This window comes from Pholis gunnellus (assembly GCF_910591455.1).
Source record: "Pholis gunnellus genome assembly, chromosome: 1".
NCBI lineage: Eukaryota > Metazoa > Chordata > Actinopteri > Perciformes > Pholidae > Pholis > Pholis gunnellus.
In genome coordinates, this window is record NC_136528.1 from 7790935 (window position 1) to 7935113 (window position 144179).

Sequence of the window (144179 nt, forward strand, 5' to 3'; positions counted from 1 at the left end):
TTACTCATAAACAAGGAGGACAATACAGTCTGAGATCCCATGACTAATTTCTACTGACTGCCTTGAACACTTGGACAGAGCCTGTTTGGAAAGGCTGTCTGTGCTCTACCCTACAGAAACATTTCAAGCTTATGTAACTGCCTATGAGTTCAAAGCATTTATGACAAGGACACTGTTTAGGATGCTATCCGTGTAACGTCTCTCCTTCTCACTGTTCTTTCTTTTTTTTCTCTCTCGCTTTAATTTTCTTTTATTTGAGATCTTCAATTAATTACTATGGGATGTTATTGTTCGTTTCCCCTTGCTAACAAGTTGCTGCTGTGTCAGCTGGGGTTTGGAAAAATGATCTCTTAAAGCTGGGGTTGTTGATGTGTTCAAGGGGCCTTTGGTTACATTTGTTGAAATTCTCAGATCACATTCTTTGACAAAAATAATCTGTAGCGATGGCTGTCTCAGGACTGTCATATACTAAGTACAAATTTACCATTACATCTGATAATAGCTTTTTTGATTATTCAATTAATCATTTGGGCTATGAAATGTCAGAAAATGGCCATCACAATTTCCTAGAACTTTTGTTGACATAACATCGCTGTCCACAAAAATACAGAAAGTTGAGGATTTTGAATTGTTCACATTTAATTATTCTCATATTCTTAAACTAAAGAAACAACTTAATAAACATTGGATTAACTGTAAAATGCATTGTCACAAAACTGAAAACAATTCCTTCGACAATGACAAGTTGGTATTCTGAGATTATCAATTATCAAGCCGCTTGCTTAATAAATATTGAATTATATTAGATATTTTATTTCCTTCACACAATCAGATAAAGGGATGACCTTCAAGATAACTGCCCTTTCTGTATTAAAAACAGAAACTCAAATGTGGTGGGTGGCATCTAACAGTAAGAACCAGTAAGAGTCGTGTTTAATGTCAACCTGGCAACAGATCCTGTCATCACATGGATGCTACTCGACTCCTATTAAAACCTGTTGTGGCAAAGCTGTTTCCTCCTCCTTGGACTAGCATGTTCAAGGTCACTGCAAACAAAGAAATCTCCAGAGTAACCTTGTCAAACTAAGTTGCATTTGTCCCCAGAGTTCCCTTGATTACACCAACACCAGGGTTGATGAAGTTACTTTCAAACTGTAATAAATCACACATAGGAAAGAGGCATGCTTTTCAAGCAGTAACATGTTGTGTATTACTCCAGAACTGCTCCATCACCAAGTTGCCTCATCTTTGAATATTTACGATCTCAGCGGGTACACAATTGAGTACTGTTGGTGACAAGCAGTGGCGGTCACAGACTTTCTGAGGTCCAGGGCAGTATCCAAATGTACCCGACCCAATGCAAGACTCTGTGCTAGAGGGCACTGCATCCCATTTCCCTCACTGGAAGGGAACCCTAGTATTTCATCACATTTTCCCCTGAACTCTACAAGGTATTTCAAAACATTTTCTCTACAAGCAGAGGGTACTTCATGGTGTTTTCTCTACCGGAAGGCGCACCCGGGGACTTCATATTATGTTCTCTACTGGAAGGGCATCCTTGATGGCAATTCCTCACGTTTTCGCCACTGGAAGAGCAAGTCTACCAGTGGTGACAAATATGTAGAGAACTTGATATATAGCTTCCAAACTTGCCAGAGATTCTCTCACAATGAGTGTCCCTTTCAATGTACTTCCAACTGACAGTTTAATGAGGAAAAACAACTCAGTCTGTATGCCATCTCAAACAGCGGGAAGCCATTATATATACACTTCTGCACAAATTAAATCTGATTAACACTTTTTCTTTCGAGATTCATCTTAATCTATGAATAAATTCAAATAAATTCAAAAAATATTGTCAAAAAAAGTGTTTGCATTTTGAGTGAAAAGTAATTAGAGAATCGAGAGGAAGTACAGTGTAATGGTGTGGTGTATATTTCACACGGATCTGAGGATGGAGTTCATCAGCTGCAGATTGCTTTTGAGCAGTTTTGCAAAAACAATAAAACTTCTGAACAGCTGGTGACTCATGGCGCACCGCCTGGCGCCCACAGCTCCCCAGGCTGATAAGTGCTCTGAAAGAGGTAGGGGATATTCATTCAGGGCTGAGACTCGCCATAACCTCAACAACCAAGAGAGCTGTTAAGTTAAATTAAAGAAACACCGTCCTGGTGATCTAGAGCATTAATAACCCCGTTTATCTCACATCTTTATGCGCCCTGGGGAGATCAGGCGCACAACAGAAGGTAAGCGCACATGGCCGAACATTTGTGCGTTTGAGTCAGTGACCGATAAAAATAACTGTGAAAAAAAGTTAACCCAGCGCCAGAAGAATAACGGGAAGCTACAATGTCTAACTCACGGAGGTCTTCTGGTGTGGCACGAGGGAAGAGACCACCGGATTTGGAACTGTCGGAAACGTTTCGCGCGCCTGAACCAGGAACCCCCGTGGGCAACGACACATTTTCTGAGAGAGACAAAATGCCAGAGGACGGTAACACTCCCGCAGAAGTACCAACTGTTCACCTCCACCCGTACTTATCTCATCCCCGGATGTCTGTGCGGATGTCGGTGTACAGCACCGGGGTCCGTCCGGTCATCACCCGCGCCTACATCCAAGGACGTGTGTATAACTTTCTGGAAAGGCCGTCTGGCTGGAAATGCTTCGTGTATCACTTCACAGTGTGAGTGTTTTCTTTCTTTTTTTTTTCCATAATCATCCATTTCCGTAGGGTATTCAAGGGTGTAATTGCAACTCTAAGATCCTAATTAAACAGGGACTTAATTGCGCATGTACTCTTGGAAGCCCTTGATACAAAGAATTGTTAATCCTTTGAATTTGAGAAAGATGCTGCACGGATATGACAGAAGGACTGGAATCCCACTAGGAATATTATACGAATATATAAGTCTAGCACATTAAAAAAAGACCATATAATTCATCACAGACGACAGAAAATACGTCCTTATAGGAGTACTAAAGGATTATTATGAAAATCTTTCATTTGGCAGACTATTTTTCCTCAGCACCACTGAACACTTTGAGTGCAACAACACAGAGGGGGGGGGGTTTGCTTTCAGTGAGGCTTTTCAACCTGACAGGGGACGTTTAGTATTTGTTTCCCTTCCTGACAGCATGACAGGTATGTGAGCCTACCTGGTCTAATGAAAAATGAAATATAAATATTACAGCTATGATGAACATAGATCCTGGTGTAATCCAGAGCGGGGTGGATTGTATCCGCTAAAGCTGCAATATCAGGAAGATGTCACATTATGGTTAACCGCCCAAAAAAACTGATGTGACAGCTTTTGTCAGGTAGCTTGAAAAATGAAGTGTTACTCATGATAAACGACTGTTTATACACCAGTGATGTAATGCCAAAGGGAACATTTCACTGTTTTTCTTTCTTGGTATCACCCCACATCCGGGAAACTGACCAGTCCAGTAGATCCAGACCGGAGCGTTAAGGCAGAGGTTTAGGAATGTAGGACATTATCCTCCGGCACACTCCCATGTGTGCTTTCTGTCCCCACTTGCTTGCACTGATAGCAGGCAGCTAAACTTGGCAGCATGTGTGTGTTCTGTGGAGGAGGTAGCGGTCGCTGCCCCGGCGCTGCCACCCTGTGACCCTGCAGTGTCGGAGGGGACGCATGCATGGGAATGCGGCCTGTCGGAGCAGGTTAGAGTCTCGGTGACTCAGAGGGAGCATAAGCCAACACAGTGCAACTCAAACACATTGGGGGCATTACCAGGAATAACAGCACAATGCACAATACAAGGGATACAGTGGCTGCTATGATCACAGGGAAATTGTTTGTTCGTGCATCAACGTTTTAAATATTGTACTATTAGACTGAGGTGCAAACCAGCAAGATGAGGTGCCTTGACCTTCCTGTAACGGCTCAAACTGCACAAAACAACAGGAAATGCCACAAAGTGCTACTTGAAATACAAAATCAATATGTTTTTCAAAAGCCACGGTGTCAGTGGCAAATTTCTCTTCTTCATTTGCTGCTAATGATTCGCACAACAGCTGTAACATTAAGACACCATGTGGGCAGATTGTCACTCTCAGCCCTGATGGTTGTTTGTTTGCTACAGCTGTTTGCCCGGATTTGAAACTTCTGGTTTCGCATTAGCGCACCGTTGAACAAAACTGCCCCGCGCTCGGCCCCTGAAGAGGATATGATGGGACGGTTCCTCCGTTTTTAATAACTATTGATCAGTTTGATCAAATCCAGGCTGCAAAACACATAACTCTCGAAATCTGCACTATATTTAATGTTACTTTGAGGAACTTTTAACTGGTTATGAAACAGTCTCAATTCAGTACTGATGCTTCTTATAGTACCTACATGCAGTAAACGAGACCATCCGTGAGGATCGCGAGTGCACATACAACATGTTCTTACTATTCAGGTGTGATTTGTGGAGCTTTGAGAATGTCGGTTTGCCAAGATAAGAAACCCGCATGGAGTATAAAAGATCCAAACGTTTCCACGTCAGCTCATGTTTGTGTGAACGTCCTTGTTGGAAGGTATAATCAAGGCTCCACTGCTTGTTATCCGTGCCACCGGGTCGGATTCCTCATGAAATCTGACAAAATCATGCAGGTTCACCAGAAACTCCTTCAGCTCACACTCAGATAGTAGAGTAGTTTAGACAACTCTCTCAGTTCTATAATACAAGCAGGGCTCTGTTGTTGGGATGTCAAACCATCCAGCAGGTTTTTGGGGTCAGTTCGTTGCCTTGTTTTGCAAGTGTTTTAGTGGGAGAAAAGCAGTTAAGAACAAGCATGTCTATATCACTGACCCACAACTCCAACGTCAGAGTGACCCGAATCCTTATCAGAGTGTGTGTGTGCGCGTGTTTGCATATATCAGTTTATGTGTGTGTAGTGATACAGTATGCTGGCGGGGACTCAGGTCTGTTTCATTATGGTAAAAGGAAAGCAACCGTTCATATCACTGGAAGTGAACATGGTATACATGTAGCTTTAAGCAATTAATAAAGTATATCCCCATGCTCCCGCTGGGTGTCTGTCTGCAGTGTGCTACAGTCTAACTGTAAATGCAGCATTTTGGTTTGGAGCAGCAGGGATCGTCCCACATGCTGGTTACAGATGAGTCGATCAGGAGAGTTAAGAGAAAACAATAATCTGAGTGTTTTTCAGACTCTGCTCCATTAAACTGAACCAGATATCTGTCAAACAGCATCAAGTTGAAGGAAAACAACTCTGACACTATTTCTTTATGGTTTAACAAACCGGCTAATAGTTCATGTGTTGTTGTTCCTTTCAAATTGAGGATTATGTTTTTTTTTTACTTGAGCTGTTTGTATTCCATCCTATAATTTAGGAACTGGGGGAAAAAGCATCTATTATGGAGGAGCTTGGATTCCTATTGAAGCACATCGGCAACTATGAACCTCATACAAGCCAAAGTCGTCTGCCCAAATGACAAACAAGGCCTTGTTTGCTCATCTTTTATCACTGTGCATTCATCTAAACCCGTTTTGTGTTGCATTGCTTTTGGTTGGTTTGTGTTTTGTCGTCACCAAAAAGCAACAGTGATGCAAACAAATTGTGATTGATGGTCGGAATAGGATATTTGATGGTAACAGCCAGTGACACGGTCAGCAGCGGCACTACTAGCCCTCATAGTTCTGTCCCCTGCTTTGTCTCTCCTCTCGCTGCACAACAGACCGCGAGTGAATCTGCCCATCAATAATGGATGGGAGCAATGCTTTGAGATTTTTGTTTAGAGTTCAGTGGTGCCTATGCAGCTGAGCCAGTGTATTATTGTGTCTGTTGCTCCATCAAGCCCACTGGAGGAAAAGGAAGTGAAATATGATGGTGCAGTTAGTATAGAGAAGGACTGACGAGTCCGATCGTCTCAGACGGATCCAAAGCGAGGCAGAAGTGTGTGCCCAGCATACTGAGCGTGTATGTTTGCTGGCATTTCAAACGCTCTGAAAATAATTTAAGCAGAGCTACGCCGACAAATTACTCCCATTAGCATATCGGAGTGTTTGGCTCGGAAAGTTTGATGTTCATTTGTGTTTCTTTTGATCCTCTTTTCAGCTGCCTCTGTCACGTATTGAACATAAGATCGTGTAAATTGCCCCGCGTCCTAACGATGTGAGCAATTTTGTTTATGCCCAATGTTCCCTGCTCTCCTTAATGGACAAATTTGCTCCCATTTAGTTGTTGTTGCATTGTGTACTTCTTCTGTGTCTCACATACAGAACCAGCTGCTTTGTTAGCTGTGTTACACACCAGTTCATCTTCCCTGAGCAGGTCTCTCTGCTGTCTTTTATCTGTGATGACGTGTGGCGTGCACAGTCAAGCCTGTGTGTGTGTGTGTTACTTTAATGTGGGGTATTTGGATTCCTGGCCAGTCTTCAATAAACTCAGGCTGTAGCATGGGGGGGATAAGAGCCTCCATGGTGCAAACACTGACTGGAAACTCCCTCTACACATAGTTTCCATCAAGTGTGCTCATATAGGAACCAGACCGTGGTTCTTCAGGGCTGTTTTTTGCTGTACAATAGTTTGAAACATTATCGAGATGACAGTAGAGCAAATGCTTCCAACAACACTGTGCGGTATTTTCAAGATATGCCAGTTCTATATTGGGTGTCTTCCTTGCCCCAGTACAGGCTGTTCTCTTACACTGTTTGGAAAGTAACGATATTATTGTATCCCACAATATCAATTCATGTGTAATCCACGTAATCATGAACAAGGAAGAATAAAGAGTGACAAACTCCACTTAGAAAAACACCAGCCTTTAACCCAGGGGACCCTTGTCCGTGTCACGTGTGAAACCAGAAGTCAGCTTGATTTATTTGTCACATAACTTCCGTACTTAAGTACCCAAACTTTTCCGTATTTCAACCCAAACTATGATCTTTTACAAAACCTAACTAAGTAGTTTTGTTGCCTAAACCTAACTAAGTTGTTTCCAGTTAAGACGGAAATTTATTTTGCAAAGACCGTGAGAATAACTTTTCGTAAGATATCATATTGATATCCGTTGCATAAGTTGTCCAGTTACACATTTTTAGTCAGAAATAAACAAAAAAAGTTTTGCTGATATATTGCAGATTTCAAACTTTCCAGCTAGTTTTCAAGCCCAGACATTTCTTATTGATCTTTAGCTTATATGAAAAACGAATAATGTCTGTCAATTCATGTTTATATATGTATACAAGGCAGATGCGTGAAACACATAGTAATCAAATCAATGAACAGCAGCACAGTTACATCCAAACAGAAAGTCAACTTTCCAGTGCCTCCATGTTTTTTTCTCCGATTGGGCCAATCATGGACGTTCGTTCTGTCAGCTGACTGGCAAATGAATTCAGATGGTGTCATGTGAATCCATTCAGAAGTTTCGCCGCCACATCTCCTGCCAACGGAAATGGAAAGTTAATCAGTTTGCCCTTGCCACAATGCCAACCTTCTCACAAAGTCTATTGCGCATTCATGATTCATTTTCTAAGATATCATGCTAACAGACAAACATTATGAAATGGGGTGAAACACAACCCCAACTTCGACTCGGGTAGCAAAGATGATATGCAGTAACTGAAGAATAAACAGGAACGGAGGCCGTTCGTGGCTTTGTGGGCTAAATCAAGTGGGAACGAGGTTATGAGTTTGAGAAGCACTCATCGCCTATATTGCAGTCAGCCCTGCTTTCCCATCATCCTCCACTACCATCAAATTAAACAGGATCCTGTCTCTGACTTTTATGAACAGCAGTGAAAAATAACCACAAGAGTTTATTTGGTGTTACAAAGGCACTATACGTAGCTCTTTGTTATATAAGCTGCCTTTTAAAGAAACCGATTCCTGAAAGGTTTCTGGCGAAGAATTCAAGAGTCAATAACTCAAGGCCATGTAAGTGTTAGTTATATTTTTGGGCAAAGTGTCACAGCAGCTCGAAGCCTGCTCTCCGAAGAAATGAAATAACTTTCTCTAAAGTAGGTTGAGGAGTTACAGACGTCTCATTGTTGCTGCAGTAGAAACACATGTGACCTTGAGGGGAATAAGGAGAATGTTAAGGAGCAATTCAGTGTTTGTTGACTGCATGTGCGTGTGTGTGTGTGTGTGTGTGTGTGTGTGTGTGTGTGTGTGTGTGTGTGTGTGTGTATGTGTGCGAACCAGTGTGCTCATTATTTGACAAGTTTATCATGCGCGTTGCATTCATATGGTGGAAGTTCAAAAGGTTCACAGTATTTCCTCCAGAGAGCTGTCCTTGAATATTTGCTCAAATTCAGTCAGATACTTTTCATGAAAAAAATATAAAGTAATGTTTTGCCGTCTTGAAATTATAATTTTATTTCTTCATGTTGTTTAGAAGTTCAGACTCGAGTCAGACACCAATGTTGACTGAAGTTTTGCTGTTTAAATCAAAGGGTGAAATGTTGACATGAGTATTAGGTTGAAAATGTATCGAGGAGATTTGTGTTTGCTTGGCTCGACTGCTGACAAGTTATGTAAAGCTTTGGTTTGAGGAAAATGGAGTTAAACAAGAGCTGGTTGGATATTATCCAATTGGATTGTATAAGATTATAAACAAAGGAAATAAGAGCTATGAACAACATAAAACTTACAATTATGATACTTTATGACAGTTAAAGTTACTACAAGGAACGAAATCATGCAGGTTCACTAGGAACTCCTCCAGTTCAGACTCCAGCGGGGCCTGCGGCTTCGACCTGCGGTTGGGGTTCCGGCAAGAGGGGGAGAAGCGTCTCCGCCTCCGGCCAGGAGCATAGCTTCTCCTCACTGCTCTGCCGGTGCCCGCTGGAAGCCGACACCACACGGATGGAGGCCGTATTGCTGGGCCCACTGGAGGGAAGAGAGGACCAGAACCAGGACTGCGTGGGGCAGACTGTCAGACGCTGCTGCCGTAAAATACGAGGTTTTCTCAAGGGACTATGGTGCTCGGAAACATTACCTCTTTTGTCCACAGGGAACACCTAAATCAACACAAAATGTAAGTTACTCGTAGTAACTTCAATTAAGACTAATTGACTTTGTTTCCTACAGGTTTCTCATAGTTTTGGCCTGCCTCATGCTCAGCGTTCTGTCTACCATCGAGCAGTACCAGGTCCTGGCTCACACAACACTCTTCTGGGTGGTGAGTGTTGAATTTGATTAAATTGAAAAGTAACTCCTGGGATTGATCATTAAAACATTGTTTTGTCTCTAGTTTGTCTCATTGTAAGATTGGATCTACCTCTAGCAGAGGTTTTAATTAAAAGCTAATGATTAATTAAATCCCAACTAGAACGTTCTAACCCTCTCCGTGGAGAGCAGTGTTTGGGGTCAAATGGGTCCAGCTTTTGCTGTAGGTAATGTGGGCTCAAAACCAGGCGACAACATCCGGGTCTGAAAAGTGGTGCAAATTCAGAAGTGCCGTAAACCTGCATTCTTTCTAATGTCCATCAGGGGGCGACTCCTCTGGTTGTAAAAATAAGTCTGATTGTATAGAAGTCAATGACAAAATGACCCTACTTCTCACTTGATTTATGGTCTCAATCGCTAGTTTCAAGTCTTCTTCAATACAGCATGATGATAGTAAATTAGGGTCCCATGTTAGAGTAAAATAAATCATAAAGCAGGGCATACTTTAAGGCGGGGCTACCTTGTGATTGACAGGTTGCCACCAAGATGTTGTCCGGTCTGGGAGTTGTCCATGTTTTTGTCTTCGAACTTTAACAGTTTTACATTGCGTTTCAGTTCATGAAAGTTAATTGTGACAGTTTTGGTCGACTAACAATGTCTTTTTCACCATTCAGTCGTACTACCCTCTCGTGTCACATCTGGTTGCAAAAAAACAAGATGGCGACAGCCAAAATGCTGAATGTGAGGCTTCAAAACCTTAGTCCACAAACCAACAGGTGACCTCACAGTGATTATGTCCACTTCTTATACACAGTCCATGCTCAAAACCAGAGACTTTAAAGCCCCGATCAGACCAGAAAGTGTCTTTGTGAAATTAATTAGGTGTTGCTGACATGCTTGGTGATGCAGTGATTATTGATGGGGTCTATAGCTCGCCTGGTCCCAAACAAACAGGACAATTAGTTTACTTCATTCGTATTTGTATGCTGCTCTCTCACAACTGCAGTCTGCAGATCCATGCTGCGTCTCCGTTGTGGGGCAATTTCTACTCCAGCAGAGCAGGGTTATATAAAGTTAGACGGAGTGATTATGATAGCTTTCTCCCTTTTTTGGACTCTCCAGGTCTCTTTTCCCTAAAAGATCAGCAAGATATATTTCAATAAGTCGGTTTGAAGTCATGTAGTGTGAAGCAATCAAAGACTGAAATCTGTATGTAATCCTTGCAAAAAGAGTTAAAAAAAAGAAAAAGTGCTTTAACACCAGCTCTGAGACTTGTGGCGTATACTCCCATAAAGATTACATGGATTAGTGTAGCACTTAGATGGACACAACAACTTGTGTTCCTCTATGTTAAACTGCCTAACTTTGTGGTGCATAACATGAATCTGCTCATATCTAACAAATGAAAGTGATGATAACAGGTTTTTACTGTCGATGGTAGCGATGCTCCGTAGAAGGTAGCGGTGCGACCAGTAAAAGAGGAGAAAATGAATGAGAGCCAGGCCTGTTAATAATGCAGCTTTCAGAACATTAAAAGAAATGAACCAATCAGCTTTATAGATATTTTATGAGGTTGCATGCATCCCACTTATTTTTGTTAGACCTTTAGGATGTGCAGGATGTGTTTGGGCAAGAAACACTGAATGTAAACAAACGGCGTGTTCGTTTGCAGGAAAACTCCTCGGTGTGTGTTTAATGATCCAGTTCAGTGGTCCATGAACCACATGTGTCTGACAGATACTGTACTAGGAGTGATTGCGACTTGAAATAATCTAAATCTCTATCTAATCTAAATGTTTTCTTGTAAAAGCACTGTTTGTGTTAGATACAGCGTCTAGTCTTTTGTCCCCCTGCGGCATCCTGATCTGATCTTTGCTTTGACTTTCACCATCTGCTCAGCACTTCTGTTTTATTCTTCTGTTTTTGTTGGCTGGCATCTGCAAACAGGCCCGATTCTGATCTTCTGATAGTTTTGTTCCCATTGCCATGTTGCATCTCATTGATGAATCAAAAATGATAACAATGCTCATGAAACAATGCAGTCGATAGGCGTTGAGTCATTATAAAGTTCTTTGAAAGGACATATATGTTGGTTAACCTTAAGCACAGGATTAGTTAGAGAGTAAACAGAAGTGTTAAATTAATCACAATTTCTGTCAAAAGCTGCAATAATCAACACCAGGATTGTGGGAATGTTGCTAAAACAACAAATATCACACTTCACTTTTTGTTGTTTGAAAAGCAATTTCATGTGATGATTGACCTAACCGCTGCCTGACGGAGGAAACAATTTAGGCACACAGGACTACATCGACTTTTTTTTACCCTGCAAACAATTTCAGGGCGTCCCGCTGGCCTGAGAGGGCAACGGCTCCTCCTCTAAAGTCAATAGTAAATGGGGAAAACTGAACCCTGAGACACCAGATGCTGAGCACAGGAACTGTTTGGGTGATGGGTGAGTCATTCGAGCTCCGACAAAAGAAAACCTCAAGAAAAGGATAAAAAGGACTTGAGGATTTTCTTATAAGAGGCTCGGAGCGTGCCGTATGTGACAAGTTCACCTTCGCCTGAGGATAATGGGATGAAATGGTCACGGTGTTTCATGAGCCAGCACATCACAGTCTCAAATCCTACAAGTCCATTGTTGGATTTAAAGAGGCTCCAGTGTATGAATCTGACCTGTAATTATAAGGAAAAGTGTGATATTTGTTGGTAAACACCACTAAATCTTGAATTTTATGACACAATGTTTTTCTGCCTTAAATTCACCCTGAAGATATTTAATCTGCTCATTCTCTTCAACACAGATAATGAATAATTAATATTTGCCATGCTCCTAAACCTACCAAAATCTCAAACATTCATCTTTTCCATCCTCCATCCCAAAGGGGCTGTTTTTGTACGTTGTGCTTTCTAGTTCAGAGATTTGCTGTGACCCTGCCACTCTTTCATTCTCTCCTCCCCCACCACAGAAGCATCTTCTTTGTCTTGCTGCTTTCTTCCTGCACACTCAAGGTTAACAGAGACCACGCTGTTCTTTACTTGGAGATGCAACACCGGCTGACAGTGTTTGTAGCTGTGTGTTTGGCCAGATGCTTGGCGGTTTGCCCACAAGATCTACATTCCCAAAAGGTCTCGTTTGTTTGTTTTTTTTGGATCCAAAAAGTATTGCTACTTTTTTATTTTATTTTTGGAAACAAATCCTGGCCTGTTTTAGTTAAAAAGACCATCAAGTCATGCTTTATCAGAAAGGGGGGATAAATGAAGATTGTGGATGGAGGAATGACAAGGGTCGAGAATGAAGGGAGGGATGAAATGAGGATCGAATGGGGATCGATGATGGTTTTGGGTCGAAAGTTGTTGTGGAGTGAGACTCAGTGTGGAGACAATGACTGATGAGGTATCGTAGTTTGATTGTTCCCTTTGTGGGTTCTGTAATGAATGAGAAGGATGTGAGGAAGGATTTAAGGGCTGAGGGATTTGACAACCTAGAGTAGCGTAAGAGGTTAGGTAGAGGTAGATGGATTAGAATGAGTATTGGTGTTTGTTTCTCAACCAATAATGATTTATAATTATTTTGTAAACCTCTAACCAGGAGGAACATAGCTGTAAACTTTAAACCCGAACTGAGCCTAATAGAGCAAGAACACCTGCTGCCGCATGATGCATAATCAATGAACAAACAGCCACGATTGGAAAAGATCCTTATTATAATGATGTCCAAAGAACAAATATGAAGTCAGAGAAAATACTCCGCCCCCAAAAATGTTTAGACGCAGCGCCACCGCCAGCCGCCAGCCACCAGCCCGATGTTCAGCTCATTTTCTGTAACCAGTGTAACATTAAAGCATGGTGGAATTTGCAAGCTCGCTAACTAGCCAGTTGCTAGTTAGCGAGCTTGCTAGTTAATTCCACCATGCGTTAATGCTACACTGGTTACAGAAAATGAACTGAATAAAGTTCATCTGTTGATAGCAATTAGCTTTCCTACACTGTGACGTTTCTGGATGAAGCATTAAGTTGGTAAATTTTACTCATTCACTCTGGCTCTCTACACTTCATAACTTTACTACTCCACTGCTCGTTTAATGTGTTACTGCTAAACCTCAACTTACTAAGTCTTCGACTTGCTGTAGTCTGTTTAGTTATTTACGGAAGTTTGGCTGCTACAACGGTCTCAATGGCAAGGGTACACATAAAAATGGCTGCCGCTCTGACCATCCTGCTACCTTGATTTGATTGGAAATTTCAGTTCTAATCCTATATCATTTCTATGGACCCACCCTGCCTTGTGTTACTTGTTCCCTTTGTTGGTTGGGTTGGTTAGGTTTAGGCATAAGGAGTGAGAGTAGTTAGGTATGGGTTAAGAATATCAGTGTTAGTCAGTCAGAGACCGAGTAGTCTGTGTAAAGCCTTCCCCAAGGTACATGACATCATTTTGCACAATAATTAGCCATGGGCTTCTGTTTGTTGCACGGAGAGTTTATTTTGAGACAAATAAGCTTTCGTTCCAATGTGACATTTTTCTGATTATTGGGGTTTCGGAATAATAGGCCGTTGGAACAATGGCATGGCACCATTAGCAGAGTATAGTTTGGACCAGGTCCTATTTGGGTCCCCGGTCGGGTCTCATTTTCTCAGAACCGAGTGGATCCGTAAGGACGCTCTTCATCGGCGGACAGATGGTATTTCCTCACTTGTCGTGCTGTAGGTGTTTAAACTCTTCAATATTCTGAGCCCTTTTAAAGAAAGATTTCTCTTTCATGTTGGCTTAAATGTTGAGTTTGACAGATCTTTTTTGATTGCAGAAACAGCTGTTGACAACACAATCTCAACTGAAGGTTCACTTTCTTCTTTCCAGATTGTTCTGGAGTTTTTTGGACCACACGGCCTTCCTCATCCCCTCCTTCATTGCAAAGTGTTCATGTCACCATTACAAATCTATGAAAGGGCGTTGAGTCACTTTCAAACAGCTTCATTTCCAAATTCTTGTCAATGATTAAAAGACAGTGGAGGTAATTTCATTAGCATTCACACTGCAGTTCATTAATTTCCACGTGTTGGTGTAATTGTGTGCTGTAATTGATTTTCTTTTAATCCATTTGTTCTCGAGGGGCACTGGAGGAATTGAAATGGAGCAACTTTAATTGAGAAGCCTTAATTGTACGAGCTTCATGTTTAGCAATGGACGCATGCTGTTATGGCTTGTTTCAGTTTATTGTCATGCAAATTAAAAGTAATGAGTATAAGAAAGAAGAAAAGAAGGGAGTAATTCAGATGTAGTACGGTAAATGTGAATACTGCCATCAACCCATTAGCTTAGCTTAGCACAAAGACTGGGAACAGGGGGAAATAGCTAATGGCTCTGTCTAAATGGGAAAAAATCAGCCTCTGAAAGTCAGTGTTTACCAATCTGTGCAAAAAACTGAAGTGTAAAAATGTTCTGGTTTTAGGAGGTTGTGGTTATTTCCTTGAATCTTGTCATCACTGTGCAACCTGTTCTCACTCCCAACTCATCAAATACCGATGCTTGGTCAGTGCCCCTCAGTGTCTGATACCAATGCACGACGCTTTTAACTAACGCCAATGTAAACCCAGCGGCATCATTATTAGACTCTTAAATGACGCAGTGTGGAGAACGAGACAGCACAGGGTGGCAGCTCAAACAAAGGACTTTCGTCCAGGAGAAGGCTGTTCGTGTCCCGTGACAACTAAAAGTATATGTTGACATTTACTCAGTCGTTAGTCATGTGAGTTGTTAGTGTTATTTGTCATGTGACTCACATAAATCGCTAGTCACTTGAAAGTGTTATGTTGTCATGTTGATGTCAATCCCGCTCTTTTCCTAAACCTAAGTGTAACCTAAACCTAAGTGTAACCTAACCTAACTTCCTTTGAAGACGGAAGTTTATTTTGAAAAGACATTATGCATGTAACGAGTGGAAACTGACACGCTGTCCCTGACACGTCCAAAACTTTAAATCGATAAACAAATTAGACAAAGTTAAATTAGCTTTGGAGCTGCTGCCAGTTGCCTTTGGACATAGCCCCCTCGTTTCAAGTCTGTATTAAGCTAAAATGACTAGCTGGTGGTGGTAGCTTCCTATTTACTGTCAAGATATGAGAGAGGTATCTATTTTTTCCTTTAACTTTAAACGTGAAGCAGTTGCTCAGTGGGAACAGCGGGTTGTCTTTCAAACACAAGGTCGGCGGATCAATCCCCGGCTCAGCATCGAAGAGTCCCTCAGTGAGACAAGTTGTTTCCTCGGGGGTTCACAGCATCCCAAAGTACTTAAGATGGGTTAAATGCAGAGGTCAAACTCTAGCATGTATGTGTATGTAGGGATGGGTTATGAGGAAAATCAAATATCAAGATATTTTTGAACAACTGCAATGATATTGTAGGGTTGACTATTGGTGCTATCTCAAAATATTTACACAATGAGATCTTTGATTAATAGTCATCAGTAATGTGGATATAATGACAAAGTGGGTAAAGGCAGAACAGAAAAAGGACATCGCTTTACTATAATGCAGCCTTTACAACCAGGAAAAGACAACACTTATGCCATAATATCCAAAATCTAAAATAATATCTAGTCTCATAATATATAGCCCTATATGGCTATAAGGTTTAAAGTCTTTTGCCCAAAATATTGAACTTCTTCTCGAAGTAAACACATTGGATTTAACAAATAAATATTAAATAAATATTATCAATCTATTTGTCAAGGTGACAAAATCACTTTTTTCTTTCAGGTCCGAGCACATGTAGCAGTGGAAATAGAGAATGAATCAATGGTGTGGTACAAATTAAACAGTGACAAATGGTGCAGCGGCTGATTGAGAATCAATAATCCTTAATGAATTAGACGGAGAAGCTGCACTTGAAAAAGAAAACAAAAAGAAGAAGTCAAGAGAATAGTTGTGCAACTCGCATCTTCAATACCAGATTTTAAAGTACACTTTTCCTGAAGTCTGAGCAGCTGTTCAGGTGTTGCATTGAATATCTTGCAACAACACCCGATGTCCTTTTGCTCATTTGTCTCTCCCTCATTCCTCTGGCAGGAGATCGTCCTTGTGGTGTTCTTCGGTGTGGAATATTTTGTCCGCCTCTGGTCAGCCGGCTGCCGCAGTAAATACGTTGGCATCTGTGGCCGACTGCGCTTTGCCAGGAAGCCAATATCTATTATAGGTGGGAACACAACCCCCGTACACACACATATCTATACACACACACACACACACACACACACACACACACACAAGCAAGCGTGTCGCTCCTCACCCACACACACTATTTAAACAATATCTGTAATATATCCTGAGCTGCATCCCAAAATGAGATACCTCAGACAAATTCGGCATGAAATTAAAACTGTCACTGCACTTTTCTACCTTCATCTTTTTATTCTTAAAATTGGACCCTCCAGGTGATTTATTTTAAATATGCAGCAATGACTATTAGCATTACCATTATTTGTAACCCCCCTCACCTCAACTGAGAATCATTTTTTAATGAAAACCAATGATTATTTCCTAATGGAGCACTTTTTCATCCACGTTTTTTTTTTTTTACTTTTTCAAACCTCACATGGAGGACAACAGTTTCTCTTGTTATGCTGAACCTCCGTATATTGAACATCTGCATGTTTATGCCATATTTATACTTATAGCCCCTCATTCTCTGTCAATACAGATCTAATTGTGGTTGTCGCCTCAATAATTGTGCTGTCAGTGGGCTCCAAAGGCCAGGTCTTCGCCACCTCTGCTGTAAGGTAAGAGACAGTGTATGCAGTCAAAAGTCTGTGGGCACTCTGGTTCGGCTGCATCAACAAGGATTAATATAATCTAAGATTAGTTTTAATCAAAGTTTCATAAAACTAGGTTTAAAATGAGTAAATCCAGATTCAAAATCAAGCAGAACTCTGTTGCACAATTAAAAGCTTTTAGTAAATCCAAGTTTTAAAAACAAAAACTTAACTCAATATGGAGATGCTTGCTAACACAAACTGAAATAAATAGATAAATATATAGATTTGCATATTGTTAGTGACTGCTGCTCTGTATTCCAACAAAATGTTGTTTGCTAGCCAGCTGTGACCTCACTCCACATACTTTTGGTCTCAAAATGTGTGTGTACATACATATATTTGGTCTGAATGCAATGTCGGCATTTAAACACTTTTGTTATCTTCCAGAGGGATTCGTTTCCTGCAGATCCTGCGAATGCTCCACGTGGACCGGCAGGGAGGAACCTGGCGTCTCCTCGGCTCCGTCGTCTTCATCCATCGGCAGGCAAGATAACAGAGGAACTCTGGGGTGATTTTTGTCACAACATGAAACATCTGTCACCATAGGCACTGATTGATCCCTATAGACGGTTAAGCTATTTCTATGTTGCATTTCCATGCAAATGGATAACGTTCCACAAGCAATCACCATTCGCAATAAAATAGATGGTTCATTCTTTATTAACTGATTGAGAGGTGCAGATGGGTATTATGCTGCATTCACATGGAATCAGGCAGACAAACTTCTGGGAGGCACAGGCGACTCAAAACACGCATCACAATATGCGGCTATGGTGAGGAAATACAATATATTTTGAAAAAATATATATATTTCAAATAGCAGCTCTCTACTAATATTCTATTGTAGACTCAAACAACTTGTGAGGGAGCTACGTAACATCCAGTTGTATATTCCGCCGTGTAAGACAGCCAAATAGCTGAAATATTTTAACTGTGGAAGCCAACGCCATCTACCGTTACCGCTGCCGGTATTCTCTGCCAACCTCACATCATTTTACCAACCTGCTCTCGTACCCTAAAATGATTTACGGTTTGCTGTGAACCATCTGCCTGATTTCCTGTGAATGCAACATAAGTTATAATAAATAAATCTAGATGTCATGGTTACTTTTATTTTACGATTGACTGAACATTCTGTGATATTGAACCCAACATGGAAGGCCTCTTCACAACCTACGGCCTTGGTTGTGTGCATTTCCTTCATTTTCTATTACTTTTTTGAAGGCCAAAAGAGGAGACACTCTCCAATATTCCCGACGAAACTGAGAGAAAAGACAGAGAAGAAATGTATTTTTGTTCTTATTCCTTGAATCATCTTGTGAACCCCTCAGATTTATTGAGCCCCAGGTTGAGAACCTGTGATTTCATGAAGTTTAGGCTACGTTCATGACCAAAATATAATTACAAAGATCTGTAATTCCAATGAAGTTCCCTCTATTATCCACACTAGCATTGTCCATTCATTCAGGGTAGTGAAAGATAACAAGTGAGCATTGGTGGAGATTTCTGAGTGTTGAAGCTGCCAGTGACTACTCCAGACTAGCTGATTTGGGATGGACTTAAATATGGTGAAGCTGGCACACATATTTGATTAGGATTTTATCAAAACTTCATTTATCCAGGATAATCTCATTGAGATTTTGAACCTCTTTTGTAAGGGAGTCCTCGTCAACATGACAACGTACATAAGAAACACACAGAAACACAGAAAACAAAACAGAAAAAAGTTAAATACAACACAAAATCATAAAGAAATTGACATAAAAGAGAGGACAGACTTAGAACCAACCAGCAAACTGTTAGGGAAAGTACTTTCAGTGCTCAAATGATCCTTAATCCTGTTTTTAACATCGCCCATGCTTATTGAATTATTTAAAATGTCTCACGTAGCTTAAACCAAGATGAGGGTCCAAAAACGTTTTAAGAGCTTTCACCAAAATCGGTACACGATTTAGGAATGACGAATATAATTTGTCTTCAAAATTCAAAATTGTGGCCAGAATGAGGTTCACTTTGGCATGACTTATAATTAGTCCTGATTGGTTTTAAATGCATAGGACACCTGAACATGTTGTTCTGCCAGTCTCTTACCTCAACATGTGGAACTTCAGCCTTTCCGGGTTAACAGCTGGAGTTTTTAGAGTCAATGGAGTTTCAGCCACTTCAATCAGCATCCAGTCTTCGTGTTATCACAGAATTTAAATACACGCCAAGCAGCATTCTAGCGCTTGTGGCTTGTAAACACAATTTGCACAGTTGCTCTTCGAATGTACGCTGGCAGATTGGAAGCACATGTTTCCTGAACGTGTTCACCAGGTTACAGCAGCAGCCACATATCTACTAAACCGCTGGTAGTGACTAAGATGTACTTGACTGCATTTAAAGCTGTTATTTCCAAGAATCACGCTTTTAAGTTGCAAGCAGCAATGCTTGCAGGCTCTTATTTCCACTGACAAAGGTTTGATGGCCAAAATGTCCAAAATAAAAAGTGTAGTCATATGAAGAAATAGCTGACTACCAATGGACCATAACACAATTTGTGAAGTGTAATGCAAGGATAGGTTTATGCTATTTTGAAGGAGGCAAACAGCCATTACCCAGGTCTTTTTTTTGCAATAAGGCTTCTGCTCCTGGAATAAAAATCTGAAAGTGACCGTTTTGGGCCTAGACACAAATACAAATTTCACTCATCGTGAATTCTGGGCCAATTTAATGCAGTGAGTGCTCCGGAACTCCGAGTGGTTAAACACAGTTTAAATTGCGTAGTAGGTGAGCGCAGAGAGAACGTTCCCTTAAAGAGCTCTTTCAGAAAGCAGTAGTTAAATTACAGTCAGACAGGATAAGAGTTAAGCCCAATTAGACCTCCTGAGCAAATCACAGACAGCTCCTTATTGAATCTGCAATAAGATGCTTTATAGATATTTTAAATACACCGGGAGAGATCAGCGGTCTGGATTTCAAACTACTTTATAATGATTTAGTGCCCATCTGAATTCAATCAATATCCCTCCAGGGATTATTACGGAACATGCTTCATGAACCTTGTTGCACTTGTGGTTTCTCCATAAAGCTTGATACATTATGTGGCACTTTCACATCAGTTGTAAGATAAGGAATGAATACATAACTAATAGAGTTGGAATTGTTCCTAAATATGTCAACTTTGAGATTAAGATTTAGTCCAGAGTTCAAAGGTCTGTGTCAGTTTTTGTCATATTTAGTCAATTTCATCCTTTTTATCATCGTAAAACTCTGGACATTTTAGTCCCCACATTCACTGATATTTAGTCATCAAAAGATTGGTTGACAAAAATGAAGTGAACATTTAAATCGAGACCAAGAATGAGCATTTTAATCTGCAATCAAAAGAAATGTCATCCAATTGATTTCAGACTTAAACAACTGAAAATCAGCCACAAAATGATTAAGAATGCAGCTTTGCAGGGAGGGTGTCTGGTCTGATGTTGTTAATTTAAGCAAAACATCCAGGCATGAAACATGTTCTGATTTGCATATTAATATTTAACAAACACCATTCAACAAATGAGGTCTCCGGGGTGAATGGAACATATGCGTTTTACAATAGACACTAATTGACCCTTCGCTAAGCCCCGCCCCCGGCTGCTGCTCCGTCAAGCTGTCAGAGCTGTTACCACGGTGACCACACTGTCACTAACTGCAATCCCTGGAATAAATATTATCTAATATTTTTTAGGCAAAAGAAATAGTGATTCAATTAAGAGAGAAGCAGACAGAAGGTTCTCCAATGTGTTTAAAAGATATATCCAAGATGACAAACTGATTCAGCAGTGAAAACAGGTTGAACGGATAAAGATAGAAGCTAAAGTCTACTGATAACAGTGTAAAAGTCAACCAACACATCACCTGATGGAGGCAGAGGACAATGAATTTAAGGGACAACGCTGTTCCCGTAAAGCTGGTCTTTTTTCACTGTTCCAATCATTAAAAACTAAAAGCAGCATGTGTAAATTCACTATATGTTCAGTAGCTAGCGTAGCACAGACGTGCTAATGCTAGTTATTGATGTGCTAACATACTCTGCTAATGTTAGCTCCGCAGGGTTTTACGTAAAATGTAACGTAATGTGTCATATGTCTCCTTTCAACCTCTCCGGGTAACGAGTATTAGACAACTTTTAACCGAGACTAGATTTGACTTACTTTGTGCACTAGAGCTCCATTGTTGTCCAAAACGTAGACACATCGATGAGCCACACTGGTGCAGTGGGTGACCTGTGTCCTCATCACAATGAACACGGCCACTGTAGTTTATTTTGAGCCAATCCCACACGCACCATGCTGCTGACATAGATACTCACTAGCACCACACTTATGTATTAATCCGTGGCTAAATATAGTTAATAAATGCACCTTAATGTCCTCCTGTTTGAGAAACATTTGCGAAAAACTGCAATGCCTAGCTGTTATATATATATATATATATATATATATATATATATATATATATATATATATTTTATGACCTATTTTTACAGATTTATGTCTTCTGAAAGAGCAAATGGGCTTTGGGCTGAAAGCCACAGTGTTGACAAATGGACTTATGCTTTGTTGGTTTTGGTCTTTTCATGGGATTTGTAGACTAAAGGAAAAAAAAATCATATAATTCCAACCTTTTCCTTAAAGTACAACATCATTACCAAACTGATAAGTAGCTACTGCAGCTTGAAGTGCAAATACAGTTTTAGTTCAACACCAAGCCAGCCGAGACAGCAGAATGCTCAGAAAATGAAATCTAACCATCACATTCACAGCACATTTGCATGAATATTCACATCCATATGTCATATTAATTGCAAACACAGCCACTCCAGACATTAAACTGGTAAAATGGTATAACATAATGTGGCAGTCAGGAGGGGCTGTGTAAGAAAGAACATATAATTCACAGATATATTATTTAATGGTATTGTGTTCTCTGAAATGACCCCTTTGTTTTTCCTTAGTTTGAGATATCTCATGTGTTTGTGCATGTGTATTTCAGGAGCTGATCACCACGTTATACATTGGCTTTCTGAGCCTGATCTTCTCCTCGTACTTTGTCTACCTGGCAGAGAAAGACGCAGTCGACGGCAGCGGCTCCACTGAAATTGAAAACTATGCTGATGCCCTGTGGTGGGGAGTGGTAAGAATCTGTGTGTGTGTGTGTGTGTGTAGGTGTGTGTGTGTGTAGGTGTGTGTGTGTGTGTGTGTGTGTGTGTGTGTGTGTGTGTGTGTGTGTGTGTGTGTGTGTGTGTGTGTGTGTGTGATGGTTGTGTCGGGCTTAATCAAAAGTCAAAAGTGAGTTTTTCGAGCCCATTCTCATTCCCAGGTTGTCACGCCCTTTGGCGGGAACCCTTTTTCCTAAAACCTAACTAGGTGGTTTTGTTGCCCAACCTTAAGCAAGTGTTATTTGTTTGAGTCACATGTTAACCTGGTGTTTACTGTGACTGTAGTTTGACTCGCTGGGCTACTCAGTGTGTTGCAAAGTAACAGCAAGGGTGCTGACCAAATGTCAGTATGTGCCGGGTTGGGATGAAAATGTGTGTTCGACCAGGGACGTCAAATTTACATTTACATCAGACCTGGTCCAGCCATTGTTGTATACTATTTTCTGATATAGGAAGGATATGATGATGTTTGAATTACTGTGTTTTTATTGCAGAATTCATTCACCAAAGGATGGTTTGACGTTTTGGAAATACACTTTGATTCCACTCTCATGTCTGGACGATAGATATCAAGCTGTAGCCAAGGCAATTTTTAGCTTAGTTTACGTAAAAAAAAGACTAGAAGCAGGAAACAGCTAGCTTGGCACTGTACAAAGGCAAAAAGGGTGATAACAACACCTTATGAGAGAATTTATTGTGCCTGACTATTTCTTGGCCGTTTAGCTGTTTACCCCTGCTACCAGTCTTTATGCTAAGCTAAGCTAACCACCGGCTAACTGCACCTGCATAACCAACAGATAAACACAATCAGTTAATTACTCAACTTTTGTTGATTAAATACATTTTTCTAATTTCCATAATGTATTAGCATTTAAGTTGTTGTAAATTGATTTTACATATATCATCACACATCAACACATTTTGATCAGACTCCTCAGAACTAATATCTTATGAACATTGACATTAATTGTATTTTGTTTCAAGAGAAAGTGGAATTTACTTCTAAATATTGTTTTTTGCACTTTCCCGTCTTGCCAAAAGTAAGATTTCTTTGCTGAACACATTCAATTGTTTTAAACAGTATTTGGCAAGTGAAAGGTCGAACACAAACTGTTTTTATCCGTACTACTGTTGTTACAGTAGGAGTTGTGTGAAAACCCTTGGGCACATCCAGTGGGCCGCTAATACAAGCAGCAAAACAAGTAGTGCAGAGAATACAGGGTGAACATTTATTTTCAGACAATAAGTCACCACCCACTCGGCTTTTCTGAGAAACTTCAGGGACTCTGATATTAAAAAACGTACACACACAGCAGAGTCATAACCACTTCTCTCATATAAATGAAGGTTTATTTGCAATATTTACACTTTATAAACCACACGCTCACAGACAGTATTGAATACTCTCTGTGCATAAAGATGTAAGTGAGAGTCAGAAGTTTGAGTTGTGGTCCGAGGGTCAGGAAAAACATGGACCTCATGCACTACAGCAAACCCTGTGAGTAGATTGATCACAACCGTTAAAGATGGGTTTTTTGGGTCAAGTCACAAATCATTTACATGTCAAGCAGTAAAATGAAGAATTTATGAAGCTGTGCGTGGACTCAGTGTTTACATCGGTGATGCTTGGTGCTCAGGCTTGGTCGGACTGTGATGAACAGTGTTTCCCTGATGTCGATTTTGTTGTTAAGATGCCGGCCATATCATCTGCCAACAGAATTGTTGTGTTGTTGCTGTTTCAATCCATCCATCTGCGCTACAGGAATCCATTACTTTTTTTGTTTTGTCGTGTTTTTCTTGTGTCGCAAATGGGCTACAACTGCATTTCGTTGTGCAAGCCTATGTTGCATAATGACAATAATTATCCTTTAATCCTAGAAAAATGTTTACTTAGTTAAAAAGTAAAAAAGTATTTTCAATGCTTCCTATTGGCAATGCTAGCAACATGGCTCTATGGCAATGTTGGTTGATCGGTCGGTCCACTTTAGTCTTGACTGAAATAACTGTTCAATGGATTGCCATGAAATGTTGTACACACATTCACGGGACCTCACCCAAAAGTGAAGCCTACTGACTTTGGTGAGCCCTAATTTTTCCAGAAGCACCATGGTTCACATTTTTGGTTTGGAGTGAAATGTTTCAATGACTGTCCGATGAATTACTATGAAATTTGGCATTGACATTCAAGCTTCACTCAGGTTGAATGGCGATGGCCAAAATGCCAAACTCAGGGCTTCAAAATCATTAAGCCTTCAGGAAGTCAAGTCGCACATCCTCGATTTTGATATTTGGCTGCTCCAAAAATGATTACAAACATTATAGATAGTTTTTGTTATTATTTTTTCTTTCTTTCCTTTTGCAACAGCTATTAACCACATGTTGACGAGTGTTAGAACATTCCTTACAGCTGTGTTAGCTTCTACAAAATAAAACTTTTAATATTAATTCCTATGTTTGTTTGTTTTTATTCTCTAAGGTGACAGTGACTACCATTGGATACGGAGACAAAGTGCCACAAACCTGGATTGGAAAGACCATTGCATCCTGTTTCTCAGTCTTTGCCATTTCCTTCTTTGCTCTGCCTGCAGTAAGTGGAAAGAGACATTGCTGAACGAGGGTTTCTTTCTTGCATAATCGTACTATTTCCTTCAGATTACAAAAACAGAAAGTGCCTAATTTTGGTTTAAGTGAAGCTATGATTCATGTGTGAACCGGCCACTACAGTTAATTAAAGACTGTTGAGAACTTACATACATACTGTCATAATATTGTGACTTAAGTGCTGTAAGGACCTTGACTGGAGCTATAATTCTCTTGCTTCAGATATTTGCTGATTAGTTTCAATTTTATTTTAAATATTTTCAGTGTAGTGTTAATGCTGAGTAAGGGTTGTCCCCTTGCACCATCTCACCAGCTCAGGAAAGAATAATAATAATAGTGACTGTGGTTTGAAAGAATTAGGATTGAGCATAGTTAGCGCTCAAATTATATTCAGTTTACAAAAGCAAGGAACCCATCACATTTAAGAAACTGTAACCAATAAATAATATAGTGCATCTTTGGTTGACTATTTTAATCTATTAATTCTATTAATGAACAAAGTGAATAATAGACTTTCTGCATTAAACAGCCCATTATTCCTTCATTTTTGTTTAACTTTGTGTTTATTTCCGTCTTTTGAGTCATGCTGCGGCTGCCTGTAAGTGTGTCATTAAAACTGAATTAATGAGCAGTATCTGCTGTGCTGCTGTTCACAGGGAATCTTGGGCTCAGGCTTCGCCCTGAAGGTGCAGCAGAAGCAAAGACAAAAACACTTCAACAGACAGATCCCTGCAGCCGCCTGTCTCATTCAGGTATTTGACCAAGAACACTGAAACAGAACCGCAACACAGTCGGCGGAGTGAGGTGTCTCCGAGCCTCAGCCTTATTATTGAGACCATCCTTTCATGTCCCTTACTTTCTTTCTCGCATTGGCATGAAATAGTCCTGTCCAACCAATATATTGCTTTTTTCATGCCCCTTCAGACATCATGGAGATGTTTTGCAGTGGAGAACTTTGATTCTGCCACATTCAAGATGTTTGTGAGGAAGAAATCCAACATCCCCGCCTCCTCTCTGTCCACCCCCAAGCCCAAGAAATCGGTTAGTAACCATTTGATAGATTTCATTGTAACTGCCCCTTGCTCGGTTATCAGTTTAGTAGGTACACCAAAGCAAAACTAATGCAATATGAAGCAACAGCCCTGCAATACTGTGAATCCTGCTTTCAAGAAGGTAATATTGGTCAGTGGTTTGTGGAAACTGTCTTTGAGAGGTGTTGATTCATGCAAAATACCTGCTGGCAAACGGAGGGTCCCCTTTACCTAGTGCTCCAGTGTTATGCTGAAGTCTTACCCAGACTCAATACACAATAGAGCCTACAATATTTCATGGATGCAAGCCAAGGCAATGAACTGGGCTTTGCACCAATGTTTCCTTGTGCAATTGTTCGTATGACATCTTATGAGAAAGTTAGTCCTTGTTTTTATTGCCTTTTCCTTGCGAAAGTCAACAAAGTCAAGGCAACAGAGCTACTTGGCTAGGTTTAGGAAAAGATTGTGGTTTGGGTTAAAATAGCTACGGAAGCGACGATACTGAAATGACAAATACATTTCTCGTTTGACACGGGGCACAAACTCTCCTGGGTGAAAGACCGATTTTTTGTCTGACCCATCCACCTCCCCTCCCCTCCTGTACTTGTATAGTCTTTCAACCACTCAAAGTGCTTTTTACACTACATGTTCATTCACCCATTCACACCCTTTCATGCACTGATGGCAGAGGCTACCATGCAAGGTGCCAGCTGGCAATCAGGACCATCTAACCATTCATACCCAAACATACCCATAATGCACAGCATTCAGGAGCAATTTGGGGTTAAGTGTCTTGCCCAAGGACACACCGACATGGACCAGCGGAGCTCGGAGGATCTGCTCTACCACTGAGCCACAGTCGCCCCCGAAGTAGGTATAGCTACTTGCGCTGTTCTGTGAGAACAGCCTGCTTTGCACACACATCCCCAAGGCTGGATAATGTATAATTACTACACAACCACACAGCAACCATGCCCTGCAACAGAATCCACACAGCACACACACCTTTCTCTCTCTAAGCCGATACGCACACACCTACACACACACATACACTTGTGTCACTGTACAACTTTTATGCACAAAGGTCTGACCATGGAAAGATGCCTTTCAGGTTGTACTGGGTAACTGTGTTTTATAAATTCCGCAACATTTCTATTGCAGACCATTTGCAACAGCGTCATCCATGGAATAAGACCTTACCAGAAACAATACACACATACCCACATATTTCTTTTCTGTATTCATTTTCATATTTTGCAACGTGAATAATTAGTACTGCTTTTAAAAGACATTTGATAACAATTGCAAGTGACAAATGGGTCTCAGGTGTCAATCAATGGGTCAAAAAAAATACAAGAAAGTAAGGCAGGAAATAAAAACATACAGTATGCAATATTATTATTCATTATTCAATTCTTTGGTACTGCCGCAGACCATGCCCACGCCAATCATTCCATTTAAAAAATGTGTCAAAGGTGTTCCCACTAGACTTAACGGGTTCTGACCTCAAAGTTGTGATATGTCTGGATAACAGCAATAAAAATTATGTTAAATATATAATATAAATATAATATAACAGTGATTCCTGCGCTGCTGCACTTAGACCCTCAATCAATGTTCATGCATTCATTATACACTCACATATACATAACAAGAGTAGAAAACTGCACCATTTACTGCTCCTTTATTGGCTTTATTTACATATAAAGTCAGCGACTAATATTGCTGCGAAGCCGGATTATTTTAAGTGTATGAATATTTGAACATGGTTTTGCTATCCACAGAAACACGTGAGCTAAGATGTTTGTATTTGTTTGGGCAGGTGAAGATAAGGAGGAAGTTGAAGAGCAGCGACAAGGACAACGATCCAACTTCTCCCACAATTCCCAGCATCACATACAGCTCTGTATTTGACAGCGGGATGGAGCTGAGTTCAGATACTTACAGCACTGTAGGCACAGGTACTAAAGATGGCACAACCAGTACAATAGGCTTTGCTGATTGTGCTCCAGTGCAATTTAATCGGTGTGTCAACAACTTTGTTTGCAACAGAACATATTTAGGAATACACTTTTGCTAGATGTCTCAGAAAATTCAGTCTTTCCATGTGTGGTAGATGTTAAACGAGGTTGATGAGTGTCTGAGCCACTTACATGGTTTCATTTAAATCTGAATAAGCTCTTGCAATGTTGCTCAAGATGCTGCATAAGCATGACAAGAAATCACTACTGCAGCACTGGCTGCAAAATAAAAAAATACATTCAGAGATGATACAGTAAAAAGAAAATGTTTGATTTGAGCTCCAGTTGTGCAGTTTTTTAGCCTCAGAAGGGGGAGAGGACAAAGTCCAGACATTAAAGATGAATGAGCACATTGCAGCAATAAAACGCGAGGTAGCATTGATGAGCATTAAATCCAGTGCTGCACTGCTGAACTTACAAAACCCCACACAACATACTGTGCTGCTGGATCAGTAGTGGATAGCTGAGAGTGACATCAAGAAGCAGTTCAAATCATATACTGCATAGCTACAAAGTCATTCTATGCAGCCTGTGTGTTGCACATACTATGTGTCTGTCGATACATTTTAAATTATGGGCAGTTGCGGTTGCAATTAGGAGTATCGGTTGACAGAAAGTGAAACACATTCAACAATCTCAGTGGACTTTCATTTTGCAAATGCCTTTGCGGTAACGGTTCTGACCACGCAGAGATGTGGAGCAGGACTCACAGGCAGAGTGGCAATAAATCGTTTACTTGGTTGGAAGTTCAAAGCCGAGTTCAGGAACAAGCAATCCGTCAGCGAGGGCCAGCCGGAACCGGGAAACAGAAACAAGGGCTGGACCACCATGACTGTGTAGTGGGTTTATGTCAGACTATCTGGCAAATGACTGGGGAGAGTGGACTCGTACATATGCAGGGGAGATAAAGAGAAATGGGGACCAGGTGTGCAGTTGTCAGGACTTTGGTGACCCCTTCCTCACTATGCTTAGAGGAAGAAGTGGACGTCATTGCGACGTCCCCCGTTGGTTTATGGACTGCCGTTTTGATTTCGCCGTTCGCCTTGGATAACGGCCGTCGCCATGTTGTTGTTTTTTGCAGCCAATGAACAGAAGTTACCATATTTGTAATGTAGAGGAGTGACGTAGAGACACCGTAGCGGCAGCGACCTGTCAATCACATTAAGCCCGCCCTAAAGCATCCCCTGCTTTGTGGTCTGTTTGACTCTAAATGGACCATCATTTACTAAATGAACATCATGCTGTATTGAAGACTTGAAACGAGAGATTGAGACCATAAACTCATGTTTACAATGTTTACTGAGGTAATAAATCAAGTAAGAAGTAAAGTCATCTTCTCATAGACTTCTATACAATCAAACTTCTTCTTGTAACCAGAGGAGTCGCCCCCTTGTTGGCCATTAGAGAGAATGCAGGTTTTAAGACAATTACGCATTGGCTTCACTCGGCAGAACCGGTGGTTGCCGCCTGGGATCAGGTGTGCACGTGTCATGACTTTGGTGATCCCTCCCTCACTTTTCCTGTCTAAGTGACTAATGGGGACAACAATTTTAGAAAAATTGGTCCAGTATTAAGCGAGAACGCTGGAGACGGCAGCCGCTCAACGGGCTGCAGTGTAATCGCTCCGGGCGATTCAACACCGTCAATGTACGTTCACTTAAAGAGCTTGTGTTTGCCACTGAGAGGCTCCGACTGTTATTATGTGTCCGACAACATTATAGAAATAAATAAAAGAAAGAGCAAGCAAAATACCTCTGTTAATAAAATCCACGCTCTACTTTATACGCTCAGTGGTTATGTCAAAGTAAGCGACTAGGCCATTTTGGAAATAACCTCCGATAAATGTATTTCACTATTATTTCTGACTGCGAGTACACACCTGGGCGTGTTTTTCAGGGCCGGATTTTGTGATTTGGGGCCATCTTGCTTTACTTTTCACACTTTCTCTAACTGTAAATGTTGGCATTTGCAGAGGTAGAAGAAGTAAAACTATTAATTATTAATAGTAAAACTATAAATAGTGCACAGTGCATTCAAATTTTGTACTTCAAGTGCAGAGTGAAAAAGAAGCATTATCAGCACAATGTACTTAAATGTTGTTATCTGTTGGAGTGGAGTTTTCAATTTGAAAAGAATGCTGAATAATTCAATGAATAATAATGCATTATATTTTGTTGTGGGCCCCCAGGCCCAGGTTGCCTAATTACACACAAATCTGCCCCTGGTGTTTTATGCAGGAAATTGCAGGGTGTGAAGTTGTTTGTATGAGTGGATTTCGAGAGAGAGATGCAAGTTTAAACCACTAGCATTTGGCCTTTTCTGAACAAGCACTGCAGTTGTGTTGCAAATGTGAGTTAGAACATAAGTGATTCCCAGTAACCTTCTGACAGACATGGGATGAAAGTAACTGTGATGTTTTCATCAAACCTAAACACATTCCCAGAGCAACAAAGGCTCACTAATTAAATATCATCTTTGAATTACCTCATTCATTTCTTCTTCTTTTTTTTTTTGCTCAATTCATTTTCCATGTTCATTCATTTTAACCTTCATTACATCCCTTGATGTTTTCTCCTCATTTTGTGTTTTACATGTATTTGTAAACCCTTCATTCGACTTGGTGGCAGGGTGTAGCATGGGCCAAGGAAGAACCCTTTCATTTGGTAGCGGATTAGCCTTGGCTCTCCGAATGTAACTTCTAGTTATTGTTATAGTCAGTGCTGTAAAGACCTGGCAGGTATTGACGAGTAGTATTATAAATTCACATGCTGGCTATCGAATGAGGTGGAAAAAAGGGTATCAAATGAAGTACTCTATTGGTATCCGTATCACTTTAAGGGTACTGGTGTTGGTACTGTTATCGTAACTTTTATGAAACAACAATACCCAGCCCTACTGCATGGAGGGCATTAACAGACATTCTGTTCAATGTAGATGAACAAAATTAGATACTAGAGACAATGAGCATGCCTACATTATGCTAACATCTAATTGGATCTTATTCATTGTTTTGCTTAGTTATATATCCTTTTTAATCTTACACGTGCTGGCAACCCGAAAAGCCGCTTAGATGCGCAACAGCATCTCTGCCAACAACAAGCAGCCGTACAAATGGTTTCTGCTTTGCACTCAGCTCTCAGCACAACAGCGGAATTCAATTTGCCCAGTTGTGAAGACGTATGCGTGTCTGTTCGCTTCGTGTTCAATGAAAATCAGTGTCTTTGATTTTAAGCTGAAGAGATTTTACAGGTCGCACTGCTCATCTGCCATCTACTGCATGCTGCTTTTAATGAATCATTTAACTAAATTGCCACGTTACCATCTGGTGTGTGCTTATATTGACTGGATACACAAAGCGCTCAGCTGCTTACAGAGTCAGCTAACGCTAGTTGCCTGGATTGTTTTTCAGAAAACACGCCGTTCAAATTCAGTAATTACAGTCAGGGTTTTTTTGTTGGGGGGGGGGGGGTTTGTACTTTAAATTGTTGAGAATATTGAGCTTTTAGCCTGTAGTTAACTAGCAGTTGTATTAGAGAGGATACAATCAATCACATGGTGGTCACATGGTGGTCACCTCTCCAAAATGAATTCTGTGTACTGCAGCAGTTCTGAAACTAATCCTTCATCAAGATTATTATGTTCAGTCTTGGTGGAACCGTTTTTGAGAGGTGTTAATTCAACTTCATGATGTTTTTGGAGGATGCAGTTTGTGGTATTGTTGAATGGTACTACGTTACACTGACACTTAATACTTATTGTCCACCCCATTAATATCAATGAGGGTAGGATGAATGACAGAAACAACTCTGTGTATATATATATATGTGTGTGTGTGTGTGTGTGTGTGTATAGTCTCCAAATCTGCTTATTTAATCCAATTTAACTGCCTATTTTCTTGCTTGTGTCTTTGGTTCCTCTCTCGATGTGTGTTTTGTCCGTGTAGCTGGTTCAGCAGGATCCCACACTTCGGGCGGATGTGGTGAGCTGCTGTTAGTGTCCACGTCCTGCACACGTCCTCAGCACACTTACTGTCCTCTCTTACTGTCCATTTTAACAGCCTCCTTTTTTATCTCCTCAGTTACTCTAAAAGCATCTCTTTTTTTTTGTATCCGCACATGATCCCGTGGGTGATGAATGGAAAGTTGCATGCTTAGTTAGCACCGTAGTATGTGACTTTTTTTTTGCCCTGTGGTAAACATTGATCATGTTTGTGTTTCTCGTCACGCGTGCTTCAGATTGCCAGCAGTCCTGGACGTCTTTGTCTTCCCTTCAGTTCAGCTCACCGCCTCCAGGTAACAACATGTTTCGATATAAGTGTTTCTGGGTTTGCTTGGGTCACGTGTTGATTCAACTACAGTTTGAAGTGTTGATACCTCACGTGCTGGGACGAGGAGGTCTGGATATGATGAGTTCATCTATAATGTCATTTTTGGCATTTATTTAAAAAAAAGAGATAATAGAAGTTTTACTCCAAGAAACACATTCACAGTTATGTATCAGGAAAGTCATGTGATGCCACGTTTTCTCTTTCAGACCGGTTGTATCACACTTCTGTTGCTGTTGCAGTTTCAAAACACCATTTTTGCAGATTAAAATGATGCACATGTTTCCACACACTCTGCCACAACAATTCTGCCGTATTTGCTGTAGACTTCTTGACGCTCGGGACAAAATGCTAAAAGTTGTGGGCTGCGTCATGAGGTCAAGGAAAGATATGGTGGAGAATTCACAAGACAAACGCTGTGTGGATGTGTTTTTTTTAAAGCAACTGTATTTACAACACATTAAAAGGATAGTCAGGAGTAAAGATTCCTGTCCAAAAAACCTCCTGAGAAAGATGTTAAATGATTGACAATTGTTGTGTCATTTTAAATGTTGCTGCCGCAAGGAATTGTGGGACGTTGCTAAGTCGTTTCCTTTGGTAAAAGATGGTTTAGTATACCCTATGCTGAAGGAGATAAAAAAGGAAGCATTGAGGCACCTTTCCTAAGCATTCAGAGTCCAGCTCTTATCATGCCTGCCACTGAGTCAGGAACATCCTAAGCATCCTCAAAGAGAAAGAGAATACGAGTTCATTTGCAAATACAGATATTTGATTTCTATTTATTTTCCTGTGTTCATTTATTCTTTGCACTTCAGGGAATATCAACCAGACTGGTGTCATGTTGTTTTGATTATATATCTCAATTTCTGTCCATTTTCATAAATCATGTTTATTTTTATTGTGCACTCGAGGGAACATCAATCAAACTGGTGTCAGTTTATTCATCTCAACAATATCTTTTATCTGTTTCTGCAAATGAAATCTACTGTTCACACATTAAGTTTTCTCACAAGAACAAAATGCTTTTAAAATTGCCACGCTATATATGGAATAGGGCAGCAGAGCAGCAAAAACCACAGGTAGCCAATAAACCTTTCCTCTTATCTTTTGTGGAAATAAAACTAAGCAACCTAAGACAACATAAAAGCTCATTTATTTTCCTTATCCTGATGGGCATTGTAAGATACACACCATTGATGCAGCAAGAAATCAACAGAATAATTAAATGAATTACATTGTGAATCATCATGAATCTCAACCTGACGCGAGTCCAAAGCTATAAAAAAGCTAAACTCAGTGGTGTGAGGTAGTTACGACCGGCCCCAGTGCACGCTAGTTTGACGGCACATATATACACACACATATTTAAATACTGTATTTACTGACGTATTTTATATTGTAGAAAAAAACGTTAAAATCTACCAAGCTTGTGTTAACCACAGACCTTATTTCAGGCATCTACCCAAAAACACATTAAAAAAAAACATTGACTTTGAGTCGAGGGAATTGGAAGTGCAAAAATGCTGACTCATTTCCGGGTTTTAGGACTCATTCCTGCAGCACTCTTTAGAGAAAGTAGAGAAGTCAGACATAAAGCTATCTACATACATATTACCCAGCAATAACAATTACATATATGACAAAGATACAAGAAAAATATGAATACATTTATTGTTTTTGTTAAAAAAGCATATGATTTTGTTGACTTTATAAAAAAAAAAGAATCGAGAACCATGTCTTTTCGAGGGCACATCAAGCAAATGGCACCAGATGAGTTCCTTGCACACCGGTGTTTTTCAAAGGCAACTGCTCCGCCTGCACTGCCCGTATTTACGCCCCTGGCAAAACCTAATCAGCAGCATCACTGAATGTTCTGGATGCCCAGATATATTGCTAAAGTCCTGTATGTTTATGTGTGAACGCGCAGTGAAAAGAAGCCCGGGCCTCTTGGACGTCCACTCCCCCGGCCCTCTTCAGAGGAACTGCAGCTTTGCAGACGAGCTGGAGCCTGAGCCGGAGCGCTACAGCGAGCTGGCTCCCGTCACCTCCGTGTCACAGTGAGTGCAATGCAATGGAACTGGTGCTGTGTTTTATGTGCCAGTGTGTTTTAATGAGCATGCTGGAGAACGTTTAGACATTTATTTTTATTTATTTTTTCTGCTCCTCGTAATTAACCCTTGTATGTGCCAAACCTCACAGTGCTCCGGTCTCTGCCGTGAAGTGAATCTCTATTAGAAAAAGAAAACACTTGCTAAGTGCGATGCAAGTTGCACAGTAAGTGAAACAAATGCCGCGACAGTTTTGACCCATGGGGATTTCCTTGCTAGACGGTGGGGTAATGATGCAGAGTGGGAACTGCATGCGGCAGCGTTGCTGGCGAGGATCACTCTGTGCTCTGCTGACTCCAAAATACGTAACCAGCTGTTCACACAGAGCAATGCCACATCAAATCCCATGCTAAATTGAACCATTATGAGATACTACTGCTGGTTTCGTCCATGATGAGAGAACACCTTGTTTAAAAAAAGCTAGAAAATGTTGCTTCTTTTTCCCAGGTTTGCTTTGTATTTTGAGCTGCATTGCAGATTGAAGGCATCCAGTCTCCATATTGTGTACAGCAGTTAAAAAATAAGCTAAATTAAGATGCAGTATGGATTCTGGATGCAGGGTAGTTTAGAGAAGTCATATTTCTGCAGCTGCCCTGGTGTTGACACACACACGGTGTTGGTAAATTGAAGACAGAGGTATTGAGAGTTATAACGCAACTACCACACATTTATCACAAACAAACACAACACCTCTAGTCACGCAGTGGCGGACATGGTCTTTAAAGTGAAACAACAACAACAAAAAAGCTGGGATTGCAGCAGTTAGGTGGGTGGGGGTGTAAAGGTTTACAGCCTCCCAGAAAGATTTGTTTTCATGTTTCTCACGTTGTACTGTTTGTTTCGATCTCTTGAAGCAGTTGGAGTGATCGCAGGAGAAAACACAAGGTGTAAAATCAGTTGCACTTGGGACCAAGGCTGACTACTTTTCCTCGATGGCAACAGAAGTTTTACATACGTGTTCGTTAATGTCGGAGTAAAGATAAGAAACACTCCCTATTCAAACTGCACTTTCAGCAGTATTCATTAGAGTCATTAGAGTTGAAAAGAAGTGTCCACCTGTTGGCCTCACCGTCGGTCTCTGGTTTTGTCACCACCATTTGCGGTGAAGATGGAACCATATAATAGATTACGGAGCACTTTGCATTTCACGATTTTGTTCTAATGTGACAAAATGTTATGATACATTTGCTGCATTTGAATGCCAGACCATTGCATAGCCTGTGAAAAATCCATTATGAGACACACTCAGACCTTGTTCCTCTACTGGACTTGACAAAGAGCTACTCCCCACCTCCCATACTCATTTACTGCTTTTCCTCGTGTACCCAGATGAGTAATAGCCCCTTAATACTTCCCGCAACATAATAATGGAGTCTAAATGCACTGCAATTATTCTGGGCTTTTTAGTTATGGTTTTCGGAGAAAGACACAGACCCCACAAATCACAGTGGCTCACCTCATTCAAAGGAAGACGAGTCATAAGGTAGAGGCTTTTCATGTAGACTGAACAGTAATAAGGAAACTGTGCTGAGTGTTTTGGGTGTGAAGGCCACGTCAACCATCCTTTCACAGTGATGTGTTCCTAGACTAATCTAGATGTTAAAGTTTGACATGCTTTCTCTGATACTCACTTTCACAATACTCGTTGCATTTTCTTGGAAGACATTCAAGCTGATTCAGATGAAACTCTTGTACACAGATTGACAGACTCACACCGAAAAGCCATCCGGGTGATCCAGAGAATGCGTTGGCTTGTGGCCAGGAGGAATTTCCAGGTATGTAAGATAGCAGATAACCTTTTCAACCTTTTTTCAAATTGTTAACATTTTAGTACTTCTAACCTGAATTTGAATTATAATTTAGTAAGTACACAGTATGTACAGTTATTATTTGGAAAGCTCAGAGGCAGAGATTGTGGAGTGATGATAGTAAACTTTGCCCCATGTAGAGTTAGACCTACAGATGGATGGAGGTTGGGCTTATGATGACAGCAGCAGTGGAAACAGCGAGTGTTTTGGCGGAGTGTAACAGCGTTTTACAGCAAATTAGCACATCAGCAACTGCTGATGGAAAAAGAAAGTTGCCAGAGCTTTGACACCTTACATTGCCCAACACAACAATTGTGAGGAAATGTTTTTTAATGTAACAGTTTTAAACGTTTTTGTCCCCGTTGCAGCAATCTCGTAAACCGTACGATGTGCGCGACGTGATTGAGCAGTACTCCCAGGGTCACCTCAACCTCATGGTGCGAATCAAGGAGCTCCAGAGAAGGTAAACCGCTTCATGTGAAATATTATGCGGCTTTGTAGAATACTCGATTCGGATAAGTCAATTACCGCATTCTACGGGCTATCGTTTCTGCATAGCAGACCTCTGCTCTGCTCGCGAAGTGAAGCCGGCGCGCCAGAACGTGACGAAATTACGCTGTGTGTTGGTCGTATATTTGAGCACAATCAGAGCTTTTCAGACGTGACCGTCACAAATAGTTCACTGATAAAAGCACTGACATGTTGGAGAAAAAAAGGCCAGTTCATTTTTAAATGCTCTAGAAGCCGAGGCTCTATAAAATCTACATTTGAGTAAATATTTGGCAGCCAAATCAAATTGATGACAGGACATTCGTCTTTTGTTTAATTATAATGCATTCAATACTTTGTATAAAGTATACTGTATAAAAGCATAAGAGTAGTACACGAATATGAGATGGGAGTTTACAGTGATTTACAATTCTTCCTCTGCATTGTGAGGTTGGTTTTATGGCTTTCTGCCGTTTACACTCGCTGTCTGTTTTGATTCTTCACAGCACATTTTGATTGTACACCCTTTGGCGTTTTCTGAGAATAATGCAACAAACAGCTTGTTGAGCATGAATGCCCTTGTGTGTTCTTGTAGCTCGTGTGCCATCTGCGGAAGCTCGCACAAGTTTAAACATAGCTTAACAGACCGTTGCTATGGACGCAGTTCTGATCACCGCACACAGCGAGAGGATTGTTGTTGGTTTCTTACAGATGCAATAAAATCATTTTTAAATCAATAAAATCATTTTCAAATCAATATTTTGTGTTTAGATTATTGATATCCTCAGCAAGTAAACAAGTAATAAAGCATCATGCACAGCGAGCCGGTAGTTATTTCAAAACGAATCCATTTCAGGGTGAGTTGCAAAACAACTCAAGAAACAAGAGGGAAATACAGAGAGGGTGTGTCAATATATACTGTTTATATTCCTCTGACTTGAAACTGCCATATTTTTTCTCAGACTGGACCAGTCCATAGGGAAGATAACTTTGTTCCAGTCGGGCTCTGGTAATGAATCAATCCACTGCACTCTTAAAATATATTACAGTAACTATTGAACAAACCACAACCACAAATCCTAATCCTCCTGTCTTGTCATTTACATCCCTCTGAAGACAGAGCCAGAGACAAAGGCACCAACTCTATCGGATCCAGGCTCAACAGGATTGAGGACAAGGTGGGAATTTGTGCAACTTCAATGGAAAACTGGAACAATATTCCTTTTTACAGTTTCAGATCATGTCTTTTGTTTGTGAAAGAGAATAGTCAAATATTTACATGGTCGTGTTATTTATTCATAGCTTTAACTTTTGTGAAAATGTACCAAAAAGGCCTCTCTATTGACCATACAGTGGCAATTTCACTTATCAAAAGAAACTCAAATTGGGAATAGTTTTGGATAATGCAACAAAAGTTGTACTGCCGTTTTAACATGAAATATCCGCGCATAAGACATGTGGCCCTGTTATTGTCAAATCAAATGCAAAACTTTTAACGGCTTGTGCCAGTTCTGCAGCATAAAAAGAGAAACCTTGATGTTGTTTTTCCTTCAGTTCTTTTCAAGATGTGTCAAAACAAAAATGTTGAATCACAACCTCCTCCCAATGCTTCCCCAAGTGTGCCTCGTATTCCTGCCTTTTCAACCATGTATGAAATTAACAAACAAAAATCTTTTTTTTGGTCAAGAAAGGAGTTTTGTAAATAATAAGGTAGTTGGGTCTTCTTATTTTCACAGTTAAATGTATTGTCTCATTTTGACTTATAATGAATATCTGTCATTAACACTGTTGGGTTCTTTCTTGAACTGTAATTGTGTTCGATGGGCCATTATAGACTATTTACTGTAGGCTACAGCGGTAAAATAATTAGGCACAGGTTGAAGGTTAATGCTATAATGCTTGTTGTCACATAATTGCAACATTGAAATGACTCTTGAAAGTACTTCTTTGAGTAAAAAGAATCATAAGTATTGAATCCAAATCCGAGCCAGTACATGTTGCTTTCATTTGTCAATATTTGATTTGACTGTTATAGATAACGCACATGGACCACACTCTAAACCGCATCGCAGAGTCCCTTTCTGCTGGATCAGAGGGACGTCGGTGAGGGCAAAGGTGGAGGCAGGCTTGGACGGACCAGTAATGTCCTCCCCAGCCTGTACAGCCTGCCAAGCTACGTCCAGCTGTCCTCATCACCTTCGTCCTTCTCCGCCAACACCGCCAGCACCACCGCTGCCTTCACCAAGAATCCCCTCAGCAGCACCGGCAGTCAGGATGAGAGCGGCTGAAACCTGGAACCAAACATCCTCAAAAGTTTTTCTCTTTTTAGTATAAATCATAAAATGTATTCTGAATTTATCCAGTTTTTACTCCATCTATTTGGCTGGCTGGCTGGCTGGTCAAGTTGTATATCTAATTCTGACTTTTTGACACATATTTCACTAAATTTATTACAGTTTAACAAAATGATGTTCTGTCATCAAAAATACAAAGTATAATTTGCAGTAACTATAAATTAGCACTAAAAACCAAGCTTAACTGCTGCAACTAAACTGTTTCTAATCACTGAGCTCTAACTGCACTTATTGCACTCTGCTCTATAAAGCTAAAGCAATAGAGACATAACAAGTGAAAGCTAACTAGCTGGTGAGATGGACACAGCTAGTCAACTTAATTAGATTTTCCCTTGTTTTCTGTAAATTGAAAATATAGATTTTGAACAACTGATATCTTGGCATATTTATACAGTTATACTACATAACTAAAGCTAAATCCATTCATGATGGAGAAAAAACTCTCAGCTAGCTTAACTAGCTTCGTGACCTTTATTTCTTTTATCTCAGCTATTGACTCAAGTAGATTCCATGTGCTGCTGATGGATTCTGGGTTATACTCTTGCAATAGGTGAACAATATCCAGAGGCCGATGATTATTATTAACCTATTCATTATTATTATTTGGGGGAGATACAGATAACAATAAAGCATAAGCAACAGAGCCATAACAAGTGAAAGGTTGCTAGCTAGTAAGACGGGCACAGCCATTTAAATGTACTTTACTTGATTCGTCCCAAGGTGTTTTCTGTAAATTAAATATATATATATACTTTTTGAAGAGATGACAGCTTGGCACACAGTTTTTTCTACTTAATAACTAAATGAGGCAGAAGCTAAATCCATTCATGAGGAGAAAAACTCCCCAGCTAGCTAAAATCCTGCTAAAGCTAACATAACTAGCTTAGTAGCATATATTTCTGTCATCTCCGCTTTTGACTGTAGTGGAGTTCATGTGCTTGAGTTTGATAAATAGACACTCAATTTCTAAAAGCTATGGACTGAAATAAATTTGCCACCACTCACTTTCCACTACACTCACACTGGCTCTGCTATTCTCCAAATGACCAGCTTGAAAATGCATAAAATGAAGGCATTATAACCTTTTTAGACGAATGTAAACCCTTTTTCCAACCTCATTGCCTATTACTCTCTGCCAAACAACGCCTCAGATCTATATGTGAAAGAGAATTACTATTTAAAATCTCCAATTTCAGTATATTGTATTGGCATTAGTTTCATAACCTTGAAGTTTAAAAAGTATTATAGAAATGATTTCCTGTTAGATTCTTTGTTGCCTTTTTAAATATTACTTGAAATCTATTCAGGTTAAAGCCAAAGATGTTGCCACTGCCACGGCATCATGTACTGTGATTCAATATGCTGTATTCTCATGAAAGAAACTAATTTAATTAATTCATATTTAAGGGAAGGGGCCTTACTTTTCAATACTTCATTTGAAAAGTTTCAATTTAATCAAATGGTGTTTCCACTGTTTTCGCTTTTGTAATGTTTAGAAATATTCTTCTGTTGCAATAAACGATTTTGGTAATTATTACCAAGTGTCTTGTGTGTTGTGTCTGGTGCCTTAAGGGGAATATCTGACAAAAACAAATGAGCTAAATATTTCAGTTCATCGTGAGTTTTTTTTCTTTTGCCAGAGGTTGTTTGAAAAAAAGTTGAATTTTTTCATAAAAAGGTGAATGTTTTTGCAGTTGCATCACTTCAGTTTAAAAGATTCATTCAACTTGCTGATTCGTTAATAACCGCATATCACTCGTGCTGGCAGCAGATTTTCATTTATTCTAGTGAGGGGGGGGGGGGGGGGGGCTTTGTCGTGTCCTTACTGCCTTAGAGAAATAGCAGCCAGAAGCATGGCTAAAACCATGCTCCTTACACGGGTGACCTTTGGGCAGCAGATGGTGACCCTTTCCCCGCTGACCATCCATGGGGTGTCCAGGCATTCCTTCACACAAGTGGCCGTGTGGAGAAAAGGCCCAAGTGACCATCTGCCTCTGGTGTCCACAACAAAGGGCCAACCACCCTCCTAAAGTGTGCTGAGGTCGGTTGGCCTTTGTGCTGACTAGGAGGTGGGGGACGGCAGAGTTTCACAACAGGGAGGGTGTGGAGCTTTTAAAAAGACCCCCCCTCCTCTCCCCACCACAAGGAAATGTGTAAAAAGTACAACAGTCATAAACACAAATATAGAGGATCAATCTATCCAGAAGAACTGAACTAAATCGCTTTCTTTGTGAATAACTGCTTTGTTCAAATAACAGTGGTTAATTTGCGGCATGAATAAGATACACAAAGCTACACATTTAGATAAATTCTTTATTATTTTAGGTGTGTTCCTTTACCTTGAAATTTCAAACCAGTGCATTTCTGAATCTACTAACACTCCAAGATGGCACATTTATCAAATTAAGGAAACGTATTATCTTTAATTAAGATAAGCTTTGGACTAACATCTGCCTCCCCTGCAGTTTTGTCATTTAGCTACTTCTAATTTGAAACAAACCTGATCAGAAGAAGCCGAGATCACGCAGATTAATGCAATTTCCATTCCTGAGTAGTATAAATGACAGCATAGGTTATATTTTAGTGTGTCAACATACACTGTACATATTTAATACATTCAGCACCAGTACTGTATTAATTGACATAATCGCTGCACTCTTGAAAATGTAATTTACTGATGATGTACTGAGCAGCTTGTAGTGTACATATTTAACAGAATTTAATTAAGGCGTTGGGTGGAAAAACTAGGATCCCACGGGATCTTTTGGCCCCAAGGGATAGTTTGATTATTGATTTCTTGACTGGTACAGACACAAATCCATTGTAGCAGAATGTTAGATCATCTGTTCCCAAAGCAGAAACAACACACTTAACATTGGCTGTCCTTGGCATTGAGGCGGTTTAAAAATGTAAATGTGATGTTTGCTCTTTCTTGTTTTTATGCTTGAACACAGTCCCTTTGCTGCAGTAGCACACAAGTAAACATGAGCCAAAGTGAGAATAAACATTGGTGGGATTGGTTTGGCCGCATGTCAATGATAATAGCCGCTTTGACTCTGAAAAGGGGACAGAGTGAAAAGAGAAAAGTTGAGGAAAAGACCTGGGGGGTCGAGGAGCTCCCAAAGACTGATTTGCAGGTGAAATAGACGGCACACTCTGCTTTGTGGCCATTGTCTTGCTCCGCAGCCAGATGGCCTCTTGGAATCCTTTAGAGCTGAAAACCCCAACACTGTGGAAGTGAATACGCCTCTGTGGGATTTGGCCTCTCTAATGGGCTAATTTGGCAGTTACAGCTCATATTAACGGATATAATTTCAAGCCTGACAGAACAGTCCTTATGATTGTGATTATGAAACATCTCATAATACAACCCAGAAAATGCAATTACTCGAAAACCTTTATTTATTTTTTTCTCTTTTCGATTGCCAAACTTGCAACTTGAATTGATTTCTCTACGACTTCAGAGGCACACTTATTATTAGCTTACCCATGTGTGGCTGCCACAAATTCAGCACAAAGCCAAAGGTGTGCTTGCTCATGAGACTGAATTCATATTGAAAATCTAATACTTTTAAATTCTCTTCATAAATCTACACTTGCATGAGTCTAGGGTCAGCTTTTCTTGCCAGTAATTTAACACAGCAGCTTTTTCATTAAGTGTTGGTCACTCTCATGATGACGACTTTGCTTTTAAAACCTGATACTGCACTTAAAACAACATGTTAGTTAGTTGCGATATCTAAAGGTGGAGTAGTCTGGGTCCAGAGCATTAATATAGCAGCAAATAACTATTCGTATATGTCAAGATAAAGTAGAGTTAATGTCTACCTGAGCAAAAATGAAGTTTCTTTCCCTGTGTGAGATGTTATCAGAGCTTGTCAGTGCTGTGTTGACAGCGTTGTTACAGAAGTGTAGCACGTTTGACGTTGTTAGCACTGTTAGCGCCATTAGCTGCAAGCCGCCGACTCAGCGGTCGTCTTGATGACAACCGTGTGGAGACAATAGAAATGCTCCCAATCTCATACATAGCACCTTTAACATATGAAGGCAAGGCTGACAAGATGTTTGTCTGTTGCTTCAGGCAAACTGTCTCAATGCAAAAGAGACATGTGTTTTGCACATAAACACTTTATTTTGTATATTACAGCTCAGTGTGTTTGCATCCTGTACTATCAGTATATGTGCTGCAGGGTACAGCTCACTTGGAAGCTTTAAGTCCTGGACCGTAGAATTGTGAGGCATTGTTTGGAGAACTGATTAAGCTTTTCTGAGCTATTTTGTCTCATTTTCTACAAGATAGGAAACAAAATGAAGATGCCATTAACATTTACACGACTGAATAAACCACTTTGATGGCTGGTGGTTGCAAAATGAAATCAAGAAATTAATTTGGTCTACTGATTGTATGAAATGTTTCAATGTGCTATATCTCAAAAAGGAAAGATTCTCCAAGGAGTCATCAGCAAATATAATAATCACACAATCAGAAGTAGAATTAGTGTCACCGATTAAACAGTTTATTGAAATTGCAACAATTGTAGTCATTCACAATCTTAGTGCATTTAGGCAAACAGGACAAGGACAAGACAGTGCTTTTCTATGAAGTTAACAGAAGCAGCTGGTATTACAGAAGTCCACCAACAAGACTGACAAAGAGATGAAATATACAGAAACAAAAAATATTTTCATTCATCAATGAGAAAAAAATCATAAATTAACATATTTAGAAAAATGATCAATGAAAAAAATGTAAAGACTAAATTTAATTAAAGTCCATAAATAGAATAAATAACAGAAAATGGTATAATTTAACCCCGGTTGACAAATGCTAAAACTGCAATTATGAAATAAAATAAAATAACATAAAATACAATCCTTTGGTGCAGTGAATAGGCCTTGGTCCAGTCCATAATATAGTAAATAGTCCATTTTCAGCAGCGTGTTCACCGTATTGTTTTGCATGAAGCTGCTTCACTGGAACTTGTGGGGAAAGGATTCAGGATGCTCTTGGTTTCTATCGTCCTCCTTCTCTTTGCGAAAAAATCTGCCAAGAAAAGAAAAAGAAAATATTTACTCACTTAATATATTAATATTTTTTGTTATTGAATAAGCGTGGGTTGTAGCGTGAACTAACATACTCAATATGAATCTTTAAGACTTTTGTTCCTCACCTGTGATTCGTGCGTTGCTTCCGGGCTTGGCTGCCGGTTTGGTGAGTGTCCTCTTCCTCCGGACGGGCGTCGCTTCCGCGGGACACTTGTGCGTGTTGGAGACGCTGGAGCGGTTCTCCTGGTCGGTCCCCGCGCTGTCCTCGCGGTCGCTCAGCCCGTCGTCCTCCCCGGACCGTGGAGAGCAGACCCCGTCCCTCTGCTGTGTGGACTCCTGATAGACGGCCGCGGCGCAGTCTGCGGGCATTTCCTCCCACTGGAACCTGCCGGACTGCGGCGTCTCCGTCTGGAAGTTAAAGTTCCAGCGGCGGATGTCCTGCTCCGTGATCTCCTTCAGCTTCAGCGTCAAGTCCCGGTGCAGTTGGTCGTGGTCCACCGGCCCAAACAGACTCCTGCAGACCGACTCTCTGCGCCCAATGGAATCCATCCTCTGCGTGCTTCTGGTGGAGTTTTGGTTTGGGAAAAGTCTTTTGAGCGTAGTTTCAGCTGTTGCTGTTTTCAGCTCTGGACATTGCAATGCTGTCGGGGCCATTTAAAGACTGCAGGGCGCACGATGTCCTGTTTGTACACAAAGAGCAGAGGCTGCTGATTGGCTGCATAAGGGGAGAGGGGCGGAATTCATTAATTGTGTGATGAAGACCACAGATCACAGTCCGCGATCATTCAAATGGGAGGTAGGACAGAAAAACTTTATAACCACATAACACAAAGTATTCCAAATGGAACAGCAAGCCGATTAGCAGGTGGCACAACAATCCTAAAAAAAACCCTCAGAGTTGTAATCATAACACTTCTGTTTATGTACATTATGTTTTTTTTCGGAATGAAAAGGCACCGATATGCAGCAGTTTCAGCCTCCAGGGAACAATGATTAGTGGCCGCTACAGGCGTTTCTCTCAAGAGGCCCTAGAGACAAAAGTCTGTTTGCCAAAATGAGGTACAAAGTCCTGTAAGGTCTACAACGAGTGAGTTTGAATGAGTTTTAGTTTAAAACTGCATGTAGGTCAAGATTACAGTAATTAAATCCTTGCTTTAATTGCTTTTGTTTTACCCATTGAAAGAAGAGTGTCCCCCACAGATTAGAGTAGTCCTAATTTTTGCAATTGCTTTAGAAACACAATCAATTCCGCTACTATATGCTAATTACATCATAATGACTACTTGATTAAACTGTTTTTTTTTTTTATTTTCTCTGAGGAAGGCTATGTTCTCACTCACACAGTTAACCACCTTCACAGGGACTTTTTTTGCTGTAATGATGGCTGAGTAAAGAATGTAAGCATATAGAGCTACTTCAACCAACACGTTATGATGGAGCACAATAATCTGAAATTCATCGGACAATTACATTAACATATATTACATATTTGTCTCCATTCAGCTCTCATTAAATATTGCAAAAACGTCAAATTGACAGAATGTGGATCAATGCTAGAGCTCCTGGGGAGAATTACACCTTTTTTATGAAAGGTAAACTATTTTACACTGTGCCATTTTAAAATGTGCACCCATGAACGTGCCAACAGTATGTAAAATAATTAGATACAGTAAAGTAATTGAAATAAAAGCAGGAGTATGTGGTCCTGATGAGAGCAATTTGCAGCGGCTGACCGACATGCAAAGCAACGGTGCGCGGCAGTGTCTGGGATTGGCCAAAAGGAAGGAGAGCCACACCTTTGCTCCACTTCCTGATTGCCCAGGTAGTTCACCTCAGGGCTGTGCAGGAAAAACCCCTCAGCCCTCTAACAGGTGTGGTACAGCAGGAGGACGAGAGGAACATTCATTCGAGCCATGCAGGAGAGACAAGGCACACCTCTGGTGAGTATGGACAGTGTGGTCTTTTTTTTTCCTGTTAATCACCTTAGAGATGTTTACATTTGGCAATGAAAAGATTATTTATGGTTAAGGTGTAATATTTGTACACGGTGGCCAACGTTTTCACACAAAACAGTGTGTCTGTTAATGATACACACGGGCTCACATCCAGCCTACATTGTATGTCAAGGGTGATAAAGCAATATGGGAAAATCAGTCTATGATTTGTGTGTTGTATAATGGAAAATAGTTTATGATTTCATATCTTGAGGATGTAATTACAGTTTGACTTTGAAGATGAAGCAGAAGTTGTGGGCTGCATCGTTTTCTTAGCCATAACAACCTACAGAGATGCACCTATGCACCTACAATATTATTAAAACAATATCTCTTATAGTTCTCCCTTAAGCTATCCTTATTTTACTCATTTTACTCATTATTCTAAGTGCAATATCTTATCTCTTTTGGTTTATTAAAGTGAAAGATTCATTTTTCTACCTATGATAATACTACTTCAAGTGCTGTAAAATGTTGACATTCAAAAACAAAATATTGATTTTGAAACAGAGTATTGCTTTTTCTCTCATGAACACATTCAATTTAATAGAGGTTTCGACATGAGTCCGAAGGGGGTTGCTGGGCCCAACAGCTACACAAATACTCTCATATACGGTAGCTGTGTGCTTGCTGTAAATCGATTAGGACATCCCAGATCATCATCTTGTCTGCTAGAGAAAAGACTAGCCCGACTTCAAGCAAGATGTAAAGTGTGCTGTGTGAGGGTGTCTATGTCCGTACCTTTGCATGCAAATTGTCCTGTTTGCATACCCAATAGTCTTTTCCCTCCCAGATCCAGACCTATAGTCAAATAAAGGCCTCCACAACAAGCTGCTCACTTATATTAGAACAGATGGCTCAACACAAATTGACTCTCGGTGTGTGTGTGTGTGTGTGTGTGTGTGTGTGTGTGTGTGTGTGTGTGTGTGTGTGTGTGTGTGCTAATCGTCGCACCGCCATTCTATTAAGACACTTTTCTTGCCCAGGGAGGCTCTTTGTCAAAGAAATGTACACTTGTGCAGCATTTTCTTTTGGTTCTCATCATCTTCCACAAACAAACAGCCCACGCAAATAAGGCTGGCTGATAAAAGTCTGTGTTCACTCAGACAAACGGATTATCTTATCAATAATGAATGAGTTTCCTTTCTGAACTCAGTGTCAGTTATTTCTATGAATATAAGCATTCAGAGATAAACAGACTGTTGCTGTTTTCATTGTAAAACAATAACTACATACGAACCAGGTCATAATGTCAAAAGCAGATTCCAGAGTGCTTAATAAAACCTAAACACATTATTGTCATTTGACAAAACATCTGAGGCGTTTTACATTTAGAGATTTTGGTGAGAAGCCCACAGTATTGTGGCCCAGTTTTCTTGTTTTCATGTCTATCACTGACAGTGTTTTGTGAATTTCTAGTTCAAGCATCGCTCAGGAAGCGCTTTGCATATGAAGCGAGGATGAAAATTCTGCCAACTTTGCATTGACCACAAGTATTTCTGAGAGCCTTTCCCCTCTGTGAAAAGAGTGGTAAGCGAGTCATAATGGATTTAGAGGAAATTGCTGTCTGTGAATTTGTTTAATTACAGGGGACGCTGCAGCCACAGCCACGATGCCTGCGATGTGGGGACGCACTGGAGTGGTCAGAGGAGCACAGGTGTGTGGTTGTGTAGAAGTCAAAGACAATACGAACAGATATAGTAGTCTGTTCCCTTACATTCCTGACAACTGCCAGAAGCTCTTATCTTAAAATTAATTACAGTGCTGTTAAGTGTTCGAGATAAAGACATCACCATCAGATCATTTGCAAGCAATCAGATCAGACTTGCAGTTAGCAGGCCATAAATGTAAGAGGTGCTACAGGAAGCAAACATTTGTGCCGGACTAAGAAGCCTTAACTAATTATAGTTAAGTATAGTTTTCAGTTTAAATTATTAACGAGTAGAATAGAATGCTTTGTTAAATACTAAGAGTAAAAGCAAAGTGCTGCATTCTTGATACAGAAGATTACAGACCAAGCAGCCAAACCATGAAGGATACCGGTTCTTCTGATGCGGACGATAAAGGGAACTTCAGTATCAAACGCTGTGACAAAGCGTCGGTATTTGACGCCCTCTGAGTTTGAACAGGCTGATCATGTGTGTAGAATATTATTCCACCCCTGTGTCTGGATCTGCGTTAATACACTGCTGTAAATGCAAAATCCAGAGCATTTCTATTCTCTCCAATAGCTGGCGGTTCACAGCTAACAGTGCTAACAGCGCTAACTATACAAACGACGTGCTATGTTTCCGTATCACTAAAAGGCTCTTGTGTCCGGCCCGGTGTAAGCAAAATGTAAGCGAAGCCCAGAGATGCTCGGATTAAACCACACACAGAGGGAGAGCGACTTCATTCTCTGCTCAGGTTGACATCACTCCACTGTATTGCTGCTATATTGATGCTCTGAATATCGTATAGAGACCCTTTAAATTTAGCACCGAGCTAATGATAATAGGGCAGATTATGCTTTTGTATTTAGAAAAAGTACAGACCAAAAAGCCCACAATCTTATTCAAATGTTTGCTTCACTATGGGAGAGCAGGATGAGAGAAAATAGTCTTGGTGCATGTTTGTGAGGAACACAGTGAGACAGGTGTTGCGGGTGAGCAGGAGATCAGTGATCATGCTACAGCTATTGTGTGTTGGTAGAAAGGACCGTATGATGCAATTCACATATCCACTGAATGCGTGTTTCTCTCAGTGTCCTGCTGGGCTGTTCCTGCTGCTCGACAGTGGATGAGACGCTGGAGAACGTAGCCAGAGGCCTTGCCAGCAGAATGAAGAAGGAGAAGAGCCACTGGGCATCGGGAAGAGTGGGCGACATTGACTTCGTTGGCTCTACAAAGACAAGAGGAAAGGTGAAACCAACAAAAGCTGAAGACTTAGACTATAACGGCATTGGGAGTTTGCAAAATAGATCTTTCGAGAATAATGACACATCGACTCGTCTCTTTATTTTCAGTTCGTGAGGGTGCGCAGCGACACCGACCCAATGCTGATCTACCAGATGTTGACAGAGGAGTGGGGCCTCGCTCCCCCACACCTGGTGGTGTCACTGGTGGGCGGCGATGAGCTGACTCAGATGAAGCCCTGGCTCAGGGACATTTTAAGAAAAGGACTTGTGAAGGCTGCACAGAGCACAGGTGATAATCAATGGGCCGAACATGGCCTTGGCTCTTGAAATCAACAGCCAATGATGGAGAATGTGTTCTCTGTCGCCCTTTGTTGGCTGGTGGAAGAATCACCAAGAGGAAATCTTATCTTTTATTCAGATGTGGGAAGTCGTTTTCATGTGTTTTTTAATTGCATGATGAGTAAAATGTTTTCAGGACTTTCAGGACTAACACAGAATGCTTTATAACCATTTAGGCAGAAACCTAATCTACATAATCAATAGGCCATCCAGGAATCCTGGAATCCAGAACACAACTGGTTTGATACATACTCATAACAGTGACTCGCTTCTACTTCCCATAGATCCTGCTACAAAGTGCACAAAAAAAATGACCAAATGCACACACAAATGCAACTGCTAATGTGTTCTCTAGGGGCATGGATTCTGACTAATGGCCTTCGCTATGGCATCACCAAGCACTTGGGCCAGGCGGTGAGAGATCATTCATTGGCCAGCACCTCTTCTACAGTCCGCGTAGTGGCCATTGGCATCGCACCCTGGAACATGATCCACAACCGAGAGGCGCTCACCAGCAACTTCCCCAAGGTTTCTGTTTATACACAGGCGATATATAGAGCTAATAAAACCTGCAGCAATGACAATAAAAGCAAATATTTACACCTTTCACAACAGTGAGCTCATGCTGTCCTCTCGTATTTCTGCATGCCCGCATTCCTGCCATCAAGGCGGACGAGCCTGCGGAGTACAAGCCGCAGGATTTGCCTCATGGGTCGGTGTATTCCCTGGACAGCCACCACTCCCACTTTGTGCTGGTGGAGGAGGATCCCAACAGACCAGGAGCCACCAGTGAGATGAGGGTGAAGCTGCTCAAACACATCTCTCTTCAGCGCACTGGTTATGGAGGTAAAGCCCTTTCAGTCATGAGAATCCTAATTATTAAATGTTGAGGTACTGCATTTACTTGTATAAATAAACTAAACAGACAGTAAAATTCACTTAAATATTAAAAGTAGGAGTACTCATTTTATTTAAATTATAGATGCATTAAGTATTATTTCTCCGTCGAGCTGTTCGTAGTACGGGGGGGGGGGGGGCTGCTTCATATACTGTTAAATAAAGCCTGCTTCATATTTTATGACCTTTTTCATATGGCTCGCTGTAAAATCATAAGCCTCGAAATCGTAAAGCTCAGAAAGGCACATCTGCTGACTTTTGCAATGCGTCTGCAATTGACATTCTGTGTGTTGGGTATGCACTCTTTACCGCCCAAAGGGAGTAAATATATAAGATTGAAAACAAACTGTCTCCCAAAGAACAGCACGTGAGCAGACTCCCCAACATCGGCACTCCCATTCTTTTTATCTTTTTTGTCTTTCAACCACAAATTAGCTCAGGTAGGTAGCTGGTGCTGCTTTGAAAGATTTAAGCAGTAATCCAAGGTGGAGTTTTACTTGTAAGCAAACAAAAGTTGTGTTTGCACTCATTAAAATACACTATGTGTTCGCTTGAGGTCAGACAACATTTGTAAAGCCATTCTTTTGAATGATGTAGTTTATAAATGTAAAATAAATTGTGCCATGTGTGCTCTTGCGGCTTTTCCTTTTCTCCGCCTTTGCTACTGTAATTCTTTGTGAGTCAGTGGAGTAGCCTTAAAGGAGCATCAGGAATGTAAATTTTACTTAGTTTATGTACTTATTTTAAGCCCAACCATGATGTTTTTCATAAACCCAATGAAGTGGCTGTGTTGAATTCACATCGTTAACCAGGTGTTTACTGCGACCGTGTGCTGGGCTACCCCGTGCGTTATAAAGTGGTATGGGTTTTTTTTTCCTTCTTTTTCTCTGCGAAACCCTGTCTTAGCACATGCACATATTAATATATTAATTCCCAATCTATGAGTCAGGACCCCTCAAGGTGTCACACGATAAATATGAGGAGCTGTGAGAATAAGAAAAAAACTACAGTTCAAAATGGTTCAAATGTGACAATTAGGAACATCAGTCTGCTCACAACAAGGAGACAAAGAGAAACTGTGAATAAGATATTTGTCACCATATAGGAGGTAACCGGGGATGGGGGCTATCACCGTGGTGCAGAATTTAGTAAAGTGACAGCTGAGGGGAAGAAGCTGTTCCTGAGCTTGCTTTGCGGTTGACAGCAGATGCCTATATACCATTTCCACAACAGCGGGATGTAGTAATAATTTGAGATGCTCTTGAGATGCACAAGATGTTATTATAAATGTACTTTACTTTGGTGCATTCAGGCGCAGGCAGTTTCGAGATCCCTGTTCTGTGTCTCTTGGTCCACGGGGAGCCCAGAATCCTGAAGGTGAGTTTCATTTTATTACGCTGCTAGTTAGTTACTCAAGAACTTTAAAGATGTGACCACGAAGAGACCTTTTGAGAGCTGGATATATTTTTGTCATGTGAATGTGCACAATCAAACAGTGGCTTTGGCTCGAGAATTAAGCACTGAATCAAATTTTGGTTGTGCCACCTCCTGAAGTCACGGGCCAAAGCCATACTGAGGAATCAATTCTGTTTTCACAAAACTAATCTCTTGGGCACAAAAGCCTGTCATCGCCACCAAATCTGCATAAACAGAGCCGCAAACCACGATTATGGCATGCAGCTGATCGATATAATTCTTTGTTTATGTTCAGTTGAGAATTTATTCAGTGAAAAACAAGGTATGTTTGTGAGTTTACCCAGCCAGTCAGAACACTGTGTTCCTGTCTGCAGAGGATGCACAAAGGCATTGGCAATTCGACACCGTGGCTGATCCTGGCAGGCTCGGGAGGCGTGGCCGACATGCTCGTCACGCTGATGAATCGGGGCTGCTGGGATGGCGACAGTGTTCACGAGCTGCTGCTGGACACCTTTCCAAATGCCCACCACGGCACAGACATCAGTAACTGGGTCAAGCTGGTGAGAGCAATGTGCAGTGTGCAGCATGGAGGCAGGCACATACACGCATCACGTTCGCGTTGCCAGAAAAATGGGGCACACTGGGGAAGATTGTGAGGGAAGCTGGTGTGGGATTTTCATCCTTATCTTCAAAATGTGTTTGTGATGACCTAATTTAGGATGTGAAGGGGGGGGGGGGGGGTAATAATTTATGTTTTTTTTTCAAGCTGACATACACAATGAAGGGATTGTAATTTTGAATAAACAATGCATTATCAAATTAGGTATTAGTAATAACTGACTGTCAACCTGCCAATCAGATCCAGCAGATACTTGATCACGGGCATCTCCTAACTGTCCACGACCCTGAACAGGAGAGCTCCGAGCTGGACACGGTCATCCTCAAAGCTCTAGTCAAGGGTAAAGTATCTTGTGAGAGATATGTTGTCGAGAAACTTGCATTTTTTTTTTAGGCTGTACAATTACTGCAAAGGTTTCTTAACTTAAAAGCTGCATGGAGAGAAAGAGAGAGAGACAGAGACAGAGCTTTGACATTTCGAGCACTTCATATATTGTGAACCTGTTGACATCTTGTATGTTGTGTGTGTGTGTGTGTGTGTGTGTGTGTGTGTGTGTGTGTGTGTGTGTGTGTGTGTGTGTATCAGCTTGTAAGAGCCAAAGCCAGGAAGCCCAAGACTTCCTTGACGAGCTAAAGCTGGCTGTGGCCTGGAACCGCGTGGACATCGCCAAGAGTGACATCTTTAATGGGGATGTGGAGTGGAAGGTGAGACGACCAGTAATTTTGAGAAGAGGTTTGTAATTAAACTTTGTCTTATGTGGGATTGACTCACTTTTGGAGCCAGCCTCAAGAGGCCATTTGAGGAAATGCAGTTTTGGGCATAATGTTGGCTTTATTTTGCTGCTTGATTAACACACATCCATTAACTAATTGACAGGACATTTCACTGAAAAACACAAATGTCAACCATGATGGTGGCACGAGAGAAGCAATCAGGAGATCATCAAATTCAGTAGGAGTCATCCTCTGGGGACCATGAATGTCTCTACAAAACGGACAACCCACCCAATAGCTTTTGAGATATAGCTCTGTCCGAACCAAATAGTGGACCAATCAACCAATAATCCGATCAACCTACCCACTCATTTCTATCCCTTGAGCTTTGCAGCTGGCGTACCTACATTTGTATTCAATATGGGAGGGACTTATTGACCAGTGACTCATTAGATAGTGCACAAATATGTGTGGTAAGCCAGTGTCCATTACAGTAAAGGAGAAAACAGCCTCACAATTATGAAAGCCTTTTCACGTGAAGTAAAGAGGACTGTTGCTTCATGTGTCTTTGTAACAAAGACTCTCGATCTTTACAGGCATGCGACCTTGAAGAGGTGATGATGGATGCGCTGATCAATGACAAACCCGACTTTGTGCGCCTCTTTGTGGACAACGGCGTGAACCTCGGCGAGTTCCTTACCTACGGTCGTCTGCAGGAGCTCTACTGGTCCGTGTCGGAGAAGAGCCTCTTTCACAACCTGCTCCTCAAAAAGTACGAGGAGAAGCAGCTTCTGCTCGGAGCTGGAAGGGCGCCCGGTCCACCTGGGCACCATCCGCCCGAGCAAGGGGACCGAAAACCCCGCTTCACCCTCTACGAGGTCGCCAAAGTGCTAAAAGACTTCCTCCACGACTCCTGCAAAGGCTTTTACCAAAAGATTCCCACAGTGAGTGATTCGCTCTGTCTCGAAAGTTCCAGTAAATCATATATACTTTACTGAATAGGAGATCCTTTCAACTGATGGATTAAGGTCCACCTTGTACTGTATTTATTTTTTGCAGTGGTTCTCATCCTTTTTGGCTTGTGATATCTTAAAATGAAGCAATGTCTACAGTATTTCTGCTCCCTTGTCACAGTTTGCGTTTGTCTATGAGTTGTGAACGGACAGTGATTTTCCCTTCTAACCCTCTCAGACTTTTTCATTTGAAACCGTTAAATGCCTGAAAGATACAAGACAGTATACAGACGTCATGGTAAACTCACTTCCTGGAAAAGAGTGAATCTGTAATGTTGTTCTCATCCTGCACTTGTAGGGTTAAAACATATAATCTAACCAACAAAGTTGTCGCAATTCTTAGGTAATTCTAGTAAAAACAGAATATGATGTCCGAACTATGTAGTTTTCGTGTTTTCTGTCCTGTTAGCCACCCTTCAGATTTTGTTTTTGTGACAGGGGCCCTCGAGGGGCCTTCACCATAATTGTGAAAAGGAAGAAATGGATCATCGCACACCAAACCTGCTTTCACACTCTCGGAAATCTCATCTAAATTTACCCTCTGGATTTGCAGTTAATTGCCCATCTCTGGATGTTGTTAGCACTGTATCAAGCTGTTAAAAAGAAATTATAGCTCAGATCATCAACTTAAAATCAAATTGCTTCTTGGCAGAGGGTCTGTCAGCTCGGCCTGTTTCATGCATTTATTTTTTTTAAATACCTACATCTCCTGTACACAGACTGACAGACTACCAGTTAAAGAATAATGTTTTTCATGGCAGATGAAGTATTTTGTTTTGCAATAATGACCATAGATGTGATATGTGCAATAGATTTTATGACTCATGTAATAACTGCATGCTCCTGTAAACTGCGTGCAGCTACTTGGTTTGCTATACATATTTAATAAAGTGTGTGCGCTCTAGGAGAAGCCAGCGAAGGGCCGACTTTTCCACACCCAGAAGAACCTGGCAGAGTCAGAGGAGCGCTGCGAACATCCTTGGAGGGACCTCTTCCTCTGGGCCGTCCTTCAGAACCGACAGCAGATGGCCAACTACTTTTGGGCTATGGTCAGTCTTGTCAGCTTCTTTATTCGGTTCAGCTCCGGCTCGTACAATCTCAGCTCTGTGTGGTTCGATCGATGAAAGCCCAAATGTGCCTGGCAATGGCAAACACTATTCAAATCAAATTGAAGCAAGTTAAATGATGCTGTGCTAGTTTGAGTCTAGATTCAGGGGGGAACAAGAGTGATGTGGGCCAGCGCAGCACAGGTGCAGGTCAGTACTGCCATATGTAAATGCCACCCCAGATAAAAGAGCACTACAAACGGCATATTTATGAAGAACTCGGGTGAACTAAAAAGCTATCTTATCTCCAGGAACATTAGTCAAATGAAGGTCATGCTGCTTCATGAGGCAGCGTATTCAACGAGCTGTGAGGTCGTGCGGGCGTATCTAAAGTCCTGATGAAGTTAATGCGAAATAATATTCTGACATGGGATTGATGCACTATGAATGGTTTAAAAGACACCAATCAATGATAATTGCTCTTTGTTTTTAATGTCTCTTCAAGGCACCTTTCATTTCCTTATTGCCCTTCCCCGAACTGAGGGAACCAATTACTGTAATCTCACAAGCGGTCACCCTCATGTGCTCCTTTCCTGCGTCTTATTTCAAACATTATCTGAAATTATGGTAATTGCATTGAGTGTGTGTACAACCCCCACTGCAGATCTTTTTTCCCTACTCACACTCTGGCGGGGATATCTGCATTCATAATTTCATTGTTTGAAGTATCTCTCATGGTGAAAGGCACATCAGAATTATCCTTGCAGGCTGGCTTATGCTAGCAAAATACCCCCATTTATAAATGAACCCAAGAGGAACATTTACAGCGCGGTGCATAGGAATATTGATTATTTGAATAAAGAGGGTTGAGGTTCACACCGCTAAGTGTAGCTTCAAATGGAGAGCCCTCAGTTTTAGTATGTTGCTCTTCATTTATATGTGTCATGTTAGTCCTATAAAAGGTTTCTTCTTCAAGGTATATGGCCATTAAAGGGGATGTATCATGCTCATTTTCACACTCATACTTGCATTTTGGGTTTCTATTAGAACATATTTTCATGCTTTAATGTATAAAAAACACTTTATTTTTCTCAGCCTCCTTCCTGAGAAAGCCCAGTTTGCTCTGATTGGTTTGTGAGAGAAATATGGGGCACCTTTGTGAAGGTGGTTCTCAAACTGTGGTTGACACATTCAAATAAGCCGGAGAGCGATCTCATAAAAAAGTGAGTGGTTTGTCTTATTTCACAGTTTGTGGGTTGGTAGGAACTCAAGACACCAAAATAGATATGCACAAGCAGTGAAAAAGTAAGTTTTTCTATATATGTCCCATTTAAAGGTTGATATTACCTGTTGAAAATCACAATATATTACAACAAACATAATCTATTATAATAATAAAAAATTACCAGAAAGAACTAAAGGTTTTCTTTTCTGATAAAGAATACATTGATTATCACTCTCTTCCTTCTATCCTCATGTACATTTTTGACTGACCTGGGAACCCGCCTGGTGTTACCCTAGGACCTAGGAGACTGTTAGCTTACTAAATGAACATCATGCTGTATTGAAGAAGACTTGAAACTAGAGATTGAGACCATAAACTCATGTTTACGATGTTTACTGAGGTAATAAACCAAGAGAGAAGTAGAGTCATTTTCTCATAGACTTCTATACAACCAGAGGAGTCGCCCCCTGATGGTCAGTAGAGAGAATGCAGGTTTTAAGATGCTTCCGCATTGGCTTCACTCGGCAGAACCGGAGGTTGCCGCCTGGTTGAAATGATAGTGCTCCCTTGGAGGGAAACAGTATTCAACATAACACCGTGAGGGGACAGCCTGCCAACACCCATATACAACAACCCGTCATTATCATATTTCAACAACAAAAAAATCACATCTGCTAACATTTAGGTCAACAAAAACAACAGTTATGTTTGCAGCTCGGTTAGCCTTTTTGTCTGTTTCTTTGTCTGTCTGTCAGCAGAAAAGGGGAAAAAGTATTGATCCGACGTTGAAACACTATAACACTTTCATTAAAGGTGCTAAAGCACAGTGCAGAGTGGCAACCATGAGCTAGCTATTGGAGCACGATGGCATGCACTAACATGCACTAAAAACATGCACGGCTGGCCCAGCTTTGTTATTAAAGCACTGAGAAGCTCTGATAACACACAGAGGAAGAGCAACCTCATTCTCTGCTAAGGTAAACATTACTTCACTATATCTTTACATATATATAGTGGTTCATATATATACAGGACTGTCTCAGAAAATTAGAATATTGTGATAAAGTTCTTTATTTTGTGTAATGCAATTAAAAAAACAAAAATGTCATGCATTCTGGATTCATTACAAATCAACTGAAATATTGCAAGCCTTTTATTCTTTTAATATTGCTGATTATGGCTTACAGCTTAAGAAAACTCAAATATCCTATCTCTAAATATTAGAATATCATGAAAAAGTATACTAGTAGGGTATTCAACTAATCACTTGAATCGTCTAATTAACTCGAAACACCTGCAAGGGTTTCCTGAGCCTTGAAAAACACTCAGCTTGGTTCAGTAAACTAAATCACACGTATGGGGATTATCACAATATTCTAATTTTCTGAGACAGTCCTGTATATATATATATATATATATATATATATAGTAGTAATGCTCTGAATGTCATATAGAGAACTTTCGAGCCTGCGAGACAGGGCATTTGTGCCGGAATAATCTGAAAAATGTGTTCCCAACAAGGAGATGCCCCCTCAAGTCAGAACAACAATTCGGAAACAGCTACCCTGTTGTTTAAACGCTCTGAGCAATAAAATACAACACATCTTTTTTGTAGCACCCATGTTTTTTTTCCTACATTACGATCACACCGATTTCGGAAGAATTACTTCTCAACGTGGGAAATGGGACCATCCGAGGAGCATGTGAATGCACCATTGTCTTCGCTCTAGTTTTTCTTATAAATTGCTTCCAAATTCTTCCAGTGTCAGTGTGTTTGTGCCCAGTACAGACCTGCGGGCTTTTTAATCCTTGCTGGAGGGAACCGCGCTTCCATTCCAAAACAGTTTTTGCTGGCAAACGTCAACTTCTCCTGCAGATGACTGTCTGATATTGAGTGCTGTGTTTTTTTTTTGGCAGCAGGTCGTTCCTTGCAAAAATCTCCCAAGTAAAATGACAGACAAAACAAGTCGTGATGTGTCAAGATGAGTTTTATTAAAACAACACGGACAGCATGTCAAACAAGCTGTGCGACTCCTGTAACTCTGCTGGCATAACGGTGTGCGTACACATCTTTACTTCCTAAACACAAAGTGCATGCGAACAGTTCAACTGTTGCTGATGAATTTAGCTGTAATTGTCTTCTAATTTAAAACAAAATAAATTGGTTATGATTTTGAAAGTGTTGGCAACATTCACAACCAGTTATTTGGCACTTACACCTTTTTAAGGAATCATTTGCTATTTGAGCAAATTTTTTCAGTTTAAAAAAAAAAAATTCTACCTCACACGTGCATTACAAGATTGAATATGGACAATAAGATGGAGGGTAAAAAAAAAACATGGTTTGCTTTGAGAAATAGTGAGCAAAAAAATGGAAAAAAAACACTGGCCTTTGAACAAGAGGGTAGTTTTTCTTTACCTCAACACCACTTTAGTCGTATCCAAGGTGAGATGAGTCCACGACCAAAACTTCAAAGAATAGGGTTTGAACCTGCTCTCACACTCAAGCTGATTGACAGGGGAAGACAGGCTACAACTAAGAATGTTCTCTACTGCTGTTAAAGGTCTGTTCACATCAGTGCTAAATGCAGTCAAACGTGGTCTATAATTTCAAATATGATCACTTGAGCAACTTACATTTTATGTAAGTCGTGAATTATACACCATATGTGTGTACAAGTACTGCAGCCTGGTGCACACAGCACACGCAGGTTTCTAAAATTCTCAACTAGATTCCTCAGATCCCGCTCTCAGACCCATTTCTTGGATCCAGCTTTCTTTTAATCCTTCAGGGCCCTGAGGCGGTTGCGGCAGCGCTGGCGGGTTGTAAGATTCTGAAAGAGATGGCACGACTGGAATCTGAGGCAGAGTCTGCACGCAGTATGAAGGAGGCCAAGTATGAGCAGTTCGCCCTTGGTGAGTATATATACCTTTCTATGACAGTGTGATCAAAAGAAAGGTACACTCCCTGACCTTAAGTAACACAAAAAGTGGAAGGGAATGAAATATGAATCTGCAAATTCTTCAAATGTAGCCGAGCGGTTGACACTGTGTATCTACTGTTCTAATTGTGGCAGATGTCTTCGGAGAGTGCTACTCCAACAGTGAAGACAGGGCTTATGCTTTGTTAGTGAGAAGAACACGCTGCTGGAGCAAATCTACGGTCCTAAACTTGGCCACTGAGGCAGATGCCAAAGCCTTCTTTGCCCACGATGGAGTTCAGGTGACAAGGACACACATCCATATGCTCATTTGGCTCCAATTGAACTAATTATTTTTGTTATTGTGAAATATTTAAAGGGGCCATGCTCGTTTTCAGGTTCATACCTGCATTTTTAGTTTCTACTTGAACCTGTTTACATGCTTTAATTAATGTTCAAAAAACACTTTATTGTTCTTATACTGTCTGTCTGAATATACCTGTATTCACCCTTCGTCTGAAACACTCAGGTTTAGCGCCTGTCTCTTTAAGAAAAAAAAACATGGTGCACCTTTGCAAAGGTAGCAGAGGGTAAAGGTAAAGGGGGGGGGGGGGGGGGGGGGGGTATTCTAATCAGCGTGTGACTAATGTAGAGGAGGCAATTCTGCATGGCTTGTTGAATAAACATGTCTTCCGATCTAGGTAGCCCATTAAAAGCTGACTGGATTGTCTTATTTAAAAGTTTGTGGGTTGGTATTCACCCCAGATAACCAAATGTATGTGCGCACGCACTGACAAAGTGAGATTTTCAAGACATGTCCCCTTTAACTTTCACCCAGAGCATTTCATTATGTAGTTCATTTTGCTGCCTTATGTATTGAAACACCTTGTTGCCCTACACGTTCAAGGGCATCGCATGCCATTAGATACTTATTTCAAAGTCCTATCACTCTGCTCGTCACTGGACTCCATTCTCTATATAATCTTAGAAAGATAGACGCCCTTGACATTACAAAGTCAACATTGAGAGTTAATCGGTATTCAATGTCAGTCGGGAAAGGACGGTTAGTGTGCAGACAACTATTATGTAAAGCACACATTTGGTTAAAAAAGAAAATCCTTTTTAAATGTGAATCAGTGTAGTGTTTCAAGAGAAGGTGTATTTCACTGGTCTGTTAAAAAAGGTGGACAAACCCATGACTGAGCATCGGGTGTCCTTTTCATGAAAGCGACTCATCAGACTGCAACAAGACAGCTGCGGAGAAGGAAACGGTTCACACGTCTTATGAAATGGTTCATAGAGGAGGGGGAAATTAGCATTCTTCATCTGATAACCAGCTGGGATAACTCCCTGTTTGAGGCTGCCATGGATTTAGTCACAAGACTGAAAGGCAGAAATACTCAAAGGCAGCTGACTCCCTCTTGTGGTGAATTTCATTCAGATGTTGAGTTAGTTTTGTTTCCCCTGCTGTGTAACCCTGTCTGATGTTTAATGATTCAAAGCTGAACTTTTTAACTGCAGGCCCTGCTCACGAAGATTTGGTGGGGGGCGATGAGGACGGACACGGCTATCTCCAAACTCGTGGCGTCTTTCTTCTGTCCGCCACTCATCTGGACCAACCTCATTAAGTTCAGGTGATCCACTGGAAGTGATTCTTCTCAGCCATGCTGGACGCATCTTTTTGTGTTGTGTGCACTAACGCGCTCTGTCACGTGTTTCTCAGCGACGAGGAACTCGATAACCGTAACAGCCGCGAGCAGTTCGTGGAGCTGGACAGTCTGGACACGGAAAAGGCTTTACTGTTGACTGACGACGATGACCCTTTGTGAGTTTGTACTTAAATAATACTCACATTGCTGATAAATAATCTGAAAAATGTATTTATTAATCATTATTTTAGATGTTTAACTGCTCAATTATTTTCATTTCTAGTCTCATCTTTTCTTTCTGCATTGTGTACTGACAGTAAAGCGGTCACATTTGCATTTCAACTTCAACTTTATTGTCCCCAAGTGAAAGCCAAGTTAGACACACGCACAGGCTTGAGCAAAAACATGATAAAACACACAAAACATATCATAAAAATCAGTAAAACTCACCACACATGTCACACAAGACAATGTGATGACATAACATAAACCCCCTGAGTGCATCAACAAACCTAATAATCAATGATTAAAACATACTCTTCTCATGGTCCAACGTTTAAATCATTATACTGTAAGTTGTGTTTTGTGTGTGAAAAGAGTTCCAGAAGCACTCAAGTGTCTTCTCCTCTCTTGGTCTTCAAAGGGACTCGTCGCCCGGAGGTCCGGCAGCCCAGAGCTGCGCCTCGGTGTGGTGGCGCTTCCTGCTACGCCGTTGGCGCCGCTTCTGGAGCGCCGCCGTCACCGTGTTCCTCGGTAACGTCATCATGTACTTCGCCTTCCTCTTCCTCTTCACCTACGTGCTCCTGCTGGACTTCCGCCCGCCGCCGCCCCTCGGCCCCGGAGTCCAAGAGATAATGCTCTACTTCTGGGTCTTCACGCTGGTGCTGGAGGAAATCCGACAGGTGACCAATCACGCTGGCGCCTTTAAAATCCGGTTTTCTTACACATTTTGAGTCCTCATATCATTGTTTTGTGATACTTTTTTGTTGTTGAGGATATCTATCCATGCAGCTTTTTAAGATTTGCTGGCATGACAGCATTCAGGCCGGAAAAGTCAGCATGAATCGCTACAATAAGCTCATTCTCTCTGGAGGTTTTAAGAATTCATGAGCCTTTCACCTTTCCGCTCTGACTCTCTTCCCTATGGGCCCTCCCTCCCTTGGGCCCAAAGGCCCCAGATGGGACAGGCCTTGTTCTCTCTGCTCACTTATTTTTTCAACACGCCTCTCAGAAAGTCCCTGAGCTGAACAGAACCACGGCACAGCTTTCCAAATAAAGAACCGCACTGCTGCAGGGGACCCTGTTGTGCTACCGAGCCCAGGGGTGCATGCATCTCCCCAAAGAAAGACAATAGCCCAGGGGGCCTCGGTTTCCCGCCATGCTTGTCATAAAACAAGGTGACAGCCTGTAAGTTTTCCATTTTTTTAAATGTGATAGATGGGCTAGTGTAAGGCTGCTCGCTCTCACAAAGTCGTAAAAAAAGATATGTTGTTGCATCAATTGATAAGTAGCAATATACAGTACAGCAGATATGTAGACATCACTCGTGATCACATGCTGGTTGAGGCGTGTTATTCCATACGATTTGTTTAATGTCAGTCTGGGAGGGATTTAAGATAATCAGGGCTGATTTATAGTTATTCACACATAATTTATCACTGCCTTATGTTAAGCCAACACCAATTCATCTGATGACATTTGATTAGTTTGACCTCAGTCTCTAACTCTACACCTTACGCCAAGAAACATTCCAGCTCTATTTGCAAATGATTTATGCCGTGAAAAGGTCAGACATCATCAGCAAATGAAGAGCGAAGGAAGACGGCTTTTATTAAAATATTTTGGAGGGGAAATCTTTCTCTTAAACATGCTGAAACTGAACAGGGCTGAACAGAAAAGAGCTCGTAGACGTAGACTTACAGTGGCTTGCAAAAGTGTTCACCCCCTGTGGTATTTTTCCTATTTTGTTGCATTACAACCTGGAATTTAAATGATTTTATGCATTATACTCACACAAATGAGTCCCTAAATGCTGCCAATTACCTTCAGAAGTCACATAATTAGTTTAATAAAGTCCACCTGTGTGCGAGTGTCACATGGTCTCGTATACACACCTGTTCTTAAAAGACCATGAAGCCAAAGGAGCGCTCCAAACAGGCCAGGGACTGTTCTGTTCTGGTGAAGTCCAGATCAGGGTTGGGTTATTAAAAAATATCTGAAACTTCCCACAGCGCATCACTAAATCCATTATTATAAAATAGATAGACTTTTGCACCACAACAAACCTGTCAAAAGAGGAGCAATACTCTCGGCAGGCAAGGAGAACATTAATCAGAGAGGCAACAAAGAGACCGACGATAACCCTGAAGGAGCTGGAGGACATTGGACTATCTGTCCATGAGAGGAAAGCCAACGCTTAAATATTGAAACGATAAAACATGTTTGAAGTCTCACACATGCCTTTTAGTGAACTCCAAACGTGATATATATATATATATATATATAAAAACAGATATATATATGTACATGTATGGAGCTGCACAGTGGTCTAGTGGCTAGCACTGTCACCTCACAGCAACAGGGGCCCAGGTTCGATCCCCGATCCAAGGTGGTCCTTCTGTGTGGAGTTTGCACGTTCTCCCCGTGGCAGCGTGGGTTCCCTCCGGGTTCTCTGGCTTCCTCCCACAGTCCAAAGGCATGCAGCTTAGGTTATTTGGAGACTCGAAATTGCCCGAAGGTGTGAATGTGAGCGTGAATGTTTGTCAGTCTCTCCATGTGCCCTGCGATAAACTGGCGACCTGTCCAGGGTGTACCCTGCCTTCGCCCAATGTCAGCTGGGATCGGCTCCAGCACCCCGCGACCCTGAATAGGATAAGCGGTTTGGATAATGGAATGTATGTGTGTATATATATATATATATGTGTGTGTATATATATATATATATATATATATATATACACACAGTATATAGAGACTGATCATGTCACACTTGGATTGCACACAGGTGGACTTTATTTAACTAATTGTGTGACTTCTTAAGGTAATTGGTAGCATCAGATCCTATTTAGGGGCTTCAGAACAAAACCACTTTTCAGTTTTTTTAATCTTTTAGAATCTTTTAAAACAATACCTTTTTTGAATTTCACTTCACCAGTTTTGACCATTTTGTGTAGCTCCGTTACATGACAGCACAATAAAAATCAATTTTAAGTCCAGGTTGTAATGCAGCAAAATAGCAAAAACACCAAAGAGGGTAAATCCTTTTACAAGGCAACGTAGCCGTTGCCTTGTAAAAGTGCTGCTGATTAGGACAACTGTGTCTTGCTTGGTACTTTGAGTATTTGGTCATCATGTCAGGCTCAGTTGTAGTACAGCCAGGGATTACACAGCAGTCTACCACTTTATGAACACAGCATACTTCCCTCAGCTTGTTCTCCAACCAACTGCCCCATCGAGGGACCAAGCAGCCACTCTTGATGCACTTACAGGTTTTCCTGTTCAAACCACAGGAGGCAACTCAACCTCACACTCCTAAGTGCAAGAGGCATTTTACAGGATTGTTGTGACACATGCAGGTGCTTCTAAAGTAGCAGGACTGTGTGTACCTGCTAACTCCCTTTTGACCCCGCAGGCGTGTCTGAATAGGACTTCAGCGTCTGACCTGTCATAGAAAAATATTAGTGCTTTAAAGAATAATAAATAAATATGAATATTTACATTTACAGGAGCACAGAACCTACATTTAGAAACATCTTTGTTCAGTTGTATTTATATTTCATTCCCATAGTGTTTTTTTTAAATTGTATTTCTCTTACAACAAAACAATACTGTAATATCACTTTCTATCAAATTGCGTATGCTACAAAAGCACAGAATGTTGGATGAAAGAAATAGAACATAGAAATAGAAATAAAAGCCAGACTTAATCTTGCAACGGGAAAGAAATGTCACATCACACTTTTCCAACTATAAAGTTGCTGGAAAAGGACTCTGGTTTTCTAATGAACTACCTTTTTTTTATTTTTCAAAAATGTACAAATAATTATAGTCATGCGTGAACTATGTTCTCTGACACAGAGCTTCTTCACGGACGAAGAGATGAGCATCTTGAAGAAGTTCAAACTGTACGTAGAGGACAACTGGAACAAGTGTGACATGGTCGCCATCTCACTCTTTGTTGTCGGGGTCTCGTGCAGGTAACTGGCATTAAAGTGCATTGATGACACTGGAGAGATATAACATGACACGACAGGCTCTAGGTTTGTTGTTATGATGGCTTAGAATAGAGCATTAAAACAAAGGAGCGATTGCATGAATGAATTACAGAATGGGAAGAAGGAATAAACCAAACGGTAATTTCTTTATTTGCTTCATTTTGCAGGATGTCTAAGGACACGTATGAGGCAGGACGGACAGTTCTGGCGATCGACTTCATGGTGTTCACTCTCCGTCTGATCCACATCTTCGCCATTCATAAGCAGCTGGGCCCCAAGATCATCATTGTGGAAAGAATGGTGAGCAGAACAAAGCAGTATTATCCAAACATTGTCATAATGAACATTTTAAAGGGGACATGCCAATGCTCGTTTTCAGGTTCATACTAGTATTTTTGATTTCTCCTTGGACATGTTTACATGCTTTAATGTTCAAAAAACACTTTTTTTTCCTCATACTGTCAGTCTGAATATGTCCGTATTCACCCTCTGTCTGAAACGCTCCGTTTTAGCGCCTGTCTCTTTAAGTTCCCCTCTCCAAAACCTGAGGCCTTTTAAGTAATGCTCATGAGTAAACGACTACGTTTACATGCACACTTATATTCCACTATTATTCCAAATATGACAATAATCTTTTCAGATTAAGACTGCAAGACTGCAAAAGATTGCATGTTTACGGTGAGCTCTGTGCGTTTTATAGTTGTCCAAAAACACCAACAGTTTGCGGTGATGCATACCCAAAAGAAAAGCTCGCATTTCTAGTCGTAATGACTTGGATACAAACAGGCTTTTGGATGTGCTCACATATCTCAACGCCGATATTTTCAAGAAGGTGGTTGAAGGAATGAAAGACGAAGGCTGTGTTCGCACGATCAAACAGTCCGTCACCGGTTACTTTTGTTAGAGTACAAAAGGCTGCATGTAAATGGAATCCTTGTAGTGCAAGGATGTGCATGTAAACGTAGTCAATGTAGACCTTGTGTAGCCCATTGAGAAGATAAAAAACATGTTTTTTCTCTCCTTTACAGATGAAGGACGTTTTCTTCTTCCTTTTTTTCCTGAGCGTGTGGATGATTGCGTACGGCGTCGCCACCCAGGCTCTTCTCCACCCCAACGACCCGAGGATTGACTGGGTGTTTCGGAGGGCCTTGTACCGCCCTTACCTGCACATTTTTGGCCAGATCCCCCTGGAGGAAATAGACGGTAAATGACAGCAGATGTTAATTTCTGCAACTTTTTAAATGGGTGTTCATCCATGAAAAATATGCGGTGTGACTGTTGTGTAAAATGCTGTTTTTTATATTCATTTATGCGATCAGCGATGCTTACCATTGGCCTAATGTCTTCTAATCTAATTTTCTTCATTTAACGGAGCACAGCTGCTCGCATGCCTGAAATCAACTGCACCGATGACTCAGAGGAGATTATCATGGGTCTGCGTCCGCCGTGTCCCAACATCTACGCCAACTGGCTGGTCATCCTGCTGCTGGTTATCTTCCTTCTTGTCACCAATGTCCTGCTGCTAAACCTGCTCATTGCCATGTTCAGGTCAGAGGCGGCAAATCCAGAAAAACCCTCCACATGTTTGTCTGTCCGACGACATGCGTTGACTAATGCTAGAGGCTTCTTTGCAAGTAAAAAAATTAAAAACACTCTTCTTTTTTGCCATTTGCAGCTACACATTCCAGGTCGTGCAGGGCAACACGGACATCTTCTGGAAGTTCCAGAGATACAACCTGATCGTGGAATACCACAGCCGTCCGGCACTGGCCCCGCCCTTCATCATCATCAGCCACCTCTCTCAGCTCCTCCTCAGCCTGGTCAAACAGCCCGCGTCCAAGCAGGAGCATCTTGGTATGAAGGTTATATTTATACTTTCATTAGGAAGCCATTGTACTTTATTTCCAGGAGATTTAGAAATAGTTTGCTGTGGCTTATCGGGCTAAATTAAAATGAAACGAATTACTGGAAAACAAGCTGTGTGTTTATCTATTCTCTATGCACGGGAATTGCCTGTTGCTTAGTTGGTTATTGGACTGCCTCCTTGTGTATGTATGTGTATGTGTTTTGCTAGAGAGGGAGCTGCCGGCGGGGCTAGACCAGAGGCTGATAACATGGGAGACGGTGCAGAAAGAAAACTACCTGGCCAAACTGGAGCGCCAGCATTGGGAGAGCAGTGAGGAGAGACTCAAGAGTACCTCCTCGAAGTAATGGTTGTCTTGTAATTTTTGTAAAAATCTGTAAACTGTCATATGGTAGGAGTATAACAGTATGATAACCACACTGGACACTATTATAGACTGTATGTGAAAAGTGGAGGTAGTCACCGTGACGTCACCAATCGGTTTGACGAGCTGTTGGCCGTCGTCATCTTAGTTTTTTGCAACCAGAAATGACATGAGAGGGTGGAGCTAAGTACAACCGGTTGTTGAATGAAGATTTTAGGCGACCAAAAATGTAATTTTACTGAACTTTAATGAAAAAAAACCCACACTCAATGAAATTCCGAAGACAAAAACACGGACAACTCCCAGAGCGGACAACGCTGTGTTAGTGACCTGTCAATCACAAAGTAGCCCCGCCCTAAAGCATACTCCTCCTTATGTTCTATTTGACTCTAAATGGACCATCATTTACTAAATGAACACCATGCTGTATTGAAGAAGACTTGAAACTAGAGATTGAGACCATAAACTCATGTTTACAATGTTTACTGAGGTAATAAATCAAGAGAGAAGTAGAGTCATTTTCTCATAGACTTCTATACAACCAGAGGAGTCGCCCCCTGGTGGTCAGTAGAGAGAATGCAGGTTTAGCCATTGGCTTCACTTTTCAGATCCAGAGGTTACCGCCTGAACACATCCATGTAGCTTCTGCCCTCAAGTTGTAAAAAGAAAAGTTGATTGCAGCATTGAATATGTCTTGTTTGTGACCAAGGGTTCAGAGCTTGCTGAGGATTGTCGGTGGGTTCAAGGACCAAGAGAAACGACTGGTATCCATGGAGGCTCAGGTAGATCTGAAAAAGTGACAGCACCATGTGACCCATAATGAAGATGCGTATTCCTAAACCTGTTTCATATAACACTGTCTTGTAAGTGATCTGACACAGACAGTTTGCATAAACCCTCAGTCATTTCTGCCGTTGTCTAGGTGAGATATTGTGGAGAGGTGTTGTCCTGGATGGCAGAGTGCTTTGCTCAAAGCACACTCAAGTGCGGGAAAGAAGCTCCAAGAGCTCCAGGTGAGTCAAAAATCTGATAATCACGTGACAATAGACATGAACACTGTTCTCTTCTAACAGTAATATACTGTGATCATACTCTTGCACTACTATGTATTTTGATCTAACTAAATATCAATATGACATTTCAGTGTCTCTAAGCAGCACCAAGGACGCACCTCAAAGTCAACTAGAGAGAGAAGTCAAACAAGAAGAGGATGAAGCCAGACCAGGTCACTCGGGATATGGAGCTAACAAAAAATTTCCATACATTGATGAATAAAACGCTGACTGGTAGCACGCAGACAGCTATTTATGATACTACATGTACGATTTTTTTTGAATATTTTGAGGTATAATGATTGGGGGGGAAAGGGAAAATTTATTTTAATGGACTTTAAATGAATAAAGTGTTTTCTCAAATGTCTCCCTGGTTTTTGAGTGTTGTGGGGACTTTTGTTCTATATCTTAATAAACAAATTCACTAAATCCCTCTGGTTATACGGCATCATGTTGTAAGACCAGACTTCTTTTATTGTATCTTTCTTAAAGGAAATAAGTTCCTTTAGGGCAGCTAAAAGTTTAACATTTTGGTTCCTTGGTTGGAATGGAAAGAATGCATAAATGAACATCTTAATGTAGGGTTCAAGTCAGCAGAACACATCTGTTACACATTACAGTGAAAGTGAGCTATTTCCATCATTATTGGATAATATAATAATAATAATTTAATTGTTAATCATTTTTTACACATTCATATCACTTTGAATAATACAAGTTACAGAAGGAGAAACACATTTTAAAAAAAAATATTTATTACATCATGTAAAAGGCTTAACTGGCAGCATATTGGCTTAAAATAAAGACACCGACTCATGATGTTAGATTTATGTCTGCTGTAGAATTATCGGTTCGAGGTCACATTAGGAACTTGTGTGAAAGGCATCATGAATTCTGTCAAAAGTGTTAGTGACCAACATGCACGGCAGTAATGTAATGTGCATAAATCTGCAGGGGTGATGAAACCGTGTACACAGAAGCTCCATGTTAAAAAGCAATGTGTTGTCTTTTTTTTTTTTTTACTGATGTCACAATGATGCCTTAAGAAGAATACAGTCAAAAGAATACACATGAATGTGTTTCGCTATTCCTTACAATGGCCGTGCTTAAAAGTTCCCTGTGGGTATTTTTGTATAAACACATACAAATATGCTGTATGCATCGTTGAGGTGGAACAAGTGAAACATTTGCGGAGCAGACTTTCGAATATTTTGCATTGTTTCCAAATACCCATACATACACCAACTAGTAGTCTTGTTCTTCAACCTTTGCTTGAACATTACCAAACTTCGTGCCATGTTACCGCCACAAAACATCCAGTGTACTACCACGAAACCGAGGGATGTCATGTAGCCCTCCTTCTGTTTGATGAACATGATCAGACATGACATCATACTTCTCAGCATCTTGTGTCCCCCACAGATATATTAAAAGAAATAGATACCAAATTCTAAGATAGAGCTCTATATTCATTCTAATAAAGGTTGCACACCCGGCGCATACACAGAAAAAAAATGTCTTTGGCTGTGAAAGGCATGTAAATAAGATGTTAGAGCTCTTCCAGATGTGTTATTTTATGTATATTTGCATACACGTGGATCCTTGTGTCTGCTAGTAGAGAATGAGGTAAAGACAAATACAACGGAGAGGATGCTCGTAAAATATTGCTCCATAGCACTACTAGTGGGCAGAAATAAAACTCCACAGCGGTATCTTTAAAAAGGTGCTAAATTTCAAATTCAGTGCATTTCTATGATTGAGGGTTTGCCTCCACGTGGCTCTCATCATGCCGACGGCTGAGTCAACGGCTATCAGGTAGCAGTGCTAACAGCGCTGACCTACAGTGTTTACCTGCGGGGGAACCGGAGGGTGGGCGTTACTCTTCGATGACAATGCCAGCGGTTGAAAAGGGCATTTTTCAGCGGTATTCGCTAGTATGAGTGCAGAGTGGCGGCCATGAGCTAGCTAGCCAGCGGTGCACGCTCCAACAAGCACGTGCACGCGCGGCCGGACCGGCTACGTAAACAAAGCAGGAGATGCTCAGGTTACCTACCACTACTACCACACACACACACACACACACACACACACACACACACACACACACACACACACACACACACACACACACACACACACACACACACACACACACACACACACACACACACACACACACACACACACACACACACACACACACACACACACACACACACACACAGAGAGGGAGAGCGACTTCACTCGCTTCATTACATCTTTCCAGAACAAATAATTGTCTGCTGCTATATTAACGCGCTGAATTTCAAATTTTGCACCTTTAACATTCAGTGCTGTCTCCAACAACCAGAGCAGGAGCGGAAAGTCTTCAGGCAGCAAGTGCACATCTTAAACTGGTGATGCCGAGCTGATTAAAACGTACACAAATTGAACTTATGAGGCTCGCTAAATGTTGGTACCATGTGGGTGACTATGTACATTTCAGATATATTAAAAAGGATCGTACCGTTTATATTTATTAAAACAAACATCACAGACATCTAAAGGTTGGTGGACAAATAAATACTAGCATGCTTGCAGTGTCCAAATTTTAAATGAGTGTGAACATCAATTTCTCTCCTCCTGATGTCCATTAATCAGAATGAACTGAGCAGTATCTAAACACTGGGACATGTGCTGTGCTGACATCTCGGCATGATGGTGATATTATAGATACGAGTTTGACTTTAGTCCCTCGAAACCGAGGCCTCGGGTCCTCTGGGCTGCACAGTGGGTCCGTCACGGTGAAGCATATTGTCAAGACGTGGCGTCACCTCACAGCGGATGAGCAGAGTGTCATCTTTAACAAAGGCTCTCTGACTCAGCTGATGCAGGTGCAGGAAGGTGACGTAGCCGAATCCTTTGGGGTTGCGCTGGATGACGGGCTTCTGGAAGGCTTGCAGGTCTGGTTTGGTCTCCATCAGCTCGACGTGGTGCTGAGCCTCGGGGCCCTGGTCCAGGATGGCGAGGCGGATGGTGCCCTGGAACGGCCAGCTCAGCTGCCCGTCGAATGTCCCTTGCATGGTGTGGACAAAGAGGGAGATGAAGTTGGAGCAGCGCGGGGCATTGGGGGTCTGCAAGTGTAAGCGCAGGCACAGCTTGTAGCCCGGACGGCCCGTGTAGAAGCCGGGGCTGTGCTCCACCACCGGCAGGCCCGCCTCCTGGTTCCGCAGGTGGGCGGAAAAACCTCTGAGGCGCCAGACGAAGATGCCGTGACACTGCTGCGACTCCAGGTCCTTCACGGTCTCCTCCAGCATCGATACTCGGCGCCTGAGCTCTGCCAGCTGGCCACCCTGTGGAGGACATGGGACGATGAGTTTAACATGACTGCGTGTTGTCGTCACAGGAGGTGCAGCAAGTTAGCTCCATCCGTGTCCACACAGGATGCGTTCAGGGACAGTACTGAGTGTAGGTCACCTGTGTTTTGGCAGCACTCAGAGAACACGACATCCCTTTAAAAATGCCCCCCTGAAACTCGGTTCTAAACGGGAACCGGTTCTAATTGAGTGAAACTCTGAGTATTGCTAAGTTCTGGAGTTAAACGGTTCTGCTGTCTGTACGAGGAGCGGAGTTGTGCTTTACTCTGACACCAACTCAGTACAGCGTGAGACACACATCATGGCAGAGAGAACAAAAAGATCCAAAGTGTGGCTACATTTTACTCCTGTAGATGCTTAGAACTCTCGTTGTATCAAATGTAATAACACCCTCACAGGTACGGGAGGCAACACCAGCACAACTTTAGGCTTTAATTTTATCACAACATTAGGCGAACAAGCAGAACAGAAATCTGCAGAAATTCACATTTTTCTACTGTTTGTCGTGCAGCCGTCCGTCCTCGTCCACTGCCGGTAACGTTAGCGTTGATAATAAAAATAGTTTAATCAATGAAAGCTAATCACTGAGCTAATTGTTTAGCTGCGAATGTATTTTATAGATTTGGGAACTTTTTGTATCGCTGCTCAAGAAAGACTATTTGTTCACATACAAAAATAACAAACCAATGTGATTCTTTTCTTAATGAATTGTCTTTTTTTCTCGCAAAATAATCAAAAAGAACCGATAAGAGTATCGCTAAGGAACCGAACCGATAAGAGGACAATTCACGCGTGTAAAACGAAAGAACATAGACGTGAAGCATGAACAGTAAGTTTGGGGGTCCTCGTTACGAGGGAACATCGTGAGAGAAACAGAAGTGCTGAAAAGGCGCAGCTCGCTCCTGTGCAGACACACAGTTCAAACGTCTGTGCTCAAACAGACAGACAGAGAGCAACTGAACCTTCTGGGAAAAGAAATGGAGACACACCAAAAATATAACTCTGTGATTTGATGAAGGCATAAAACATCACGTACTTTCACGGGAGCTATATTTTTCTACACAGCAGGTTTGACATCTCCTCTTTCACACTTTACCACCAAATGACTAATAAAGAAATACAGAATATAGAAGTATCCCTTTATGTACAGGAGCCACCGAGTACCACAAGTGTTGATTTTTGGTTTGTCTTTACCTTCTGAAAACTACCAATTAGTTCTGCATTAGCTCATAAATTATCTATTATATTAATCTAATCAGATAGTATCAATCTAATAACTGGAAGTTAAAGTCATTGATCTGTTATGACTTCATATTCAATTTCTGCAAATACATATGAGAGACCCAAGACATGACAAGATGCATCACAAACTGTGCTCACAGATTCTGTGATGACACATAATTGTGCTCATGGGCGTCCTTTACCTGTGTTTCCTTTAAGATGATGAGCTCACGCAGCTGGTGGTCCTGCTTCACCAACCGTCCATCCATCTCCCGGAGCCTCTGAATCTCCTCACCAGGCTGACTCGGCGCACAGTTGCCGCCCGCAGCTCCTCTGGGCCCACTACAGGCCACTGCTGATGCTGCAGCCCCTTGATCCTCGGAGGAAACGTAAGGTCCCAGCGTCCACGGGGACTTGGGCGTGGTGCCGTTGAGGCTGAGGCCACGAACGAACTCGGCCATGTAGCGCATGTGCATCTGCGTGAACTCCTGCATGTGCTGAGCCAGGTTGTGGCGCTGCATCTGCAAAGAGGCAAACCGCTTTAACGGGCGCGCAACAGACGGAGCACTCAACGATCGTTCTTTTTCGACGCCGTGTCGGAGATTTGGATCCGATCACCTACCCTTTCCTTACACCCGAAGGTGCTGAAGTTGCAGGCGATGGGTGCTTTTGGACAATCGGTGTCACAATGAGACTCAATCTGAAACAAAAACATCATCAGCTTAGCTTCACTTATACCTAGTTATGCAAATCAGGATGTAACGGATGTCAAGAGGGAACTCTCTTGGAAATAGCTAACTTCCTGTCTCATGCAGAAAACTATTTAAATGTCATCAAATGCACTGTGTGTGGACTTATTGTTCCCCATTCCTGTTAACAGAAGTTACCTTAAATGATTAACTATCCACACCTATAAAAATGTACCAGAGTTACAACTCACCTGGTCTCTGATGAGATCCATCTCGCAGTACTGGCACGTCACGCTGGCGAAGGGACACTGCTGCTCGTGAAGCTGAAGGGGCAACCAAAACAGACTGTAAGGAGACTAATCCTCGCTGATTCTCCGATGAGAGCTATTCCGGAAAAAACGGCAAGAGGAGCAGTTAGATAAGCGAGTCCACATTACCTCTCTCTCCTCATAGCAAAAGTCCGCCACACAATCTGGACAGGACATGGGTCTCCTTTGGCACTCCACAGTTTTGTGCTCCTCAAGGTGGCTCTTTCTCACCGACTGCTGGCACTGTGAGCAAGGCTCGGTGGCAAACTGACACCGGGCCACATGATTCTGGGGGAAGGGGGGGGAGTAAGACATCGAAACAATGCAGTTAATATTGTTCTGTGGCGAGACAGCAGTGGTCCAATTTCATCGTCCACGCCAGAGGAAGATTGCCGTTTCTGTACTTGGCACCTGACGCAGTTTTTATGCCAAAGCAAGGACGCAGAGTGAGAGGATATGTTGGAATTAAAGAGAAAGAGTCTGTGTTGACAGGGGGAGAGACGCGTCTTCTTGAGTACAAGTAGTGATGGATCAACCATAACTGACCACAATGAGCAATACAGTATCAACATCCAAGTAACCACAATGACCTAAATATATATTAAATCACACCACCATGCTATTTCAAATTCTGGCTTTTTAACTTAAATTTCCTATTTCCTGTATATATATATATATATCTTGTTTGAGCTGCATTCAAAGCCAGAGGTGCGTGTGAATCTTAAAACGCTCACCTCTAAATGCCGGAGCTCCATTTTGTTCGCACAGCCGGAGTTCGGACAGCGAACGGTCAGCGATAGAATCTCACGTTTGGCAAAATTATCGGGAAACAACTGGTCTTCTGACAGCCTTTCGTTGTCCACGGGGCACCTCTGTCCTGTGTCGCTGTTTTGCAAGAGAGGCAGGAAAGCGTTAATTAATACGGCAGGGACGTGAGCGACATGTTGCATCATTTCGACACACGCACGGCACATATGTTTTTTAGGGAGCTGCACAGTAGCATACCGAATAGACTTCTCAATGCAGTTCTTGCAGAAACGGTGACCGCAGGGTGTTTGAATGGCATTCCTCAAAGCCATGAGGCAGATAGGGCACTCGTATTTGCTCTCTAGGGACGGGTCAAACTCCACATCGTAGCCCTGGACGGGGGCAGGGAGGCTGGTGGAGGTGCTGTTGATGAAGGTGCCAGGGCTCTCTGACGGGCTGAGGAGGGATTCCTGTTCCTTTTCCAGCATCGCCAACGCGCAGCCGGACATCTCTCCACCGACAGCTCCTTCATAGCTGTCCTCCTGCAAACCTCCCTTATTGCTTTCAAAGGAAGCCATCTGTGGAGAGTGACAAACATTGGATATCAGGGTGAAAGTCGCACATAAACCAAGGCATTTGTGTGTAAATGTTCCTTATTTTTCAGAGTTGGCATCGGTACTGAAGAAAGCTCAGCACAGACTTTCCTATTCAAGACAGATGGAAAGGTTTTGTATCACAGGGTGGTGTGTTGGAGCGACTATCGAGAGCATTGCAAGAACAGCAACACCTCAAGAAAACAGCTGGACAAAGTGGCTTAGAACTGCATCACAATCACAAGCCAGACGCTGTTATCATTTGCTGAAATTAACACCATTTAAGCTACAGAAAAAGGGACACAGAGCTAATTTATTGTTATTTCATAATCCTCTACGATAAGACAGATAGTACACACCATGGCTGCTTTATGGTGCTAATCGTGTGTGAAATGCTTCATGGCTGCCAGCAAAAGGGATTTTCATTGTTGAATAATCGATTACTTTTTGTTTCAAACAAGTTTCCTGTTTCAGTTGTGAGAGGTGAGGTCATGTGACATCTTGAGGTTTCGGTTTTATTTTTGTTTTCTAATAAAAAAAATGGCAATGCATTGCCAAATTAAATATTGAACTTGTGTTGAATATATTTTCTGATCATGAGGAAGTATCCTGAGGATTTGTTGCTTAACACACAATAATATCAACACAATTACAGTGCAGCCATGTTAATGTAGTACCTGTGTAGCTACCACATGCATTATACTGTTACATGAGCTAGCGTTACTCTCTAAAATGAGGTACAGCTATAACGTTACGCCCATAATGGGAAGTAACGTGTAAAGTCATTCTTTTTCACAGTAAGCATGCCTCAACATCCAAACAAAAGTGTCACCCAGCTCATACTGGGGACACCGTTGCAAACTATTTCCATGGCAGACACACTATGACACACAATGAATAGCCTCGGCAGTGTTGTCACTTGATCTAGTAGAAGTTTAGTCATGCCCCTGGATGCGGAACTGCAACTTTGAACCTTAACTTAGGTGTGCTAAAGAACGATTAAGAGAAAAAGATACTGACCGAAACAGCAGGGACGGCAAACACGCATCCTCTTCAGCAAACAACGGCGTTCAAGTGCTGACTATAAGCTGTGAAAGTAGATACTATTCGTATATAATACCCACCTTTTAGCCCTTGAAAATGTCTGGAACCTTTTTTCGTTTCTACAGAATTTCCTGTTTTTCTTTTCCAGACGTCATCAATGGCAACCTGTAGAGTTTTTTTTTTCACTTGCGAACGGTTAGCGCCCCCGTGTGGCCGGAGGCTGCACTTACCGTTGCCACAGAGCAAAAACGGCAACCTGTGTAGTTTGTATGTTTTTTTGCCACTTACGGACGGTTAGCGCCCCCTTCTGGCCGGAGGCTGCACTTACCGTTACCACCACAGAGCAAAAATGAGACAGGAAAAAAATGGCGGACCTCAGGAATATCTGTCCTGAGTCTTTGCCCCGTCGCGTCAACTATTCGCGAAAAACGTCATTTCAGGGGAAGCTTTTCATCCTTCTCTGCGTGCTTATAGTGGACTCCGGAGGAGCTACGACCCACTGGGTTGTCACAGAGGATGGAAAAATCCAACAACAAGTATGACAGTTTATCGCTAGCTCATTGACCTGCTAACGTTAGGTGGCTAAGCTTGCGAAGCTATATTTGTTAGTGTTAACGGTAACGTCTATGGTTTGTCAACGTTAATTGTAGCCGTTAAATCGGATCGCAACAAGACTCGTTTGCCAGCTTTAGGTGATGTTACATACAGCGAGACAAGTGGCATTAAATATAATGTTGTTTGGCTAAGTCGGTTAGCTTCCACTAGCTAACATTACCTTAAACCTGACGTTATCGTAAGGTGTGTTAGGTCAAGATGACCGATATGTCACAGGCCCATGTTAACGTCGCTTATTTATTGCGCTAACGTTAGAGAGAACGTTAAGTGTCGGTTGGTGACAGCTGCCATCAAACTACTAGAGACAAAGACAGTGTTGATGTTAATATTACATGCTTTAGGGCTCTAATATGTTAAGTTTTAAAGTTGGAAAAGGCTATTTCCAACATGACTAGCTATAATCATTTGCATCTATTGTCATATACTTGTATTACTCAGCTGGTTGATTCGCATTCACTGGGATTGACATGAATATTTTCTTTTTTTCAGGTTGACTCACCTTTGAATCTGAAGCATCCACATGATGTTGTGATTTTCATGAGGCAAGAGACTCGTGTTAACTACCTCAAGAAGCTGGAGGTGTGTGTGTGTCTGTGTGTGTGTATGTGTGGGTGTGTGGGTGTGTGTTTGTTTAATTTAATCAGTTTCTTGTGCAAAGATGTTGTCAAAGTGTGTTTCTTTTTGGGATCTCATTCTGGCTAATGAGTTTCTTTCCTTCAGTTTCATTTGTGCAGAAAAGCGACAACAGGGGGTGGAGCATAAATAGCCTTTTTATCGCTACTTTATTCATTGAATACCATTACCTACTCTTGTCAACTGTCCATGTCTCGTGCTTATTGGTCTTCACTGATTGCTCTCCTTGGCTGTGGTTGAGCAGAAGCAGCTGGTGGCGCAGAAGATCCACATTGAGGAGAATGAGGACCGAGACACGGGGCTGGAGCAGAGACACTACAAAGAGGATGCAGACTGTGTCATGGCTAAGGTTCCCCTGGGAGACCTGGACCTCTATGATGGCACTTATATATCCCTGGAAAGCAAAGACATCAGGTAAGCTCTCCTCTGTGAAACACGACAACATTCTTGCTATGTCGACAGTGTTTTTGTAAAGTGGTTAAGGCATCATTTAGATTGTGTTTAGAGTAATTATATGCTTATGCTTAAAGAGATGTTTCTGCCCTCCTCCTATAGCCCTGACGACTATGTCGATTCCCGGTCAGCTCTGCCCCCGGATCTAGAAAAGCCTGACTGTGCAAAAGTGTTTGAACTACCTTATAGTATCCATGCTTTCCAGCATCTCAGGGTGAGTAGGAGCTTAACCTTTAGCTTGGTGGATCTGACATGTTACAGTTTCAGTGGGAAATTATTTAAATCGTGTAAGAACAGACACATACAGGAGAGAATAATATGTGTGACGAGTAGATACACACACACACACACACACACACACACACACACACACACACACACACACACACACACACACACACACACAAGCAGACGGACAGAGATTAGCTCTGTAGAAAGCAGCAGAGGAGCAGAATCACTTGTTTACCTGTGTGGAGAAATGTGTGTGTGAGCAGCCAGGCTACTGCTTGCGCAACTATTGACACAGCGCTGATGTTTTGCAACTCTTCGGCGTCCAGTGTGAACCTGGCGTAACCGCTTAATGGGAAATGCACTCTAAAGGCCTGAGGCAGCTGCATTTAGATATGTCACATCCCAATAATCCAGAGCTGAAAAGAAGAAGAGCTCAGAGGGAAGCTGGTTTGGCTTCAGTGAACAAAGCTTCTGTTGCAGTTTATCAACAAGGTTGTGTGTGTTTTTAAATATGAATCTATCATCAGGACAGTCATATTCTGTCACCATTTTAGCATTAAAAATTGACTGTATCTGAAGGTTGCATTCAGGTCACATTTTTCTTTGAGGACAGTGGTGTTTGAGGGCAAGTAACAATAAATAAAGTTCATATTTTGTAATGGTCAAATTGGAAAAACCCAGATCACTTCGCCACATTTCTTTTAATCACCCAACATTGACGGCGCCGTCGTCATCCCCTCAACCTAAATCACCAACCTTGACCCCACCTACTCGTTCCTGCCTCCCTGTGAACCTGATCACCAAAACAGCCTTTTTCCACCTACGTAACATTGCCCGCCTCCGACCTTCCCTGTCACTACTTACTGCTGCAGAAACACGCACGGTTGTACTCACCACACACACACACAAGGCCCTCAACAACATGGCTCCCCTCCTACCTGCTCCAATATCATTTTAATTCAGAAAGGCCCTCAAAACACAGCTCTTCAGACTTGCCTTCTCCGGTTCTTTTCTCACATTTTATTCTTAATCTTTATCTATCTTGATTGAATAGTTTTACTGCTTGTTTTATATTTTATCTACAGTATGTTAAGCCTCTTTGAGAGCTCTGAAAAGTCCTATAGATCTGATGTATTATTATTATTTATTGTCTTAACTTCCTTTATCAGGTTAAGAGTCCAGTGGGCGCTTACCAGTACATTATATTTGCAGATATATTGAAAGTATGTACTTTGGAAGTTGCTATGCTGTTTATGTAGTTATAAAAAAGTACTTGAGATTTTCATTAAGCCCTTCTGTCAGCTGAGGACATTGATGCTCTGCACACAACAGAGATGTAGCCTTTGTGTGACCGATCACGTAAAGCTGACCTTCTATCTCTTCCAGGGTGTGCAGGAGAGGGCGAACTTGACCTCCCCACTGCTCTCTAAGGAGGATCCCATTTTTAGTTCACTGTCTCATAAGCTGGGCCGCAGTGTTGACGAGGTGGGCCATCGCATCCATCAAGAGTTACTGAGGGTAAGGTCTGCCTGTACAACTCCCTCACTACACTAATCACATATCCATTAGTCAATGCAGCAAAACAAAGAGTCTATAGAGTCCTAACAGTTGGAAGTTAGTCCTTCCAAGTGGTTCAAATAGTGTGCGTGTGCACATCTTTCTGATTGTGTGTTCCAGAATTCATCATCCTGGGTGCTGTACAACATGGCGTCGTTTTACTGGCGCATGAAGAACGAGCCTCAGAGGGCGGTGGACTGCGTGGTGCGTGCTCTGCATTTCTCCCCGAGGTACTGTCGACACCGCAATATTTTCCTGTTTATGGTGCGAGACTGCTCACAGGTGTTCACGTTCTCATACTGTGTATGTGTGTGTGTGTGTGTGTGTGTGTGTGTGTCTGTGTGTGTGTCCTTGCAGGGAGCACAAGGATGTAGCCCTGGTCAACATGGCCAACATCCTGCACCGCGCCCATTTCTCGGCAGATGCTGCTATTCTTGCCCACGCTGCCTTGGACCTTACGTCAGATCTGTTTACCAGCCACTACACCTTGGGCAACATTTATGCTGTAAGTCAAAGACATGTGATACCACTGCAGTAGACACGTGTGTATTTAAGCCACAGACGTGCATCTGGTCGTCCGTTCAGTGTGGTTTCTTTAACGGGATCACAGCTACTGCTTCTGTAGTTTGTCAGTACACTGTAGTTAATTGAGACTTGGTTAAGTAAACTGTAGTAAGCTTTCGTTCCTGTTCTTTCTCTCTGTTACTACATTAGCTCACAGGAAAGAAGATGGTGGCAAATGTATTGATACTGATCTTTGCTATCTCACCATCTGTAGTTGACCTTTGGGGTTCCCATAACACCAACGAGACAGCGTTCTGCTCCTAGCATATTCTTTTCGCACTGGTCATTATACATAGAAGATGCAGCGTATTGCCATCCAAGACCCATCAATAACAAGACTTTTATACTTGTGTAGGGACTTCATTCATCTCTATAAACAGACTCTGCATTCATATGTAGAATCTCGAGGCAATGGGAGAAGATTTTGGTTTTGAAAGCGTTCTGGGTTCCCGCTTTTGTAGTCGTTGAGGAGTGTCGACCAATCACGTCGGAGAAGGCTTTGGTTGAATGCAGGTAAACAGTCCGTGTGGCGAAAAGAGGCAGAACACACGAAGATGGTTTTTATTGGTTTAAAATGAGCTCGTAAACTGGCTACTTGTAAAACAATCAGGTACACTTCGTCTCCAAACTCCAGCTCTGGTCTTGTATCTCAAGTTGCCAATCTGACAGTAAACAATGAGCAGAGCACAGAAAAGGAAGTCTTGGCCCAGATATCTACTGGCTACACTGGAACCCCAAAAAATGTATCGCCTTTCCCCCAGAGGCTTGTTATTGTCAGACCATTAGAGAGATTAATCGCCTTTATTTGACTAAACTCATATTTACATCACACTTCTCTTTGAGTCCCTACAGCTTCCTACCAGTTGTGTGTAGTCCTCCATATATATATATTTAGTCGGCGACGTTCTTTTAGTTTGAGTACAGTGGGATTTCTCCATGAAACAAATCACTGTTTGACCCCCGCTGTGTCCGTCTCCCCTTCTCTCGCTGTCTGAACAGATGCTCGGGGAATACAACCACTCGGTGCTGTGCTACGAGCAGGCGCTGCAGGCCCAGCCGGGCTTCGAGCAGGCCCTGAGGAGGAAACACTCTGTGCTGTGTCAGCAAAAGCTGGAGCAGCGCCTGGAAGCCCAGCACAGGTAGGCTGGCGCTCGTACGTTCACTCTCTGAAGGTACTCCCAATGATATATGGTCACGACTGTGAGGCACCAACAAGAACAAACTTTCTGCCTCCCAGTATACCACACGTTTGATCCTGGGTTAGGTTATCTGAGAAGGCATTCTTTCTTTAATCCTCCTCTCTCGTTCTTTTTTTTTTAACAGTTCAGTTTAAAAATTTGAGCATTGACCAGAACAATTCTTTACAAAAGCATTTTTTGAAGCATATTTCTGTTTGGTTGCATCAGTCAGTATAGGGGAGAGTCTGTGTTTGGATTTACAGAAACGTCTCTGTAGTTGTAGGGTGGTCACGTGATGGGCTTTATTTTCCCTGCTACGCGTTGCTGCCTGTCCTGTGTTTGCCTTCCTCATTGTCCTATATCTTCAGATCCCTGCAGCGGACACTGAACGAGCTGAAGGAGTACCAGAAGCAGCATGACCACTACCTTCGCCAGCAGGAGGCGCTGGACAAACACAAGCTGCTGCAGGAAGAGCAGATCCTGCGCAACATTATCCACGAGACCCAGATGGCCAAGGAAGCCCAGCTCGGTAAGATGCCATGCACATAGATCTGACAACACTTGGAGGCGTCTTATTGTGTATCATAAGAAAAGAAAAGCTCATCGCTTTAGCTGGTCAAGAACGAACATGTCGGCTGTGATTTAACAGGCTAAATATGAAAAAGAAAGGATATATATATCAATTTTGAAAAAGCGTGTGTGTGTGCGTGTGCTCCAGGGAACCATCAGATGTGTCGGCTGGGTCAGCAGCAGCGCAGCCTCTACTGCCCCTTCGACCTGCCTGTGCGCTACCACCGAGGCGATCTGTTCGAGCATGTCCACTATGTCCAGGTGAGTCTCTTCAGATATTACATTGTACTTTGTGATGGTCAGCCCACGTTATTCTCCTGAGATCCCATTTCACTTTCAGCGGATATTTATCAATTAAAGCAAACAAAACGGGAATATTACCAGTGAAAGAAAAATCTCACCTCAGCTTCTGTGTCTCAGTTCTGTCTGTTTCTCTCGTTGTTCACAGTTTGGGGAGGAGGTGTCGGTGGCGTCCAGCGTGGCGCTCGTATCGGAGCGCAACTCAAACCAGACGGCAGCCAGCCCCCAGCTGCACCCGTCTGTGTCCGGAGACCAGGATCCTGTTGCTGCTCTCTGGGGCCGCCAGCAGGATTACACACAGGCAAGACAGAGAACTACAGGGATGGTATTACACCATCAAATCAACCCAAAAGGACAAGTGGCAGAGGACTCTGAAACATTAGAGCGATTTGAAATTGTGAACCAAAGATTACAGAATCCCTGCAATTATCATTTGTGTTACTTGTATACCCGCAGTAGTGAAATGGACAAATATACAATCTCTGATGAGAATGGCAAGTGGGGATATTTTAAATGTGTTCGTTACTTCTGTGTGTTCACTGTAGGACACGCAGAAGAGGTTGTGGCCTCAGAGGACCGACTGTGCCCACGAGTACCCGAGTGTTCCCCCTGCTCACCTGCTGCCAACCTACTACCTTCCCCCTGAGACACAGGGCCTCGGGTCAGTTCACCTTCCTGGATGGGGGGAGTGGGGGTGCATAGTAGCAGCATAGCTCCGTTCCATTTGAGGTTGAAGAATTTGAAGATCAAGTTGGAAAAGAGTCCGCTTGTGCGACCAGAGTTACATTTGGAAAATTACCACGTAAAAATAACTTGTGCGATTTTGTCTAATTGTGTGTATTCAGCCCAGTGGCGATTCTCCTCTACGGGAGCAGCAGTCCTCTGACGGCAGCTCTGCCAGACTGTGGTCCCGTCCCCCAACCGTATCCAGCCCTCCTGCCCGCCTCGCTCGACTGGCCTCTGGAAGAAAAGACGCTTCCAGATCCCTCTGCCTCCCAGGTCTCTGTCTGCCTCATTATTTGTGTGTGGAGATGGATGCACACCATGTGCAGAATGTTAACAGAATTACTATGCCCGGCCTCCGTATGTGGAACTGTGCAGAAGAATACCCAATCATTGGTATTACTGTGTGTGTGATCACAGGTACTGCAGATACGTAGTGGAGGATGGACGCTGGAGCAGATCGGCTCCAGAATAGCTCAAGCTATTAAACAAGTAAGAGGGCCATGTTTTTAATTTCTCCGACACTTAACTTAGCAGAAGCTGATGTGAACTTCTGCCTGTAATAATAATCGCATAATGAGCGAAATGCTCGCGTTGTAGAGCCGGGCAGAATGTGAGCCTCGGTGCAACACCAGCAGGCTGAAGCGGACAACACACGGTGGAGTTCAGTACAGAAAGGATTTTAATCCGCTTCATTTTAGCCCAAACCGGTCTATTAAGATATGCTCGGATCAGCTCCGATACCGGTATTTAGGATCGTGTTGGGACATCTGTGCCAGTTAGTGAGACAATGCACACATTAGCAAACTAGAGTCGTCGTGTTGAGAAAAAGAATCCATTAAATCTCACTTTTGAGCATTTGATTATGAATCGTCTGAACCATCTTCAGCGCTAACAGACGTTTGTTTGTGTAGGGCGCCGTGCCCCGCTGGCTGCTCCACAATGAGGCGGCTCTATTCTGGCGGGCCAAAGGCAATGCCAGCCGTGCCCTGCAGTGCCTGCGCCAAGTGTTGAGCTCCGCCGCACCCCCCCACCGCCACTTGTCCCTCACCAACGCTGCTAACCTGCTGCTGCACCACGGCTTGACCACCCACGCGCAAACGCTGCTGGAGCAAGCGTTGGCGATCAATGCATCGGAGGTAAAGGCACATCGGCACACCACCTGCTGGGTTTGACCCTCCGAGAGGTCGCACACATGCACTGTGTTACATCTGCTTTACAGTTCTGTCCACCGTATGGGGTACACATAGTACACGTGTGTGTTGACAACAACAAGCAGTCCAGTCAGTCAGTCATGGCTTGAACGAGATCTGGAGATCGAGAGAGAAGACGATGAAATTAAGACACAATACTGTTCCTTTGAAAGCAGTGTAGGTCTTTATTCAAATGTTCCAATTATTAAACAAAGTGTACTTAATCCAAAGTCATCACCAGCAGCACAAGAACTCAAAAGATACTCTGCCTTGAAAACCAGTTGAGCAACATTTTATTGCCACATCATGCCCAAACTTTGCTGTCCAAGCACATCTTTTAATGGCCACCCACTGTACCCTTTTGTCACTTTGAGGCATCCAGCAGTATATTGTGTCACTTCACAAATCACTCATCATTTCTAGGTGGTTCTATAAACAGCAGGTAGAATATATGTAGGAGCCGGAGCTGCTAAAGTGCACGTACGTTGCTTTTGTCCCTTTTATCTGTTATAGGAGAAACATCTATCTGCTCAAGCTGAATGTGAGTGTCCACGTATGTTCCCCAGCAGCTAATGTTTTTGTTTTGCCCCCTCAGCCCCACTCCCTGCTCAGCATGGTGAGCGTGCAGTTGGCTCAGGGCAACGTCACAGGTGCTCTGGCTTTGTTCCGCCACATCCTGGTGACGGCCCTCTCCTCCTCCTCCTCCTTCTCCTCCTTTGCTGGCTGTGAGCAGTGTCGCAGCAGCCTCCCTCTGCTGCGCTGTCTGCAGTTCTACCCCTTCCTCTACAATCTGTCCCAGCGACAGCCCTGCTCACGTAAGTCAATCAAATGCACACTGCCTCTCTCCTAACTCCGAATGTTACTTACTTAACTTTACTACTTACAAGGGGGGCACTCCCAGGTTTCTGTTGGAGCATGCAGCTAAACTGTTAACTAAGATTTAGGGATTTGGAGACACTGTTGGGAGCTAAACCAAAGGCCTAACGATTGCATCATTAGACTGTGAGACCGAGAGTTTGTCAACACAAACTTCTTTGTAACAAACATGCAGGGACAGAGCAGTAATACTCCTGTAGCTGTAGCAGAAAGATAGCTCTACCAGCTACCTGCATTGAGCTGTGAACACACACACACACACACCTGTCCCCTGAAGCTGCAGGAGTAGCCGTGAGAAGCAAGTAGTATGTTGCTCTTCTCATGTGAATAGAGGCCGCACCTTCTTCTTTGTTCACATCACTGGGAGTGAAGAGAAAAGTGCTTTGAAGTGGAGAAATTTTGCCACTCAATAATTTAGACTGCAGAAAATAGCTGATGCCAAATTTAGAATGGTCTATATTTTACTCTCCAAAGCTAAATATTGCTCCCATAAAGCACGGCGGCTACATGAGGTCGCATAAGCACTTAGAAAACACACCCCCACCTCAACGTTAGGGCAAAAGGTTTATATACACAAACCTTTCTCGTGTTACATCTCATGGTTGCTGCAGGTATTGCTGCAGTCAATCAGGTGGTAATAATTTGGGCTCTCTGTCTTTTTAGGAAAAACAACATTGTACATATTCTGGGCTAGAAGCCAACTACTGCAGTTGAAAAATAGCCCCACGGGGTTAAATGTTGCGCCATCCGTGGTGTCTCTTGCACCTGCACAGCTGTTTTCATGGGTCTCCTCCACGACTCCTTTTAAGATTGTGACATCCAGTAATCAACTGCTCACATCGAATGTCTGTCTAGCTGTAGCCGTAGTTATCTGAGCTTTGCTAGAGTACATTCAGACCGTGAATGGAGTCAGCCGAGTGGAGAGAGAGAGAGAGAGAGAGAGAGAGAGAGAGAGAGAGAAGCTGAAGGGACTGATTTGTTTGTTCCAAAATAAAAACAAACCAAATATCCAAATATAAGATGCATCACTTTCTGTCCAGGAGAGAATTGTTCCCAAAGAAGAGCGAGAGCAAAAGCTTTCATGGTCTAGCTTTAGTTTAGTAGTAGTAATAATAAGAACCACATTTATATACGGAAAGTTGAAGGTTACTACTTTAATTCAAAGTAAATATCCAAACTGCCTTAGTAAGTTGTCTGCAGTAACATTACGATTACATAACATCCCTCATAAGAGTGGGCTGATTGTTCAAGTCTCAGAATGGAATACAATAATAAAAATACATTGTTATTGTTGTTTTTTGTCACCTGTCTTCTAATGAGTCTTTCTTAATCAGTTTGATTATAGATACGTACGTTTCATTGCCAGCGATTGAGCGCCTGCTGCAGCTTTCCCACCACGGTAGTGTTTCGATAATAAGTGTGTCTGAAACCTGACTTGTGTTGATCAGAGGGCGCTGCCTGCACGGCTGAGAAGGACCTCGGGATACAGCTGGAGGAATGGGAGGCCAGCGAAGACAAGCAGGACGCACCGGCCATTTCTGCCATGGAGGACTCCCTGCTCTTTGAGAGTACGAATATGATTTAGTGACGCATCCAAATATCAAACTTCATACAATTCATTTCAACGATTGCCAGCATGATCTCTGGCTCGTTTATTCAGTCGGCGATGTCCGTTAATGGCGTCGTTATCCTGAGTTAACTGACTAAATGTCATTGAGAATAACGCCACAACCGTCTCACTTGTCCGTTAATTTACCGCTGTGAGAAATATCATTATCAGGCTCTAATGGGGTGTTTCTCTTCTGAACATTTTTGCTAAGTGCTCCTGGAGCTCGACACCGCTCGTATTTATTCTCTTGTTGTTCCCTCTTCAGAGGTTATCTTGGACAGCAACGGGTCAGGTGAAGCAGCTGGACAGCAGCGGGCTTCTCCCTCGGCCTCCGGAGCGGCTCAGATGCCCACGCCATTTGGCGGCGGCGGAGGAGGAGCGGAAGGGGAGGAGGAGTGGCAGCTGAAGGAGGACCTGATAGGGGCTTTTGAGGGAGCGCTGGATGTCGGGGGCAAGCGCGGGGACCTGCGGGGTATCCGGGTGCTAAAGAACGACCGCGTCATGGGCGCCCGTGCCGGTGGCGGGCCCTGCTTCGGAAACTGTGAGGACGACGAGGGAGCTGAGTGGGTACGTGTGCATGCCCGTCCTTTTATACAGTATGGAATCACCAAAGCATGTGAGATCTGGGGGACTGGGGCGCTCGCAGCCGAACTGAATGGCTTTCGTTCACCAGATCACCTTCCAGGTGAAGCGGGTGAGGAAGGCTAAGGTGGACGGGACGGAGAGTGTTGCGATCAGTGATGACGGCCAGAGCGGGGAGTCGCTGCCTGGAGGACACTCTGTGTTGGAGATAAGCGGGCCGACTATCCCATCGCCTGGCCCTGCAGGTAACACATACACCTGCATTTCTTTTCTTCTTTTACAACAGCATGGACGCAGAAATACAACACTGAGGTGCTGGACAACTGAAAGAGATGTCTTTGGTTTTGTTTGTGTGTTTCTGAGCAGGTCGCTGGAGGGACTACACAAGTCTTGGCTGGCCGGGGCCGGAGGAGTGCCAGCGGACACGAAGGGTAGACCTCACCACTGTAGCGAGCACCTGGTTGGCTGTTTCCGCCAAGAACATTGAGTAAGACTCTCACTGTCCTGGTCACATTCTCACCTTCCATCACAGCATATCAACAACCAAAAGAGAGTAAATCCTGTTAGTCTTATGTCTGATTTTTCCCTTTTTTTCCAGCATCACAGAGCACATAGACTTTGCCACTCCTCTCCAGGAGCCAGCTGCCGAACCTTTATGCAACGCCAACCTACCTGCCAGTATGCACACCCTCGACCACCTGGCCGGGGTGGCCAATCGGGCCGCCATCCACTACACCGGAGAGAGCCAGCTGCGTGAGGTAGGCCCAGGCAGAATGAACATGCACACTCTTCTCCTTCTATACGCAAACCGTATGTTACAACAGCAGCGTCACTGTGTGGTCACAATGATAAAGAAACAGAATGACAAATCAAAACCAATGTGAAAATGTTGAACATGCTCATCCAAGAGTTTTGGTTCCACAGTAGGGAGGTGGAGATGAAGTGGTTTTTACCATAACCGTGGCTACACAACGTCACAGTTCTGTCGCTCACCGTTGAGAAGAGGAGCTGTAGAAATGTCACAGGGAACCCATATTCCAGCCTTGCGTCCTCCTCAAAAGCTCCTACAATTGATAGTGTGGGAGCATTTTAGATATCTACTAAATGACCGGGGAGTTGTTGTAGAAGACGGATGACCAACTTGCAAAGTGTGCAGTTGAAAAGTGACCGGAAAGTGGTGTCCATGACTCAGAATATGTTCCAGCATCTTCAAGACAATCAGCTTCATGTCAAAGTCATCGAGGCAGAAAAACACTTAGTTTAAAGTCTGCCGGGAGAAGTTCACAACATTTACTTTCAGGATGCTGCGGGAGATTATATTACCTACTGAGGAGGACTGTAGGTGGGGCGCTCTCTCGCTCTCTTTTGCTCTTTTGCTCGCTCTCGCTCTCGCTCTCTTTCTCTCTCTCTCTCGCTTGCTCTCTTTCTCTTTGTCTCTCTCTCTCTCACGCTCTCTTTCGCTCTCTTGCTCTCTTTGTCTCGCTCTCTTTTTATTCTTTATTTTCTGTATAGTCTATTCCCATATAACATTATAAAAGACTTCTAAGTAGCCACATGTTACAGTATAAACACTAATCAGATATAGCTGATGATGATCATAAATATTTTGGTTCATTAGCTATATTACTAATATATTAAAAGGTCCAGCAGGGTACACACAGTAGTTCATCTGAATTAATAGAACATGCTCAAGGGTCATACTGATGTAAAATCACTAGAGAGTTCTACACTGTAGAAAGACTGACGTGATTGACAGACTGTTATTAAATGATCAGCTCTTAGGTAATAGTCCCATGTGTGTCTCTGACCTCCAGGTCCTGCAGAACCTCGGCAAAGATAAGTTCTCTCCTCAGTCCTTTGAGCAGGTGGGAACGCGCATCGCTAAAGTACTGGAGAAGGTAAGAGCTCTCACATCTCGAAGTTAAAGACGACCTTTTGTATTCAAACAATGCAAGTTTTTCTGAATATAGGTTTTTCAGAAAATGAAATAATCACAGCCATTATTTCTGCGAAAATCTACTCCGAGGAAACTGGCGAAATGCCAAGAATATTGAAGTAGAAGAAGTAGATTTTCTGATATCTAAAGAGGCAATGAGCATATTATTCGTGTTTTTACTGTACTGTTGATTCATCGTTTATCCTCCTCCAGAATCAAACATCATGGGTGTTATCCAGCATGGCTGCACTGTACTGGAGGGTGAAAGGTCAAGGCAAGAGGGCCATCGACTGCCTGCGACAGGCCCTCAACTACGCCCCCCATCACATGAAGGCAAGTTAGACTATCAGCAGGTAACCCACCTGCTACTTGTACTGAACAGAAGATTGTTTTGAACATGAAAATACATTCTTTGTTTCCTGATCCAGGACGTGCCCCTCATCAGCCTGGCCAACATCTTCCAGAACGCTCGTCTGTGGGAGGACGCTCTCACAGTCGCCCGCATGGCGGTAGAAATCGCCCCGCACTTCGTCGTGAACCACTTTACCCTCGCCAACGTCTACATCGCAATGGTAATGGCTGCTATCACGTTTTCTATGACTGTCTGAACGTCCTTTGGGTTTTCAGACGTCCTGATGGTGACGTGGTTGTTGTGTGTGTGTGTCTCGACGACAGGAGGAGTTTGAGAAAGCCATGCGCTGGTACAAGTCCACGTTGAAGCTGCAGCCCGAGTTCGCCCCTGCCAAAGATCGACTGAGAACCATTCAGTGTTACCTGCTCACCAAGAGGGAACGCCGTCAGCCCTGAACCACCGAGCCAGGAACACCCCTCCGTCATGCGCGCGCACACACCCACACACACACACACACACACACACACTCACACTCACACTCACGCACACACCAGATAACGAACACTCAAGACAGACACGCACCCATCTGAAGGCCGCAGATAAGTAGCACAAAATAAAAAGTGCAAGAAACTTAAACGTGGTTAAAGGTGAGGTATCAAGATTCATATCAGTAGAACCTGGGTTCTAACTCCCCATAAGAATTACGTTTGAAACATCATCTGTAGATAATTGTGCCCCACAACTTATACGTCAAATGCAGGACCTCTTGTTCTCTAACAATCAAGAAGTTAAGATTGTCGAGAGTTTTTTTTCTTCTAGGTTCCACAAAAAATGGAAGGCGAATAAAACCGAATAAGGTTCGCAAATTCCAGTTAATTCTTTTGCAACATTTAGATTTCAGTCTGTGCTAATTGGAACACACATCGTCATTTCTTTAAGACATTTTAGCATTTTGGTACATGGAGGTGGAATAATAACCACAGCCTGGAGATGGCGCCATGTTTTATATTTGAAATGAAAAGGATGATATTCAGCATTTGCTGAAGTCTTTTGCTGGGATGGTAAGGAAAGCGTCTCTCAACTCAGAGGTTAAAGGAGTTCAAACTGAACAGTATATGCCCTCACTGTTTCTGCTTCATAAAATGGATGGGAATTCTTAATTCTTGCACTTTCTTTTCCAATATCATTCCTATTTATATGGGACCTAGAAACTTTGATTTTGCTCCAAGGTAATTTAAATACAAAAGAGAGGAACTACAACATGCTAATACATTTGCTTCTTAACTTATGGAAGTCATAAGGCAGAAAAAAGGTTTTGCCATTGACCATCTATTAAAAAAAAAAAGTGGAATCTGTATTTAATGTACAGTATTAAAGGCAGTGTGTGGATTTCATTAGTTCATTTCTCTGTGTCAATTATTTGCCTCTTTGGAAAATGTGTACAGAAGTGTGTACTCCTTGAAGTAAGAAGTTGTAGCCTTTCTCCATGAACACTTAACAACCACACTAAATGAATCCTTGATTGAAAACCTCTTAACATTTTAAAACTGGCCAAATGGTGGCACTGTTTGACTTTTTAGCCACACTCCTGAGATCAACACCTACAATCTCTCCCTCTCTGTGTGAGTGCCTAAAATGCGTTCTTTATCGGGTTAAAAGTCAATTTTGTGATCAAAAACCAAAAGCAGTCCAATTTGCAGCAAACCGCCCCCCTTTTCATCAGCTCTGTAATGACTGATCCATATTCAAACGTCCAAAACGTCTGTTTTCACACCCAAACGTTCAGCTTAATTTTTTTGATAGAAGGGAGAGTGTTAACACTTTATAATGGTTTTCATTTTTTAAGTTACAATGGTAAGAAAAAAACGAGTTGTGCATTGAAATTTAGCTTTTCTTGAATATAATTCATAAAATTGATGCGTTGACAACTTAAGATTCACATGTAATTATTGCTTCCAGGTTCACACAACTCTGGTCTTTGTAGATCAATTTGGAAAATAGATGAACATCTTCAGACCAGCAGTGTATGCACTCAGCATTACTTATATAGAAAAAAACAACAACTGGGCTGTATGCAGGCAACCGGCTCAAAGTTGTTGTATCATACAATCTTGTCAGAAACAAAATGAAGCTCGCCAAGCTATTGCAGCTATACCGGTCACCCAAAATGTAATGCAGAATGCAAGATTAGCCAGTATTATTATCCTCTGGATGGAGATAATGATAATTAGAAACGTAAAAGCTTCGTAGTTTTGCAACCATACCCCTGTTATTTTGTTTTAGCTCTTTACAAAACAAAATGCTTCCACACAGCGTATAATGCAATAAATGTTGGAGAAATGAATTAAAACCTTTCAGTTAAAAGCTGTTCATTTGAATAAGATGTTGCAGATGCAGCGTGAAACATCTTAGAACAAAGATGGAACAGTGTGTCCTCAAAGAAGTGCATCCACATAGTATCCATGCAAAACAGCACTTCTTTCCCTCCTCCCTGCTGTGTTTTTTTCCCTCTAAATTGCAATACCTAAAAATGGCACAAGCACAGCGCAGCTGGCTATTTTTAGAATCCTGTAAAGGAACAAGATGGTTGCAGAGGAGCTGAAGTGTATGCACAGTCTCCTATAAATACAAGCACAACACATGAGAGGGCAAATTTGCTGCTACACATTTCCCGCCCTTCTCCTTCAGATTCGGTACCGCTGAGGACAAACGGGCTGCTGCATTGCTAATGGACATTATTTATTGTTAGCCCCCTTGGTCTATTCCCGTGCGGCCGAACACGCTCCGCGCTCTGTTTTGGAATGTTTCTCAATGAATAATTGACCGGAGTGGTATTTTTTGAACGGCCTCGTCTTGGGTGCAGTATATAAATAGCTCATGTGCAGCAAAGCGTGCATGGATTTGTCAGGGGCGTTAGGCCTGGGAGTAGGAGCCCTGTTATGTAATAGGCATGTGAGTTGGCACACCATGGAGACACTGCATTGAATGTGTGTGTGTGTGTGTGAGTGATAGTATACTCACTGGGAGTCCTTTGTTAAGTCTGCTGCAGCTGAGGCAGCTCATTTTTTTACTGCGTTCATTAGAAACTTACGTGCACCTTTGAAATTTTGAAATAATATACAGCTACATGATACTGCTAAAGCAAATCTGGCGATCTTAAATTCATCAATTGCATGTTAGTAATAGTTAAATAATCTTTTTTTGTGCAGTGGTAAAATCATTGTTATTTAGGTGCCAGACAAACTCGCTTCTGAATAGATGCTAAAAGGTCATTTTCAGGTCGAGGAACATTGGAAGAAGTGGGCAATGTTTTGAGGTTGTTCTGATGCAAAACTTTTGATGCACAATCCCACGTTGAAATTTGTTATTGCGTATTGTGTAGATATATTTGGCTCGGCGCTGCTGACTATAGTTACACTGGATGGATGTTGATGCAACGTATTACATAACGATAGTGAAACTCCTTCATCGACGTGAGAAGAGATGACTATTTTAAAGACACTGAGACTGAAAGAGTGGAGGAAGATTAAAAACGTCAGTTTATTTAAATGTCTGTCATTCATGGCGTAGACTTCCAAACATTTGCATGTATTGTATTACCATCTGATGTTAGACTAGAAGATTTCTCAGTTGCTGTAGCTAAATAATGCTGGACTGATTTGAATTGTGGTGTGTCGTATTATTATTTTCTAAATATCAAAAGAAAACAATGTACTGCTTCAACCAATACAGGGATATAATCATGCAATATGAGAAGAATGTGAAATACACAATAATAAAACAAGTAGACAATAGAAAGAAACATGCAGATGGCTTTTGCAGCGTGTTAAAAAGGCAATAGTAGAAACATGTTTTCTCCATTGGAAGGGCATCCAAGATGGCATTTCATCATGTTTTCTCCACTGGAAGGGCATCCAAGAAGGCACTTCATCATGTTTTACATGTTACTTTACCTCGAGTCCACCAGTATGTAAGTTCCTTTTTCACGTATCAACATGCATTCAATCTGGATATATACACACCATGATAAAATGTCATCATACTTGTTTTATGTACAAAATAAATGGACAGTTCTGATCTAGATTTCTGTGGTTGAGGTTGAGGATGTGCATCTGAAGATCTCAAAGTCCATAACGTGAAGTAGAATACTAGTGTGGCAATTGAAATCAATTTTCTCCACCATTTGCCCTTCGTGTTTTGTCAAGAATTCATCTAAATACTGCACTAGTTCACTAGACATTCATAGAGCAAGCATTGTCTTCTGCTAGGGTGTATTCACGGGGGATTTACTGGCCGTTTATTTGCAGCTCAGTGTAATAAAAATATATTTGCCTTGTGGGGACAATAGTTCTCACCGCCATTAACACCGAAGTCCCTTCTTGTCTCCCCTCCCTCTTTACTGTTACTTTTCCTGCAGCCTCAATCAGTCTGGTTCCGTGGTGATTACTATACAGGTCTTTAAGTCTGAAATCACTCCTGACTTTGTTAACTGCTTCACTGTTGCTTTAGTACCATGGACAGCTCCGAAGTAATTCCACTATCTCCACAGCATTCAGCTGTGCCACTGAAGTTACACACCCGTTCATATGATAGGGGACAGAAGGAAAGAAACTACTTCTTAGAAAGTTAAGCGACCACGAGCCTGGAGTTCTGCTGAAGGCATTGTCATTGTGGAACAGACCACTCACATCTTTGTTTTCTTCTTCTTTTAAATATTTTTACATTGCACATCTTACATCTGTTCTTACACCTGTTACACCAGGATTATGTGCACAGTTGTAAGTCAAATACCAGATCAGGTAAAAGCAATTCCTGAATCTTAAACAGGAAATGTTGTCACCTTGGAATGAGCCTTTTATATCCACATACAGAGCGGATTCTCTTCCCGTAGCCGGACACCATTTTTCTACAGTAGCCCAGAACGGACAAACCAAACACTGGCTTTGGAAGAGACATTCTCACATCTTTCTTGGCATATAGGCTTGGCACACGGGAGAAGTTTCAGTTGGTTGCAAACTGCAACCTCGCCGCCAAATCCTACACACGCTGCACCTTCAATACCTTGTTTGTGAACCCTCCATTATCAATGGCGTGAAGGAGCTGCAAGGTAACTTCAGGTAGTCATATGGAAGACCTCTGAGTGCCTATCATCCCTCAGGGATCACAGACCCTCGTAGTTATAGTCAACACCGAGGTTCACTGGTCTGTGAAATTTATTATACACAGGCTTGATTATTTTAAACATAAATTATGTTTGCATTTATGCATTCATCTGAATGTGAAATAACAATAATGCATCAATTGTTAATACAAGACAACACAAAAGAATAAAGATGCAATGCCAAGGAAATCCTCCTACAGGTTGCAGCTTTAATGAATGAGACAGCGATCTCATTCTTAAAGAGACACATTGATAAAGAGGAAGAAAACACAATCTGACGAGGATGGTTTTATATTTCTTGTTGTGGGGGAAACCAGATCCAGCCTGCTTCTCCGCCTGGAAGCAGCCCCCCCCCCCCCCCCCCCCGTGTTTATGTTTTGCCCTCCTCGTACAGTATAGTAGGCTACCCTGAGCTATACAGAAACCCGCAGCGCCGGGCATGTGGAGTATGGGAGTTAAAAATAGCATCATCGGTCGGCCAAGCGCCGCTCCGTTACTACGCGTTTCAGCATTCTGCCCTGTGCGAGGGGGGGGGGGGGTCTGCAGGATCGAGACCGCGGCAGCCTGTAACGAGCCTCCTGCATCATCACACTCTTGGGCCACACTTATGGGTCCGCTGGAGGCGTGAACCCGAACCCAGAGTGTTTTAACCCACCTTTACAGAGTCGATGTTTGAGGGGGGAAAACCATCCGCATTAATCGGATGTTTGGTGTCTCAGTGTGGCCAAATGGAGCTCATAATTCCCTCCACGTTGTATTATGTGTGTAACATGCTGTAGGGCCGATACGTCTTTGCTTCCAGTCCTTCTTTAGCCTATCCTCTGCTATTTTACATTTTTTTCCAGCGGATGTTTCATTGGACCATGGCTGGCTTTTTTGTTTATAGTTTTTTTTTAGCCACCGTATAGACAACGGGAGCTCCTGCTTCCACCTTCAAAGTGGGAGATTCTCCACCTGACGTCAATAGTGACTGACGCATTCTATTCTATCACAGTCTATTTCATTATTCTATTTATTTGGGGGTTCTTTAAACATAAAAGCAGGCTGCGTAAAAAGAATATGCAATAAGCTAAAAAAAATACAAAATACAAAAAAAATAATAATTGTAGCTTCGTGTGAGCATTTTAATCTTTGATTTTTGATAGGTCGGGGGCGGCTCTGTGCTCGCGCGCGTATGAGTGTGTGTGTGTGTGTGTGGGGGGGGGCTTTCAGCAGCAAATCAAAAATTAATAATAAGCTAAATTCTGCACACTTTCCGTGACTCCGTCAAAAAATCCGGGCCGTGCGGTTTTCCACAGCAGCATCATTATTAGGGAGATGCTGCCGCGCGCGCGCATTCGTTGTGCAGGGGAGGGCGGGAGAGAGAGAGAGAGAGAGAGAGAGAGAGAGAGAGAGAGAGAGAGAGAGAGAGAGAGAGAGAGAGAGAGAGAGAAACAGAAACACGGGGAGCTCGCGCCCGGTTCTCAAACGCTGCACGCTCGAAATTCCTCCAAGGAACCTCTGCGAGCTTTCTTTTTTTTTCCTTTTTTTTTTTTCTCATCATCACGCGCGAGCTAAAAATAGAAACGGGGTTGGATCGTGATCCAGAAATAGATAGGGGGCATCACTCCTATAAAAGGCACACCATTCAAGAGTACAGTGTGTGCACAGTTTGAAGAAGCGAAAAGCTATAGAGCGCGTTTTATGGAGAAAAATTGCCTTTTTCTGTCTCTTTTGTTGGTACTACTTTTCGTGTTTTTTTAAAAGGAGCCTCCGCTGCTACAATGGTGAGTTCTTGCTGCACCTGTTTCCCTTTTTCACCCCTTTTCTTAGGCTCTGCTATATGTGTGCCTTTTTATTTTTTATTCACACCACTGCAAAACGTAGGGCAGTAGCAAATGTTTGATTATATGGGAGAGAAACGCGTTGTCATGAGTGTTTTAAAGTGGGTTTCTGCTATTTTTGCACCATGAGGGGATATCAAACCGATCTACACGGGAATCACCCTCAGTTATGACTAAAGAAAAAGGGTGGATGTCAGTTCGCTTTAGTTGATAACATCATTATTATTGTTGTTGGTTCTGGATGTTCTCTGTTATCCAATAAAGAGATGTTTTGGGGGGATTATTTTGAAGATCACTCAGAGTGAGTGGGGGAGCTGTCCTCTGGCTGTGGTGCTGAAGTGCTCTTTTTACATGGAGGATCCTGACACTGTGGGCATTTTCTTCTGATAAGTTCCATGCACCCGCTTTCAAACACATTTTGATACCTCGTTCTCGATGCTCGCTCTTTCAATCTGTGTCCGTTTTTAAACGTGCAAAAAAAATAAAAAGAAGCTCCATCATCGCAAATGTATTTTCATGCAGATGCTGAAGGGGGCGAGCGGCTCAGCTACACAGCGCTGCCTTTACGATCCCGTCCTTGTTTGCAGGCTGTTGGTTTTTTCTTTCTCCCCCTTTTGTGCACAAGGAGTCTCGAGTCGTGACTGCTAAAAGTGAGTAAGGCGCGTGCTGCGTCAGTGGCGTCTGGCTCCGGTGCGCTCGAGACAGATAGGAGAGGGAGGAGGAGGATGGGGGGGGGGGGGGGGATCGTGACCGGCTGGGAGACGCGTCCACGAATGAGAAAAAGGGCTGGACGGGCCCAATGAAAACGGAGCGAGGGTGGGGCCCCCCTTTGCTTCGGCAGCTGGAGGTTCGGAGCCGAATTAACCCTTTGCAAATAAAAGGAAACTTTACTATTAATGAAACATAGAGGCGCTGATGGCTTTCAACTAGTGTTTTTTTTTTTTTTTCCTTCAGTGTAAAAACGATCCACGTGGGGGAAACCGCACATCAGATAGGCTAACGATACTTTTTAGTTTTTTTCCCCATGTTGTTGGTTATGTTTGGTTTAATGTCGCACTGGTGTCCATAGTGGATGTTTGACGGGGTGGGGGGGGGGGGGGGGGGGGGCGCTGTCAGGTGCTTTGGCCTCCTGCTTAGGTGCTCTTTTCCCCCCTTTTGTATCGCTATTGGTGGACGACGAGGACGTCCCGTCCAATGAGAACCGCGCGGCCATCCCTCCGCTGCGCGTTGAAGCCCGTATAACAGCAACGCGATGCCGCCTCTCTCCTCACCGCCGCTCTTTTTAACAACAAGGCTGCGCGCTGCTGCAAAGCAACGCCGAGCCTCCCCGGCGGGTTTCTTTCGGTCGCTACTATCTTATAGCAGACGACAAAAAAAACAAGAACAAAACTACTAACGCCTTCGTGCATGAACGCCCCTCGTGCACACACAGCGTGTTGTAGTGTTTCATCTGGAGACACTTTTTTTGAGGACGAAGACCCCCCCCCCCCCCCCATCCTCTCGAGGTGAGCCGTGGACTCGGAGTGGCATATTGTCCGTCACGAATCTTTTTGCGGTCTGGGCTTGCTGTGCATACATGACTCTGGGAAGCCCTTACCCCAAAAAGCATTCGTGGAGGATCTGAACGTCGCTCGTTCACGTTGTGAGTGACCGAGAAGTGAAACTGCTGCCGCTGCTGTCAGACACTATGGGCTCGGTCGTTCTAACACCGAGGTCTGGACTCACTAAAGTCTACATCCTACAAGTGTGACCCCCCCCCCCCATTGCTTTTCTTCCAAACACGCTCCGATGTCATAGAGTGCTCGGTCGCCAAAAATAGCACGATGTTGCACGTGAACATGAATCCTCTCCAGATGTGATGCACGAGGAAGTGAGCAAGGCCCCGGGTCAGAAGGGGGGAAACTCTACAGACCCCCCCCCCCCCCCCCCCCCCACACACACACACACACACACACTCATTCAGCAGTCCTCGGATTGTCTGGTGTTAATGCTTTGTGATGTGCCTCTATTATGCACAATGTTGGTTTCTATTGTGCTATAAATAAACGTGTCTGAAAGAGAAACAGATGAGGGGGATTTTTCCACAACACTGCAGAAATATATTATTATAATAAAGAAATATATAGTTTTTTATTGGGTAATTATTTGGCTTTAGTATTACATCAGAATTTGGTCTCTGCCTGGTTATGCCTTCCAATAGGATGTATATTTCTTATATACAGGTTATTTTTTTATTTTTGGCAACGTGTTGTTGAGATTCTTATGCTGACTAAACATCTGGGACGTAGGCTGACAGATGTGTGTGTGTGTGTGTGTGTGTGTGTGTGTGTGTGTGTGTGTGAGGGGGGGGGTTGGCTTGATATAAACACTCTTTAAATCAGGATTCTGTGGGGTTTTGAGTTTTCTGCGTAGATTTTTCAAATAGAAAATGATGCACTGGGAATTATTTTTAGCAGAAACCTGCAGTTGCACTTGCGTCACTTTTGAGTTTTCTTGCTATTTGAATATTTTGCATTTTCAAATACACCTCTCGTTTTCCCACTTACGCTTTTGTGAACCCAACAGGTAACAAAATGCAAATTGGAAAGTGCAATCATTCCTATTCTATACATTCACAGAGTTCCATATGATGTTGTTAATGTTTAGAGTGTTGTCTTCTGCATTCTATGTTACACTTCCCATGATGCACCCCAATGTCACATCCGTTTTCCTTCTGAACAGTTCTCCGTACAATGATGATATATCTGCTTCTGCTTTCTCATACAATCTTTTTTCTCTTTGTTTGTGTTTATGCCTTTCGAACTCAGGTTGTCCCCGTCACACACACTCACACACTACTGGGAGACGGCAGCAGTGAGTGAACCACAGTGAGGTCAGCGGGTGGAAATCCACAGAGTGAGTGGGAAAACGGTCAAAGAGAAGTAAACAATAACTTTTGTCATCATATTCAGCAACGACTGCTGATAACGTGCTCTGCGTTTGTTTCACGCCTGGTGTGTCACCGTGAGACTTTGTTTCTTCCACATATTACCACAATGGAAAGTCACGTTGTCCACACAACCGTTCCTTTCATTATCTGCAATAAAAAACAGGGCGTCTTCTTATTATTGGCAAGCTCAGGATGAGTCCAAATCACAACAGTTTAGTTTCTATTCAGGCTCAGCGCTAAAACAAGGAGAAGGTGCTACAACAGGACAGTGTGATGACTATGAGTCTTTTGCAGCTGGAGAAAATAGATACACATGGAGGAATGACAGAGAAATAACAATAACAATAATACATTCTATTTGTGTAACGCTTTAAAAGGTACTCAAATGCACGTTACATGTTAAAAACAGAAACAATGAAAGCGATAACAATATAAACAAGAGAGAAAGATGACATTATAACAGTAATAAACTAAACAAAAACATACATAACTAGCTCCGCAGGTTTAAAAGCAGATTTAAATAGATGAGTTTTAAGGTTTTAAGTTTTCTGGTCTCACTCATCAAGTACATCCTGGAGAGTGCTTTACATGAATAGTATATTTACCTTTTGTCATGGCAAAAACAATGAAAAGATTCATAAAAACCCCACAAACATTCATAATATTTCAATGTGAAAACACTGGCTTTGATAATTATAACTGCAAATGTGAAAATCAACTGTTTGGTCAAATCCTCCACACACAGTTGTTAATAAGTCTTCAGAACACCGGATGACCCTCTTTTAAATTTGCACTGAGAGGTATTTTAATGAGAGTCACTTAATACAGGAGCTCTGGCTAAAGGGGCCCCGAACCCTCCCGGGGTCTGATGTACGGCCACGATCAATGAGAGAACCCCCCCCCCCCCCCCCCTCTTTCTGGAGAGTGTGAATGTGTCTTAAGTCTCTCTCTCTCAGTGATTTCCCCTCCAGGACATTTGTTTTTTTTTATCAGCTCACCTGCTTAAAGGAGAAGTAATAACAACGACTCAGAATAAACTCACTGGTCGGAAGACTCAGTCTCAGTTTTGAAAAGTGTGAGGACGGTAGCTTTGGTGAAAGAAAAAACACAAACATAGTGAGATTATGAGACGTAACAGTTTAGAACCACATACAAAAAATTCTGTAAAAAGTGTTCCACCAAAACATTTAGAGAAATACTATTATTAAATGATATAACTGCACACAGTGTAAAGGTGTGTGTGTGTGTGTGTGTGTGTTTTTCTTTTTACAGACTCACATCATTTTAGCTGTCATTCTAAACGTAGTCGTCCTCGTCCTGTAAATCAAAAGATGCTTTTAGGGTTTTCAATTTGTTTTTGCGTTTTCATTTCATGAGCGTGAAAGAACCCACAGCTTGTAATGTGCCACACGGACGTTTCTATTAGGATATGCCCTCTCTTATTTTGTCTTTAACTTTCTCCTTTTATTCACTTTTATCTTCTGTGACAATTCTATCGCGATTTAACTCTGACATTGAAGACATTGAAATCTTTTTATTTGAAAAGTAAGACAGCGCAAGATGGGAATAAAGTTAATGTGCATCCATGTTATAGAGTTACCTTTGCAGGTGTGTGTGTGTGTGTGTGTGAGAGAGAAGGAGCAATAGAAAAGCATTCACAGTACACACATTAGATAACATGCAAGTGTCCTCCATGCAAGCATTCACGGCAGCCTATGCAGTATATTTGTGATGAGATCTGACACTGATGTGCAAACATCACCGAGCACCCACGAACCACGCACACACATCCTGCTCCTGCATTTAGATGAGGCGGACACGTTACAATCACCGGGCATCGTGTAGAGAAAGCGGTAACACCGAGCAGAGGAAGACTTGACACTGACGAAATAAAACAATCTGCAACTGTTTGGTCTCACTCTCTGTGGGTCAAGGGAATATTTAAACTGTCGTGAACTGGGAAACAATCAGATGCACGTTAACTGTTCAGGCTCCAACAGCAGAATTATCAAAATGTGGAACTCCTCTAAATATGCATTAAGCTCAACTCCTCATTTTTCCTCTAAATGATTGATTTGTGGTCGGTCTTCACATGTAGGAATGTGTGTGTGTTACCATACACTTTAATTGTATCTTCTCATGTGTAGCCTACTTTCTTCCCCTGTTTGTTGAAATGAATTTAACATCATTCTGTCTTATTTTTTCATATTCTTTGGACTGGATAGATTTTTTTTAAACAAACTTAGACTTAAGCATATCCCAAGAATGAGTTAATGTGTTTAAAGGTATATTAACCTCATTTGTTCTGATTATGAATGGATTTAATTGTATGCTGTTAACTGTGTGTGTGTGTGTGTGTGTGTGTGTTAATAAAAGCAGTGTTAAACCCTCCATCATGTCTCTTTATTGATCTTTGCATGTTTTAGTGAATAACTACGGCATTTGGAGTGCCGTGTTTTCAAAAGAAACTTGTAACCAGTGGGTGCATTTGTGACTTTGTGCTGTAAAACAACACATGGAAATAAACATGAATAAAAGCTTGTGACTCTGAATCTGCAGACGTTAAGAAGACTTTCAATACATATACGTACATATTAGCCGACCGTTTCTTTTCACATGTTTTGTCGAAGCCACGAGTCAACTTCTCGCTTCGTCATTTTATCAATGCAACAGTTTTTAGCTCTCCATCCGCCTCACTCCCACCAGCTCACACGTGGACATCGGGGCCCACTCGCCTGCAGCCTCTCATGGTTGTGATCGGCAGCTGGTCCATTTATGTCCGAGATGGCGCTTCAATCTAAATTTTCATTCAGGTTCCTTTGAAAGCTTACAGCCCGCAGTTTAGACTCCTGTTTATCATTGCTGCATTTCTATTTTTAGATGCAATGCTCTTATGTAACGCTCACTCTCACATTATGGACCACTGCTGTCTGCTCCACTTGGCTGAGTTGTGTGCTCCCTGTGTGTGTGTGTGTGTGTGTGTGTGTGTGTGTGTGTGTGTGTGTGTGTGTGTGTGTGTCTGTATACTAAGTTAAATTCAATGAAGTCTTGTAACTTCTCTAAAGTAAAAAGACATTAAAAGAAAAGGGGAAAAAAACAGATTCAAGCCAAAGCATCACACGTGTTTTTTGGGGAAAACTATCAAATAAACAAAATATCTGATTAAAAATCCTTCATGAGACTGTTTTATATATATATATAGACCCACATTTGGGCCACTTTGTTAAAATACACTATTTCAAATTGTCAGGGGGAATAAGGTGTACAATACATATCATGAATGTATTGTGTCAATGGATTTCTCACAGTACTGTCAGTATATTCATGAATACTGCTAATTATTAAACCATATATCAGTATTCCTAGAGTATCTCCGTAAAAAACAATAAAACAGCAACAATGCTTGTTGCTATATAATCTGCCAGCTCTGATGCACCCTAAAACAACCGGACAGGGCACTGGCTCTCAGGTAAAGAAAAAACATTATTTATACTTACATTATTTCATATTCATGAACGGCTGGGATTTGCATGTTGGATTTTTATTGTTGCACTTTCAAACAACATTTTCAACAACAATTGCGTCAAACCTCGCTGTAAAACCTTCGGGTCAAACTGAATCATTGATAGTGTCTTTTTTAATTGTTTTTATTATTAGTAAAACAGAGCCAGGTCTATTGCATAAGAAGCTTGAAGATATAAGTCATTTTAAAAAGGCATAACATAACATAACTGCTCAGAAGATTACATATCACATACCTTTTAATAAAATTAAAATTAAAATAGGGGACCTGTGACAGGGAGGTCTGAGGTAAAACACCAGGTGGTAGTAAAGCTCAGATTATTGTGCAGTTTGCCTTCTAAACCAGTAGAAGAAGAAGAAAACGGACCAATCACAGACTGCCAAGCGCTAATGCGGAAGTGTCCAACGCGGAAGTAACATTCTGATCCCTTTTCTTTTCGTCGCATGCATTTGCACTTTGAGCGTTTCTTACTTTTTTTTTAGTAACACCGCTATTACAAGTCCAGACGTTACAGTTATCAGCTCATACAGAGACAGAGGAGCGTGTGGTTTGAGGTATGTGGTCCAGCGGGGAAGCAGTGTTACGGACCGTGGAGACGCCGCTGCTCTGTCTCGGTGCTCTGACCGCGGCCTGGCTGTCCGTGTGCACCGTGTACCGGCTTCTGTCCGGGATCAGGGTGTGGGTGCTGGGCAATGGACGGCTCGTGTCACCCACCGAGCTGGGGAAATGGGCAGGTGAGAAACTGTGTGTATAATAGCAAATGTTACTGTCTAACGTTGAGATGGTTCATGATATATATATCTTATATATGTTGTTGCAGTATTTGCAAAAAAAGAGGGTAGTGTTGAAATTAAAGATAACATATCATATCTTGACCAAACTTGTTATTGAAGTCATGTTCATTTTAATTGGGCCTATTCATATTACATTGCGTGTTGGTTAAAGACAGGAATGACATTGTTTGGTGCCCTGGTGGTTCCTCTGTAGATGAGCATCAACTTGAATTTAAAGAAAATAAAGTCTCTCTAAAGTAATAATAATGATGATAATACGTCTGCATTGTTGTATTAATTAACCATTCTTTCTGTAAACATGACTGGTCCTTCAAGAACACGTGTATGCTGTAGTACGTTATCTATTTGAATTCATTACATTTTATTTTGAAAAAGCAAAAGCCCAAATCATTTTGTTGTAGCTGCACGCGAGTCTTTGTCAGCACTGTTCACTGACCTCTTCCGGATGAACGTGAGGGTTGCGTCTCTGACTCCAGCTGAATTTGGCAACAGTACTTTGTTATAGTGTTTAATCCTTTCGCAGCAAACGGCATCTTTGTATTAAAACATTTAAAATGTTTAAAATGTTTAACGCACCAACACGTTTGGACCTACTTTTTTAGTTGAGCAAGGCAGCCTTTGACCAGCCTGCGTCCAGGAAACACCTCCTGCTTTTAATATGTATATCATAAGTACTATTGTCAACGTTCCTGTAGGCTGACTGCATTTATGGTGACTTTTTTTATTCTGCAAGGGAAACATTACTTCACGGAATATTTCTATGTTTGATACAACTTCCATTTGAGAGCAATAGTTTCATAACTGCATTAAAAAGAGAGGAGTTTCTATTATTCAAAAAGACTGTAGTCCAGTCTAGTACAACACCAGCTCCACCTATGACCTCAGATATAGATGTATAGTTGAAATGACAGATATCCATAAACTCTATATAAATTTGGTAAACCTCATTGTAGAGCTGTTAATAAACCTCTGGATGCAAGTAGACGCATTTCCTTTAATGACGTCAACGTGACACGTACAACCTGCACAGATTGCATAATACGTTTAATAAGTTTCATGACCCACACTGGTGATTGTGAAGTCTCCAGTCTACTGATATCTGTTGTACTTCTCTGTCAGTCTCAATCCGTGGTAATAAAGGAATGGGCAGCGTACGATCAGCCTTTTGTCACCCGGTGTCCACTGCAGTACATCTCGTCACAGGATTACGGCTCGAGGGGATTATCAAATCAGACTGAACGCTCTCCATCTGTCCCTCGCTCACCGGCTGAACCTTGAACCGCTGGGATCGCTTTAGTGTTTGTCTGCTGTTCAAGGTTCACATTACAATATGACCAAAGGGCCGCAGGTAGTAGACCTTTTGGGGTAGTAGACGATTGGGAAAGAAGTAGTATTCTTTAGATATAGTTATTTTATATTGCATCCTTCACGGTCAGTGGAATCACAAGATGACAGATGTCTGATTCTGGTTAAATCTTTCATGCATTTTTAGAGCATATTTCACAATCCTAAATCAATAATTTGTATTATATTACGATATAATAATACAATATAAATGATACATATTATCTGGATTCACAACTAAAAGGCTTTTCAGCTGTGTGCTCATCAGTCTGCCAGACAAACCCAAATGTTTTGAGGAAGCGTGCCGAAAGTTGCCTTTTGATCTTTTTTAGTGTGCAGCTAAAAATGGAAACGCGGAAATTATTTTTGGATCAGGCTCCACATGCGCAATGATTCAGAATCTCCAACGAGGCAAAGCAGCCCGGCGGCTGCTCTCATTCACAAAGTTTGTCTCGCTGAAGTGGACTTCATTTAGAGGATGGCCTGATTATATAAGAGGACCAGAGCCATTCATGAATGAGAGTCCGGGTCCTCGGGATTCTGGTTCACTGCTACTCACTTTCGTGTGTGTGTGTGTGTGTGTGTGTGTGTGTGTGTGTGTGTGTGTGTGTGTGTGTGTGTGTGTGTGTGTGTGTCAGTATAACAGGGCACCATTGTAATGCTGTCCTAATGAATGAATGGCGTCTTGCTATCTGAGACAATGCTTTAACGTCTCTATTGCTCACAATCATCTCAGCGCTCCTATGACGACGTCATATGTCCGCATGCTGTCTGATTTAAATGTAAAGTCCGTTTTAAATCTTCTAACGAGCATTAGTGCAAACCTCGTGTGGGTTTAGCGCTATGTTCCTTCATTCAAAGTGTGTATTAAAACTCAAATTGCTTAATGAACAAAAGCCTGTCGGTGTCACAAAATATCCCCTAAACATCCCTAATTGCAGTCATTGGTAGAATGAACTAAACATGTCCTCCACCAATTATTTCTGCATGAACCCCCCCTCCTCCCTCCCTCCTCCAGTGGAAAGAGAAAGCGAGTCTGGAAGTAGGGCAGGACTCTGGCTTTTATTTTGGGTGCAGAAAGAGACGATTTATTCCCAGCCCTTCAATTATTTTCAACAAATGAAATGATGCCGGCTATCAAACCCAACGCCCCAAAACCGGTGCCACGCAGTAGCGCCATCATTAGAGCAGCTCGCCAGTCTAACCTACATTCAGCAGAAGACGGCGCTTCCTGAAATAGACCTGGTTTCATTTGACTGAAGGGAACATGCACTCAGCTGTAAAAGCTTTTTTTGTTTAGTTTTCGGTTCCGAGTGCAAAACAGCTCATTCTTCTACATCTAAAAATAACCCCGGCCCATGTTTCCCTCATCATCGTGCCTGCAGACTCGACATCACCCCCCCCCCCCCCCCCCCCCCCACCCCCTCCTTCTCCTCTGTGCTATTTTTAGTTGCCCCCAGGATCCCCCGTGTTTCGTGTTTGTCATTTCCTCTCCTCTATCCTCCCCCGCTCCCTCCCGCTTGGCTCTGCTGCAGCCCCAGAGGATGCTCGGCACCTCGGCATCATCTGTACCGAGGAAGATCACACGGAAAGGGGACACGGGCACGGCGAAGGGTAGATCGACAGATGAGTAAGAGAAGGAATTAAGAGTATCCTCAGAAGAACAAACCTCTCTGCAGGGATATTTGTTTTTGGACGTTTGCGGCAAAAGCACAAACGTGTCATGAAAGCAGCAGTGATCAGGTGTGTACTGCTCTGCCATATAATTGTCAAATAAAAAACAAAAAAAATACATATTTCATTCGGATTGCACTAAGCCAATATGCCAGGTTTGTTATCGAGGCTGTTTGGTGCTCCGTGTTGGCAGAGACCCAGAGAAAATGTTGTTCTATCCCCAGTTTATATATTATAACAAGTGCTAGTGTTATTCTGGCCTCCATAGAAGATGATCTTTGTCCCAGCATATAAAAACGAAATGAATGAAGCTTTAGTGTGAAACAATAAGTCCATCGATTTTATGTGCCCGGCAGCAGACCCCAGTAACTCTTAAAGGCGTCAGCTTTTGATTGGCCAAACTGAAACCACGGTTGCCATTATAGCCACCTTATACTATGCAGTCATGAAAGATTTTATTACCAATAAAATTCTTTATGGTTTGTGTTTCATTTGAAACAGAATTTGAATCACAATCGTCATCACGTCCGCCCTCAATTCATCGTTGACAGAATATTCTCTAATAAACACACGAGCAGCGTTGTCTGGCTCCAGAACTGACTGCAATATATATATATCACTAATGCAACAAATATCCCAAAATAAAGTGTTTTAAGGTGCACATTTTGCAGTTTGCTGTCTCTACTTCTACCACTGAGTTCTACAATGATTTTTACAATAGCGTCTTTCTCTTTAGTTTCCTGAGACGAAGGTTGTTTTGAATACTGCACTTATGTCGGTGCACCTCGCGTGTAGTATTTAATGAGCATACGAGTCTGAGAGCCCCGCAAGCGGCCCCTAGAGGCCCCCGCTGCTCAGTGCACCCAAGCGGACTGATGTGGTTTGAACCGAACCACCAATAGTCCCTTCTGAAGTGCACTTCACTCCCACAAGTAGGTCCACACCACAATGCAGGAAAACTACATTAGAACAGAGTACTATTAATAATTACTGTTGACACTTAAAAACACAAAGACGAAGAAGAGGAACACACAAGTTGACACAAAAAGAAGAAGAATCTTTTTAAGTTGAGCTTTACAGGTTATACGGGGTCACGTCCTCACTCTCCTCCTCTCATTCACGTCCTGTTATATTTAGCCAGCGGTGTGATGAACAGTTCCTTCTGAAAGATGGGCATTGCTAAGAATAGGCCGCTGGCCGCAGGCAGTTCCAGGGCATCCGTTCGCTGGACTGCCACTGATGACAGAGAGGCCCCCCCCCCCCCCCTTGTCCTCCTTATCCACCTCGGCTGCTCTCCGTGTATACTCATCTATCCACACCGACGTTCAGCCCTTCACCCTCGAAAGTCATTTTGTGTTTTTCTTTTTTTTTCCTTGCACTGCACTTTCCAGGGATCACTTCGTCAGTCGAGCAGTCCATAACTCTGACATCCTTGAATCATTGGATTCCTGTGGTGCTGAAGTTCCTGTGGGTGGCGCTCTTTGTCTGTTCTTACATGGAGGCTGTTTCAGCAGCAGATTAATGCCCATTGGTTTGATGAGGTGTCCAACAAATCACTCAATGGTTTGATGTTTGGGTTTCCACGTACTTTGGCGACTGTAGAAGTATAAAAATATTTCAAGAAAGCGTAATAATGAGCCAGACAGTTTAATGTTCATTTTAAGAATCGATACCTTGTTCTTGTTGCAGGAATCCTCCAGTGAACATGGAGAAGCACATGTTGCCTTATTAACGTCTGCGTATTTAGTTTTAATTCAGGACATTGAATAATTTGTCCCGTTAACTCCGTCTCTGTCTGTCCTTCTCTTCCATTTTAGTTGTGACAGGAGCCACAGACGGGATTGGGAAAGCTTATGCTGAGGAGGTAAGATTCCTCCTTACCTCAACCACAGGGGCGGAGACTTGGGTGGAGTTTCTCTGTTTCTATCAAACACATACGGAATATGAAATACTTCCTAAAGTTGTGCTCGAAAACATAGGAGTGGGTGTGTTTGAATAAATAAATACAGTTTTGTCGCTGTAAACTTGTCAATGTGATTTGTTCCTGTAACGTCTATTTTGAAGGTTTGTACATTCGGGTCATTTCTTGCAGGTTTTCTTACGTGCGGCTGAATATTTAGGATTCTGTAAACTATTCTTCTCAAGTTTGTGCATTTGGTGCACATACATTTGGGTGTTTGGAGCAGCTATCAACATACAAACTGTGAAATTCGACAACTCAAGTCAGATTTGTCTCGCTGTCCTCTGTCACATGCCGGCTCATTAACGTACACCGCTCTAACCACAGCCTGAGAACTACCTTTACAAAGGTACGCCATATTCTACTCGCAAGCCAATCGGAGCAGCCAATTGGGAGTGCGGTTTAAAGAGAGACAGCCGATAAAACGGCGTGTTTCAGACAGAGGGTGAATACAGATATATTCACGCGAACCGTATGAGAAAAGTGTTTTTTAAACATTAAAGCATGTAAACATGTTCTAGTATAAACCCAAAATACAAGTTTGAACCTGAAAATGAGCATTATATGTCCCCTTTAATTTCTAAGTAATCACTTCGTACCTAACTAGGACAGCCCCACATGAAAACCTGTTTCTAAATGGTTACTTTCAAATAAAGGTTTTACAGGTGATGCATTTTGTTTTGGCAACCGATTGACGGGGTCGTCACTGATTGGTCAAAACCTGAAGACCAACCCTCTCCCCCTCACCGGCGACCTCCTTTTGTGACGTTACCGTGCAGACGGATGCTTGTGCGCAGTTATTCGCCGTGCTTCTCGTAGAATTAGGCTTGAAGTGGAGGTGAATGCACAAACCTGTAGTTTACAGGCAGAAGCCTAAATCTTCAAGACGCAAACAAGAAACCTGTTTGACATTTTGAATAGAAATTACAGGTGCAAATCAAATACAGAACAAGTTTACAGAACTACGAATACAGTGACTAAACTCTCCTTTATGAATGATTTGATGTTCCACACACACACACACACATGTTTAATGTCACTTCCACTGTGAATGGCACACGTGTTGCCTTTGTTGACATGTTTATTTCCTGTCTGCAGCTCGCCCGCAGAGGCTTCTCCATCGTGCTGATCAGCCGCTCTCAGGAGAAGCTGGATGACGTGTCCAAGGCGATCTGTGAGTTCTATGAATATTAATTTAATTAATTTGTTTGTTAAACACGCGGCGTAAATGCAGACAAAAAAATGCTGCCAGACATGGAGAATCAATCGAGAGTGAGGACGTTTCTTTCTTTTTTTTTTGACGCGTAGCGTATATTCATCACGTTGAAATACAATATGTAGCTCAATATTACTCTATTTAATCCATCAGTCTAACTAATCCCACATCTCACAGTCGAGGGAAATCAACAGGACTTTTGGTCGGGAGGCACATGACTAATGTAGTGCATGTGTTCGGTATGACAGCTGCTGGAGTGGAGTTCAGTCTCACTGATCCACGCTGCCACTCGGCCTCGTTCATCCTCAACCCCAAATGTTGCATTCGTGTTGCACTGTGCGACGGTCCGACGGGGCTAAATGACTAAGATGAAATGATATTGCATTGAATTGCGTGTTTTTCACGAGCGATCCTTTCATTGAGTGGAGATTCAGCGGGACTGTTGTGCTTCTTCGCTGTGAGGCAGTAAAGCCTCCTGCTGGAGCTGAAAGTGAATCTGTCCAATTAAATGAAAGCTGCCTCTTAAGGGAGGGATATCCTCGTTGATGAAGGATTATTTCAGGGTTTAATTTCTTTTTCTTCCTCTCCCTCTCTCTCTCTCTCTCTCACTGCTCTGGTCTTCCCTTTTCCAAAGTGACTGTTTGCCAGCCATGTGGTCATTCATAAGTGCTTTACGCAAGTGAAGTGCTGATGTTTTGGGGTCTTTCTTTGCTTTACACATGTGCAAAATTGACGTGTTTCGTGCTTTCAGCGAGCAAATGTGGTGTGGAGACCAAAACGATCGCAGCAGACTTCAGCACTGTAGACATCTACTCTAAGATTGAAGATGGACTTGCGGGACTGGAGATTGGAGTATTGGGTAAGACTCGCTCATCTCACTTTTCAAAGAAGTGAATTAGATGGTCGTAGGAGATTACAAATTCAATCTGAATCGAGACCTGCAGACATCAGGGATGCAGTGGAATGTTGAATGTAATCAGAAAGGTTAATGCTTCAGCCCTTTGCTGCCCTCCTAAGATTGGAAAGAGGAATCACACGCTGAACTCCACATCACAGAAATGCCCCCCTCCTTTTCATCCATCGGTTTGACATTATGTACTTTCAATGTCGCCGTTCTTTTTCTCTCTTGTTAACAGTGAACAATGTTGGAATATCATATTCGTACCCCGAGTTCTTCCTCAACGTCCCCAATCTCGACACGGTAAGTTAAAGCTATTCACCGTGAATGTATAAAATGATTATATCGACAAGTGAAATGTCTGGAAAGCATTTTACAAGATTGAAAGGACTAGAAGCGGTGATTAAGCACATCCCATAATGTCTTTTATGCACATCTTATTTCAGTCAAATCTAGCTCCACTACGAACTGGATTCTCTCCAGTATGCTTTATATGCTCACATCAGTTTTCTGCCTTTTGTTGAATAAACTGATCCAATAATGTACTTTTTATTTGATTCTGGTGTGACTGGGAACCTGCTGACTTATTGTAGTTACACTATGTTGCTTACCTGAGGCGAGCCTGTTGCTGAAAAGAGGCCACAAGAGGCAAATACAGGACATGCTGAAGTGAAGTGTAGCTGTAGCACAAGCAGAGAAGAGTCATGATAATGACACGGCAATCTCGACCTAAAGTCTTAGCCACCATAAGCTGCTGCTCGTTCCAGAACATGTAAGGTTGTAGCAGCTCCAATCTTTTGTTTCTCAGAGATTAGAGAGTCGAAGTCCCGCCCCCTCCGGTGGACCACCATGGGACCTTATTTGGGAAGAAATACGTACGGTAGCCAACGGGGAGCGACCGAAGAACGGAAAATTGTGAATCCTTTAGAATTCTGCCATGAATCAGACATAATGGTGTTTGTCAATTTAAACTGTTGTAAAACTGTTGAAGTATGAGACTGTAAAAATACACAATTAGAAAGATCACATGTGAGAGAAGTCTCTCTCTCTCTGAAGCCACCATGCCTGTGTGTTTGGTACGCGGATGTAAAATCATTCATGCTTTAACGCAAGATAACATCTTTTAACACCTGCAGTTGATTCTTGAACGGATAGAATTGTTTATACAAACGCAGACTGCCCCCAAGTTGTAGTAATGCTCCTGATCTTCTTGTTTCAGTTCATCGACACCATGGTCAACATTAACATAACGTCGGTGTGCCAGGTGAGTGGTATTTTAAAAAGGCTGTCTAAGAGGAAATCAATTTAAATCAAGTTTTTCCCCTTCAAGTTGATATTTACTAGAGGTTCATACAGCCTCGTGTCTATGTGGCACTACACTTTTTTTTTTTTTTTCCTTGAAACACTGAAGAAGTTGAAAAGAATTAAAAGTGGCTAAGTTTGAAGGGTGTGCAAATGTGCTGAAATACTCTCGTATAGTTAACTTGGAGATACCTAGCGGGCATCATTAAGTAAGTGCTTCAGTCGGCACAACACGGACTCCCTGTTTGTCGAATGTCTCGCTGTGACGTCTGTGTTGCCTTTCGAGTAATTAAGTGGATTCAAGTGGCTGAGGTGGTTTGAGATCCGCTGACAGGTAGTCCCACAGATAATAGCAATAATAAAGACACACATAAGCAGCAGGAGGACATAAAGCGTAGTAGGTCTCTCCGCCCATGTTCCCAGAGCAACAGCTAAAAGTCCACCCACTCTCTTTACGCTTAATTTATGTCATTCAATATTTCTTCAAACTGTTCCCTCTGCTATCATTATCATTTCCTCTCTTTTTTTCCTCTTCCCTCCTCGACCACCTCTCCACACACACCTCCACACACTTCTCCACCACCCACACACGCTAATTAACTTTTTTGTTGTTGTTGTCTGTCTATGCTCACTCTGTTTCTCACACTTGTCACCTCCTCTCTCTCTCTCTCTCTCGCTCTCTCTCTGTTTCCATTGTTTCTGCAGATGACACGTCTCGTATTACCTCGAATGGTTGAGAGGTACGTTCGTCTGATATTAGCACTAATTGATCTGTTGAGACATTACCGATGTCTGTGAATCTCTAATAATTAACACAAGCACAAATGTGCACACAGTGCTTTGAGTTGAAAATGATGTCGTCTTATTATGTCTTTATATATATAAAAAAAAATATATATATACCAACACATTTTTAAAACTCACTTATCAACATGTAGTATCAGATCTTCACTGAAATATATATATATATATATATATATATATATATATATATATATATATATGTATAAATATATATAACTATCAGATAGTACAATAGTGTTTTAATTATAAGTGGAACAGTCTCTCTTTCATAATACATACTGTATACTCTGCATTTAGGTTATTGTGATGTGATAGAACATATGCATCTTTATATATCTGCATTACAGCTGATTAATACTGAGTGAAACCGTTGCTTGCTACGCCATCATTACACATACAAAATGCTCCAAACATCATCTGCCTCTAGTTTAGATTAAATATTGTATGAAAACCAAATGTTTGAATATGGATCTAACCGTTCCTTTTGATCTTATCAATATCTACCTGCTCTGCTTTGATGTACGACGAGAGCAGTTTCCAGCTTGCAAGCACACAAAGTGCCGTGTCCTCTACTGGGATTGGTTTTCAGTGGTTGTTGACCCCCCCCCCCCCCCCCCCCGCTTTGCGTTTCCTGTCAGTATAATGAGCTTTTCCTTATATTCCCGTTTCCAGGAAGAAGGGGGCCATCCTCAATATCTCGTCTGCCAGCGGGATGTACCCTGTTCCTCTCCTCACCGTCTACTCCGCCTCCAAGGTAATTGCAGTACACGGTTTATGACCTTTTAGCTGACGTGTTGTCTATAAACGCATCCCAGCATCATAAACGGTTTACACTATACCATATACTGTGGTCCGTGAGGACAAATCCGTCTTTGTTCTCATGTGGTGAATCGTTCCGTCTCATAATATACATTGAGGTTAAACGAATCGACTGGGGCAGTTGCAACGCCTGCATTATTGACAAGCCAACAGCATTAGATTACAAGCAACCGCCACGCTCACGTTCTCTTCCTTTTTGAATTCTTTGCAATGGGAGCGCTGCACATTTTTTTTGTTTTATTTTCTGGTCACCGAGAGCTGAAACACGTTCAACTTTTGGGTTTAACGTTTCCCTGTCACACGTGTCACTCGTTTACCCAGCCGTCCAATCACAGTGAAGGAGGGGGCGGGGACAAGTACCCTCAAAGACCAACCTTTAGATCCTACATGTAGGCTGCGAGTTCTGAACAGCAATGGAGGAGAAATGAATCTGCCCTCTCTCCCCATGTGCTCCAGCCTTCCCTTCATCCAGAGCAAGTCCTCTACCTCGTGCCGACATTGGGGCAGAAATAACAGGCCCTCCAACAATGTGTTCAAAGAAGAATTCAGTAGGATTGAATGTAATAAACCCTGAAAAAGGCAAACCCATCTCCGTCATCCGTTTTCAATTAAAGTCCGTAGCAATCTATAACAAAATGATGCTTATTCTACAAAAACATGCAATTAAATGAATAATTTCTTATGTTCTTTGGCGTTTTTATCATATACAGATATGCGCGGATGATTGCTGGGTGATATGTATGTTGATGTTGTCTCATGTCAAAGACGATTCAATAACGGACGGGGAGTCCGGATAGATTTCTCTTAGACCTCTCTACTTAATACAATAGTCTAAGTACCTTATTCTACTGTAAAATCCAACACATTGTTGGTAATTATATATATATATATATATATATATATATATTTCGATGGTGTGTGTGTGTGCACTGGGGCCCGTCATAACTACCTAACACCACTGAAGATGATGGATGTTGGTTCAGTATTTATTTGGATAAAGTTAGGGATCGTCCTTTTTTATATTTGCTGTTTTAATTGTTGCAAAAATAATAAAGTGGGTGACTAACTCAGGTCCTGAGGTAGTGTACCAATTAAAAATGTTTACAGGAGCATATGGCTGTCTCGTGTGTGTTTGTTAGCCTAAAAATAAAAACCACACTTTAACTGATTAATTTGCTGGCGTCTTAATACTGGGTCATTTTCTATCTTCTAAACTCAGGTGTCAGCAATGCAAGTTAAAAAGTGCATCCGAAATCCATCAAGGATGAATCTTCATTTTAATGCCCAATTTAACGATCGTCTCAGTTCATTACACCTGCCATTAACATTGTGAAAGCCCATTGTACTTGAACTCTTTGTGCACGTATTTCCTCTTAGCTCGTTTTAGGACTGCAGATTTTGCACTCGATGTGTTCTTGTGCTTTTGGGAATAGAAATGCAATGGTGCCATCTTTTTCTTTTCTTCTTTTACTAGTTTTGGCCTTAACGACCTGCCTTTTATTCAATGTAGGCATTTGTGGACTTCTTTTCTCGAGGACTGCAAGCTGAATACAAAAGCAAAGGCATCATCATCCAGGTAAATGAAGCAACCTTAGTCCTTCTGCTGTGAGCACACAGGCCTTTTAATGAAGTCTGCTGGTTCATAATGATGGTTAAAAATGCAATTTGTTGGAACATCCTTAAGGCTTAAGAAAAACACTTTACCACGATATGAAACTAGACACATTGTTCTTTTATGCCCCCCCCCCAGAGTGTTCTGCCATTTTTTGTCGCAACCAAGCTGAGTAAAATCCGGCGGCCCACGCTGGACAAGCCCACTCCCGAGCGGTACGTTGCAGCCGAGCTCAACACCGTGGGGCTGCAGACGCAGACCAATGGCTACCTGCCCCATGCCATTTTGGTAAGTCTTGGTATGTAATGCTAGCGACACAAAACAAAGAGTCTGATATAAAGACACGCCGTGTACTTTCTTTCTACCAGATCGTCACTTTGGGCTTCCTTTTTGAATTTCACACAAAGCAAGCCGCCAGATCTTCCTCCGCACATTGCAGTCCATTTAGATAATGAGCGTGAACAATTGAAATCTGACCGTCTGAATGGCTGTCAAATGTTTCATTTCAACACAACTGCTCCACAGTAACGGAGTAGTAGTCGAGCTCTGTCATGGCAACAGGAGTGAAGTGGCTCCAAGTTCACTTTACACATCAAGAGCTTCCTACCTGCTCATCTCCATTCACTGACTTAATGACGTGTCAACAGTTGCTAAAAAGCATCTATCACAAGGTAAACATCCTCTGAAATGATGCAGTGGGGTGCTCCTCTACTACCGTGCAGTACTGTGTGCATCATAATGCTGTGATTACTCTGCGGAGACACGAGCATCAGAAGTGAGACGGAAACACAAGTTGAGTTCGGTTAGTTCAGGCGTCTTCATTTCTTCATAGTCTTCGCTGTGTGACCTGCATATCAACGATCATGTTTCTTGATATGCACATGAATAACAGCACCGATCGTTATATTTAGCTAAACCACAAGCTTGTAGCGTCTGCTCAGATTATCTGATAATCCCTCTCTCCTCAATTGTGCAGTACAGCTCTGCCTTCCCCAGTTATAATCCGCAATTCACCCGTATGTAATTTAGACTGTGCTGCAAAGCTGCAATCTGGAAACCTAAAAAATAATGATATTGATAATAATAAGAGACCATCTTGCGATGGGATTACGCTGTTGAGAAGCCAAATAGGACCTGGGGTGTAAAGTGGGTACCCCCCCCCCCCCCACCTCCAGCGCCGTTTCTTGGGATAACACCCATTTTTGAACTCGACCCTCATTTTGAAACTCATCTACACGCCCGTAAAGTTTCGTGACAGCATCTTACACGGTTGTGACACTGTTGCTGTCAAAATGGGTCCAAAGACAGACGAAGCGAAATATAAACACCTGGCCAAGTCCTGAACACCACTTCTGCAGGAGCTCCAGCACCACATTGTGCCATGAACCACACACACAGAGTCACAAGGTCAAAACCACACGAGCTCCGCGCTGTCGCCGCCGGTAATAAAACTAAATGGATTTGGAAGTGAAGCGCGCTCCAAAGAGTGTATCACCCCTCTCAACCATGTCCATAATTCATTATATGGATTTAATTATATATCAATTTAGAAAAAATAACACATTCCAGCTTTAAAGTAAATCAGTGTGAGAAATTAAAATAATGCAATTAAGAGGAAATCTGTATTGGTGATTAAGTGAATATGGTAAGTCAATGAAAGAACCATTTATGATGCTTCATAAAGCTGCTACTTTCTGAAAAAGAAGATTAAAAACCGAAGGAATAACTGCCATACTGTTGTCTGAGTTAAAGCCGAGTTAACCTTCATTACGGCTGAAGCAGAAAAGATTTCATTGCTTCTTTTTTTTTTAAACTGCCTACTAATGCGCAATATATGAAAAAATAATTGCGTATTTGTTGAATTTGTCCAGAAAGATAAGTTTACCATACTTTAAAAAGAAAATTCTGAAATAGAAATTAAATTACATTTCTATGTGAGATGCTACTGGAGAGGCGTGTGCCAAAGAATACCACCATCGGCATTAAAACAACACCGTTGCCTGCATTTTCATTCGCTTGCCACAATTGTTGCTTCTGCGGCTCGGAAATGAATAATGAATGTTAATCTGTTGTTTGTAAATGCCACCAGCTGACCATGTTATTTCCCTACACAGGGCTGGGTGACTACAGCTCTGCTCCCTGCCAGGATCCTCAACAGCCATGTGATGGGGGTGGGTTTGTCTCAGCGCGCTCGCTACCTTAAGAAGCAGAAGCAGGGTTAGACGGATCTGCTCGGCGGCCGGGAACAGAGGGGACCAGCTGTGTTAACGACTCGCCCCGACTTGCCGCCTTCGCGGGACCGTAGGAAGAGAAAATGTGACAGTTTCTGGGCACCGCCTCCGTCTCCCTCCCCTCCCGATGACTCCCAGTCATGGGCGACGCGAAGGCAGCGTCTGGCCGCCGTCACGTGTGTTCAGTCCGAGCGGTTCTGTGAAAAATACCGAATAAAGTGGCGCTCCTCATCAGAGTGATTGGCTTTAACGAAGGGAACGCTAATGTGGAAACTAAAAATAATTACCCGTCTGCGAAACGTGATTAAAAATGAAGCCTAGATGGTGAGGGGAAAGGTGCAGATCATTTGGACGTGAGGTTGGAGGCCTCTGTATACTTTTTCTGTGTATGTGGGTCGTCTTTCATCTCTGTTGACTCGCTTAAAGCTGTTCAGTACACTGGAGGGGGTACTTACTTACTGTTAACGCTTTCTGCAGCACTTAAACAATATTTAATTAGAATTAAAAGGTGGAAATGGGTGTTTGTGACATTAATAGCTTCCTTGTTTTTCCATTTCAGAAGTTTCTTCTTGAGAACCAAAATCATTGAAGATCTCTTGTTTGCTTTTTTCATTTTAACATTTTCTCGATGGCGGTGATGGGGCGGTGATGGGGCAGTGATGGGGCGGTGATGGGTCCGTGTGTTTAATTTCACCAAACCATATTTCATCTGTGGAACATTTAGGAGGAGGCTCTGCAGATGAATGACCAGCACAGACGGAGACGTTTTGCTGTAATATGAAAATGTGCATTTTGTTTACAAACTAAATAGATTTCCATCCTTAAAACCGCTGTCATTGTTTGGCACGATTTTCTATCCTGAGGTCCTTAAAAGTTCCAAAATACAGTTGATCCCGGTATTAGTAGTGTGCCACATCGACGTTAATGGGCGGATCTTTTCACCTTTTACTGTCGGATTCACTAAAATGTTAAACCAGACCAAATGTACAGACGAGACCAACCAATGAGCAAGTGAACATTTCTTTGACTTTTTCTTGTTTTAAATCCACACGTATGTGGAGCTTGTGTGTTCATAGAGTAGTAGTCCTGTTCCATTGATTTGTCTTGGCTCAGATTTAATTTATACTGTATTAGTCCCCGCGGGCATCATGTACTGTTTAGGTGCAGCAGCAGCAGGGGACCGACTTCTGTACTAAGTGCTTTTCTCGACGATTCAGCATTAGACGGATTCCTAATACCTTCTGCGCCTGTTGTTTTGTGGCGAAAGCAGAGCAAACCAGAACACCTGGAAAACTGAATTGCATTTTGTTCTCAATAAATTGGAATAACTTCAGTCATCTGTCTGCTGTCTTCTTTTGCTCGGTTTCACCTTTCTTGTCAGCTGCGTTTTGAATCACGTGGCTGCAAGATTTAGAACCTGGAAGGGAAATCAAAAGGAAAGGCCTGATAAGAAAACAGTTAAGGTTTTTATTTCCTAACAAGAGGACATATGGGAGTTTAGAGTCAGACATCGCATGTAAAAGTATGTCTGATACCATCAAACTACACAGTCTTCTGTGTAATAAACGCCTCATACACACGCATACTGTTACTGATCAGCTCATACAACTCCCTCGAGTGGTTTGTGCCATTATTCGTCATTTTCACAGTCCATGCAAATGTGTTGCCTTCTCCTTCTCTGCCTCTTCCCTCCCCAACATCGCCGTCCGGTTCCCATGCCAACACTTTCTGGGAGATTATTCCGGTGCACCGGTATGGAAGCTGCGGAAGTGTGTCATCGCTGAGAATGTAGGAGGGGGAGCGGAGCTGTTTGTGTGTGTTTGTGTGTGTGTGTGTGGAGGGATGCCCAAAGGAAGAAGCGAGTGGGAGTGCGTAGAGATGTATATAAAGAGTCCACGGCTCGCTCCAACTCGCACTCACTCACTGTGATTTCACAGCAGAGCTCCAGAGCGAAGGGCAGCAGCAACAGGATCTCTCAAATCATCTCTCATCAAGCAGAACCTTCAGGACTGAATATTAAACAGCTCTCACTGATTTGAGTATTTCATATTTGAAGAATTTATTTTTTCTTTTTCTTTAATCATCTCTCAACCAAAAACTTGTGGAAACAGCTGATCAGATACACCAGCATTTGTTAACAAACGAAGAGGCTTAAAAATCCCAAGTCGCTTCTACTCTCGAGCCTCGCCGTCAACGCCCCACGTCATCCTCCGCGCATTTGGGCCACCGTTCACCATGGCGACCAGCATGGACACGCTCCCTGCCCATCTGCTGCCTTTGGTGATGGAGGAGTTCCCCCATTCCCTGGCCACAGCTTGTGTCTGCAGGGCCGAACAACGCGAGCCCCGCCTCCGCTGCGTGCAGTGTGGCATCATCGAGGAGGAGGAGGAGGACTGCTCCAGCATGGAGGAGGACCAAGCCCTGCGGTCCTTCCTGCAGACCGTGGAGAGCCTGAGGAGGAGCACCAGATGAGCTCCTCAAGAGGAGCGTTCTTGCATCGCTGTGACATGTTTGACCTATTTGGCTTCCCTGCAAAAAACAACAAAAAAAAACAGTTCTGGAGACCAACGGATGTCGACGGTATTTTACGGGTGCAGACTGTGCTGACTTTAAACCCGTGTCTGCGGGGATGTTTTTGGTAAAACGATGTCACCACAGGTGGACGAGACCGCACCGAGTCAAGACAGTAAAGACTTGTGATGGAGCTGGTCAAAAGAATCTTAAAAAAAACACATTTTATCTTTATTTTCAAAGTAAATGTGCTTTGTTGTGTAGTGGTTTTCTGCAAAGCTTTACTTTCACAATGACAACTGTTATTATATGAGTCACATGTTTGTATCTCTTTTTCTTAATGCACATATTGCCTGCTGCTAAGATTTTGAAATGAATCATAAAGCTGATCTAATATATTTCGTGGTCTGTTTCCTCTATTTTTAATGCTACATTGTTACATTTTATGTTGACAACTTAAACATCTACATCAAGTCTCATATCGATGGTGCTTGAGATCTCTCACTAAAAGCTGTGCTTTTAATGGTGGCTTACAGAAAGCCATTAGTATCTTTCAGGCCTTTCCATGTGGGGGCACTATTGATACACTTTTTTCATAGCTAAATAGCACAAACTATAATGTACTATACAACAATCCCTCCTCTCAGTCCAGCCTGACTGCATATTGAAACCTGCAATCTGTACGTCTGATACAATTGAACCATAAATTAATTTTCAGAGCAACAAACCAAATAGGCACTCATGAATCACGAGGCCACAACACAAGACTACTGCACATTAATCCCCCCCGCCCCCCCCATCGAGCAGTGCCCTCCTTGGGCTCTGCAATAAAACTAAATTTCACCCTTCTAACCGTGGATTTTTTTCCCGCCTCCCTCTTTTTTGTGACTAAATCAGTCCTCCTGTGACCAATTCATTCCCACCATGTTGAGTATCATCAAGGGCTTTTTTTTCTCCCCTCTCACAGTCGAGCTCCATGTCGTCTGCATCATCTCTGCAAACAACAGCATGTGATACTTTTCAGTTTCAAAAAGGCAAAAATAACTATTACAAAGGAGCTTTTACAGGATGAATGAGCAGTTCTTTGAATCGAGGATGTAAATGGGTTTTGTAGTTTCTCGATGATTTTCAGAAAAATATTTTTGAGAAATACACTCTGCAGATGTCTGCTGCATAAATGTATTCTATTACAGATACTGTATGCCAGCTGCAGCCTGTTTGATTTCCGGTTGTTATCTGAATATCTGCTTTTTTTGTGAGGGAGCCTTTAAAAAGAAAAAAAAGCTACAAAAATAACTGCATAAAAACAACTCTTTCGCTTCTGCTTTATTCTTCAGTTAATTCAGTGATCACTGCAGTGCGGCTGAAGTTAGGGGCTGTTTTCTTTTCTGTGGTCCAACAGACTTGAGTCTGTTTAATCATTTATAAACCCCTAATCTAAATTTAATTAGCCAATGAATAAACACACTTTTTCTACAAATCACATTTTTCTCAACATAATTACATAACAGTGTTTTATTTAACTAATAACACAAAAGAGTTTTGTTGATATTTACTGAGAGTCAAAGCCTGGACATTCACTCCACCATACTGACTATAGGTGTTGAGTATTGATGCACAGGTAAAGGTTATTTGATGCCATCTCCTCAAGTAACTCTTAGTTTGCCACCGTACATCTGAAGCCGTCGAAAATATTTCCTAAATTCTAAACATCCATCTGTACTCACACATTTCTGTACAGGAGCGAGAGGTTGCTGGGGCGATTCCCAGAACAGGTCACCAACAGGTAAGTCACGGACTCACCGAGGCGAGTTTTTGCAGTAACGGCTAAAATGAGCAATGGAGTAACGTTACGGAGCGTAGAGAGCCAGAGTGAACGAGTAAAATTGAACAACTTACTGCTTCATCCACACACTCTCCTGTCACAGCGTAGGAAAGCACAGATGAGCTACAACTTTGTCCGGCTCGTTTTCTGTAGCCAGTGTAGCATTAAAGCACGGTGGAATTAACATGATAGCTAGCTAACTAGCATACAGCTGGCTAGTTAGCTAGCTTGCTAATTCCGCCGTGCTGTAATGCTACAGAAAATGAACCAAACAGTATTTGCAAAAAGGATGATTGATTCGTTTCACTTTACTTGCCCCTCACTGATAAAAACCAGCCGAACAACAATCGCCATTTTCTTTTGTACGTGTCAAATGACCACGGAAAACAGTTTAACGTCCGTTCCACTCCTATTCTATGTTTACGGTTGCTGGTGTGTATGGCCTGTGGGAGGAAGAAACCCCACGAGAGGACAGGCAAACTCTGCACAGATATCACATTCAGGACATTCTCATTCGAAGGTGACAGAACTAATATTGATTTTAGTGGAGCATTTCTCAAAAGACATTTTGTTCCGTGTCCTCAGATGTCCTGCTTCCCTCAAATCTCCACTTGTGAGACCGAAGGCACTCTGCATTTACGCACACGTGACAGCTGAAAACACACTCCACGCTGCAGGGTTTCTTTAACTTTCTGGCCTAGATTAGACAAAAAAATCTCCCTTTTGATTAAGGATATCCCTCCCACCGTGAAGCTCTGTGGAATGACTGTGCTGTTTCAAACAGGCCATTCTTCTTTCATAAAAGATTCAATAGCTATACTACATCTTCTGAGATGATTGGTCAGACAGCATGGACAACAGCAACCTAAATGCATGCACACACGTGACCTTTGCCTCTGTGTTATAGAACTTTGTAGATAAACGAGACATTTAATAGTTTAATCTACTTTTAATAAAGGACCTTTATGTCCTTTATGTCATGCTGCGAGAAAAATAACAGTATATTGCCTATTATAGATTTCTTAAAATGCTTTGTTTTGGTAAGAAGACATGAGAAAACAGGCATGTTTTGCATAATCTAATTATTTAGACAGAGCTTGAGTGAGTTTTCATATGTTCTACTTCCCTCTTCTGTTTACTTGTCAATCATGTTTTTTTTAATATAATACCTTATTGACTTTTCAAGAACAAAATGTAATACAAAATGTAACACAAAACACACATGACAGCAAGAATTGATAGGAGCGGATTGCGGACCCTCAGGGATGGACAAAACAATGTCAATCACTTTCTTTTCTTTGGAAACACGCATATTGTTGCCTAGTATGTGGCACGCAACAAAGATTTCTCTGTCTTTTAAATTGTTCATGTCCACCGGTCCTTGTTTAAACGCATTGTATGATATTATTGTGTCACTATATGCTTCGTGGCATGTACAGCCTAAATCCATGAAACATATATTTGACAAAATCAATCCATCAATCAACACAGACACTTATGGTCCAGTCAAATTCAGGGGAAAGTTAAAGTTAGTTTAGAATGGAGAGATATTATTTTATACTTTTAGTTATATGTAGGGCTTTTTTAAATACTTTAAGTTCAATTTAATTAAACGTCAAGAATGGACATTCATGCTCGACTGATCTGTCTGTTTCAGGCAATTGATCCTCTGAATTGATCCTACAAATGGAGGCAGCTTCACACACGATGACCACCCTGCTTGGTCACTATATCAAACACACCCTTTCCATCATGGTGGCGGTTTTTATAATTATTTAAACTGTGTGATGCTGCTCACCTGCTAACGTGCTAACACTCTCTGCAGCACCGCTGTTAACCGCAAGCTAACCTGCAGAGCGTGCGACAATGTGGCTACAGGACGATCGGCTTTAGGTGGTTACTTCAATGGCAAGGGGAGTTTTCACGACCGGAAGTGGAGTTTACAACATCAACAACTCTTCAAAAGTGTGTTTGTTTGTTCCAGCGTCACTCCATCAATGTAAGTGTTGTCCCTCTCCTCTGCTAATGTTGAATGTCTTGATGCTTGTGTGTTTGCTAATCTGCTTCATCTGCTGGCTGTTTGTTTTTTTGGTAATAACTCTGTGTGTGCTGCATTTGCACTGGTTTCAACTGTGGAAATTCTGGTGGTTGCACTGGTTTTTCTTTTGGTTGTTGCAATTGCCATGCATGTGCGTTACAATCCCCTCCTATTGTAATAACACGTGGCTAAATAGCTGTTGTGGGTAGAATTAATTTAGCATGTAATACACCCTTAACATGGTTGTTGCTGCTTTTGGATGGTTTGCTCAATTCCAGCTTGGGTCCAGTATGTAGAGTAAAACTCTACTTGAGCAAACATAACTCTTGTCTTGGCCACAGACCATTATCATAACTAATATCTGCTTAACTGAAAACATAAAAATAGTCCCATTCATAATTTCTCCACACACACTTCATATTCAGTCTGCAGCAGGCAATATACTTGCTTAAACGCAATAAAAATGGGTTTCCATACTATTCTTCACATCTTAATTGCATCCAAGCTGCTGAGCTCCTGTTCTACGTGTTCTCCTTCATTGTCAACCTTACACCCATGACGATCATGTGCCTCTTATCGCTGATGAGGAGATTTGTCTGCTCCAGGCCTGCAGGTCTTGTGATTTTATTGTATAAATTAATAATAGTCTGCTGCATGGCTTATGTGTCTGAGCCTGCTGCTGCTGCTGCATATCCAGTGGATTGCATGGCTTTTAATTAATTTACCCCAACTCACTTTAAAGAACTATATTCCTCGTGGTATGGAAACGCGGTGGTCGACGCCGTCAGACGATTTGCCAACTCTGCTCTAACGCTGCTGCTCTCTTAAATCCCACCTTCACCCCAGGACTCACCTGTAGTGGGACAGTTTATCATCGTCACTCCACCGGGTTGCTGTCGTGCCGAAGTCACTGTTTGCTTGCGGGCTGGTGGAGGGGGGGGCGGATGACAAGCTCAGAGTCTGACACGACATATCAACTCTGAACATACTCTTTATTCACACAATGAATCTGTTCTACGTGAGGCGGCTGCCTGAGAGTAGTTCTGCATCTTGAAAAGTGAATAAATATGTCCCTTTTACAATTCTTTTGCAACTCTGAAGGACAATTTACTGACAAATTCTGATTCATGCCAGCCATTCTGGTGATATATGTATTAGCAACTCGTAGTATAACCCTGACCCACATTTTATTTCCCTTTTTTGAAAATGTCTACTCTTACTCTGATATATCTCAAACCACTTGGGTCTCGACACATCAGTCATGGGGTCAAATAGAAGCGCTGAATTGAATTATTTTTCTTCATTGCCACAGACTCTGGATTGTTGCTTTGTGAGGATGGAGACACTAAGATATGACAAACTAACAAGACACTGTGGATACTCACTTGTTATGTGCACCAGTCCTCATGCCACCACAGTCTGCTCACTGAGCACATGTACGTACATGATTGGACTTGCCCTTCCATTTCACTTGCCTGCAAATCGCCGCCGCGTTGGCGGGTTCACTTCATTTGGGCACGGCATGCTATTAAGAGGTTATTTGTATAATTTACCACTTCTAATTCCAAGGCTCAGCCATATTGGCAGGAACATTCAAGACTAAATTGAGTGTGAAGATGGAGAGGAATTAATGTCTGCTGGGCTGTGAGCTGAATGCGTGCCTTCAGCGGGCCCTCGGCCACCACAAGGACAAGAGTCTGAGCAGGATTTGTACGTTAAAGGTTGACTTAGCAAAGTCAATAATTGAGCTACTCTGTGGGACTTTGTCCGCCCCAAAGCAATCAGCCGTTCCTTTTTTGTTGGATGAGAGGAGAGAGGCGAGCAATCTAACAGGACTATACGGCTTGTAAGTGGAACGAAAACAAAAACTGAGAAGGGATTTATTTTTAAAGGAACATAAGTTTTAACAATGTTTCAGACTAAAAAAAAGTATTGATCTCAAGTCCGATATTACTGCTTGATGTTGCCTTTTTTCGGTTCACATATCAAATGGTCCACGTGATTTATTTTTTTCCCTTTTATTTCTTTTTTTACAGTTTTTTTTAAGTGTCAGGTATGCATATTAGAGTCATGGCTTTCTGAAAGCAAAGTTGTCTTCTGCTTCAATATTTATTAACGTTTCCAACAACTCTAAGGCAATGCAGTTATTCGTGATGGGATGACACAACAGAGGAATGCACCGATGCTGGGTAAGATATCGAGCTGATTCTGACTCAAATAGCTGGATCGCATATCTGTGACAACGGGGCAGATCTATTCAATTCAGTTCTATGTTTATATTCTATATACATTACATTCTGGAATTTTTTGCTGCATCAAAACGCTTTTTAGTTTTACACAGTTTGGAACGCAATGTTAAGGTACCTGACACGTAAAAGAATGATCCCAGTCACTTCCACACAGCGAGGCGTACAGCTGGTATCTGATCGGTGCTCTGTGGCAGTTTTTGTAATTGCTGTACTGCTGGTCAGACACACCGGGCTAAATTCAGTTTGATAAGGTGAGTCTGGAACTTAGATATTGCACAGCTGGACTTCTATCAGTAGCTTTGTAGTAGCTTACATCAATTACTGTGAACTAACAGTCAATGTTGTGGAGTTTAAGGCCGTACCAATCTCTTCATACACACAAATCTGCTGCTGTTTGTGTGATGTGAACTCATTTAGCATATCACTGATGATGGCCGGAGGTTTCAACGTGAGCTTTCCACTTTCTCTGTGAGCACATGGAGCAACAATGGTTGGGGGCACTAAAATACATGCATGACATTCTGTATCTCCAGGACCGTTTTAGTACATTGAATTTCCTATTTGCTCAATGAATCCGACACGCAGCAGAAATGCTGCACAGCCGGTAACTGTTAAATGAAAATGAGGAGAAGTGCAGTATTTAGAGACCCGAAGAGTCTATAATGAAATATTTCTTCACCATCCGAGAGATATTATGTATCTTTATTGTATTTCCTGTGGATCTTAGTTGGCCATAGTTACCCAATCATCAATGAAAGTGACTGGTGCATATTGAGTGTGCCGAGACTTGGACTCCCGAGAGAAATTGAGGCAATAGATTGCAAACATTCCCATTACCTCAACACGGAGCCAACTTTGAAAATAGAGAATCTTTTCAGCTTCAATGTGATGACACAGTGCTGTATCGATGAACAAGTAGACCTACTGAGCCGTATGCCTACTTCACATTACACAACTTTAGCCCTAATTGTCCAATCACCGACACTGTTTGGCTCATCAGGCGCACATTGAGTGGACTGGAGCTCTATGTGTCAACTGTGCAAAGACTAGATGCACCAATTTCAATTTTATTGGCCGATTCTTTTTTTTCTTTTTTTCCTTTTCCGACTTTTGCAGTTTTTCTTCCTAAAAACGATAAGGGTCAGCAAGGCTCCAGACTGTTTTCGATTCAACCACCCCAAAGTTAGTGTAACTCATCAAAAATTCAAAATGAGTCATTTTAATTATATATAATGAGCTGCTTAGAGCTAGTGTTTGGAAGTTTAAACGGGTCCTAATTCCCTCACTAACATCTATTTTATATTGCTGTGAAAACATCTTTGTTAAACAACTGTATTTATTCAAGTTTCACGGCAAAAACTTAATTTTACACAACATTTGAACACATCATGACAGCTTTATCATTTTATTTATTAATTGGTTTATTTGATACGGGACAGTGCACATTAATAAAAACATTTCTGTAAATGCGCCAGAGTTAGCCAAAAGGCTATTTTTCATCTGTAGTCCCAAAGATTGACTTTGCGCGATGTTCATTTTTACTGAATAGAGCTTGAACACATCATAATGCAACTGAATGTAAACTCCGTTAACGTTAGCTATTAGCTCCATTATCAGCAGCACTGTGCTAGGGAGACATGACGAGTTGACGCTGTGTCACTTCTCGCTAGTAGTTTGGAGACGTCATTGGGGATTCCAGATGAAGGATCTTCTAGTGTGTGAGCAGGCCGCAACCTCCGGGTCGGCCGAGTGAAGCCAAAGCAGACATGTCTTAAAACCTGCATTCTCTCTACTGACCAGCAGGGGGCGACTCCTCTGGTTACAAAAAAAGGTCAGATTGTGTAGAAGTCTATGAAAAAATGACTACTTCTCTCTTGATTTATTACCTCAGTAAACATGAGTTTATGGTCTCAATCTCTAGTTTCAAGTCTTCTTCAATACAGCATGATGTTCATTTAGTAAATGATGGTCCATTTAGAGTCAAATAGACCATAAAGCAGGGGATGCTTTAGGCCGGGGCTACTGGGATTGACAGGTCGCTGTCGCTACTAGAGCCGTATACGCCGTTTCTACGTCACTCCTCCGCATTCCACAATTTGGTAACTTCCGTCCATTGGTTACGAAAAAACAACAACATGGCGACGGCCGTAATCCAAGATGGCGACGGCAAAATTGCCGAACTCGAGGCTTCGTATCGTCAGTCCACAAACCAATGGGTGACATCACGATGACTGCGTCCACTTCTTATAAACATGTGTGTGACCACCTGTCGCCGGTCAGTAATGTCATGTAGTTTGAAAACCACAACGACTTCATGACTCCCGATTACAAGACGGCAAGTTGAGTCGTGTGAAAAGTACAGCGATCTGGCGTCTCTTTGAAAGCTGTGTAGTGTGAACTTTGCTTTAATGACAGAGCAGACACCAACTTTTAACATCCTGCGTCGTGCCCCTCAGAGATCAGTATTTTTATCTTAATTACATCCGGTACAGGTTGAAAATGGAGCTTTAAAAGCCAGAAATCTCAGCTTCTGGCAAAGTAACCCTCGAGTCATTGACTCTGATACACCCTGTCATTTCCTCCCAGAAAGATGATGGTCATTATGTGCTGTGAGATGGTAAAAATGTTGATTCTTACCATTTCGCAGTTTGAATTTGGTATTTATCCTGTGCATCCCTGCATCTGAGTCAGTTTAAACCGTCTGAAGTTTTTTAAAGAAAGAAGATGAAAACATTTAAATAAAGACTTCCTAGTTATGCTATTGCACAACTTCAACAACAAATTTAAATCTCATATTGGTTGAAGGGGTTTGTGGGCCTCAGTGACCCCAAGAGCATTGTTGTCGTGAGCACCCACAGCAATGTGGGCTCAGCTCAAATTACAATTCACACAAAGTGCCCTTTGGATTAGTTTTAAACATTTGAAATTGGGACACTTTGGCTCCCGTCTCTGGTCCATTTGACCTGCAAACAGAATGAGAAAATACTGTTCATTGTTTGTCATTGCCTCGCAAAACAACCCATATGAGCATTTTTCTGATTAGCAGGATGTCAGTATTTGTTAGTTCCCTCCAAAACCGTTACAAATTATCATAAAAAAATGATGTAAAAGAAGCGTTTGGGGGAATGTTTGGTGAAGAATGCGGTCATGTTTGAAAAAAGAACAGTGTTGACTGTAGATGGGGAACTTTAAACACAGTGGCCTCTTGTGTTCAGCTCAGACAGTTTGTAGAGCTCTTGGTGCACCACTAACCACAACTTCATGCATTGTCAGATTAACATAGATGAGAATTAATGGGTTTTTCCAAACTCTGCTTTGAAACTGGACGATCAACTGGAAGTAGGAGGTGGACAACAGGATGTTTTGGCTTTATGCATGGTTCATAATTGGGTATCATTAGGATTTAATTGATGCTATTATTATTATTGATTCTCCTTATCGGTTTGTTTCTTTATCGATGCTCTTATGAGTTATTTTTCATTACTAAATAATCACTTTTTGATATATTATTTAAAAAATAATTCATTTAGAACAGGATTAGAATTTTAAAAATAACTTAATGTAGTTTCTAGAGCAGCAACAGCAAAGTTTAAAACGGCAAAGTCACTAAAAATCAGAGGTCTGCAAACTTATTGATGCAATGTGCCATATCAAGATTAAGGTTAACATTACCTTTTATTATAAAACCGCCTCACATTTTGTATCTCTTTATATCTATGTCATTTTATTCCATTCATATAGCATAGCAGCATTTTTGTCCCGTAATGAGGACATTGTAATTATATATGCGAGCATATAAGAAGGCTGCCGTCTTTATGAAAACCACCACGTCTCAGTTGAAATCATTAACCTTTCCAACCGCCCACTGATCTTGTTTATCAGCAGTTAGACTAGTTCTAGAGAGCTTCTGCTTCAGCTTGTTTGTAAAGGTTCGCCATTAGTCGAGCTAGCGCGCCGTGCTCATGTGAAACGTAGCGGGCGGTGGATGAGGGACTGCAGACAGAGCAGATTTGTGTTTTGATAAAACATTGGTAAAGGTTTTATTACAATTACAACAAACGTAATTGACGCGAACAGAGATGTTCCAATAACATTTTTGATACTTAAACTTGCATAAATGCCACGCACCATCGCGTTAAATAAAAAAAGTAAATAAAGAAATGTAAAAATGACAAACAAATAAAGACAATTAAACTGATTAAGAAATGAATGATGGTGTTTTTAAAAAAAATACTTGCTGTGATTTAAAAATAAATAAATCAGCATTAGCTATTTTAATTTTGTATTATAAACTGCTTAGAGCTCGTAGGAAGTTAAACAACAGCAATGTATTACCACCTCACAAAATCCTCCCGTATGTGTTGTTCCAGACATTGGAACAAACAACAAATGCTCAAACTGTTTCTTATATCTGCCATTCTATGCATCATGGTTCAGCCATGTATACATTCATACCAAACCCACTCTCCATGGTTGTGAAGATTACGTAAAGAGATGCTGCAGATCTGATGGTTGTCCACCTGCCAAACAGATGAAGACACTTGGCAAGAAATTGCGCACCAGCTGTGTTATTTTCTTCCTCCTATTTGGTATACGAGGAAGAACAAAGATGATCTCCATTTAAGCGTATTTAAAGTTGAAGCGATTTACCGTGTAAATTTGCTTATCCAAGGTGTTGACAAAAACACTGAAATCCGTGAGTGTGTGTGTGAGTTAAAGGTGCAGACAGGAGCAGTCTGGCTGGGCTCCCGCTCACCTGAGCTCAAGCTGATGATAGCTTTTATTGAGTAGTTCATTTAACAACCTATAAAACAAGCTTCAGTTATAAAACATATTAAAGTTACACACCTTCAGGTTTACAAATCTGTTAATTTAAATGTTCTCATTTCTTTAAGGGTCATTGTAACTAATAATAATAGTAATAATAAAAATAATGGTGTAATACCATGAAACCGTGATATTTTCAGAGATGGTTATTGTACCGTGAAAATATCAAACTGCTACAACTATAACCTCTGTGTTGGAAAAGCAAATACATGGTGACAGACCAGATTAGCAGTTTCATAAGCAGTATATGTTGTTCGGATTTAAGCTTGAGTTTAAGACTTAAACATACCGCCCTCCTTAGATAAAGCTATCTTTAGCATTTGTTTTTGTTTCCAAAGGATGGAAACAGTAACGCACACTTTTCTTCCATGTCTTCTGTCTCGTTTTTTCTTGTTTTCTCAAGTTTTTTTCCTTTTAAAAATAACAAACTCACTCCCTGTGGAGCAATTCCATCTCTAATTTAATCTGATCTACAGATTCCGTTGATTCCAACTACTTTTGAGACATTTTTTGGAAATATGTCTATAAGGAGTGATCCCAAACCTGAGCAGCTATTTTTTTTAAGCGTGGTGCTTTACCCATCACGTGACAGCGCATCGTCATATCAAACCCGTGTTTTACATCACAAAGTGCAACAGCTTTTTGTGTCTCCATGACAACGCTTTATTCAGCAGCGATTGTGTGTCTGTAGAATTGTGTTTCAAAGCGATTCAGAATAATAGCTTCATAGAACATCTATCGACGGACTAATGCAGTAAACAAACTGTAATGTCATTCAAACAGCACTCACCCTTGTCTCAAGTCCCTATTTGTTTTACCCTCTTTTTCTCTCTCTATACCTCGCAGACAAATAACTCTTTCTTCTTTACAGCTCAACTCGGAAATGTAAATGTGACCCCCCCCCCCCCTTCTCCTATCAAATCAACACAGTACACGGCCATTATGTCTTCTCACAGTGAGCCCAGACTGGTGTGTATAGGCGACCTGTTGCCTCCGATCTCTCATGTGCCTCCCCTCGATTATCAAAGCGGAGGCTCGGTGAATGGAGATTTTCAAATGGACTTCCTGGGCTTTTGGCATGATTGTGTTTTCATCGTGTCTGGGAGAAGAGAGACAACCGGCACATTCATCTACATGTTAATCAAATGGCCGCATGCTCTGAAATTTACAGCCAGTCGGAGGGGAATTTACCCTGCAGGCCTGACTGGAGACTGAAAACGCTGCATTTAAACCGCTGACCTCAAACAGAAAAGACTGCTGCTTGTGATCTGACTTTCTTCTGTGCTTTGGAGACTTTATTCCATTCAGAGATGGCTTGAGATGCGGTTTATTTAATTAAGTGGACTTTGGTATTAGATTAGATGACCAATTTGAATGATGCTGCACTGCGGCACAGTCATGGCTGTGTCGTTTAGCATGAATTACAATGCAGAGATGTTGACAGAAGCCGTTTTGCAAGGTCACCTGTCATAAAAGATCTAAAAGAAAACTAAAAGTGACTGACTGACCTCCCAGAGTCAAACATGCAGAACTGAAATGGTATTTGATCAATATCAGCAGGGCTGCCCCCTCTTTGTCAATTAATCAACTAATTGTAGTTTTGTTTTTAGTCTACTTAGTAATTAATTTAATGCTGTGTCATGTTTGAATTTCTTATTTATCTCCTTTGAAGTTTTTAATTTTTTTTCTAACAAAGAACAAAAAGACCAATTGTTCTCTACATGGTTCCAACTTCTCAGATCTTTGATTTTTTTCTTCTTTTAAATAATGCAAATTGAAAATTGTTGTCTGACGTCACCCTGGGTCTAAGGCTTTTTAAAATGATCTTTATGGATAAGGCAATGCCTAGTTTTTCAGATGAATCGGTATTAGTAGTGGCACCTTGCTTTCCATAGCCTCTTACATACAGTACGTCATTGTTACACTATAAAAGAACAACAGTGAAGGCCTGCTGTAGCAGCGCAAATTGAAAGAAAGGAGAAAGAATGAATTCTGGCAAGCGAATTCCCCGCCATGTGGGTCTGCCTGTGAGGCAGTAGGTGGACACGTATTAAGACTCAGGCCAGTAAATTAAGCTCATTCTACTTACTCATGGTTCTTCCTACACTCGGCTTACTCCTCTTTCTTACAAGATCAAATTCTAGTAGTTTGTCCCTGGCACTTTCGTCGCTCGCCTCTCATCCATTCTAGGCATTGGCGCTGTTCATCAAGGGCACCGTGAGCGCTCATCAGACGACTGATTATTCCTCTATTCTCCCATTCCTGTCCTTCTCATTTGATTTCCATCAGTGAGGTCTTGTTCTCTCGCTCTCTCTGTCCCCCCTTAATTAGCCTCCAAGCAGACACAAAGAGAAAGTTGTGATAATGAAGCAAGGAGAAGAGAGATTCCAATTTGGAGTACAGCTGAACCTTCAGAGACTCACTATTTCGTTCCTAATTCATCCTCCCAAGGCCACACTGGAAGTTTCAGTTCAACCACCTTCAGAATGTGCAGATTCAAATTGTAAATGTAGCCATAAAGTACCATGTTTATAACGGTTATTAAATGGGGGACACAATTCTGGATGCACCTCATAGTCAGTACTGTTTTATATCATACAGTATAGTGCTAAAAGAATCAGTTGATTGTTTGAGAGGTTGAGAAATGTTCACTGGCTCCGGCTTCTCATATGTGAAGATTTGATGCTTCTCTTTATATCAGCGATTCATTTTGTCAAATGTCTGCCATTTATAAACAGGTAAACCAAGTAGGGATGGGCCGATAATACAATGTCATGTCAAGATCATCCTGGCCAAAATAATTGTGTGATAATCATCAAAATATGCTAAAAAGTCTTAAAATGACACCGACACACTGGAATCACTTTTTCTTACATTTTGTTACGAAGCAAATGTTTCACTGCGTCACAGACAGGACACATATTTTGTTTGGTGAACAATGTTTAAAACAAAAAATCAAAAGCATGTTCTTTCTTCAAGTGCCTCGTGACGATATTCATATTATCCCGATGATGGAAATCCACCATTATCAACTTAGTGACTGTTTGTCAGTGTTTGACAGAAATGTTTTTTGTTGACTAAAAGTCAAACTCAGAAGAATAAAAATAAAAACCGATTAATTGTAGTAATTTTTGGTTAAAGCCGTTATACATTTGCATCAAGAATCATGACATTCTGTTCTTATACGTCAAGAGTTCAATGTCTGGTGATCGCAATGTTAGACTGAACCCTATAAGCACTTGGCAAAAATATAGTCTCGTCAATCCAGCCTTTACAAGGCTTTTTATCTCTCTTCAGGCATTTACTTCAGAATATCTTCCTCAACCAGATTAATCCGTCTCCAAACATGCGGCATGGATTAGCCAGCGCACTTCCATTCATCTAAAGCATGCAGTGAATGGGTGATTGCAATCCCTGGGGGAGACAAACTGATAAGAGGATTGATTGACAGATCGGGGGGGGTGTCGCTACGGCATAATTTATCTCCCAATGGCGGCTACGGAGTTCAGATTGGGGGGAGATAATGTCATTTTGCGCCTAATAAGCTAATGGATCCTAAATCCATTTTGCAGCGTACATATGAGCTGAACACCATTACCCTAATAGCGATGCACAGACTAGATGGAGAGAACGGCAGTGAATGTTATTGGAGTTTAAATCCACTCTAACATGTGGAGGACGGATTATCACAGCTCTGGTATTCAGAATTTTCATCAGAGGGATTAGATCATATTTACCGGAATTAAGGCACTGAGTAGTTGAATAATAAACCTATATATAGTTTATATTGATTAACTATTGTTTTGATATTCATATAAATATAATAACTATAAAAAAAAAATATATATATATATATATATATATGAGAAATAATGTTAAAAGAACAACATTCTTGTTGTTATTGTTAGTTTTAAAACACATCTAATAGCAACCCTGTTCACGGGACATGTAGAATCCTGCTGACTGTTTGAATCCATCCCAAAGGTGTGAGGGGATCATAGATGTAAAGTTGTTTTATAATGACCAGGGGACTCATGTGTAAACAATATGTATGGACCAAAATGAGCTCATAGACAAGGGTTTCCCTGTCAATACAAAGGACAGTATTTTTTTATTTTTTTTACAAACTTGGTGGGAGAACTTGTGAATTTCTGTTGTAGGTTCTGAAGACCAAAACTAAAGGAGAAAACTAGTGACTAATGTTCTTCAGGCTGCTTGCCACGTATGAAATGGCGAAGTGTGAATTTCAGTGCGCTGTTTTATGTACTGTTGGTTAAATCAACTAATCGATTAGTCGACAACAACATACGAGTCTAAAGAATGTCGATAGCACATTAATGCTCATGAGCCCACTTTACCAAGAGGCATCTGTTAGCCACCGTGCTAGTGAGAGTATTCAGGAAAATGTATCTCTAAAAATAATTAGATTAAAAATTAGAAATCTTAGTTTTATAAATTGCCACTTAAATCATGCAGCCGGATGCACTTCTGGTCATTTGTCTTTAGTTTACATTCACTGCACTATGTCGCCCTGAGAGATTACATAGTAGTGGGTTTTACGGCTAGTCTGTCTTTGTTGTGGACTTTTGATGAGATGTCTTGTTTTGTTCTGGTCCTTTTTGAGTAAACACCTTTTGAGACAGCCGTCTTTTTAAAAAACAATCAACTCCAGTGTCTCGGCGTTGCTCGTTGCCGCCCTCCTGATGCCCGACCTCATGATATTGTCTTTCATAAAGTCCATCTGCAGCCGTTCCATTAATTTCTTTTCTTTTGCAGTGACTGGGTCTCCACTGAGTGTATGTGAAATACTAAAGGCCTTATAACGTCATGTTGAAACACATGTAAACAAATGAAAGACCTCCGAGATAAAAACTAAATGCAAATGAATTTAACAGAGGATTATATTATAATACACACACTCAGCCACCCATACTGTCAAACACACAGCCATCACATGGTCTATGATTACATTTTCCGCATCAAAGGTTTTCACATCTATTAACTTCTCCAACATGCCATTTTCTGCAACTTGCTGTTATCATACTGAACCTACATGTGCCGCATTCTATTGCCATGTTGTTTCTATAATCCAATTTAATTGGGTGGGTTTCTTATCTTAATTATTTGTGTTTTGCTGTGTCTTGTTCTGTTTTGTGTTGAGGGGTAGCTGTGGTGTTTTTCTTATAACTTCACTTCCACGTTTTAAAATGTCAAGGAATGTGTGCAATGAAACCTAACTTTCATTTTCCAGTTTAGAGATCCATTGCTTATATTATTAATTCATACATACATCCTCAAGAGATTGTGACGCACATGTTGTCTTGCCATATTTGGCATCCTTTTACTTTAAAAACATAAACGGCATGCTACAAATTGATATTTGTGTGAGCCTAATATTTAAAACAGGAGTAAAATTGAGTTAAAGGACACACAAGGTATCCACATAAGGGCTGGGTATAGTATAACAATGATGCAGTACATATGCCACAGTCGTGTAGTTTAGCCATATTTCTGAACGTTTTGGTGGCTATTTAGTGGGAGTTCTTAATTGATAAAGGGACACAGAAAACATTTCCTCTGAATGTAATCCAAGTAATCCCATTTCCATATAGGGGTCTCTGGAAAAAACAGACAGGTACCAGTTGGCCAAAAGAGCTGCAGCTGCTGCAGTGGTCGCCAAAGCAAAAACCCGGGTGTGGGAAGAGTTCGGGGAAACTACAGAGAAGGACTTTCGGTTGGCCTCAAGGAAGTTCTGGCAAACGAAACGGTAAGCAGGGCTTTCTGGGAATTAGGGCTGTGCAAAAATATCGATACAGCTCGATACATAAACGGCAAGGACCCAGACAACTTTACTTAATGCACTTTATTTCATATGATGTTTATGGCATCTACATGCAAGTTAAGAGTGGTCAGTGTCAAAATAAGATAATAATACAGTATGTATTTTATTTCCAAATGAAGTATAATAACTACACGCTATGAAGCATTATTTGTAAAGCATTGTTCCTACATTAACTCTCATTAGTATGCAATTCATAACAGTTATAAATGTTTTATTCTTTAAAGCTCGTCTATTATGTGTTTCGTGATTGTGTTTTCATACTTTATAAATGATAAAGATAAAAGTATTATATATATTACAAACCAATTATTTAGGAGTTGTAGATGATTAATAACATCATTTATAAAGTGTAAGTAAATGATTAAGAACTTATTTAGATTATATATATATATATATATATATATAATGATTTAGATATGCACTAATGGTTAGGGACTATGTTAATATGCTTTATAAACGCGTATTAATACTGCAATTCATGATTAAGTCAGATAGTTATAGTCATTAGTTAAATATTTTGTGTGACCTCATCTAAAGTGAGGACTATCAATGCCTTACAAAGCATTTATAAATGACATTGAAAGGCCAACAGTGCCTCAAAACCTATCAACATATCAATATTTATTGCAAGATGCAAACAATGTACTCGTCAATACATACCTCTCAGCCATTCATTCGTGTAAAACAAACAGAGATTCTCCTTCAGGAGAACATGGCTCAGAGGCGGGACAGTGGACCAGCTCTTTACCCTTACAGGGCCAATGGAAGGGTTCATGGGAGTTGGTCCATCCAGTCCATATTGTGGACTTGTAGAAGGCTTAAGACAGTGTTCTGTGGGTGGTCCTGAGGAAATATTGGCTACAAGTCTTCTAAAGTGAAGGGAGTTAGCCACAAAGTTAGCCACAACTTCAGCACACTTAAGGTACGCTGACCTTTTTAAGGTGGATCGGCCAATGTAACGGTACACCGAGCTGTCTGTGCTCAGCCACATGAAGTGGAGGCGATGAGGATCCAATCAACCCAGCGAAGGTTAGACAGGATAAGCAGGTCGATGATGAGCGTGTTTTCTACAAAGTCATCCTTGACCATGCAATCACTGTTCTGAGCTATAGAAAAGTGGAGGGGGGAGCAGTATTTTAGATGTCCTATTATAGAGGCAGACTCTATAGGGTCGAGTAGATTCATCATTATTTGCCGAGTAGCCTCCACAGTGCACATCTGAATTCAGAGCATGCAGAGTTGAGTGGCTGGAGCTTCTTCACAGAGAAATGCCATTATGAAATGGAATATTTTGAATAAGCTTTATACGCTGGTTCAAACATTTACCAAGAGTAGGCTAACTTCTCTTCTTTTTCCATCCCTGGATTTAATCGGTGAGTCATACAGTTAAAGGAAAAGCTTCATTTGTTGTGTTCTACAGTAACTCTCATGCTAGTTGATTCTTTTTTTAAAGGAATTCATATGAGACGGAAGCTACAAAGCTTAGGTCAAGAGGTGGCGCGCACTTTGAAAAGGAGAACTTCAGGCATTTCTTTGAGACGGCACACACACTGACATGGAAAAGAGAAACTGATTTTACATTGGAGACTGGGACGTTTTATCTCCTTGACAGGGAAAATACAAATTTGTGGAAAAGCCACTCTTCAATTGTTAGTTCATTCCATCACCTCCTGATATTGCCTTGTAATACATTCTCCAAAGTGTTTGAGATAAATCATGTGGCTTTGAATCAGTGTATAGTTATCATGAAGTCATGGATCAAGGGAGGCTGCTTTTTTATTTATTAATATATTTAGCAGGAGAGGCTGAACACTTGCCTTCTTCAAATAATCGGGAATGCCATCAGCGGAGGGGAAGACATTCACAATAGAGAGCAAGCAAGAGCCCAAAGCTCCCATAACCTCTTTGAGGAATTTAGTGTGAATAATATCTAAGGGAATTTGGGTGGGTTGGAAGATAACCACAAAGAGCGGGTTCAGCAGTGATAATTTAACGCATGAGCACCTCAAGGCCAGAGCATTCACCAACAGAAATAGATTCACTGTGGTAAAAACAGATTCAAAGAAATCACTGTGCTCTAAGAGAGGTGTTGTATGAGCGTGAGATTGGGAACAAACTCGGACCAGAGTTTCATAAATTGACTTGAACCTGAGAAATTCAGTCTGATGTTTACAAGTTTACGTCTTTGTAATGATAAAATAAGGTATACACCATTCCTTTAAAGGGCCAGTGGGCAGCATTTAAAGGGATCCATTAGCAGAAATGGAATATAATATTCATAACTATGGTTTGATTGGTGTATAATCACCTGAAATGAAGAATTGTGTTTCTTAGAATGAGCCCTTCATATCTACATAGGGAGCGAATTGTATTCTGACATGATCATACAGTGCCATTGGGAAGAACATTCTGTTTAAATTAATAATTGGGAAGAAAATGTAAGTAAAAGTTTCAAATTTCAAATACATTTTAATTTAATTTCTCAAACCATACCTGCATTATTTCACCAACGTATTCATCAAGCAGGGACCTTTTAAACCCACAGAAGGGTGGAGAAAACACTTTGGATGTTGTATTTAATGAGATAACTTAAACTAGTTAAGATCCGTGATGACCTAGCATTTGTGTAATTAAGGGAAAAGTCATTTATTCAATCAATGGTGAGCCAGAATGCTGTTAAAACCTCTCACTTGATGCCACAAACACCCTTTTCTCTCTCACACAAAGTTCCATTTTGTAGTTAAGTGGGAACATAATTACTTCATCTACCTCATCAATGTGGCATTCATACATTTTAATTTGGAAACGGAAAATCAATTTCCACATACTGCTAAGGTCCAAATTTCTCTATAGGCCGAACTCTGGTTGTGAATAATTTTAAACTAATTGTTTTTCCCACGACTTGATAACACGAGAGTTATTTAATATCTCCACTGGCTTTCCTGTTACAGCCTTCACTCTACTTCACTGGCATTTCTGTTTACTTTTAAAAGTAATGCAACTGTGCAAAAAGATGCATTATTTGTGACATTAAGCTGCCAGTAATCATTGTAAAGGAAAACCGGCATGCCACTCGAATGCCATTCATTTGCTGCGGCTGTGATTCATTAAGTTGCACTCGTCACCGACCTCACTTGATGACTTTGAAGGCCTCTTGACTTTCCCCACTGGCAGCGAGTGTTCTCCGTGTGCCAAAAATATATGCTTTGCTTTCAAAGAAGTGAGTCATAGCTATAGGAGAACTCATTTGTATCGCAGATTTTTGTGGGGTTTTCAAGGTTCCAATTCAAGGTTGTAATGCATCAAAATAGGAAGGGGGAGACATTTGCTGTAAAGTTGTGTGGTAGTAAATGTGCAGTGTAGATTACAGTTTGTATATTTATATATGTTACCATTCAGCCTAGAAATACAGAGATATGATTTTTGGTCGATATTACCCAGCCTCTCTCTCCTTTTCTAGTCTCTTTGGCTGTTCTATCCAATACAAGTTCAAAAAGCCTAATTGATGCATACAGTAGTTTTATTAATTACATCATTAAGATATCATGGTAACTATGGTGGGAAAATCTTTACAGTATTAACCACATTTATCAGACGACAACTGACTGCGTGGTTATGTGTCTTTGAATGCACATTGACTTTTAATGCACATCAAGGCAAGACTAGAATAATAATTAATGCAATTTCCCTTTACAAATATAAAGTTGTAAATAAGGTATATAAAACTCAACTCGGTACCTATACTACCATACTATTTAGTATGCTAGAAAAAATATTTAGTATGCCCCAATACGTGGTATTTCAAATGCAGTACGTCCCCCCCAAAACAGGATGTCCTACCTCATCTGGTTGCATACATTTTACAGTGTGCAAGCCAGCATGCTTTTTAATGCTATTCTGGCCCACTATTTCTGTCTAATTTCAGGGTGTAATGTTATGAAGTAGTACTTTGTAACGGCAGCTGCAGAAGTATGCAATTCGGAATGCAGTTTGGGTCACCCGGGCATTAGTGATGCATGATAATGGATTTTTGCAAATATTATGGGGAGACACTACAGTTGAAAAATGTAAAAAAGTTATTAATTAGTTCATTATTTTTTGTATTACAAGCTCTCTGAAATCTATGTTTTAAATACAGAGATGAGGCATTATTTAATGCTAACCTTTGGTGAATTGTGGATAAATCCACTGACGCTAATAGACAATTTAGTCAATTGTAACACTGTAAAAAACTTCACCTCAGCAGACATTTTAGTTTCTTCACTAGCTTCTTCAGCGGCTTGTGTCACTTGCACATATGCATTATCTCATTGGTCATATCGGAGAAAAAATCTTTTTTTATTTCTGGCTGATTTTTAAAGTCTTAATCTGCCGATACTGATGATGTGCCGATATCATGATGCTTCTCTCGTCCTCATGGTGGTCCCATTAGGCTCTTATGGATGTCCACAATGCCCCAACAGGTGTAGATGGATGGATTGGATTTAGAAATATTGTTGGCATCATGATTTAGACACGATAGCTATTCTGAATTAATCCCTTGTCATTACCATGAATCTCAAATCTATCGCATCAGGCTGGAAAATGGAATGCCACAAAACTTCCCATTTTGCTGCTGTCAAGCATTTACACAAGCATTATTTGAATTTCAGGCCAGAAAACGCACCAATTAGCAGTTGTCATGAATCCAACACACGCCTTTTTTTTATTTTTTTTAATACATAATTAATTAAGTAGAAAATGCTCAGCGCGTGTGGGAGCAATGTCAGTTTTAAAAATCATCATTATGCTCATCCTCATTACACAGTGATAACTTTGTCATGAATTATACAAAGAAAAAGTATATAAAGCCATCAACAAACAGTCACATTGATTCCTAATAAAGTTCAGTGGCCATGAAGCAGACATCTCCAAATCTTCTATGCCTATAGGTCATAACAAATTAGAAATGCTGTCATTCACACAGAAAACTTTATTTTCAGCTTTTCCCTCTGGAAATACATCATGGTGTAATTAATTGTGCTCCCAAGCCAGTGCTCCTTGTCTTTACTAGACAGCACAGCGGTAGAATGAGATAGATGCACTTGGTGGCAGACTCTCTTCGTTCGAGTAGATTCTTTATTAGATTGTATACTTTAATTTCCTCTGTTGAAGCAAGAGTAGACAGCATCGGTACTTCCTTACTCGCGAGAGCAGCATTGCATTGTATTCGTAGACGTTAGTGCACAAACATTTTAATGCAACAGATGATTAAAATGATTAGATTCTGTTGAATCTGAATCTTACATCCATTTAGCGATAGGCATCACAACAATCTTGTGTGATTGCATGCTGCTACGCTGCTCTTTGATATTCATGGATCATCATTCAGGTTTTGCAAGATATGCGCTCTGTTTACTAAACAAGGAGATGTAACTAAATGTGAGTTTACATCAGGGGCTGGGCGATAAGGAGAAAATCAAATATCACAATGTTTTAACCAAATACCTCAACATTGTAGGGCTGATTATTGGTGCTGTCACATAATATTTACACAATAATATTTTTGATAAATTATCATCCGTAACGTGGCTATTATGATGTGGGTCAAGGAACAACTTGAACAGTCTGTTACTTTACAGTAATACAGCCTTTAAAAACTGGAAAAGACAACTCTTATGCTATATTGTAATATCCAAAATCTAATATCTAGTCTCACAATATCAATATGTTGCCCAGCCCCACTTTCCATATAATAAATGGTAGAAGAAACACAAGTCTGGAGGCTTATTATTACAGTTTTTAAAAAGAAAAATGAATAATAGACAGGAGGACATGTGAAATTGAGGTCCGTCTTATATAAATTCAGAGCAATAATATGGCAGCAAACAAGTATTTGCAATGTAAAGATATAGAAGAGTAATGTCAACTTGAGCAGATGATGAAGTCACTTCCTGTGTGTGTTGTTATCCGAGCTTCTCTGTGCTTTCTTGCCATAGCCGGGCCTGCCTTGCATTCTTTTAGTGCATGTGAGCGTGCCCCACTATAGCTAGCTTTTGTCCACCGCTCTGCGCCGTGTTTTAATGGTGGTTGAAACGGATAACGCCATCCTGACGTTGTTCCCAACGTTCCCACTCAGTGTTTGCCTGTCTGCACTGTTGCCGTCGTTGTTAGCGCTGTTAGCTACGAGCTGCTGGTTGAGAGCCGCGTGGACGCACTAGATATGCAAAGAATTTTGAATTTAGCACCTTTTGAATGTTGAAACAAAGATTTGAATGAATATGGGGCATTAAGCTCTGCTCAGCTCTTACGTAGTTACTGTTGAGCATTGCTTAGTTACATTCTGCTTAAGCTGACATCCCCACATGTTTCTAGAGGACCAGCAACATGTCACTATTCCACTATTTCTTCCTCCATTCATGACAGATTTTTGATTCAGCTCTGTTTTGTGAGCTGTCAAGCCAATTGCAAAATCTTAACCTGTTGTTTCTTTGAACAGGTCACAATTCATTGTCAAGTTATGCAAAGGATCATTGTGTGCTCTATCCATTCTCTGTTCAGTGTCATTTTTTTTATATCTCTTTGGGACTTTGGCTTCCAAGATTTACTGATATTTTTAAGAATCCATTCTTGCCTCTAACAATACCACAGAAAGTAAGGTGTGCTCTTCTAAATGTTCCCACCACAAAGCTACAGTTTTGTTCAATTCCACAGCACCTGATTCACTGTGTTGAATACTTCAAATGATGTCTTTTGAGATGCAAGTAAGGTTTCCCCCGTCGTGTTCGTGAACACGCTTTTGAGGAGAGTATTTTAAAAGTACTCGTAATTATGTTTTTGAATATGTTGCTCCAAACTTTTTTATTTTTTATTTTTTTTTATCTTCAGCTTCTTGTATTTTCAGGGTCCTGTAGCTTTCTGAGGGTTTTCCAGTTGACTGTGTAATTTCACAACAAGACTGTCATCACTTCTCTCACAGTAATGCCGCCCAAAAGGGGTGTTGATTAATCCATTAGCGAAGCCGCAATTACTATTGTCCCTGCAGATATTTGCATGAAAAAGGAGAAATCCTCCCTCAGAGACTCCGGCAGATATCATCGCTTTTGAGATATATTCAGCGACGTTCAGGAGTTATTTTGTGATGAACTGGTTTATTTAAATTTAGTAATTTAATTTTGTGGTACACCCACTTTCTCCTCGACCTGGCAGACGCACTTCTTCTTCATTTTGTGATTTCCTTTGTCACCCAAAACGACTGAACAACCTGGAGAGAAAGGGGGCATGAACTCATTACTTTTGATCAAAGGTGGGCGTAAAGGAATATAAATGTCTCGCCAAT

The 144179-nt window shown here is 41.6% G+C and overlaps 6 protein-coding genes across 8 annotated transcripts; 4 read left to right on the forward strand and 2 right to left on the reverse strand.

Moving 5' to 3' along the window:
* Positions 1 to 2349: 2349 nt before the first annotated feature.
* On the forward strand, positions 2350 to 38815 carry kcnq1.1 (potassium voltage-gated channel, KQT-like subfamily, member 1.1; the record flags this gene model as incomplete). Its single annotated transcript, XM_079160541.1, is given in 18 exon segments — positions 2350 to 2684; positions 9066 to 9156; positions 16212 to 16338; positions 16843 to 16921; positions 17345 to 17441; positions 21980 to 22120; positions 24622 to 24732; positions 25403 to 25498; positions 25671 to 25787; positions 27600 to 27738; positions 32034 to 32090; positions 34050 to 34179; positions 35930 to 36005; positions 36407 to 36501; positions 37490 to 37536; positions 37644 to 37705; positions 38563 to 38606; positions 38608 to 38815. Coding segments are annotated over 18 exon segments (2052 nt in total).
* A 5009-nt stretch (positions 38816 to 43824) lies between these two features.
* Positions 43825 to 44476, reverse strand: cdkn1ca (cyclin dependent kinase inhibitor 1Ca; the record flags this gene model as incomplete). The annotated part of the gene is made up of 2 exons (XM_079156456.1): positions 43825 to 43925; positions 44053 to 44476. 2 exons carry the CDS (start codon positions 44474 to 44476, stop codon positions 43825 to 43827), a joined length of 525 nt encoding a protein of 174 aa, XP_079012582.1.
* Positions 44477 to 45840: 1364 nt separating this feature from the next.
* trpm5 (transient receptor potential cation channel, subfamily M, member 5) lies at positions 45841 to 68479 on the forward strand (the record flags this gene model as incomplete). The annotated part of the gene is made up of 26 exons (XM_079186657.1): positions 45841 to 45867; positions 47511 to 47578; positions 48665 to 48821; positions 48926 to 49106; positions 49512 to 49684; positions 49825 to 50002; positions 51366 to 51430; positions 51844 to 52029; positions 52329 to 52428; positions 52674 to 52792; positions 53398 to 53745; positions 54720 to 54863; positions 58878 to 59001; positions 59163 to 59308; positions 60528 to 60640; positions 60730 to 60831; positions 61299 to 61557; positions 64733 to 64851; positions 65037 to 65169; positions 65898 to 66072; positions 66249 to 66417; positions 66545 to 66723; positions 66944 to 67076; positions 67807 to 67879; positions 68020 to 68110; positions 68242 to 68479. 26 exons carry the CDS (start codon positions 45841 to 45843, stop codon positions 68370 to 68372), a joined length of 3693 nt encoding a protein of 1230 aa, XP_079042783.1. The 3' UTR covers positions 68373 to 68479.
* A 403-nt stretch (positions 68480 to 68882) lies between these two features.
* On the reverse strand, positions 68883 to 76240 carry traf6 (TNF receptor-associated factor 6). 2 transcript variants are annotated; one of them, XM_079186683.1, is made up of 8 exons: positions 76188 to 76240; positions 74729 to 75048; positions 74458 to 74608; positions 73853 to 74011; positions 73667 to 73738; positions 73349 to 73426; positions 72930 to 73247; positions 68883 to 71481 (listed from the first exon to the last, which is right to left on the reverse strand). In XM_079186683.1, the coding sequence occupies exons 2-8, from the start codon at positions 75046 to 75048 to the stop codon at positions 70876 to 70878; spliced, it is 1704 nt and encodes a 567-aa protein (XP_079042809.1). In that variant the 5' UTR covers positions 76188 to 76240; the 3' UTR covers positions 68883 to 70875. The 2 variants fall into 2 exon arrangements, with proteins under 2 accessions (XP_079042809.1, XP_079042808.1); XM_079186682.1 differs by having other exon boundaries at positions 76084 to 76221.
* A 232-nt stretch (positions 76241 to 76472) lies between these two features.
* Positions 76473 to 90876, forward strand: ttc17 (tetratricopeptide repeat domain 17; the record flags this gene model as incomplete). The annotated part of the gene is made up of 25 exons (XM_079186668.1): positions 76473 to 76643; positions 77212 to 77301; positions 77600 to 77769; positions 77911 to 78022; positions 79426 to 79557; positions 79717 to 79826; positions 79954 to 80101; positions 81160 to 81299; positions 81707 to 81867; positions 82057 to 82169; positions 82357 to 82509; positions 82754 to 82869; positions 83054 to 83207; positions 83352 to 83423; positions 83846 to 84070; positions 84720 to 84939; positions 86449 to 86568; positions 86875 to 87176; positions 87283 to 87436; positions 87558 to 87678; positions 87790 to 87949; positions 89006 to 89089; positions 89341 to 89460; positions 89556 to 89699; positions 89803 to 90876. 25 exons carry the CDS (start codon positions 76473 to 76475, stop codon positions 89932 to 89934), a joined length of 3624 nt encoding a protein of 1207 aa, XP_079042794.1. The 3' UTR covers positions 89935 to 90876.
* Positions 90877 to 103326: 12450 nt separating this feature from the next.
* On the forward strand, positions 103327 to 117761 carry hsd17b12b (hydroxysteroid (17-beta) dehydrogenase 12b). 2 transcript variants are annotated; one of them, XM_079186704.1, is made up of 11 exons: positions 103327 to 103649; positions 108545 to 108591; positions 109786 to 109861; positions 110655 to 110762; positions 111040 to 111104; positions 112021 to 112065; positions 112809 to 112843; positions 113580 to 113661; positions 115237 to 115302; positions 115477 to 115636; positions 117453 to 117761. In XM_079186704.1, exons 1-11 carry the CDS (start codon positions 103472 to 103474, stop codon positions 117539 to 117541), a joined length of 951 nt encoding a protein of 316 aa, XP_079042830.1. In that variant the 5' UTR covers positions 103327 to 103471; the 3' UTR covers positions 117542 to 117761. The 2 variants fall into 2 exon arrangements, with proteins under 2 accessions (XP_079042830.1, XP_079042829.1); XM_079186703.1 differs by having other exon boundaries at positions 115477 to 115626.
* Positions 117762 to 144179: the final 26418 nt, after the last annotated feature.

Coding starts and splice junctions, on each gene's coding strand:
- traf6 (XM_079186683.1), bottom strand. CDS start 75,048: ATGGCTTCCTTTGAAAGCAATAAGGGAGGTTTGCAGGAGGACAGCTAT. Junction 73,739..73,852: donor TTTGCTATGAGGAGAGAGAG/GTAATGTGGACT, acceptor TTGCCCCTTCAG/CTTCACGAGCAGCAGTGTCC. Junction 71,482..72,929: donor TCATCTTAAAGGAAACACAG/GTAAAGGACGCC, acceptor TGTCCTCCACAG/GGTGGCCAGCTGGCAGAGCT.
- hsd17b12b (XM_079186703.1), top strand. CDS start 103,472: ATGTGGTCCAGCGGGGAAGCAGTGTTACGGACCGTGGAGACGCCGCTG. Junction 109,862..110,654: donor TGACGTGTCCAAGGCGATCT/GTGAGTTCTATG, acceptor TCGTGCTTTCAG/CGAGCAAATGTGGTGTGGAG. Junction 115,303..115,476: donor GCAAAGGCATCATCATCCAG/GTAAATGAAGCA, acceptor CCCCCCCCCCAG/AGTGTTCTGCCATTTTTTGT.